The sequence below is a fragment of the Rissa tridactyla genome, chromosome 1 (genome assembly GCF_028500815.1).
Source record: "Rissa tridactyla isolate bRisTri1 chromosome 1, bRisTri1.patW.cur.20221130, whole genome shotgun sequence".
Taxonomy (NCBI): domain Eukaryota; kingdom Metazoa; phylum Chordata; class Aves; order Charadriiformes; family Laridae; genus Rissa; species Rissa tridactyla.
Genome location: NC_071466.1, coordinates 67,940,912 through 68,085,090, shown reverse-complemented (window position 1 = coordinate 68,085,090; position 144,179 = coordinate 67,940,912). Strand labels below are relative to the sequence as shown.

Genomic DNA, 144,179 nt, shown 5'->3' with positions numbered 1-144,179 from the left:
CTTGAGATTTATACCTTAAAATCCAAATGGCCTGGAATTGCACAGCACTTCACTGCAAACAGGGAGGGGTGTCCCTGCAGGCTTCAGTTACTTAGCGTGGGCTTAATGTTAACGGGCAAATAGCTGTAAAGCAGCATAATAGCACTCTTCTCACTTATGTGTTGTATTTAAAACTCTGGGGATGTATTGCTTCTGATAGGTAGGTATCAACAATATCATAATCTGATGTCAATCACACTCAGATTACTTTTTTTATGATCTGTTTCAGGGCAGGATTCAGCACCAACCTGACAAGGGGGAGGTAGGAGACTCCAGTTGTAGCAGCTGCAGAAGATGTCAAATACTATGCTACATTATTTCTTAGCTTCTATTCAACAGGTGAAGAAACTCTTAGTCTGTCCCAATCTACAGTGGTAAACTGAAACGGGAGGGGAAGGGAAAGCAGGGGCCATCAGATATCTCAAAATGGCCTGACTTCCCTAAATCTGTCCAGTAAAAGTCATCTTTTGTACTAGCGAAATCATCTCAATTGTTAGGTAATGAGAAAGGATGCTCCATAAATGCTCCAAAAGACCATTTTTGTCCTATTTGTGAAAAAGGATGATAAAAAAAATCTGTCTCCACACTAGAAAAAGGAACAGAGTGACTTTCTAGGATGCTCTTAGTTTGAGATCACAGCGCCGAGAAGCATTACAGAGCCAGGAATACAAGTTCAACAAAACTTTAAAGGACTTGGCCAGATTTACAGTATCACTTACTGAAAGTAAATCTCTGACGGAAGGAAGCACTAAGAAGGCAAAACACTCTCCTGACATCTAATAGGCACTACAGTCCTTGGAAAAAATGTTCTTTGTGCTAATATGATTTATAGTATACCATCAGAATTGATATTGCATGCTAAAAAATCTGATGCTAAAGTTGTGATGATTCTTATGTGACAGGCAGAGGCCAAATGCAGATTAAAAATGCATCTATATATTAGGGCCAATAAAATGAGAAAGAGTCAGCTCTATAATAATATTCTAGGGACACATGGAATTTTATTAATCCTGCATGATGTTGCCAGTGCAGAAAGATCACTGGAAAATACTACCGTGCTTTGTCTAGAATGAATATGCTAGTCCTGTTTAGAAGAGACAGGTGTAATGATAAGCAGTTAAACAGCATACTGGCTGTCAGATAAGAATATTACAGCATACAGTCAAGAGACAAACAAAATTTCCTTGCTTTTACAATCTTTTACCTTATGTCCATATGGGATGCTACCAAGGTTTTGCCTTTGATTGGAGCTAGAGATACCAAGAGCTGTAAGTAACTTGTTCTATGAAGAGTGGTCAATCTTGAAGAAGACAGGAGGAACAGGAATAGACGTGTTTTTTCAGCCTCTGAACTCTCTTCCATTATGGTGAGGTTTTGTCTGCCGTCTTATTTGAGGACCTTTCCTTTGTGAACATCTCTGGATCAGGGAAGATTTCAGAGAATAGAGAAAGCAATCATAAAAGCAATTATTTTTCCAGAGGAAATACATTTAAAAATAATTGTTCTACATAAGAACATAGTGAATGTATAAGTGTAAAAGACAGTTCTTTTCCTCTCTGTGCAACTTCAGAAAACATGCCTATTTCTGCTCATCTTTCTCTGCCAGTGTTTCCATTGTTCTGGAAATACTTGCATCCAGTTTTGTTCCTACTGTTTCTACATATTTCAGACTAAGTACATAGCTGCAACTTTCATATATTCTGTGTTCTCTAATACCCTAGATATTAGGGTTCAAGAAAGAATTATTAGGGGACCATTTCCTTCAAGGTAACTCATTTTGTAATGTCTCATGTTGAATCCTCAATTCCAGCTGTATCAAAAATTTTGGCTGTGTTTCATGTATATGGCTTGATTTCAACCACGTTTTACTAAAAATACTGATCACTGAATTAGATCAGAAACTTCTGCTTCTTCAGCCAAATGACAGCTTAGTGAAACCAATTTAAAAATATGCTGGTACTGCCAGCAAAATGAGTGTATCTTCACTGCTCTACATACTATACATACTATTCAGGCTTTTCCCTTTTTTTTTTTTTTGGCTGTAAATTAAACTTTTGTGACCTTTCCACATCATTCTCTCTCAGTTAGGGATGATTTTATATGTTTACTGGGTTTAAATTGATATCATGCAGGACAGAGAGACTTCAAGAAACACAGGGTAACAATCCTTGCCTGGAATTTCATCAGATTTGTATGTCTGTTTGCACTTTGGCTTAAACACGTAACAATTGAACAAGTATTCTTTGCATAACTAAATATGGCTAGTTTTAATAAAGGAAAACAAAAGAGCTACTAGTGCAGTTACTAACTTTGTTGTGGGTTAGTGCTCTTCCAGTGCCCTGTTGGTCTACATTGATAGGGAGGTAACTGGATTATGTGCTAAGAAAGCTGATTATGTTGTCCAGACCCTTAGGGATCTAAGCAGGGGGAGGGACTGCAAGATGTAGAAAAGATGTGGCCGAGAAGGATCCCCAGGTGGGAAGATACCTATGACCTGTACAAAATCTTCATTAGTTTCAAATCTACTTTTCTCATACATACTTCCATTCCCACCATGCTCCATTACCTATAAATGCCAAAGATGATGTGTACTGCTGTCTTATCTTCCAGGGAAAAGCAAATCAGAGGAACTAAATACATGTTAGAAAGGCTGAAGTCACTGGGGTTGAGCATGGGACCCAGCAGCCTGAAGCGCAGACAGAGAGAGGGGAAAATCATGGACTGTAGCCAGTGAAGGCTACAGGAAATCAGGAGGGGTCACAGTTGTGACAGATAGAGTCTCTTGTCTTCTTGATCTCTCTCTTCTCACACAGACAATTTGGAAAAGAGTGATTCTGTAAACGGTTGCCTGAAAAAGCAGGCCTGGGAACTGCTATTCCCAGCAAAGCTCCAGTGTAACGCAGAAGGAAGCCAGGCACACCTCTGCCTGCTAATTCAGGTAAGGCCCCGCTGGGAGGAATTCTTAAAGCCAATCAGGCCAGATGCCCCAAGCACAAAGAAGAGGAGGACATCTAATACATTTATATCCTAACCATTGCCCTGCTGTGACAGATAGACTTTAGTCTGTCAGTTCGTATCTAGTTAAACTATGAAAAAAAATTCAAATCCTGTTGCTTCAAAGGCAGAGTGAACTTGATACTGTCTGATATGCCATGCTGGAATAGCTGACATGCAAATCAGGAGCCGAAACATTTGCTCTTTTATGCTTAGCCAGGTGCAGGCAAGATCAAAGAGGCCCCTAAAACCTTTGATTTTATTGAGGGGAAATTGGGAAATTTGTCCCGAGCTTATAGAGGAGCAGAGAGGATCCTGAGTAAAGAGATGGGCAAGAACGTTATAAGATGCAAAAATCATAGTGAGTAAAAAAAATTAGACACCTTTTTCCTCACCCAAATGATATCTCTGATTCAACATTGCATTACTGAAATTCTGAAGAATCTTTGATCTCACAACTTCAAAATTATTCACAAAGTATGAAGGACTGGGATATGAGGGTCTTTGGATAACATAGGCTGTAGGCTCTTTCGTTTGGTTGATACTAGATGTCCCAGAGAGTCAGAATACTAAGTCTGAACGTTGCCTAACACTGTGTCTTTCATTGATAGACCACCAAGAGAAAGACACAGGGAAGCAAGATAAATGTCTTTGTGTTATAAATTATCCAAATTTTTAATCACCTGCTCAGTTGTTATGGAGCTCAGATAGGTATATTTTGCTTACTGTTCCTTCTAAACTAACAAGATTTTCAGTCTTTTAATAAGCGTTCTCTTGAGCAAACCATTTGAATCACACTCTTGGATTTACAAGTAGAACAGTTTCAGGAGTGAAACAGCACTTGATTTCTAACAGGATCAGACCTTAAAACTTTGAATCTCAAAACCTTAGATGCTAAGCCTTGGTGCCTCCCACCTGGCAACAGGCAAAAAAGTGCTCTCTCTTCAGTATCTTGTTACAAGAGCATGGGCTAAAGGACATTAATAAGGGTTTAACCATCACTAACACAGGATATTATACTAAAAATACTTTCAAGAATACTTTGATGTTTCCTAGACTGTTAGCTTTGTCTCTCCTAGCAGTGACAAGCAAGAACACTATATTTGGTTCTGTGGCAGCTGCCTAAGAATAGGCTAATGGAAAAATCGATAAATGGTAACCAACAGTGTTCATTCAAATCTGTATTATATCAGCTTTTATTTAACATGCAATGACTGAGAAAATAAACTAGAAATTTCTACGACTTCTTAAAATATTCGTCCCTTTTATATTTAAAGACGTACTTCAATGGTCTACAATAATTTTATCTTTTTGTATCACTGCCTGGAATGTATTTTGTCTTAGAACGGCACTGTGAGGCAAAGAAAGAAAGTACTTTTCTCCTCACTTATCAAAGGAAACGGAGAACAGACATCCATGGTGCATTTCATGTGTCATCCAATGTCTTGATTTTAGCCCATACTTTCCAAATTATTTAAATGCATGTACACCATGGCATGAAATCTAGGGGTGCAATTAGACTTGCACTAAGTGTCTGCTTAAGCACCTGCTAAGTTTAAGTGTCTCTGTAAGAATCTCCACCTGAACAAAATGTTCTAAACTCTTACTATAGTCAACGGAGAGCTGGTCAGTACAGGCAGGGAACTCGGAGAGGCTTTTAGTTGACCAAATGTACTTCCTTTAGGATGAGATAAATTCTCTTCTGCGTGTGTTTGACCATACTGGCTTGTTGACATAACAGAACTATAGACATGTGTTTATATGCAGACATTTCTACTGTAGAAACCTAAAGTCTGATTGAGCTGAATCCTGCCCCACGTAAAATGTAGGGCAGACTGGGGAAAAAGGTACAACTAGGCTAGGCCTTAACGCAACCCCAAGTGCAGTTGGATATGCTGGCATCACTGAGTCTTGGTGAATCCATCACAATATTCAGCAACAGCCCTTTTCAGGGCATCGTGTGGCTGATCGACAACGGGCACATCAGCCAACGAGTCAGTGGCTCCCGTGGGAGTTGCGGTGGCCCTACACCACACGTGGTACAGACAGGTGGGGTTTGTAGGTGGCCAGAGCTCTGGTGGACAAGACGGTCACAGGCCAAGCACCAGGCTGGGTAGATAAAGGAATGAAACTCCATCAGGAAGTATTCTGGCCATTACCCCACTCTCTGCCCTATGGGGTAATATAAAGAGTGTGATTCAGACCAGACCCCACAGGAGGCAGGCCCTAAACTCCTTTGGGACTTTGTCTCCACATGAATTACTACAGGGTACGTAGGAAGTCTTTAAGGCAAAATGTAAACAAACTCTGGCATCTCAAATCTTAGGCTAATGTTTTGATACCTAGATCATCCATGTTGAACTGTCTCATAACTATTTTTTATTTTCCTGAAGTATATTAATTTCATACACTAACATGAGACTAAGAAACAAAACTTGAACTGGCCATTAACTCTCTACCTCTGTTTTCATTGAACCAGGAATCATTTTGAATGCTGCCATTTTGTTAAGGAGCACTGATCTGCCACAAAAAGAAAATACTGGGTGACGGAGGGGGAAGAGAGACAAAATTATTGGCAGTTTCAGTTTAATTTCTACTTGAAAAATCTCTTTTATATTGTGCCTAAACAGGAGACTATTAGAATATACCCAAAACTTTAGAAGAGATTAAGAAAGGTGGAATTACTGATTTGTTCTCAGTGATGTTTGTACCTTTTCCTACTTACCTGATCAAGTCTGGAAGTGTATTTTAAATGTGTATTTATGTATTTCTGGTTCCTTCATCTCAAAAAGGGTATAGTGGAATTAGAAAAGGTACACAGAAGGATGACAGGGTTGATCCAAGGTGTGGAAGAGGTTGTGAAAATGGATTAAGACACTTCAGCTTGCATGACAGATGACTGAGTAGTAAAAATAAAAAAAAATTCATGCATGACTGCAATAATTTTGTACTTATCTTCTCACGACACAAGAACAAGGTGAAAGCAGATGACATTACCCAATAGCAAGTTCAAAACAATGCTCAAAATGCACTTTTTCACAAGGTATACAATTTAAGTGTGGAAATTATCATGATAGGCTGAAGCAAAGACCAAGAGTTCAGATTCAAAAAGTGATGCAAGAAGAATTAAGAAAGCGTATAGAAAAATGATGGAAGAAAATCCCACGAACACCTCCTAAACAAAAAGATGGAGTCTCTGATTCAAGAGGTAGGAAACATAGGGTAGGAGTCTTGCCATATGTTTGCTGTGTACACCATGGATGGTGTTTGCATCAAGGATATTGCTTGAGTTTAAATCGGGTACAGAATTGCATAGAAGAGACAGACAGGTGTTAGGTGTTCTTTATGCCTCTGAGGAAAGATGCTAAGTTTGATCAATCTCGGGAAAAAAGGCAACATGTTGCGGTATCCTGGTTGTAGCGTAGGTAGACAGAAAGAGCGTATGCCTCTGGCTTAGGTTGGGAGGGGCATGGAAAAATCATTGTGAACGGACCTTGGGAATTCAGGTCAGTAGAGGATGCCGTGGGTGGTTTGTGAAGAGTTCATACTTCTTGTATCATGTAAGGCAGATGTAAAAAAGTTTCATGCTCATAGCCCTAGAATGAGCAGCAAGGTGGAGAGAGACTTTGTAAGTAATTTGTGTTATTTGATATGATGTGTGTTCCCTAGTGTGGCACAATGCCTTAGGTGCCTTCCCCTTTCTATTGCTAAGGGTCTCCTGATGGCCCTTCTGGACGCCGTCTTTCCCTCCCAGCTGTGTGCTCCTGCCCCAGGCTGCCCCAATGCTTCTGTCCTTTTCCCTTGGTGCCCCCACACGGTTGGTGGTGTCCCTGCCCATGGCAGGGGGTTTGGAACGAGATGATCTTTAAGGTCCCTTCCAACCTAAACCATTCTATGATTCTACGATTCTCATGCTGTTATTCCCACGGCCTCACCCCAGCAAACCCACTCCTGTGGTGGTGGCAGGTTCTTCTGGGGAGCGACCAGCACTGGCCAAGACTGACCCCTTCACGCCCCGTCTCCCACCCCTCTGTTGTAGTGGCTGGCTGAGCCCAGGAGACCCATGACTGACTGCACAAAGCTTACCAACTGGTCAGCACACAGCACTCAGTGCGCATCCTAATCAGCGCTGACACCTTCATATGCAGAAACAACCGACAGGGCCCGGGGCAGGTCCTGAGGTCACCTGGAGCATTACTGCAGGGAAAGCGGGATGGTGGGCGGTACCAGCTGTCCAGGGGAGGATGCTCATCGGAGGATCTGCCATCCCTGCTTTTCTCAGCTGGCCAGTGGGAACTATTTTTCTCCCTCTCCTCCACTCTCCTCTTTCCAAAAAGTGACATTCAATGTGATATGCATGTGAGCCTGTCTCAGCATCCTCTGTGCGACAGACTTAATCTTTGGCAGTTTAAGGGCATTTTAGGTCAACATTATTAACAGTCTTTGGCTTTGTGTTTGGTAAATACATTTAATGATATATTGATGCCCTAATTACTGAGAGGGAAAAGTATTGCTTTTAAACCTCTCATCATATCTATTTTTTTTTTGTCCTGCACTTTTACATAAATGCATGACTACTCTCACAATCAAGTCTAATTGTCTTCTAGTTTTTCTACAGGAAGAAACATTGTCTTCCCTTAGCACTAGGAACATGGAGTTCCCTGTCTTCAGTTACAGAAGAAAGAAATGTAAAAACTCTTATTTCCTGGGTTGCTTGCCTGGCTGGGATTAGAAGACCAAGTCTATTACATTTGCCCTGGCATTGCCTTGGAAGAAGCTAAATCCCAAAGAGGTGTAAACCTACAGGGTAAGTGCAGGTTAAATCCATTTTCAAAGTAACTTCATGCTGTCAGCACTGAGTTTTCTATTTACTTCAGAAGTCAATAGATGTTTAGATCACTGCAGATTGGATTTCAAATCAGTTTCACATCACAGAAGCTCTATATTGTGCATAACAGGGTATAGAGTCTTGGACCAAGGCATCTTGATTTTATCTGCTATGTTAATCATGAATCTTTTTCTATAGAGAGCATTTATACTGTTGCTGTAGGAATGTATAAGTTGTGCCATTGTAAAGGCTGAAACGAGCCACGTTTCAGATGGATAAACTTATTTTATTAATATTTGAAAAGGATTATATTTGAAAAGCTATGATATATAAAAGAGCAAGAAATAATCATATCAATTGTTATGTAATGTGCAATCATTTTTGTATCTAATATCAAATATAATTCTTCATTAAAGTCAGGTCAGTGCTGTATTATCAAATATAAACTGACACTTTAGAGAGGGGTGTTGGCTTTTTTTAAGCACAAGTAAACATGATTATTTGGAATACTGTTTTTAACAAGATAAAAAGATTGAATTCCTCATCCATGAGAGCAAGAAGGTATTATTTTTCTTTTATTGGATATATTTTTCTGAACACTGGTCATACCCATAAAAAATACTTGAAATCCAACACAATGGCAAATGCAACAAAATTAATTAATTTTAAGAATATGACTTTAATACAGTAAAATTGTTTAAGTTTTTGTCCTGTCTACTGCAGCTGATATGCAACTGCCCAGCATGAATAATATTCTATAGACATCTGTGGCAGTTAAAAAAATCTAGGGATTATGAAAGCTATGCCAAAATGGTGAAATTAATGGAGCCTGCTAATTCATTTTATCTAATAATGCAATGACAAGTGACAATTTGACCATGCATTTTAACTGAGTACTCATTTTTACTTGTACTTTCATGTGAATATCCATTCAAGTTTAGTTTAAAGGAGAGGACTACATAGAACAGCCTTGAAAATATTTGCTTTGCTCTAACTATATTTTAAGGAGAAGTTTTTATCTTGCATTTTAATTCATGCTGAATGTCAGACATGATGTTTTACCTGATATTTGCCACTTTTTCCTAATATACATCTTGTTTTCCTGTGTATCATAAAAGTATATATTCTATACCATTGGGCTGCATACAATCAAACAGCTTCAAGTTATTGCCCGGATTTAAGGCATTCCATTTACGACACAATTCTGCACAAGTTAGTGCTCCTTCCTGACAGCCCAGGGCAACTTTTATTTCTTTGCACTGTGAAACTCTTCAAATCTTGGTTAGCTTAAACACCAACACAACCCAAGAAAATTGCTGTAAATCCGTAAATCCTAGAGGTAAGTTTGAGCCACCCTTGAATGGTACTAGCTGTAATCAAGTCATAGAATCATGGAATCACTTAGGTTGGAAAAGACCCTTAAGATCATCAAGTCCAGCTGTTAACCTAACACTACCAAGTCCACCACTAAACCATGTCCCTAACTGCCACATCTACACTTCTTTTAAATACAAGTTATTGAAATCTTGATTAAAAGTGAAATACAAATAATGTTAGAGTTACAATAGCAAACCAGTTTTTGACACACCATGTCAAAGAGGCACCTCAACTGACCCTTGCAACGCCTTTGTGTGAAGGTGGTTAGGAAATCATAAATGTAATATAGAGGAGGAATTAAATTAGTGTTTAATTAGGAATTAAATAAGTATTCAAGACATAGCTCCACTTAGAATTATTTAACATGTGCTACTAGTGGCAGCCACCACTAACATAACAGGTGAATCTTGGTGTTAATTTAATATTAATATCATATGGTTCTCTTTTCCTCTCTTACACATTTTTCCCGTTTAGTACATGAGTAAATCCAATTAACATAATTTAGCACTCAGATAGCACTTTGCAGGATCAGAAGGCCTTTGCAAGAAATGTTGACTTTCTATGGCAACAGGGCCAAAAAGGGGTTCCCTCTCCTTGCTAAAACCTTTAGGCACAACAGTTAGGATAGTAACAGTTACGGTGACCTTCATTTGACTTCAATAAACTCAATGACGTGCATTCAATTTGCTGATACGGAACTGTTGAACTATTAGGACTATAAAATAATCCCATATATTGAATTTGTGGATTTTCTTCTTTGAAATATGGATACTTTGCTACTGGTTTATTGGGAGTTAGATCCAATATAAAGAACTGAATCTCAAGATGCTATGAAGGACTAACTGGACAGGAATTGCATAAGTGACTAAATCTAGTTTTTCAAAGTCCAGATTAACTCCTTAAATTGATCTATATTTGGAAAAAAAAAATCATGGGAGTGTGGTTTTAGAGGAGAAAAAGAATTTGTTTCACCTTGTTCTTGGTACACAGTGGAGAATGGTCCAGAAAATTACCATATGCTGCATTTTTTTCCTTTGATACCTTTTCCACACTGGGAACTTTTTAAAGGCATGCAGTTATGCAGGTATCTGTAAGTGGATAGCTGGTACTTTTAATTGTGTTTCTAGGTAGGAGTAGATGAGTAACAGGAAGGCTTATAGCTCTTGCAAAGGTGCAGGATCTCCGTGGGATTCCACAGACTCCTGTGGAAACTCAGAGCTGGAACCTCATGTTCTTACCTGCAGTACTGCTATTCCTCCAGAAAAGGGTATAAAGTATTTAACTTGGGAAACTCCTACAGGCACTGACTCCCATGACAGAATTTTTCCTTTAGTGGAAAAGAACAATATGGTCCTTTGGGGAGTTTCCACCTTGGCTTATGAGTCATCTGGGCTAAGTTGGCAACTTGTTTCACTACATTTACAGTGCCGTTAAATAAGGTCATTCAGAAAACGTAATTGTACTGGTGTTAAGGTAAGTTAACCCTAATATTCCAGATTTAAGAATTATGTTACTTATATCTTTACATTTAAGGACGGAAAAATAAAATCTCTGCTAAAATCATCATACAGGAAGAACTCTGCTAGATTGTCATATAAGAAGAACTGTGTAAGTTCTTCTTACATTTTTCTTCTAGATTTTAATCATAAAATGCAGTTATTCTCAATGCTAGGCTTTTTTGTGTGTATTTTCATAGGGAGGTAAATATTTCCGAGCAATGTAACTGCCTTAGAGTAGCGGGTGTGGGTGCGTGTGCGTGTGACCAGGGCAGGAAGCAAGACCTACTTCAGAAGATGATTTAACGCATCTTCTTCCAAAATATATAAAATAGATATATGTTGTTTCAAAAGCCTATAATCATGGGAAGACGTTCAGAATTAATTTAATGCAAAATCTTTCTTATTAGTTGCAGACTTGTAGCAGCTGGAGTCGGACATTTTCATTTTATATGAGCAATTCTCATTCTAAATGAACGGAGATCCTTCCATATTAAGAGATGGTTCTGCCACAGCTCATCTCTTCCATCAATAATAGATACCTGCCACCCCTGGGAGTTAAGAAATCCTAGCTGGTACTGGCTGCTTTCAGATGTGTTTCAAAGACTCAAGCAAAGGTTCTTCTGTTGGCAGTTTGAATCATTATTTGACTTTACTCAGTTTGCAGACGCAAGCAGGGCATGTTGTAAATACACAAGCATTTTTACACTGTACTTTATTAATTCTTTAAGTTAGAGATCGTCTGTCAGACTCTGTCAGAGGCAGACTTATTGGGATGGGCTAAAGGACTTTCTTCTCACAGCCTACCTCATTAGCACTGTCAGCCTTCATCATGATGGTAAAAAAAATACCTGTACAACGTTTCTCCCACAGTCACATCATGACAGTTAAAGCTGTCTATAATAATGCTTTGATTTACTCAAAACACTTTCAGTTTTCCGTTAAAACCTAATGATACTTCTTCCAGTCTTTTCTTAGCTCTGACAACGCACAAAGCATGACTATAGTTTATCAGCTAAGCAGTTTGTAGGAATCCCAGAAATACACTCTTATATTTGGTTGGCATTGTGTGACACTGCTTTCATAATGCTGGGGAGGATGGGGGTGTACTTCCGACCACTCTAAGGTTGTTTTCTAAAGGATTCCCAGCAAATACAAGCACACATACAATTCAGAATCAGTTTTGCAAGCGTTTTCACTTTCCTTGGAGTAACCATGGTGTTGTTTTACCAGTGACTCGTCCCTAATCAGTACCATCAGGCAATAGCAAGTGCCAAGCTGCAGAAGACAAACATCTCTAGGGGCCAGAATGGAAGTGGAGACTCCAGGACACGTGTATATCTTCAGAGGTGTTCCTTAGAGGAGGACTAGGTCACAGCAGAATTCCAATCAAACGGAATGAGCCATATCCATCCATGGCATGAGTGAGAAAAACCATGCTGAAGTCCATGGAGTGGATTCGGGATTAAATGTAGACTGTGAAACAAAATGAGGTAGAGTCCCAGTGCCGTAAAAAGTTAAAATAGACTTGTGTGGTATGTACCTACAGTCTTTATGGCAGCAGCTGTACATTCCCAGGAAAATGACCAAGGACTTTATAAGGACATCTCTCAACTATGCAAAACGCATGCGAATCTCTTCCTAGCTGTAAATAAACTTGCTCATCTTGTCTCTGAGTCATCAAAACCTGTCTGTCAGCAACCTCCAATTAAAGGTCTTTGAACTCTTTGTCCTTATTCTTGCCTACTTTTCCTATTAGTGAAATGTAACAAGCATATATAAATAATTAAAATAATAAAATAATACATATCCAGAAAAATGTATTCCTATTCTTACAGGGATGATCTGACAAAAGAATTCCTTCCTGAGCTTTTATCTGCAACGGTATTGTTATCGGTCAGCTTTTTTGCTTTTTCTCATGCGTGCACACAACTGCTCTTCAGAACATGATCATTTCAGATCTTCAGAAAACATTTCACCTACTTTATCCAGCATGCAGTCTGAAAATTCACATGAGAAGAAGTACGTTTCTAGTGATGTTGGTTGCTGAGATATTTACACTATGGGTTAGCAAGCATGTCAAAAGAAAGGTTTGGGAAAGACAAACGGCTGCTCTTGTGCCTTTAGATTTCTGAAAAATTTAATTATTTTTTTAACTTGTCCGCCATTTTTATATACTGATATGTGTGAAAGGTTAACACTATTTCAATTGTAGAGATGAAGGGGAAAGAACAGAAATCTTGTGATGGAGAAGGACATATTCTCCAATTACTTTGCAGATCTCAAGACTAACACAAGGACATGGTATGTTACAAAAGGGAACTAAAATGTTCCTCTCCTTCCTGCCTCCTTCTCCAATTGGCAGCCAGGGAGGTTTTTTCAGCCAGAAAGTCTTTACCTGCAGGGGAACATAAGATCATGAATCTGTTTTGTCATGAAAAGCCTACGGGAACATGACTTTGCTAAAAGTTCTGAAAATGGTAGTGGATTATCCTAACTGTTCATTTAAATTTGTTTCATCCTGATCATGTCACAAACAACAGAACATTTCAGCAGAAACATACACATGGCAGATTGTCCAGATATATAGTGGGTTTGTTGAATGTAAAGGAAGTTTGCTTGACCATATCAACAGTTTGGGACGCGACTACCGCTTCACCTGTGAGAAGCCTGAGTGTTGCTGCAGAAGCTCACTGTGATAATGACAGATACAGACCAACTACACGTTTCTGTGATCTCTACTGAGATGCATGTAGCTGTTTATCAATGCATAAAATGCATACAATGCATACCCTGCCTTGCACAACTCTGTTAGCACGGAGCTGAGCCTGGCATGATGGCTATCCACTGTCAAACTGTAATGGGAAAAGAAGATGGTATTTGTGAAGAGAAACTAAATGTTGCCCAGGGAGATTGTGGATGCCCCATCCCTGGAAGTGTTCAAGGCCAGGCTGGATGGGGCTTTGAGCAGCCTGGTCTAGTGGGAGGTGTCCCTGCCCATGGCCGGGGGTTGGAACTGGATGATCTTTAAGGTCCCTTCCAACCCAAACCATTCTCTGATCCTATGATTCTATGATTGTGACTGTTCTTTATTCTCAAATGTTTACAAAATTAAAGCAAAATACAAATGCTGTGGGTGGTGGTGTTGCCCTTGACTTTCAGTTAGCATTAAGCTATGTCTTTTAACAAATGTATAGGAAATATAGGTAAAATATTGTTTAAAACTATTCTAGATTTCATTTTGGGCATCACCGTGATGAAAGTCTGGATCTATCTCTCCAAAGAGGCAGTTTGTTAGTAAAGACTCATGGTATGAAAATAATCGCTTCTGGATGCATCATTTTTTAAAAGTACTTGGCAAATCAGATATCACAGAGAGTTAGATAAAAAGTACATAGCGAGGCCTCTGGTCTGGGCTGCATCAGAAACATGTGCCCACACTCTGGAGCTCTGAGTTCAGATACCACTGGATGTGGGCACATTATGGTAAGATAACTAAATAGTTTGTGCCCATATCTGTCTGTTCTACTTCTTTCCTGCAAGCTTGTATTTCCCTGATAAGGGGAGGTGAAGAGCCTAAAAGTGCCTTTAAAATTGCATGGGCCGAAGGTGTCTGAGGTGTCTGTGTTCCTTTGTGAAATGCGTGTCACTAGACAAAAGGGAGGAGGCAACTGAAAACCAAACAAGGTCTGAAGTTCTGCACAGCCTTCGCTTCCCCTCTGGTACAGGCCAGATAGATCTTATTTCATTTATTATTAAAACTCCTGCTGAACCTCTGGAAATTGATATCAGGGAAGAACATATTTTCTGTGGAAAAGCGCTGTAGGATACCAGTGAGGAGCATGTGACTGCGAATGACAGTGGGAGTGTTTTTATTTCCTCTAAGTTTGAAATAGGAGAAGAGGATAGGCTGCTGAAAGCAACTCCAGCAATGCAATATCCAGTATCGGGAGAACAAAATCCTTTTGTTTCCTGACCTCGGCCTCATCAAACAAACCAAGAAAAAAGTGTTATTGAGCTGGAGGAATCTGTTTACTGGAAAGAATACTGAGGCTCTACGATGGCATCTTACAAAACTACAGATGCTGGAACAGAACAGACCTACTCTGGAAAAGTGAAGCAGCAACGATGCACAGATGACAGCAAAGTCAATGGAAAATGAACTGGCGTGAACTACAAAGTAAACCCTGTCAATAATTTTGATTCCTTTATTTAGCTGACAGCTGTACCTAAAATTGATCTCAGTTATACTGGTGTAAGATGTTTTAAGGACTGTTTAATTGACATGTGCATTTAATTCTCTGTGAAATGTCCCAGTTAAATATGCTTGTGCCTTCAAAAATGCATGATGCGATTGAGTGAATAATGGTGAAAAATATCAAAAATTAATGGTAATTTTCTACATTGTAGGGCTAATGAAGCTGTTTCTTAGTGCTTTCCTGCAATGAGCTCTGGAAACTCCCAATGATCTTTCTGTAATATCAAAGCTTTCTTTAGTGTTTGTGCCTTGTTTTCCCTACCAAACAGGCTTTAGTATATGAAAATTCTTATACTCTTTATCTTGATGTCCATTCTTTGGTATATGCAATTAATCATTTAAGCTACATACTCTGGCTCTTGAGTAGATGATACGCTTTCAAAACAGGAAAAATATAGTGTATCATAAATAATGCATTTTCACATTATGTTCGTGTATTAATTTCCTTATTTGTATTAAGCTTTACGACTTTTTTGGTATCTGTGACTATTTTTGAATACTTATGGATTAGTGTAAGTAACAGCAGCCAAGTGAATTCTCTGCTTTTTTTCAAACTCACGTCTATTATTAGTGAAAATATAAATATATTAATTTTAATATGATTCTACAAATTCTATTCCAATATATTATCAAGACGTTTCCATTATTTTATTCATGTTTCTAAGAAATATGTAGAAAAAGACGTAAGACAAAAAGAAATTTTTGAATAATAGCACAAAATTTATAAAATGCACTTCTGATTTACCTTTAGTGAAAACAAATTGCTATAAATTACAAGATGGAAGCTTTTGCCTGGAAGCAACGATACATGTTGACTTTTCATAGACCCATTTCATCCTGCGGGTGAGCTACACACACCAAAAAAAAAAAAACACCAACTTCAACAAAACACATGCAATAAATCTTACGACCCTTCCTCACGCCTGCAGAAAAGAGCTGGGTAAGCAGTTGAGTCTTGCAGAATGTCCTGAAGGTCACCATCTCAACCTCAGGCTCTTGAGCACCAGAGCAGTGAAAGCAGGTGTCCCGCATAGCTCGTCTTATTCACCTGAATGTGACATTGTGCCTTTTTGATTTGACATAGCTCCTTTGGCATGCCTGACAGCATCATGTCCTCTCATACACTTGGGGAATTTGTCGATCTAGGAGAAAAAAAAAAAAAGATCAGTTATCTGCAGCTCCCCTGCATATCCCCAAACGTCTGGGACATGACGCGCTGATAGACTCAGGGGCTCAATCCAGTCTAAGCAGCATGTCATTTTATCAGGCATCTAAGTAAACAGGTGTAGGAGGTGTACAGTTTTATATTTTCTATAGTTAGATCTGTCTTCTGCAAGCCCTTTGCTAGTGTCTGAAACTGAACATCCTCTTGATATTTAAATTCTAAATGTTATTGTCTCTCCTGACCAGCACAGATGATTCTTTGGATTCTGAACAAATCTTAATCCTCCAAATTTGTTTTTTGTGCTCGCTCTCTTTCCACAACCTGTTCTCCTCCTCCACTACTACAGAGTCCTGTTATTCTGGGTTATACATGGCAAAAGAATGGAATGGCAGATGGGACTGCTCCATATTTAATGCCTTTGGGGAGAAGGCGGCGGCAAGGCCATGCGGAGCACACGTGTGGTCCAGCAGCATTCTGTCAAGTCAAACCCTCAGAAATGTGGGAGGCTGGTGCCCCAAGAATGAGAGTCACATAGACACAACACCTCAAAGAGCCACACTCCTGGTGAAAGAAAACTCACTATTCTCTTATGAATTTACGAAGTATTCGATCTGATGATTGTAAATCAGTGATTTTGCTCAGAAGGCTTGGGAAGGTTTGGAAGAAGAGGCATGTGAAGAGGGATACCATCACCTCTCTGTTTCTCCCATGCTGGGGGGTGATACCGTGCATGGGCAATAACAATACATAAACTAGATCACAGCTACATTGAACCTTTGAAGCTGTACTTCAATGTGACTATCTACTCATTTACAGAGACACTGAAAGCAACACACTTTGTATAATGACCTGTTTTATTACGTTCATATATCCCTTGTCCATGAGTGTTGTTGCCCTGTTTAGCATTCATCACAAAATTGGTCTTTTGCCTTAAAAGCAGTGATTTGGCTGGTGACCCAGGGTAATGCAGAGCCTTGAGCAAGCTGTAGAGATGGAAGACCTTTTCCCCTTCCAACTGCAGGCACTGTAAGCAGAACTTTTCCTAGTCTTCAGTCTGCTCTCTCTGCCTAGCTTCACTTGCTGGGAGAAAACAAAGGAACTTAGCTTCTGGGCCAGTCATGAAGGGATGACCCGTATTCCTCCCTTAGATGAACAACAGTAGAAAGGAAAGGCAGGCATCTGTCTGCTGCACCACACTTTATTTCTTTTTAACAGCTGAGATGATTAAGCGCAAACCTGCAGAGCTAAGCTGCTCCTGTGGTGTTTGCCTGAGCAGAAGTGGAAAAGCTTTGGGAAGAGCCCATGCCCTGGGGCGTGCGTAGGGAGGTTAGTTTGGTGTCTGGACAAGTCTGAGGTGTCTCTAGAGTACGCACAAACAGCGGCAGTCTCAGACAGTGGGCAGAAACCGGGAATATGCGGTGAACAGTTAATGCATCCTGTAACAGCAAAGCAAAACTGAGCAGCCCTCTTCTTCCCAGGGAGAGATGCAGTCTGCGTTAAAAAAAAAATAAAAAAAAAAAATATATATATAAAAATAAATCACATAGGCCCTTTATTAACTAGTACGTGATCTGCAACAGCCACTTGAGATAAGTGATACGGCAAGTGACGATGGCCCCCAGCAGGGCAGTGCCACTAAGGCAGTGGCCCCGCGTGTGGCGGAGGATCCCTCCCGCGGGTGCTGGCGCAGGCTGCCTGAGCGAGCACCAGCGTTTTGACAACGGCTGAATTCTCTCGGCCTTCCCTAGTGCCACCTGGCGTCGGCTTCTTGAACGGGGATGAACTTCCAACACGCTTTTTTTAGAAGACCCTGTGATCTTCTGCGTGTAGATCTTTTGACGGCGCAAAAGAGCGGCCCTGCCCGACCTTTTGGACGGATGCAGGCATCATTTATTTCCCTCTGCCACTGCAGACACACGATGAGTGATCTCCGGTGTTTGGGGGAAAAACACATGGCCCTGCAAACTGAAGCTCTCCTCCTTTCTGCCGGCCAGGTAACTTCAGCTAAATATTCCAAATAAACCAGCTCTTACGTTCTTACACCATCCTCCTTATAACGTTACCAATTTCACTGTTTCATGCTGATAAGCAGCAGCAGGTTTGTAACGCCGATTACCAATAAATTGCCATGTCAAACAGAGAAAAGGTCTCTGTGTGCTCAGACAGGAGCTGGGATCTGGTTTAGCATTGTTCTGTTTTCTACAGCAGGAGAATATTAGATGCGGAGCCCGATGCTTGTTTTACCAAATGTCATGTCTCAGCGTTTGTGTTTTACTTGTCCCATTTCTCTCTCTGCTCTGGTACTCTTCTGTTCTCGGGTTGCAGTTGTTCCCCTGCATCTTCTAAAGCTAGCTGCTAGAGAAACATAACGTGGAGAGCTCACCAGGAGAGATCTCTCCCAGCCATCTATAACTTGTTCTTAACATGCGGCCAAGTGGCCTCATGTTTTTATGAAATTACATTCTAGAAGACCAACTCAGGTTTACACATCAGAAATGCAGAGTTTGCTGATTATGTGCCTTTTCCATCATTTCCAGCTGAGAGTTCTATTTTTAAAATGTTACCTTTCTCTGGACAACTTTGCCCATTTCCAAACAATGATTAATTTATCCTTAAAATGTAATAGGTGATTAAAAGGAAAGAGAATTTATGATTAGCAGATGCCCACAATATATAAGCTGAGCCAGTACTTATTAACATAGATAGTTCCCTTACTAAATTAATTTTTTCAAACAGCCCCCTCAGAACTTCTTTCCACTGCTCTGCGTGAAGACATGTGGAGTCCGTCATCTGGAATTACAGTTACATTGACGTGTAAGACTCAGAGTCACTTCTCACAAGCATAAGCCTCCAAGTTCCCAACTCCGTGCTGGAACAAGCCTTGGGCACCCAGTAGCCTCCTCCCTATGCCTGGCTTTCCACGTAGGAGCTGGCAATGTGCGGGACCCAGATGTGAGCGATGCTGCACTCCCGAGTAACCAGCACTGCCTATAGATGCTCTATAGGCGTGCTGCAGCAAATGTCAATGGATAAGCACAGGTAAGGCTGTAATGCTGTGGTACATCATGAGGAAACGCCTATTTTCTCATACTTATCTAACCTTTTAGAGAGGCAACACCAGTGCCACACAGGTAATAGGTATGGGCTAGACAGATGCAGTGGTGGTGGTGTATTGTCTTTGTTAAAGAATTGCTATAGCTCCCCATAACATAGGGCCTTACATAGTCACAGCAAACGGAGACTGAGAACCCTGAGCCAAGGTTGCATGTGTAGCGGTGCTCCTGCCTCACATATGCTGGATAGTCTATAATTACACAGCTACAGACTTTCTTTTTTTCCCAACAGCTTCAGATACTGTGAAGTCCTCCCACGATAAACATGGCTAGCTTTCTCTTAGGCAAACATAGCCAGGCACTTGGAATCCTAAGGTGCCCATAACTGAATGCAGATGCCTCATGTTGTATTAGACAACTCAGGAAAATGCCTGCTTTTCAGCTAACACTGATTTTTCAAGTATTAGCTCATACAGGGTTTGTTGTTGAAATTCTTGCTCCATTCAGTAAAGCAGACTGTGTTGGAATTACTCAGTGTGATGTTTTCGGTTTTAACTGCTTGATGAACACTTCTGTCTGGTTTCTGTTGTGTTTCTCACCAGCAGAGGAAGCGACTGGGAAATGAAATGAACCTGCACAGTATCCTGGACTGGACTCTGCTTTGTCTGATTATTTGATCACAGATTTAGCTGTCTCAGAGTGTCTGTATAAGGCAGGACAATAATCCTTGCTATTCTGTTCTGTAAGAAATCAGAAACAACTGAAGGCAAATCTCATTTCTTCGAATTACCAGCCAACTCACTTTGGAGAAAAGGTATTCCTGAACAAGATTATTAGAAGTCTTTTACACAAAGATTATGCCACTGTTATTATACTCTCTCCCTCATAAAGCAGTAATGATCACTGTAGTCATAATCCAGTGAATTCCAGTCTTCTGGAACTGTATAAAAACTATTCTTTCTAAATTATTTGGAATACCATGTTCACTATTTTTTCTTATGCTGAGGAGAAGAGAGTTCTGACTTTTAAAATGCTTTTGGCATTAGAAGGCTAATAATGACTTCTTTCTTCTGGTTTAGGAAACCTGAACAATCTGTTCACAACAAATGCATGCTGCTGGTGTGCCTTCTAGAGATGTGCTGAGTACATATCCCCGTCTTTAAATAGAAAGCAGTCAAAGGATAATTGCAGCATTTAAAAACAGTGAAAGCATTCGAAGTAGGAAGGAAAGATGCTTCTGTCGTTAAAGTATAAGGAAAAGAGAATATCTGGGCTATATTCCCGGGCTGGGCAGATATTTCCTTTATAACCTTGAGCAAAATGCTTCATCTGTGTCTGTCCGCATTTCCATATTATATTCCGTGTAAAATGGGGATTCTAACTCTTTTCTGCCTCAGAGAATACTAAATTTTTTTGTGCAGGGACGGACATCCTGAGATGGAAGGCGTTATCTGACTGTTATTATAAATGGAAACACGGGATATGTCTACATAGGCTCTCAGTTAAGAGCTGATCTAATTACACACAGGAAACCCAAGAAACAGAGTTAACAAACCTCATTCTCAGAGGCTCCAGTTACTATCTGATTGTATCTCTCATGCGTATTTATGTCTGCCTCTGGGAGCCTGACTCTCCTAGAATATGCTTTTAACTGCCTCAGATTTTCAGGAGGGAGGAAGTGTTGAGATTAGTTTGTAATCCACCAGCTATCATATTTAAGAAACCTTTGAACGGCATAACACAAAAGAAGTTACCTGCAGAAAAACTACCCTGCCACAGGGCAAGAAAACGTTCCTGCAGTTAGGAACCAAACTTGGTTCCCCTGCTAAATCACACACCTAAGAATTGGCAAATCTTTGTAGCTCCAGTGCTGCTCTTTCTGTCTATAGCCCCTCTGTTTGCTACTGGTGCAACAGCAGTGATAATAAGCCGTACTTTGAAATTCTACAGCATCCTCTAATCTGAGCATCTGGGAGCAGGTAACGTAGGCTTCGATTCACAACGACATTTACAAGCTTAAAACCCACCTATGTTTTTAACAGCCATGGGCACATGCATTCCTACGTCCCTTTGTAAATTCAGGCCTTAAAAGTCACTGTGTTAGACCAAATTATTGCACCTCTTAACTTTAAAGAATACGGGAGCTTTTTAACCAGGCAGAGCAAAATGATTCAATAGTTTAATGCAGGAAGCAGAGAAAAATACCGGATTCACTAATTTAGATACACGGGATATTAATCATCAGGCCAGAATGTGGAAGCAGGAACACTAGGAATTGTTCTGATTCTTTTAAGAAGGCTATGGAATGAAGTTTGTTTATGTCTTTCCTTACAAATACACAGTAATACGCACAGGCTCCTCCAAACACTGCGAATTAAACCAGTAATCTTCAAGAATTGTAATGGAAAAAAGCTCGGGCTGGTATGAAGTGGACTTTAGGACATGGATGATCACTTAATGAATAGGAATTGTTCACTAAAGTGAATAGCAATTTTTCTTCCAATATTTGTAGGAAGATGAAGCTCAAGATGTATTCTGCTGGGCATATTGTTACTTTGACAGTCATTTTTGTCTGGAAGTATGGCACATATTGTTGCAAAGTGACTAATTACTGTACTCAAAATAAACCTGCAGGAAAGAAAATGAAAATGTTTCCTCTATTTTTCAAATTGTTTAGCCTATACATTTAACACAGTTAGAGATATAGCTAGTTTCATAATTTTCTTGACTAGTTCATTGCAAAGGAAAAAATGAGTATCAGAAAAACTCTTCAAACATTGAGAGGAGAGCAGAAAAATCAATAAACACTTTAAAAAGCATTAGAGCGAAATCTTCAGACTGACCTCCTGAAGAGTACACTGTCAGAAAACCGCCTAAATACACCCAGTTTAAATACAATCACAAGATGACATTTGCTTATCAGTTTATGAATATTTTTGACATTTATAACAAAAGCATGGGAAGAATTGCCAACCGGTTGCTGTCTCTTCTCCCCTGTGAGATAAGGACAAACCTAAACCTTGACCTTGAGGCTTTCAGCTCACACAGATGTGGGGGTTGCTACTGGCATGAGAAATGTGCACCTGGGGAAATGAGTAAACCAAGTAAGGTTAATAAAATAAAATACAAGAAAAAATCTCTTTGTTGCTTTATAGTGAAATGAGCTAAAAATTAGCTTGTCATTCCTGCTTGAACAGTATTGCAGTGCTCTGCAGAGCTTTGTTATTGACTTATGCTATATTTAATGAGTTACTTTTGCCTAGTGATATTATCACATTTATAGAAATAATCTTCTTACAAATACATTAGTACATCTTTTTTGATTGGTCTGCTACATACCATTTTTGTATTCAGTGTCTTAATTTGATAGTTTCTCCCCCTCCTTTGTCTAGGGCTGAGAAAGATCAAAAGCCTTTGCTCTAAAATACTGATGCCAGATATGGTCAAAGCTCCTGTTGAAAAGCTGTTGTTGTATACAAAAATAAACATATATTTGGAAATATTAACTCGGTTTTATTACAGAGCTTCATTCTCCAGGCTCCCTTCCAAAATTATTGCTCTGCTTTTTAAAATGAAATAGTTGTCACAAAGTGTCTTTAACTTTCAAAAATATTTTGACAGCATTTTGGGGGGTTTCGACAGCATCGAAGTGTTCTTGCAAAACATTTTCAACGAATCACTTTCTGGTAGAAGATGATTTGATGTGTATTCTTTACTTCAGCTCCATATATGTAACATGACTGTGATACTACGGGCAGCACAGGAACTTAGAAAATGTCAGGCAGTTTTACGGAGCTTGTTGGAATGCCTGCCTGCCGGCTGCAGTTATACTATTCATTAGAAAGATACATAATGCTGTCTGTCCCTGTGTGATCAATAACATTTAATATTGAGTGGGCTTCAATATGTGTGTCTGTATATCTTCATGTTGGAAAGGAAATCTGTTTATGGCTAAGAAGTATTCGACCGATAAAAATGAAACTTATCGGACAGTGGAGGCACCACAGGAAGAAAGACAACTGTTCTGAGAAGCAAAACATTAGTACTGCTTCTGGTTTATAGGATAGCCAGTATTAGTCATCTCAAATTGTTATTTTACCGCAAATGCTGAAAAAAATCCAAAATAAAAAATGAAAATGTCCTTAGTTGAGCCCTTATATATCTTAAAGCATAGTTTCTGGCATCTCTTAAGTATGTCAACACACAAGCTTATTTTTTGATATACATGTCAATTCAGTGGCCTATCTGTAGGTACATGGTGTTATGGAACACACTTCAGGCTCCTCAGTCAACAGAAGAACAGCTTAAGTCAAGAGTTTTGAAAATGGTGAGGTGGTAGTAATTTTGTGAAAGTTACAAGATGTAGGCCGCAATGCAGAACTAACACACTCAGTAGGGCTAAACTGTTATAAACTGTTTGGATGAAACTCCCTCTTCACGTGAGCCCTACGCGTGCACAGGCAAAACCTCTGTCTGCAATCAGGTCACAACCCCTCATCCTAAAATATATGGCCTTTCCAAAGTTAGATCTGTGGGCACCTTTAATAGCCTTTTAATACTGCAGACTCAGCACAGCAGGGCTCTAGGCCATTATAGGGTTGCCTATGCGGAAAATAGATGCTTAGGTACAGAAGCCAAATGGTGCTGGAGCCAGAAGAGATCCAGCTGCTGCTCCTCCAGGGCTGCCATATGCTAAGTAAGGCACAGACAGTATCCTCTGCTGTCTCCAGCCACTATAATTCTTGACATTGGTTATATGACACAACGAAATATGTCTATCTGGCACAGTGAAACGCTGGAGGCGTCAGTGTGATGCTCTACTGATTTCGGTGTATCCCGCCAACAGCTAGAGCTATCTAAGGTATTGTGCCCTGTAGACAGAACCACAGAGGAGTTAAGAAAACCAGGGCAGTTAACCCTCAGGGTTTTTATAAGGGTAAGAATCTTTCCTTAGTGTTATTGCTTAGATTTAAAAGCTTAAGACTGAAAGGGACTACCATGCCCTCCAGTCTGATCTTGTGCACAACATACACACAGCTCAATAGCTTCTGTGTCAGTTTGTATCTGGTCACTAAGCCTGTAACAAAGGGCTGATTTAAAATGTTGGAGATATGGAGAAAGTGTCAGGCCCTTAAACATATCTCTCTACTGATTGAATATCCTTATTGAATTAAACCCGTATTTTTTTCTAGCCTTATTTTGCCAAGCTTCAGCTTCCATCTCCCGCTGGATCTCATTGTACGTTCTTCTGTTATAAAGCTATTTACTACCAGAAATATGTTCTTTATGTAGCGGCTCCGAACGCAAGTCTCTCTAAGCTTCTGTGAATAAACTAAATTCCTTGAAAGTCACTGTCATATTTTTAAAAGCATGCATTTAACTATGCTAACTGATGGATGTTCTGCACTGTGAAAAATCTGAATGGCAATTATTGGTTTTTTTATTGTCCAATGCTCAGAGGCCAAGCACCAAGGTGAACTGAGCTTATAGCTATACAGTAAGAAAAAACAGTTGATATCTTTTCTTTCTCGCTTTTCAAAAATGAAAGAAATTAAGACATGATTCTGCATGCCCATTAAAAAGCAGGGGGATATTTTAGGCTGATTTATGTGATCATAGCTGTACTGCAGCTGGTAGAGCTATGATAACCTGCATACTCTAGTAACCTGCCTTACCAGAATTAGCATTTCTAAGAGAGGATTGCAGGATTAAGTCTTTTCATTGAGAAAAAAGCAAGGAGTTCTGTGAGCAGCAGAACTAATGAAGCTTAATTTCCTGCATTTCCCAGCAATTTGCAATTTCCCTCCTGCCTCTTTCTGACTGCTTCCCACATTACTCCCAGAGCTCTGTGTCCCTTACGCCTTCAGTTCCTGCATCCTCCATCCGTCAGGCTGGGCAAGAAGTAGCCGGTACTGTAGGTGGTTCAGAGCTAGGTATAGCGTGCTATCCAGTGTGTGTACACCAATTAGCTGGTTTGCTAATAGCAAACACAATAGGGAGAACTAAGTTCTTTTCAAGGGGCCACTAACTTGGACCTTAGGACACTCAGCCACTGAATTCCATAATTTTTTTATTAAGTCATTATCTTTAAGAACTCTATGCCTCTATTAAACTTGGTTGAAATTGACCAAGAGATCCAAAAGCTATGAGGAGGTGCTGACACACAGAATAACTGTATAAGCCTCATTTCCTTAGGAAAAAGAAGCTAGAAATGAAAGGACACATTCCCAGTAATGTAACAGAATGAACGGCTTATTACAGTACTTCAGACGCATAACGTAGGATGTGGTTTTGCTGAAGCTGAAAAGCTTAGATTAGTAATTGTACTTTTGCTTGCAGGCACACACGCATGAGCCCATTTTAACGACATGTTCTTATTGTGCTGCTCCGTAATGTGTTCTGATTCCAGAACGGTGACACAATTGCCACAGGTAAAACAGCCAGCATGACCAGAAAGAATGAGTAATATCCACAGTAACAGGATATTTGTGAGTGACTGGATTCCCTTGGAATTTAAAGATACTGTAAAGCAACACCACTTCCTGATGTTATTGCCAAAGTTTTTTCTCCTGTGTGAGCAACCATATGTGCTGCTTGATAGATTAACACCTTCCATGATGGAATCTAAACCTGAAGTGACCGTCAGCAGCAGAGAGTCACTGGCTCTTTGTAGAAAAACAATCGCATTTGCTTCAGGTGGAGAATGGAACAGAGATTCTTCTGATGCTCGGTACAAAAAAAAAGTCACACCATCTTTGAAGTCTTTCCTTCAGAATTATTAGAGATGCAGTTTACACCCACATGAGATAAAGTTACTTACTTACTCACATGAGATAAAGTTCTGATAACTTTATTAATTTTGGGTTCTACCTTGCTTCTCAAAAGACTGTAAAGAGAGCATGACTAGGATTTGAAGAGCTATAATGGGAGTAGTAGGACTATGATGGTCCTACTACAATATTCCAAGTAACAAAAAAACATACATCCTCAATGAATTTCAGTTCTTGGCTTGCCATCATTAGTTTCTATCAGTAATGCTAGTGATGAGCCATTGTTTACATCTATAATGTTCCCATAATGAAAGGCCTGCATGTATGTGTCTGTAGACGTCATACACACAAAATTGTGACTACCCATAGATAATGAAGCCAAAACAGGCTGCCAAGAAGAAATGGGTTGCACAGCAGAAATGTATTTGTTTACAGGCAATGGTGCACCAAGCCCATGTGCCTGCTGCAGCATTTCAAAGCACTTTGTATGGGACAGAGCAGAGGTGGATTAGACAGAAAGCTCCAGCAGCACAGGGAGAACAATTATTCCCTAATTATGTATTTTGGACTGGACCAAGCATGAATTTATCATAGAATCATAGAATGGTTGGAGTTGGAAGGGACCATGAAGACCATCTAGTTCCAACCCCCCTGCCATGGGCAGGGACACCTCCCACTAGACCAGGCTGCTCAAAGCTCCATCCAGCCTGGCCTTGAACACTTCCAGGGATGGGGCATCCACAACCTCCCTGGGCAACCTGTTCCAGCGCCTCACCACCCTCACAGGAAAGAATTCCTTCCTGATATGTAATCTAAATCTCCCCTCTTTCAGTTTAAAACTGTTTCCCCCATCCTATAGCTACACTCCCTGATAAAGAGTTCCTCCCCATCTCTCCTGTAGGTCCTCTTTGACTACTGGAAGCCTGCTACAAGGTGTCCCTGGAGTCTTCTCCAGGCTGAACAGCCCCAACTCTCTCAGCCTGTCTTCACAGGAGAAGTGCTGCAGCCCTCTGATTATCTTTGTGGCCCTCCTGTGGACCCACTCCGACAGGTCCATGTCCTTCCTATGCTGGGGACTCCAGATTTACCAAAGAAAAGAAACGGAAGACGGACACCTTGGAAAGTCGATGCCGGTGCTGTGGGGTGATAAGCCTGAGGAGCAGCTCAGTGGGAGCAGCACAGACCAGCCATGCGCCTGCCATCCCCTGCAGCCCGCTCTGCCTGGACAGATGGAGGCCAAGACCTCACCAGGGGAGCGGGCCTGAGCGGCGCAGGGAGGTTGTGGGTCGAGGATATTCACACATTTTTCCCGATCGGCATTGATTTGTAACTACTTGGTGTGGAAAAGTTACCGACATCACAGCCAGGGCAGCCGCCCCACGGCTGCGCTTGGCTTGTTCTTCTCTGGGGAGGAACGAGTGAGCCTAATCTCCCCGGCGTTTTGAGGGACGGATGGGAGGGCATTTTCCAAAAGCAGAAGGCTGTTGCCAAACGGGAATTTTCTATTTCCATTTTGGGGGACATTTTTGGCCAGGGCTGGCACGCATCACCCACCTCACCAGCGGTGGCCGAGGCCCGGTCCCCACCGCATTGCCTCAGGCCTCCCCGGGGTGTACCGGGCCCGGCGGCACCTCGGCTCCGGGCCCGGGCCCGGCGCCGGCCCCGGCGGGAGCTCTGTGTGTGGGGGGTCCGGCGCTTCCCCCGGAACCTCTGTTCGGCGGCGGCGGCGGCGCGGCGGAGCGTGTTGGTGGCGGCGCGCAGGGGCATTGTGGGTGCGGGGCTGCCGCCGCTGCGGCTTTCGGCGGGTTCTGTTAAAATGGCGCCCTAGGCGGCGGCGGGAGGTGTCGCCGGGTCCTTGCGCTGCTGAGCCGAGGGGGCGCCTCTTCTCCTCCCTCCTTTCCTCCCTCATCCCGCCGTGCCCCCACCCCCGACCTCCTGCCTCACGGGCGGCCATGGCGACTCCGGACCAAAAATCCCCCAACGTTTTGCTGCAGAACCTCTGCTGCCGCATCCTGGGCAAAAGCGAAGGTAACGGCTTTCTCCCGCCATTCCATCCACCGACAGCCATTGGAGCCCCCGAGGGTGGAGGGGGGGAAGGGAAGCAGGAGGGGGCGATGAGGGTGTGCGAGCCCGGAGGGGGTGAAGGGATGCCGGGGCGGGCGGGTGCCCGCCCCGGCCCGGCGGGGCTTACGGCGAGGGGTGGGGGGCTAGCAGCCCGGGCCATCCGCCCTGGGCCTCCGGGCGGCTCCGGGCATGGCAGCGGTGCCGTCAGCCGGAGCCGCGGGCGGCTGGGTGGTGGGAGGTGGGCGGGGGGAAGGGGGATCGTGTCCTCCTCGTTTTCCTCCTCCCCCAGAGCGCTTCGCCGGCTGCGAACGGTGCTCGCCTCTTTGGGGAGGGGGGGGGTGGGGGCACCGCTCCCGGGGTGTTTGGGGCGAAAGGTGTCTGTTCAGGAATCTCCACCTTCCTCCGATGCCTGGTCAAGTCCAGCCATTGACATCCGCTAGGTCCTCTACAGCTCCTCTGCATCTTGGTGCTGCTGCTGTCATCCTCCAGCAAGGGAATTAATCTCTTTGCCCGTTTGCGTAAGTTTCTATCTGTTGCAACCAAGGCAAAGACTCTGTTTTTAGTAAGCAGTTGGAGAGTGGAAAGGAAGAGGTGCATCTGCTAAGTCTCCTTTTTGAATTGCTCTGTTTATAAGCATTGCTCACCAGACAAATTCATGCCATAGCTTTTGTTCTATTTTCTTGAATGAGAGATGGCTTTCTTCCTTATTAGCAGTGGCTGTAAAGTCTTTTATTTGTTCTTTTCTGGTTCCATGCCACTCTCTTCTGACAAGTCACTCCTGGTTACCTTTAGGTGTTTCCATGACAGCAACTAATAATTCCGAGTATTGAGTTGTCGCAAAGAATTGGGGTCAAACCAACTAAAACACAGCCTTTAAGTGAATTGCTGCTATCTTAGAAGTCTCAAAAATTAGTGACAAGGTGCAAATATACTTGTTGTCTCTCTCAGACTTTGTTTACACCTCTTGGAGGCAGCACCTCACGGTCTCACACACCATCCTTGTCTCTAAATGGGAAAGATACAGGTTTAATGGATGAAGTATTTGATGGATAAGGAACTGGCTGGATGGCCACATCCAAAGACTTGCAATCAATGTCTCAATGTTGAAATGGAGATCAGTAACAAATGGTGGTCCCTCAGGGGTCTGTATTGTGACTGATGCTGGTCAATATTTCTATTAATGACACAGTGAGATTGAGTGCACCCTTGGTAAATTTGCAGGTGACACCAAGCTGAGAGGTGCAATTGGTATGCTTGAGGGAAGGTATGCAACTAGAGGGACCTTGACAGGCTTGAGGTGTGGGTCCACGTGAACCTTATGAAGTTCAGCTAGGCTGAGTGTTCCTGCATATGGGTTGGGGCAACCCCCAGTATCAGTACAGACTGGGGGATAAATGGATTGAGAGCAGCATTGCAGAGAAGGACCTGGGAATATGGGTGGCTGAAAAATTGGACACAAGCCAGCAATGTGCATTTGCAGCCCAGAAAGCCAACCATATCCCAGGCTACATAAAAAGAAGCGTGGCCAGCAGGTGGCAGGAGGTGATTCTGCTCTGCTCTGGTTAGACCCCACCTGGAGTACTGCATGCAGCTCTGGGGTCTCCAGTACAAGAAAGACGTGGACCTATTGGAGTGGGTCCAGAGGAGGGCTGTGAAGATGATCAGAGGGCTGGAGCACCTCTCCTATGAAGACAGGCTGAGAGAGTTGGGGTTGTTCAGCCTGGAGAAGAGAAGGCTCCAGGGAGACCTTATAGCGTCCTTCCAGTACTTAAAGGGAGCTTATAAGAATGACAGAAAGACTTTTTACGAAGGCCTGAAGTGACAAGACAAGGGGTAATAGTTTTAAAGAGGGTACGTTTAGATTGGACATAAGTAAGAATTTTTTTACTTTGAGGGCAGTGAGACACTAACAGGTTGCCCAGAGAAGTTGTGGATGCCCCAGCATTGGAAGTTTTCAAGGTCAGGTTGCACAGAACTTCAATCAGACTGATCTAGTGGGAGGTGTCCCTGCCCATGGCAGGGGGCTTGCACGAGAAGGTCTTTGAAGGTCCCTTCCAACCCGAACCATTTTGTCATTCTGTGATTCATCTGAGAAGCTTGAAGAGCTCGTAAGAAGTTGGAATTTCGTTGTCTTCACTGAAATGTTGAGTAGAGACTTCTTCACAAAAACAGTTACGTTGATCAGTTGAACTCTATAATCTTAAGGGTTTTTTCCAACCTAAATGATTATATGATTCTATAATCAACAGCTCTTAACTGCTGTGTTTTGTTTTGTTTTCGAAAATCCTTTCCCTCTCCATTGCATGTCTTCTGCAAGGCCATAAATTTCCCATTTCCGGAATTGTCAATCTGTAGTAATTCTGTGACAGGGATTCCTGGTATGAGATTTTAGCAGGATGTGGCAACTTCCTACTCTTCCCCTGTATTCCCCAAATGAATGGTAGCTTCTAAACTGTTTAATACCTCTTGTGTTTTTATGTAACCACACGTTTCTTTTAGCAACTGGTTTAATTGTATATTAAAGGGTATTTCACATCAGCTTACAACTCTTAGGTGCTATTATAACTTTGCTTTTATAGCTGTTTATTGCTTTTTAACATCCCTTGGAAACTTCTTCTAAAACCATTGGTATATGTTCTTATTTAAGAGCATTTCAAACTTCTTGCTACCAGAAATGTCAAATTATTATGCTAGTTCTTCTTCAAACAGAAACAAGAGGGGGAAAAAAAGGTTGAAAAAGAGATTGTCTTGCTTTATTGCAGTAGTGGAGGCCTCTGTGAGGACATTATTTCTATATTGCCTAATCCTGTTTTCTTCGTGACTCCCTTTCTTAGATTTGAAAGGGACTGCAAATTAAACTGAAGCTAAGCTTGTTGTTTGGTATTGAGTATCTTATCCACGTCTGTGACATTTGTTAAACTTAAGCAGAGCATGGGAAGAAACCTCTGCATTTATCAATGCAGGTATGAGTATTGAGGAGAGGTGGCTCACTTCCTTTTTGAAGCCTATACATCTCCATCTCCATACATCTCCATCTCCTCTGACTGGAATAATAAGTTTATTTGCAAACAGTATGTGTGAAAACATGGAGGAGAACTATGATTTGTGTTATTTTTTTAATTAAATGTTAAACCTATTCCTGTATGCTGGGATTCTACTTGCGTAACTAAAATCTCATGTCTGTGTGACTAATGACGGGGGAAACTTTGAACCACATCATGGTAAGCTGCTGTGTGCAACCTGTAGCCCACTACATCTGTTCACTTGTGGGTTGTCTGAGGACTTCTTTCAAGAAGCAACTTAAACAAAAAATAAAAATAGTGTGGCTTGTCTGCCATGTTTATCATCACCTATATTTTTATGTGTGTGACAGATAGGAAGCCCATCATTACACTACTCTCTATTCCTGTGTTAAGAGGGACTCTAGCATTGAAGGCTCAGCCCTCTAACGTGAGACTTCTCTTGAAACACTCAGCTGTAGTGTGTGTGTGTTAGTTTGTCATCGGCTCAGCTATTGATTCAAAGTGCATAGAGACTGATAAATCAAAAAGTCCATGAAAGAAATCTCAGTTGTGACAGGTGTGTGTGGTGATTGTTTCCCCTCCCCTGGTTTCTATATCCAAAGAACAAATAAAGACAATAAGGGAATTTTGTTAGTACCAGCCTCCTCTGTGTTGAGGCAGATGCATATGTCCCTGGGTGGTAAGGAAACTACCAGACAAGTTATTTAGCATCTCACTTGTTTTCAGGCTTGTAACTCTAATTTCCTTTCAGCACAGGATAAGTTTGAAGTACAGTATTCGTGTGTCGTTAGTGGTCTACATGCAGCTTCTCCCCTCCTTGTGTACTGATGAAGTGAGGCTGCTTTGTGTATGCACATTCTATTTTTTGAAGCAAACTTTACAAGTATTATCACTTTAGTCTTTGGTAAGTAATTTATGATGTTCAACTACTTTTACAGAGTTTAGGGGAAAAAAGCTTAGATACTTAAGAGATCTTTAAATTTATTTGAGAAATTATTAGTAAATTTTAGTAAAAAGAAGCGGAAGCTAGGTACAGACAGCCATCTTTAACATCTGTTTGTGTAGTTAGCCTGGTGTGAATTCTTGAAATCCTAGCTTTTGATATCTTCCTGGAATAAGTAAAATCTAGTAAAATACAAGGTACAAATGTAATTGGGTGAAATGTAATGGTTAAATAATAGAAAGGAGTTGAGATTTGCGGATCTAATTGTTCTTCCTGCCCATGTGTTCCCTGAGTTTGTACTTCAGAAGGTTTGGTGTACTTGGCTACATTCCTTCTCAGCACTTGTGTTTTATTATGTTTGTGAGGAAGCTATGGCTTCAGAAGGAGCTGAAGGATTCAGTTTATATAATGTGTGTATCATAATAGTGCACTTACAGCTAATGCGGGATGAGTGGTCTTACGCTGCATCTGTGTCTATGTTCTGCGATCCCATGCCTGAAATACTCTGCAAACGTGATGGAGCCTGTCGTCTGCTGGGGATTCCTCTGCTTCTGCCTGTGATGGCCTTAGAAGGCCTCCACCTTCCCTGCTTGTTAAAGATTGATGTTGAAGTGAATTTGTGCTATGGTGGAATGGGACTGCAGAGGCTCCCAGTGATAGAGCTGTCCTCTCTTCCCACTTTTTTGAGACTATCCGCTAAGTAGATGGCTTGCTTAGTTTCCAAAATCAGTCAGCTGCATAGGCCTAGTTACTGTTGTTTGGTTTTTTTTGCAAACAGCTCTGCCGCTGCAAAATTCATTACAAGGTCTGCTGAGTTATGTGGAAGAACTCTGTTTAAGATAATAATAAAAAAAAAAGTCTACATCAACTTTTTTTTTTTTTTGGTAGAACTAAGGTTTGAAAGCTCTTTGTTCCTGTGCTTTAGCGAATTCTCAAGTAGGGGCTCAAAGCTCGCTTTCCATGGCGCTGTGTGCTTGCAGGCACCCACTGTGGTTCGTCGGGAAACTCTGCAGTTGGAGCCATTGCTCTCTCTTCATTTTGTCCTCACAGTGTCTGAGAACTAGTGTACTAGTGTTGCGTTTTCAATCTTTCTATGTTTATCCAGGCTATCCACCTCACTTTTACACTAATATCTGGTCTTGCAGAGAGCTTGCCTGCCTGTGCAGTAATTTCCATGACTTTTCTTTTCTCCCTTATTTGTGGACTCCAGGAGTTATACAGGGTTGCGTGCCTCTATTTGAACAGTGAATTTAGTCCTTCTGACAAAAAGCTTCTTGTTCTTAGCTGGCTTTCGCAAACCTCTGGTGATCTTAGTCAGAGACTTTGCAGAGTGCTGTACAAGCTTGTCAGTTGTAAGAGCTCTTAGTGCATCCAGTGGAATCAAATGGTTTTGCTGTAGATATTCAAGCTACATCTATTTGTTTTTGAATTCTAAATAGATTTTTATGTGACAGAGTGCTGCTGGACGTGCATGTGCTCTAGAAAGTGATATTTCAGTCTTCAGAGAGCGGTTTGCTACATAAAGTCCATAGTATGGTCATAACTTAATCTCTGTGATGTCAGTGGGGCTTTTGTTACTGCTGTTTGTTTTGGTTTTTTTTTAAGCTCTGGACTATATGTTAAGATTTCATGTTGGGGGGTAAGCATAATGTTCATTCAAAAGGTGATATGGAGGGGTTTTTACGTATGTTAGTAACAGAAGCAAATGCAAATTGACAAGTTAGGCAGAAATTCACAGTGCGGGGGAATGTTCCGAGAAGGTTGTGTGACCATGTTGCTGATAGTCCAGTGGGACATTCCTTAAAAAAATGTCTTTACTGACAATACAACCAGAGCTAGCAACTTTAACAGAATTAAAGAATAGTTATGTGTCCTGTGCTGTGCTTCAAAATTTGTGGACAACTTTTAAGTAAGGGAAGGCATGGGAATCTCTGTGGTTTGGGTTTTCTCCTTTGTTGGAGAGGAGTGTGGAGACTGGAAAGATGGCTAATTAAAAATAAACTTATAATGCTTCAAATAAAAACTTGCATGAACAGAATATTTTTACGTTGACACTTTATAATTTGTTTTTACTGTTATTTTTCCTTCTGAGTGAAATGAACTTACAACTGAGAAGTTTAAGATAGTTGACTAATGAGGAAGACTGATGCAAAATTAATTTTTTTCAGGAATTCTTCATAACTGGGCTGGTCCTAAAATTAGACTTCTCAAAACCAATGTTTTCTACAGGAACAAGCGGTTTTGCTTACGTGTGTAGATTTTTCTTAAAAAACAAAACAGGAACTCTAATGGCATTCTAGACTAGTATTTTAGTTTATCAGTATGTGACATCATGTTAATGCAATTGCTTTTCCCGCTTGTAATAATTCATACTGACGTAGAAGTTTTGATATAGTTAAAACAGAGAAGATACAGCAGCATTACTGTGTTGATAAACTTGGTATCTGCTCGTGGTATATGTGAAAAGGTTGTCAGCTCTTACAGCTTTTCTTCCAGGCTTAGTTTTACAACAGTAGCACGTTAGGTGTTTAGCAAACACTTTGCTACAGTAAAGAAGTCTGGGTTTGTGTTGGTTTTTGTTGTGTGTTTGGGTTTTTTTGCTTTTTTTTTTCTTCAGCATGTGTTAGATGGCAGCATCTGTGTCTGAGTAGTTTGCGGCAATAGTTGTTAGCCGGTCAGTGCCACACATAGAGCGTTGAACGCAGTTCAGTGTGTAACTGTTTTACAATAATTTTGAATCTGCATTTGAGCAAAACTGTTTCCTGGGATAACAGACAGCTGACTGCAAGAAGAGATAGTGGAGAGAGTTTGCTGGTCTCTGAAGTCTTTCAAGAAAGAAAGTGTTTGCTGTCTGGTTGAGATAAGCTTTCTTTAGAATTGTCCTATAGTTTAGAAATTATACTTACAGACAAATTAAAATAATGTGTCTTATTTCCAGGAAACCAGGTTTATCACAATTATGATACATTAATGTTTGGAAACAATGTTTCAATGGGTACTTTTAGGACTCGGTTTTTATTTTCCTCTGTAAATTTCAATAGATCCATAGCTGATGGTGTTTGCAGAAATGTATAAGACTGTAAAGTGAATTTCAGTTCACTTCCTAAAATTATAATAATGTCAGAAGCTTATTTTTAGCAAAAGACTTGCTGAATTTCAGCATTTCCTCTGAAATACTGGCTTCTTGGAAGTACGTTGGCCAAGTGTCTTTTTGTCATCTGAACTTTTCCTTTAAACTTCACCTTTTGTCCTGTTTCTGCCTGCATTCTTTACAACCAAATTCTTCCTGTGCATTGCTCCTGTATTTTTTGCATGTGCTACACTTGTATTTTCTTCAGCTTTAAAATGCTGTTACCTGCCTTCTGAAGTAGTTCAGTTTTAATACTGCATTGTTCATAGGAAAGTGTGAATGGCTACGTGGAGTATAGATCTTTGAATTATTGATAGACTGCTCTACTCAAAGGAGAGGGTTTTAAAAATTTTTTCTTGGTGATTTCACAAGTGCTGTTTCTTTGTTCAGTTGTATGGCTGCTTACCAATATCATTAGTTGTATATGTATGTATGCAGTACTTAAGATATATAGTCTGAGGGGGAGTGTCTGTCTTTATCTGCATTCACTGCTCTGATCAGACTCTGTAAAACAAATGATGACCAGTGTTATTTCCCCTCTTACCCTGCAAACAGCTGCATTGATTTCACGCATCAGATATGTTGAGCTTGCTGTTACATAATAAATGCATGCTGTAATCACTTTTTGATGAAGAAGGATGTACACATATATATCCGTGTATTTTAAGCCTGTCTGCTGTCATAATGGCTGTTCTGTGAGGAGGGAAGCAATTAAATATGTCTGTTAGTTATAAACTGTGTGAATCTTTATTTTACTGACAGATATCCGTATTAAGTTATATTTAATCGCTTTAGGTACTGAAGTTATTTTACAGACTTAGAAGAAATAATCTGCTGAAGAAACTCCCCCAGCAGGGAGTTTTGTTTGTAAAAGAGAAGCTGGACTTGATATGAATAAAACATGAAAATCTGAATAAAATATAATATGGAAACAGTCTTGCTATGATGCTATTGAATTGCCAGTATAAATCTGTATGTGTAAAGGCCAGGTAACTTTATTCCATGTCGTTAGTAGTATAACAGGTTTGATAATCAGAGTTTTTTTGATGGAATCGCAGTCTTTCAGCTAGAGATCATTTTCAGATGCCTTGTTAGGGCAGTACGGAAAGGACTATACTAAGATTCTGTGCTTTAACTAGTCTTGCTGTGGATGGGGTTGAATTAGAAGGTTATTATAGAAGGTTATATATCTATCTTAAAATTTTCCCATTACACGAAAAAACCCTGTTACTTACTGTTAATAATGTATCTGTTGTGGTTTTTTTATTAGATTGAGGACTTTTATTTAAATCTTCAAGGTTTCTGTCCAGAAACCTTCATGTGTGTTTCTTTGACTGTCAGTCTTGCCATCAATACTCCCTTGTACCACAGAACTAGAAGCATAGGTAGTCTTTTAAAAGCCGTAGTGTCAGAGGCAGGTTGGAAAGCACACAAATGGCAAAGTCCATGATTTTTTTCTTTTATTTTGAGGTAAATGCTTATTTCAGCATCAGCAACCAAAATAAACCCACCCAAACCTGTGGCAACATATAGTCAGTTCTTCTGGAGAAATGAAGTTCCAGAGAGTGTCTAGAGACTTTGTACACATCTTTGCTGGATTTTGTAATTATCTCCAGTTGACTAAAGACAATAAACCCACTTGACTTCGCATTATGGATTTTGGTTCACTTGAATTTAATCTAAACCCCCCAAAACACAGGGGAAAATAGAGAGGAAGCATAGCCCTCAAATCTTTTTTTGTTATGAAACATTTTGTTCAGAAACCAAAGAATTTTTTAAAAATTAATAAACACAGTAAGTACAACATTGCTTACATGAAGAACTGCGCATTGTCGTTCAGTGTAAATAAATAAAATGTAATGCTCTGATTTTTAAATTTTTCTTCAAGTGTTAAGCTTACTGATAATCATAGTATAAATCATAGCATGAAAAGTTAGCAGAAGCAGCTGAATGAACAATGGTCAGTTGTCCAGACATAGCAGAATTATTATTATTTTTAATCAACTAGATATTTTCTTATTCAACGCTCTTATTGAGATAAGCATACTGTGATACACTGCACAGTCATAACTGCATAGGAAACAAGTTAATTCAGTAGAGTTAAATATGTCTTTATTTCCTGCGGATTTGTGTCACAAGTCTTCTCTTCGGTAAACCCCCTGCATTCCTCAGCTGCAATACTGTCAGCTTTACTCTCGTTCCCTGTAGCTCTCTTCAGAAATCCCTCTTCCTTTATTCTCCAGGTCTCTCTTCCTCCATGTGTGCTGGCTGCTGTTGGGGCAGGATGCAGTACCTGATGCTGCTAATTCTGTGCTGGCAGACCAGAGGGAATGCGTAACCACTGAACTTTCCCTGCAGTCTCTCCTCCAGGGAGAGCTGTTTGGATGTTTGTTCTACCAGTCCCCAGTTTCTATGAAACCTGTTTAACTTGGTATTCCTGAGATGTCTATGAAATTCGTTTGGTTTTTTTTTTTTTTTAAAAAAAAAAAAAGAAAAAAGTTAAAGGGCAATTCCTAAGGAATAGGGTGAGGCAGGTGGACATAAAAGTTAATTTCAGAACACAATTTTCCTTGGAAAACAAGGGTAATGTATCTAATGAGCGAGGAGGAACTGTAGGGGGAGGTTCTTGTGGCTTTCTTGTGGTTGGGGGCTGTCTTTCTGTCTGTTTGTTGTGGTTTTGTTGTGGATGGTTGTTTTTTTTTTTTTCAAGATGACATCTATGTATGTGGTGTTTTTTAATTGCTTCTTTCTTTTTATATTTTTCTATAACTTGTTTTGAACTAGTTTACTGGACATCCATTTTCTCCTGCTTTTTAGTGGATAATCAGCGAGGGAGTTTATTATTTAATCTAGATATATGTCATAATTGGTAAAGTACTTTTGGTATCAGCCCTCAATCGTTCTCCTGACTTTAGTTCATCCAAGGTGCTTGACCTGGAACTCTTTTAGCAATTTTATTTTTAATTTGCAGCCCACGTTAAATCATTATAACAACATGCCAAAAATATGTAAGAATTACTAGAAAAGCCTAGCTTTTGCCTCACTGCTGCTAGGTACGCAGTTGAGAAATTAACAAAAGATAAAACTATTACTATTGTCTGGGATAACTTGGTGCCAATATTTGACTTTAATTGGCCTCTCAGAATACTCTTGGAAATCTTGAATTGTTCTGTAATGCCACGCATTATACTTAAGAATTACTCAGAAACACTTTCTCATACTTAGCTCTTCTCACCTGGTTCACCAGTTCGGTTTAAGCTGCCAGTATCTGCACTATTATTTTACATTTGTATTTACAAGTCCTTATTGCAAATGAAAGGTTGCACAGTCTAACAGTAGAACTATTCTTTCTGGGAGGTGTTTAAGTCAAGCAGATTTGTGGCCTTACAGTAGTCTGGATGTTGGCATTTTCTTCCCTGAAAGCAGAACGATACTGTTGCTCCTTTTGTAGTCCAATATTTTGAAATACTGTTAAATACTAATGATTCTGTCTGAGCAAACTTTTTTCCTGCTTGTGTGAAGTACTGCTTTGTAGCAGTTGGCTAATGTTTGCTGGTCTACAGTTGTATTCTAGTAGACTAGGACCAGTGGGTGGCATTTATATCGTGAGACAGTAGTCGTGCATTCTGATTTCAAATTTCTCCTTTCCATAAATTTCTGGAGATTTTCATATGTGTAATCAATAATTGACTCCTAGTATCTCCCAGGTGATTTTTTTCAGTTGTAAATATTAGTTAATTTAAGAGATGATTTAACACTTAAAATATTTCTGCTTCTAGCGGACCTTTAGCCTATTCCGTTTTCCTGTTCCTTTTGTACGTATTTGTCCAGGCCAGCATCCTTTCTTTTTCCCTCAGCTGAACCGTTGCTGCATTTACTCTACAATTTTCTCTGAAAATTGGCTGCTTAACTGACTAAATAAAACACACGAGGAGTCTGATGCATTTGCACACAAATCGTTACATACAAAACAGACTTAATGTACAGAATTGCTTGGTTGTGGTGGGTTTTTTCCTTAAGTCAGGAAATGCAAGGATTCAAGTAGCTGACACAACGCGTTTACACTGTTTCTTATGTACCTTTCCATTCATGTTATTACAATTATTCCTATATGAGGAGTAGAAACTTATCTGACACTTTGTAAGGGCCCTTGGCATGTCTGTAGGGTTATTGCTTGATTGATTTTTTTCAGGTGAATAAATGGGAACATGACTATGCTGTAGAGGCATTAATACTGGGCTGGCCCTAACTCAGCGTTACCAGACTATTAATCTTCCTAGAAAGCAGAGATTCTTGCACTAAAACAATACAGTTCAGCAACAATAGTAAAAACAGAATTATTGCATGATGGAGCAGCGGAGGGAGGTCAGTGGCTTGTGACCTCTCTATTAGTATCTCTATTATGCATTGGTATATGATGCAGGTACCTCTCAGCAAGCTTTGAACATAAGTAGTGAAACCATGTAAACAGATTTAAAAACAGAACACCTAAAACAACGTGCAAACTGGTGAAACCACTGTTGTGGATATCTGAATAAAGATTCACAGGTAGGATAATCCAGTTTTAATGCCTGGTGAGAGTGTGCCTGGTGGACGCGGCTATATTGTTCCATGTGTGAGCTGAATTGCATGACTTTGTGCCAAGTCCCGCAGCATTTCAGTCTGTGGAGAAGGGCAGAGCCAGTTGAAGTGTGCTGATGCTCTCTCATAACTGGGTAGGCCTAAGTGTCTCTTCTGTCAGCACAGAATAGGAGCTTGTTCACAAATTTAAGTGCACGCACAAATTATTTTGTGGAGTGTATACAGGTGAGTGTTTTGAGGATTATAGTGTAACATTATTTGATCTAAGCCAGGTACATTTATGCCGGATTCAGCCATAGCAATGCAATCTTATGTCTAACTTTTATTTATTTTAATGGAACTTTAACACTCTGCTTAACTTAGAGTTTTCCTTTTTTCTTTCAGCTGATGCAGCCCAACAGTTTCAGTATGCAGTTAGAGTTATTGGAAGCAACTTCGCTCCCACCGTTGAACGGGATGAATTTCTTGTAGCGGAGAAAATCAAGAAAGAACGTAAGCGAATCTTTGTTTCTTTCTTAGAAATAGGAATGGAAGTTTTTCAAGAAGTTACATGATCAGTTTATTTCTTGAAAATGGGACAACTCTGCCTCACAGGTAGTTTTCTAATCTGTTATTATTGCTCATCCCCAGAAGTCTCATGATGGAAATTCCATTAATTCCCCAGTTAATATTCCTGAGTGGCTGTTTGTGTTCTCAGCTCAGATTTTTCTGAATGCTTAGCTTAGACTTCCCTTACTGCCACTTTCTTCATGTTTTAGCCACCAAGAAAATAAGAGACAATTAATATTGCACTTCTTTCACTTTAGTAGTACTCAGGCTTCATGAATTCATAGTTCTTTTTTGAAGACTGATATTTTTGTGATGTGCACTTTAGAAAGATTACACTTTGACACAATTAACTTAATGAGCACCTGTGTGAAATTTGGTGAATGAGTGTCCTGGGAATTGATGGAATTGTTTATGTGACTTACCTGATACTTTTTGCCTTCAGTTTCTCTACAAGTTTATCTGCAACCACCTTCTCAAAACCAAAACATTAGACCATAACAGTGTAAGTTATGTTGCAGTTACATTCCATTGTGCTCTGTGCTGCTCCGAGTCAAGTGCTGCACTGTGTGAATCCAAGGTGGATTGATACATTCTTCTTGAAAAGCCAAATACTGCTTTCAGCAGATTATCTGTTTTACGGTAGAATGTCCAGAAACAATTACCTGAAGTATGCTAATTAAATTAAAGCTTCATAATTGAGCTTTGAATGTTCAGCCAGGGAGACTGAATTAGGGTAACTCAAGTCAGTGGTTGTAACTGTTTTAAGGTACGTGTGTATTTCTTGCTGACGTAGAGCTTCCATGACTTGCTGAAAGGCAAATAAGCCCATCAGAATTTCTCTAGATGCCACTCCAAAACACTGTTCTACAGCATACACTTTCTGCGTGATGAATTTCTATGTGCTTTGGCTAGTACTAGCCAGCACAGCATATATTCTTTGGGTGTATTGCCAGGAGTTTTAAAGAGGGTTCTCTCCCTCATCTTCTTTCTCCACAGCTTCAGCTCATAGGCTAATGTTAGCGGTCATGTAACAAGTGACTGTATATATCCTTCTAACTTTACACTTATTTTGGTGTTACCAGGCAGGAAGTGACTTACTTGGCAAAATGCACTTAGCAGTGGCTCTTGATGCTAATTAACACTTCTAACATTTAACAGCAAATTTTTTTTTTAATTATTAATGTTTCTTCAGAGGTTTGTTGTTTTTTTTCTAACCATGACTCTTTCTTATGTAACATGGCTTTTCTGAAGACATTTGAAAGCTTGAAGATTTTTTTCCTGTTAGCAAAGACCTGTTGTGAAACTGGCAGTGATTGAGACTGTTATTTTTCTTAGTATTTAAAAGTTGTGTGACCCTGAATTCAGCTTGACTTTGAGCAAGTGGCATTACTACTTTTGTTTCTTGCTTTTATTGCTTAAAATAGGAACAATTACACTTAGTTTTGTGAAGGGCTTTGTAGCATTCTTTAACCCGTACCTGCTTTCAGTTACGTTTTAATTCCCTAAACCTAGAGAATGGCAGACTAGTCTTTAAAAGGGCACATATTGAGGTGTATATTTTTATTGCCCTAAGAAAAACAGGTACTTACATTGCATCACTTTTGATGCAAGAGTTTTCAGGGCTGGAATGCAACATAACATGAAAACAGATTAAACTGTATGAGTAGAGTGAAATAGTTAAGCATCATTATACTTTCTTGGGTACATTTTCTGATTTACCACAAATATGTAGTTTCAGATATGACTATTATACTTCCTTCAATTTTTTAATCTATATTTCTTCTTTTTTTAATAGTTGTGCGACAAAGAAGGGAGGCAGATGCTGCTTTGTTTTCAGAACTCTACAGAAAACTCAGTTCACAGGTAGTGTAATAAATGTATAAAGAGTGAAGAAACTGAAAGCACACATAAGCATCCTTCTGACATTATAGAGTTGTTTTGGAGAGTGCTTGGGTCATTAACAATACTTTTCCTGAGAGGATGGCTGAATACTGGAACAGGTTGCCCAGGAAAGTTGTAGAGTCTCCATCTGTGGAGACAACCAAGGCCTGACTGAACACAGTCATGGGCAGCCTGCTGTAGATGACCCTGCTTTGAGCAGAGGGGTTGGACTAGATGATCCTGAGAGATGCCTTCCAACCTCAACAATTTGTAATTTTTGTGAAAAAGTTTATAAGTTACTTTTTTTTTTTTACTATGAGCTGTTTGCTATTCATTAGAAATTAATTTAGATTTAATTGTAAATCAGAAGAGTATAAAGGATACATTTTTTTAGTCCACTTGCGTGAAGGGGCACTTCATATGAAGGAAGGAACTCTGTAAAAATAAAGTGTTCATTTTTTGATTACTTAAAACCTGTGAATTTTCTTATTGTGATTTATTTTACAGCAACACCTTGCAAGTGTGTTAATTTTATTAATCTAGGATTTAAACAGTCTCATGCTTCTTAATTTTTTTTAAGTGCTCCAGGTCTTTAGTGTTGAAAGTTAAGAGTTTGCTGACTTTGATTCTGCTAACACCAGTGTTACTGGTGTTGGTAATACTGCATTGGTTTGTACTGTGAAACAAGTGTCACTGGTTTGCAGACATCTGTTCCGATAACCTCAGCCGTTGGTTTCAGCCTCTTACATGTATTATACTATGTGATCTTGCTCTTTTAATACAGATTTTGTATAATGTGTTTCTGTAGCTTATGTACTATGTTGCCATACCGTTGCATTTGGCAAGCATCATAGCTGCAGAGCATGGTAGCTGTAAGCTTTGAAACAAAATGCCTTATCTGTGTTAGTAGCAGTTTGGTTATTCTTCTGAATGTAATACAAGGTTCCATATCAGCTATCTCCTCCTATTTTGCTGCCTGCTCAAATGTTTGAGGTTCTTTTAACCTGCTGTCTGTCTCTTTTTTTTTTTCTTTTTCTTTTTTTTTCCTGTGCAAGCGTCTTGTGTACTTGAAATGGTGTCATCTGAATACTGCCTTCTTTAAAATTCACTCTAGCAAGTCTTATTCAATCTGCTGTTTGGTTTATTACTAATGGTGGACAATCATTTCTTTTCCCTGTGAGCTTAGGGAAGGGCACAGAAGGAATATGTGTCTTCTGAATCAATGTGCCTTTTTCTTCCTCCGGCAATTCTCTTGAAAGCGAATAGGAGAAAGAAAACAGCTTGTGTGAATCTGTTTTAACTTTGTTTCATTCATTACTCTAAGGAGGGAAGGAGGTCAGTGCTTATTTTAGCGGCAGCTTGCCAGTTGAGCAAAGCCATCCTTCTTGAGGCACTTAGACTTATTCTGTCCTGGCCAGTAGAAGAAGAGGCGATGTTGCTGCTCCTTCTTCACCAGTTGTTAATGAGTTGTTGGATTAGTTATGCAGCAGAAGATAATAGACTTCTGCTCTACATAATAACGTAGAGTGTCTCTTTCTAGACCTTTGGTAGGTTTGGTTAGTGGGCTCTGTCCCGAGGAAAGAAATGTTCTATGCCAAAATTCTTATACCATGTAACATATACACACAAAAGGCATAATTTGTGGAGAAACAGGAAAAACAGAAAAAGGTGAGAATGATAATGTGTTTAAAAAAGAATTTCAAAGTGACCTTGAAAGTGCTTTTTGCAAGACTGATAGCACTGAATTACACTGCTTCATAAGGGATGCAATCTTTGTTGAATCTTGGTATGACTAAACTTTCCTTTATATTCACTGCTGCTTAGTATTTCAGACCATAGCTTGATCAATATTGTGAGGGAACTTGTATGTCAAGTCAAAGAAACTTACTCCACTACTTAATCTCCTTGATCAATTCAGGTGCAAGCATTAGTGTCACAGAACTACAGAGTAACATATCTAGAAACATCTGCGTATCTAAAATTAAACATTTAAATGTTTGCCATAACTCTTCTCTTCAAAGCATGCGTTTTGTAGCTGGGGCTTTAGCATTGTTCTGTCTTCTGCTGGTAAGCTTTTTGCTGAGATCTAAGGCTACTGAGAGTGTTATTCTAACAGTCTGTATGTATCTGCATATTTGTCTGTTTGCTAGAGACTATATTGCATATCTCTCAAGTTTCGTGTTAACAATGTCTCTATAAAGCTGTAGAAGTTTTGGTAGCTCTCTTAATGGCTTTTAAAGCAATAGAAATTGAAACCCTCAAACTTTTGAAGCCTCACTGTAAAGGAGAGTGAAGGGAAAAGTGGAGAAAAGTTGCTTAAAATTGTACCATAAGTTTTCCTTCTTCAACTTTAGGTTAGAGTTGCACCTGTGTCTGAGGTGTTTTAAATGGTGAGAGTGTGGGGGAATGCTGGTAAAAGTTCAGTTCTGTATAAACATCTTTCTTAGTAGGTATGAATTTTAAATTGAGTGTATTTGGTGATCTTTTAGCAGGTGAGAGTTGATGGTTTGAACGTAGTGGAGAAAATTCATAAAATTAGCAATACAGAGGCTGCATTTCGTGTTCCCAGTTTACTCAAGACTGTGGCTCTGAGTTGGTCTTATTTGTGTGGAAAATTGATTTGTATGTGTACGTGTTAGTAGGCTGGATAATTAAAAAAAAAAATCCATTATTATCAAGAGTTGAAACAAACTCATTTCTGTTTGTCTTCATCTTTTTTTAAAGGGCATTTTGAAAAACAAATGGTCAATACTCTACCTCCTGCTTAACCTTAGTGAAGATCCACGTAAGCAGTCTAACAAGGTAGGTGAGATCTTTATTACTTCTGAGAAACAGTAAATGTGTGTCAGTTATTTTAGATGCTATTCAGACTCACTATCCAAACTTAACCAACACCTCAGGTTGTGTTTGTGGTGGTTGTGTGTGAGGCTGAAAGGAAGAACACACCTGAAAGAAGTGTCTGCAATTTTTTTTGTGTAACTTTTTAGTACTAAGTAAATGTGAAATTATGAGTTGTCTAACATTTGAGGCCGAAGTTGTGACTTTATTAGATGGGTGGGGTTTTTGTTTGCTGTCTGCTTGGTGGTGTAATATCTGCTCACGTGCTAAGTTATATTGCTAAAAGTACTTTTGCTCGCTGTAAGGGACTTGCTTTTTTGTCATTATAGTTGTAACAACAGATCTTTCTTTGCATAAACATGGTCTTCAGTTATTTCTTGCGTTCTTGAATATTACATTCCTGTTAAGTAAAGACATGACTTGAAGCAACTCACAAATCTTTTCTTTTTATTCCCTCCTTTTCAAATCCTGTCCTTTTCAGGTGTCAAGTTATGCCACACTTTTTGCTCAAGCGTTGCCACGGGATGCTCACTCAACCCCTTATTACTATGCTCGGCCTCAAAGCCTTCCATTGAATTACCAAGACCGCAGTGCTCAGTCTGCCCAGAGTTCTGGCAGCATGGGGAGCAGTGGAATCAGCAGCATCAGCCTGTATGCCCTGAATGGGCCAACGCCAACTCCGCAATCACTCCTTCCAGGGTAAATTAAACTTTTACCTTAAAAATAGGTTTGGAGAAGATTAGACAGGATCTGCTTTTTTTTTTCTTCTTCTTTTTCTTTCCCCCACCCTCCCCATTTGTATACCATTGGAAATCCCACTATAGTTGCATAGAAACCGTGTTCCTTAGCTGAACAGTTCTGAATATCAAGTGCTGTCATATGACCATATGAAACCATAAATGGCTGGCCAGGTGTATCCATTCTTAAACTTAATCTTGGCTATCTGTTGAATAGCTGATATTTTACTGGATCCTCTCTTTTGGATTCTAGTGCCAAGTCCTTTTACAAATTTTTCAGTTCTCTGAAATACAAATAGTTTTTATTTTTCATCTGTAAACACAGTGGATTTAGAGTCACTCAGGTTCCTTTTATGAAGCATTCCTCAGCCAGCATCAAATTAGTAGACTTAATATCCTCTATTGTCAAATGGGTGACCTTTCTTGCATGGCCTGACTTTCTTTTAAGTGTGTTCACAGCAGGTTGACGGTTATATTAGAGCAGTCTTGCATCTTGAGTGGGCAGGGTTGGTTTTTTTTTTTTTTGAGGGGGGGAAATATACAAGAGTTGATTTAAAAAAAGTAAATTACCTATTAGAAAAAACATCCTCAAAACACTTACTGTTCAACAGTGGTTTAATTGTCTGTTCATACCAAGATGAATCTACATTTGAAACTGAAACATTCATTTACCAAATACTTCAGACTTTTGATGATTAAAAGCTGGCCATTGGAAGCCGTAAGATGATTACCTGAGTATTGACTTTGTTAAATAAGCCAACACAGACAGTTACATGCTCAAAATCTGAGCTCTTCTTGTGCCATTGGGTATCGTGTTATGTTACCCCAGCAGCTCTTCAAAACCAGACAGAGATGCACTGCACAGAATCTGTGTTCTGTGGAGGGAAAATGAACGTCTTCAGTCTGTGAGAGGGAGTGGTTCAATGGTCATTCTGTAGTGTATACCTGGAAATACGTTGCTTCATAGAAGTTGAGCATGGAAGGGTAAACAGAATGTTACAGAACATATAATAGTGAAGACTGTACTTACTTGTGTGCTTATTTGTTTAGCCTTGAATGGAGAAGCCTGGAAATAAAGCCTTTGTCCGAAAGCAATGGGAACATCGCTTTTCAAAAAACTGTGGTTAATGTCAGAAAAATTCAAGAGACTATAATAAAAGAAAAAAATCATCTAAAGGAATGCAGAAATGAGCAAAGCCCTATTATTTTGTCCTAACAGGAGCTCCTTAGGTTATGATTTGACCAAATTCCTAATATAAGGCTAATTTATGGAAATTTTTATTAATTTCTTTCCTTTCTCATAATCGGAAAAGAGAAAGACACCATATTCTTGTCTCTTAATTCTTCTCCCCGCCTCCAACAATCACAGAACAAACACAAAATTGGAACAGCTTTATTTTGAGATATTTTTCTTTTTAATACAGTGTACTTGACATGATGCATACAATTCGTATTATGGAACTACTAACCAGTGCTGACACAAATGGATTTTATTGTTATAAAAGACTTTACAATATAAATACTTACTTGACTTTGTCGGTACTAGATTTGTATGGTGTATCTTGGATGCACAAGTAGAGGATACCATTAAGCTAGGAACACTGGGGGAGGATTATGCCCCACAATTGACTGAGGAGATGGCAGACCAGCTAGTAAGCAAAAGGTACAGGGTGAGGTACTCAAGAGAGACCTTGAAACCAACAGAGCAGGGCAGAAGGGTGTCCACCCAAGTGTGTGCACACAAATGAGGAATGGGGAGAGGACGGCCTTATAAGGGAAGTTCTCATACCTTTTCTGGGACACCACATTTGCTGGAGTGCCTACACACTAACACACGCAGCACGGGTAACAGACAGGAGAACTTAAGAGGTCTGTGTGCAGTACTAGGGCTATGATCTCATTGGGATTGCAAAAACATGGTGGGGTAGTTCATACCACTACAGTGCTGCAGAGGGTGGATCCAGGCTCTGTGGAAAGGACAGGCAAGGAGAGGAAATTGCTGTTTACATGAGAGAGCAGCAAGAATGTATGGAGCTTTGCCTAGGGACAGGTGAGGTGCTGGCTAAGACTTTATGGGTTAGGATTAAAGGGCAGACCAACATGGGTGATGCTGTAGTGGGCATCTGCTGTACACTGTGTTATCAGGAAGAAGTAGATGAGGTCTTAAGATAACTGGAAGAAGCCTTACGTTTGCAGGCCGTGGTGCTCATGGGGGGCGTTAGAATCATAGAATGGTTTAGGTTGGAAGGGACCTTAAAGATCATCTTGTTCCAACCCTTGGCCCTGCCATGGGCAGGGACACTCCCACTAGAACTGGTTGCTCAAAGCCCCATCCAACCTGGCCTTTAATCACACAATATTTGCTGGAGGGGGAGTGCTGCAGGGCACAAGCAATCCAGAAGGTTTCTGAAGTGCACTGATAACTTTCTGACACAGGTGATTGAGGACATGATGAGGAGAGGTGTTTTGCTGGACTTGACTTCTTTTACAGACAAGGAAGAACTGATTGGGAAGTCAAAGGTTGGGGGCAGCCTTGGCTGCATTGATCATGAGATGGTGCAGTTCAGGATTCTGAAAGAAGGAAGCAGGGCAAAAAGCAGGATCCTCTGGTCCTCAGGAGAGGAGACTTGGGCTTCTTGTGGTATCTGCTTGGAGGAATCCCTTGAGAGACTTCCCAGGAGAAAGGAGGACTTGAGGAGATAATAGAATAGTTCAGTTTGAAGGGACCTACAATGATCATTTAGTACAACTGCCTGACCTAAGAGCTGGTTGATACTGAAGGGTCACCTCCTTCAAGATCAAGAGCAGTCCACCCTGACAAGCAGAAATTCAAGGAAAAGTGGCAGGATGACTGCATGGACGAACATTCTCCTGACAAAACTCAGACATAAGAAAGTGTACAAAAGATGGAAGTAGGAGAAGGTGCAGAGGGGCATCCACGGTGCAAGGAAAGCCCAAACTCACCTAGAGTTAAATCTATCAAGGGACGTGAAGGGCAACAAGAAAGAGTTCTACAAGTACCTAAGCAGTAAAGGAAGGTTAGGGAAAACATGGGTCTGCTGCTCAAGGGGCAGGGGCTGTGGTGACAGATGACGTGGAAAATGCTGAGGTACTCGGTGCTTTCTTTGTCTTGGTCTGTGCTGCTAAGACCAGCTCAGAACCCTGAGACCCTTGGGAAAATCTTCATTGCTCCCCATTTACCCTTGGCAGAGAATGATCAGGGCCCATGGGACGTGAGGGAGCTGACCACTGTCATTGTGAGGCTATTCTTCATAATGTTTGAAACAGGGCAACTGCGCAACGTTCCTGAGGACTGGAAGAAATCGAACGTTGCTACTTTGTTCAGGAAGAAGGAGCCAGGAACTACAGGCTGGTTAGCCTCACCTCAACACCTGGGAAGGTGTTGGAGGAGCACCTAATCATGGAAATCATTTCCAGACAGATGAAGGACAAGAAGGGGACTACAAGTAGTCAGCACAGACTTAAAAAAGGGAAGACGTATCTTACAACCTTCTATGATGAGATCACTGACTTGGTGGACAAGGGGAGAGCAGTTAATGTTGTTTATTACAACTTTAGTAAGATTTTTGACACTGTCTGCTTGTAATGTCCTTATTGACAAACTTAATAAAATATGGACTAGATAAGGTGACAGTAAGGTGGACTGAAAACTGACTCACCTGCTAGGCCCAAATGATTATGATGAGTGATACAAAGTCCACTGAGAGCCCGATCACTAATGGTGTAGCCTGGGAGCTGGATCCTGTACACCTTCATCTCACTTTATGAGACAGAGCAATTTTGCAGATGATACAAAACAGGGAGGAGTGGTTGATAAAGCAGGTGCTTTAGCTGCTTTTTAGAAGGACCTCAGTAGGCTCCAGAAATGTGCTGACAGGAGTCTGAAGTTCAACAAAGTCCTGGACCTGGGGAGGAATAACCCCAGGCACCAGTACATACTGGGGACTGACTGGTTGCAAAGCAGCTCTGCAGAAAGGGTCCTGGAGTTCCTGGTAGGCACCAAGTTGAACATGAGTGTGCAAAGTGTGGCAGAGGCAGCCAACAGCCTCCTGGGCTGCATTAGGTAGAACATCACCAGGAGGCTGAAGGAGGTAAACCTTCATCTCTGCTCACTACTGGTGAGAACACATCTGAAATGCTAGGTCCAGTTATGGTACAAAAAAAGACACGGACAGACTGAAGAGAGCCTGGAGAAGGAATGACAAAACTAGTTAAGGGGTTGGAGCATCTGATATATGAGGGGAGGCTGGGAGAGCTGGGACTATTTAGCCTGGAGAAGGAAAGGCTCGGGGGATCTTAGCTGTGTGATTATACCTGACCAGGGGAGTAGAGAAGACTGAGCCAGACTTTTCTTCGTAGTGCCCAGGGAAAGATAAAGAGGTAATTGGCAAAACTTTTAAGGCTGGGAATACCAGTTAAACGTACGGGAAAAAAAAACTTATGTGGTGATGTCAAAAGAATATGGATCAAAAGTTACATAAGCACTTTGTATAAAATTGTAATTGAACTTCAGCTGAACTCCTGAAATTAAAACTTAAGTGGGCCTTTTGCACCTGGACTACATGCAGGAATGATTAAATTAAACTTAATTGTGTCCTTGCACATCCACCTGGACTACATGTAAAAACAATTAACCAAAACTTAGATCAAAGAAATTGAATTGTTGAAGGATTACCATACCGAGAGCTTACTGAAGGCGAACAAGACCCACAGAGGGACTACCTTCCCCGCCTCTGATCTAAGTATAGGATGACGAGACGTATAGTCTTTGGAGTGGAGTCTAGATAAGACTGTGTCCGAGAGGACTCTTAGGAGATTATAATGCTAAAACACACGCCCTCTTGTAAATAATGACCACTCTAATTAGGGGGATCTCACAAAATGTTTAAAACATTGACTTGAATGCATGTGTATGATGAGGGGTGGTAAAGGAACTGTAGCTCACTGATCAGCTGTATCTTATAGAATGGTTGGTTTGGAAAGGACCTTAAAGATCACCTAGTTCCAACTCCCTGCCATGAGCAGGAACACCTCCCACTAGACCAGGCTGCTCAAAGCCCCATCCAGCCTGGCCTCGAACACTTCCAGGGATGGGGCATCCACAACTTCTCTGGGCAACCTGTTCCAGTGTCTCATCACCCTCACAGGAAAGAATTTCGTCCTAATATCTAATCTAAATCTCCCTTCTTTCAGTTTAAAACCGTTACCCCTCGTCCTATCGTTCCACTCCCTGATGAAGAGTCCCTCCCCATCTTTTCTGTAGGCCCCCTTTAAGTACTGGCAGGCTGCTATAAGGTCTCCCCGGAGCCTTCTCTTCTCCTGGCTGAACAACCCCAACTCTCCCAGCCTGTCTTCACAGGAGAGGTGCTCCAGCACTCTGAGCATCTTTGTGACCCTCCTCTGGACCCGTTCCAACAGGTCCATGTCCTTCCTGTGCTGAGGACTCCAGAGCTGGACACAATACTCCAGGTGGGGTCTCATGAGAGCAGAGTAGAGGGGCAGAATCACCTCCCTCGACCTGCTGGCCACGCTTCTTTTGATGCAGCCCAGGGTGTGATTGGCTTTCTCACCACTATAAATATTGGACTGTCAGAAATGTGTACTGTGCTGGCTGTTAAATGCCTGACGCCTAATTCGGCAGAACCGAAGACAAATAACTCAGTGTGTTGATTGGTTTTTGCATGCTGGGTGAAGTATCCTCATTTAGGGAAAACAGCGGGATGTGTGTTTGGGGGCAGGGGGGATGTTGTGAAACACTGAAAGGGGTTGCCCAGAGAGGCTATGCTTGAAAATAGTCAAAACATGACTGGACAATGCACTGGGGAACCTTCTCTAGTTAAGCCTGCTTTAAGCAGGAGGGTTGGAGAAGGTGATCTCCGGAGGTGCCTTCGAACCTCAACCATTATATAATCCTGATAGTATAGAAAGGTATGTCAGTGAGGTTATTTCATATATCTGCTTGCTTAAAAATATCACCCTGTTCCTGAAATATTCTTGGTCTGACCTGTTCAGACTGTTCCATTTTATAGCAATTCCACTGCTCTTTAGTCCTGCAGACTATGAGCTGGGCAACCCAAATTAGATCTTTTTGTGTGCTTCATTCCTCCTGAACTTCTCTTTGTACATGTTTCCCTTTGTTTCTAGGGTACATTCTTCTTGAAGGGCAACAGCCTAAATTCAGTGTTTTATTCTAGTTGAGGTGTTACAAATGCTAAGCACAAGAGAGTTGCTCTGTCTTGCAGGCTGTGTTCTTGTTCATTAGCTACGGTCATGTAAGTACGATGTGTGACCATCCCATGAGTTATGATGTGGTGGTTGAGAGAGGAGAGGTGTTCCTTAACTTTTTTTTCCATGGAGAGTTCCATCTCTCCCTGCAACTGTGCTTTCACAGCTTTGTGGAATTAATTTATTTTTTAAAAAATATGTGTCTATTTCCAAATGTTTATGTTCAGCTGGGGGAGGAAGGAGGAATGGTCAGAAGCAAAAATCCCTTGCAAATTTTTCTTTGCTTTATTTTTCACTGTCATGATAAGGAAATAATCAGAAAGTTAACTTCTAGTCTTAACGTTTTTCACATTTAAGGCTATTTTTGTGAGAAGAATTGACAAATTTGAGAAGGAGAGAACTTGGAACTTGTCTAGATGTCCCTCCTTGATCACATCTTCAGGCACTTCATACAAACTATCCTAAACAGTAGACTGGCAGGAAAATGAACTTTCTCCTCTTTCTCTGTTTTCCTTTAGTTGTTTGGCATGTAACTACAGTTTCAAGTAATAACAAAACTTAAATATTTGTTGCTTATTATGACTGTTTATTATTATTATAGTTGACTTCACTTTTAATCCGTTTCAGCATATCTACACATTTCAGTGGGAACAAAGTCAGTCTTTGGTATGAAATTGTATCTGTCAAAATTGTATCTCCTTTCTTTTCTACAGTTGGGGTTTTTTTGAAAGTGTAGCCTTATGGGAAACAATAAGTTGCTTGTATGTTCTGCACCCTTTTTTAAGGTCCCTTCATAAACAAAACCCCCAAATGAAACATCCACAAAAACCAAACTCAAGCTTGGGGCATTTTTCAAACTTTGCATACCCCAAACCAGGTGATGTGTATAGAATCAAAGTTTTTAAAGGTGTTTCGTCCTTTTGTCTTTTTAGACAATCCTATCAAGCTCCAGGCGTTGGAGATTGCCTCCGTCAGCAATTAGGGTCCCGTCTCGCATGGACTCTGACTGCAAGCCAGCCTTCTTTACAAAGCGCTACCTCAAAAGGCTTTTCAAATGCTGTCTCCCGTGGTGTGCCAAGGTCAAGGCGAGAAGGAGATACAAGTGGTGAGCAAAGATGCTTTTGTTAAAGATAACTTTTTACAATTGTCATCTGTATGCTCCTTTTTTTTTAATGATTTTGAAATAGTTTTATAGTGTGTTGAATTTTTAGAGGAGCATTTTGCTAGAATGTATTCGATAGAAGGATAGAGGCAAATATGCAAGAGTAATATATTTGGCCACAATCTCTTTGGCTGGTTGTTAATTTCTTTTTGCAGTGATTGGTTTGGTAATGTGTTCTGGTCCTCTTAAAAGACCGACTTCATTGCAGTGTTTGTCAAAATCAAGTGATTGTGGTTTGTGAGTAATGATCACTTTTTTGTTGATCAGAAGATGCTACTGCTTTTAGGAAGTCAGAAAGTGAGCTCAATGAATAGAACTTGTTGATATAGACACCCGCTTGTGATTCTGTCTTTTAAAGCTTGGAAATGTGCACTGGAATACAGAGCTCTTAAAACTATTTTTTCTTAAAGTTAGCGCACTGTTTACGGTGGTTGTATTTAGAGCAATTGACATAAAATACTGTCAATAAAATAAAAAAGATATAAATATTACTGCTTTATTTCCTTGATTAAATGGCTGTAGACTTGAAACTGCTGCCTGGAGGATCTATTCTGAATTTACACAAGTGTAACTAAGGAGAAATTGTTAAACATATGATCTTTGTGGCAACTGTGCAAGTTTCAGCCCACTCTACTTTTACTGTAAAAGTGGCAGACTTTTCTAAATAAGAGAGCTAACGGCAGATGATGTCATCCTACAGTCCTGTTACTCTCTGGCAAAGAAAGATAAGAGAATTTTTTTTTAAATAACTCCTATATAAAGAAGCGTGGATACCCAGAAGCTAAAATAAAGTCTATCTGCCAGCCCCTGCATCTTTGAGTAACAGTGCACGAAGCAACAGTTTACAGACCAGAGTTGTACTGGTATATCTGAGGGCAGCATTTGGCATTTAGAAGCTAATTAACAATACTGCTGATGTGCAAGAGGACTGTGTATGTGTGTATATATATAGAATACATATAAATATCTATTATTTTTATATATGATATATATAGTATATATAAATACAGAAAAATATATAAAATTATATAAAATCTAGCACTGCCTCTTATTTTTGTTGTACTAATTGCCATAAAGAACGGTATAAACTTGTTTCATTCAGTCAGCCAGCAGCTGTGATCCTGATTCTTATGTGGCTGGGTATAAGGACTGACAGTTATCTTAAATGTAGTCACTTGTTGATGTAGAAATAGAAGTAGGAGTGCATTCAGAATATAAAAGGCTATTGTCAAGAAGATACATTTCTATGAATATGAAATTCTTTTAACTAATTAAAAGTGAGGGTTTTTCTTCTAAAGTTGGTTGCTGTTAATTGGAGCTTTCTTATTGCTACACCTACACAGACAGTATAATCAGGAGCATTGTATGGTTGATATTAAAACCTGTTGTATTATTTACCAATTAAAGAAACGTGCACTTGAGTCTTTTGCCATTTCACTAAGAGCCCCTAAAAGGGGCCAGCTACTCTCATGCACCTCTTGGTATTATAAGGGGAGTCTGAGTTTTAAACAGCATCTTGAGGTGATGGCTACTTTTGTCAAAATAAGAAGAGAATTTTTTTCTTCTTGTATTTATTCTGGGAAAGTGAATTGTTGGGGAGGAAAGCAGTTGAGAGAGTGCTGTCAAATTTGGGAGAAGCAAGTTGTAGCATCTCAGTTTGTGGATAGTCGTTGTTGAAATTGTTTCATTCTTGATATCTTAAATGAAGTTACAAAAGCAGATGGTGCTCTTTCACTCTTAAAAGGTGGGAGTAGTTTCAGTGACCCCCACAGCACGTTTTTCAGTCTTCTGTTTCCTTTAAATCAGTGAATATCCTAAATCTCAAACATAATCTAACCTCTAACTAGAGATATGAGCCAGAACCAAACTGTATGCTGCAATAGCAAAAGCTTTACTAAATAAAAAGTATATCTGTCTTCAGAAATGTAATTTACACTTTTCTGTTTGCCAGCTCTATAGCTGTTCCGCAGCTGGCAGTCTGGTTTTGATCAATCTTTTCATTGAGCAGTAGCATATGTGATTGAAAACCAATTTTAAACAAGCAGCTCTTCCTGCAGGATTAACTCTTGTTTTCCTAGCTGAATGTTGAAGAGATTGTTCTGTAAGTCCCATTTAACAACTTCAGCTGTTTGTTCAAAGAAAGGTAAAGTTATTATGATGCTTGTTTCAGAACTTACACTGGTGATTGAATCAGAAAAAATAACAAGTTTAAGAACTGGCTGAAGTGTTGGATAAAGTAGAACATGCCCTGTATCATACAAGCAGACCTGCTCTGAGAGTATCCCAGGTATCAGTAGAGGCAGGTAAAAGGAATTCTTGGCTTTCAGGTTGTTAAGAGGACTTAAAACATTTCTTTATAGGTTATAAACACAGGCTTTCTGTTTTCTTTTTTTGGCTAGGCTTCTAAATAGCTTTTTGAAGTTGTAACCAAAACTAATTGTCCCAACAAATCTAAATACTGGTTGTCTTTTTTTTTTTCTTCTTCTTTCTAGGCTCTGTTGAAATAACTGAAGCAAACCTTGTAAGAGATGTTTTGTATGTCTTCCAGGGAATAGATGGCAAAAACATCAAAATGTGCAATTCTGAAAATTGCTATAAAGTGGAGGGAAAGGTACAGTATGGTGACTTGTATTTCATTTACACTTCCCTGTAATTTTACGATGACTTTAGGGATGCTTTGTGGAGGGGAAAACAGAAAACTTAAATCTTGTTAAATCAGTTACCTCTTAAAATTTTTAAGGATGTCATCTTCTGCCCCTGTAGATGCTGCAGAGTTTGTAATTCCTCAACACCTGCACTGAGCTAATTATGTTCCATATATATAGGTTAGATTACATATGGCAAAGGAAAGGTAGCATAATATATTTTTCGAGGTGTATGTGGAGGAAACTTAATCAGTGATTGCAAAATTGCACTATGAGTTTCAGTAGTTTGCTGTGTAGTTTTCATATCAAGTAGGTGAAAACCTGTTTTAGTTTGTACTGCTAATTCTGTTAATACAGTGAGTTTGATTATTCGCATGGTTTGTGGATAGTATGCTTTTTCCTGAGAACTTTATGTCTTCAGTTATTCTTGTGAAGTCAGTTGTCTTCCGTCCTTTTTCCTTATTGCCACTTGTCCTGAGATACTGGACCCAGTGAAGATGAAGTTATTTGACTGACTAGAGCTGCAGCTTTTTCTGAGAAACAAGGAGGACCAAGGTCATACCTCCTCTAGCTGTGTTGACTGCATGTTAGGCAGAAAAGTAGCCAAAATATGTAGTTTTCCCTCAGCTGCACAAAGAAGATGTCATTGTACACAGTCTGCCTTTTCCAGAAAGAAACACACTTTCCAAGCTCTTACTCCTGCCAGAATGTGTTCTAATGTCAACATTAATATTAGGCCTGTTGGTGACATTCAGCACTGTATAAGCTAGCGGCTTCTGATTTGATCTAGGAGATACAGGTGTAATAACACTAAGCCAATTTTGCTTGTTCCTCATTTGATTCCAGCGGATGTGTATTGTACTTAATGCTTGCCAAGCACTCTGTAGTTGCAGAATTCTAAATAGTTCTTATGTCATCTCTTTAGTTGCGGGCAGAGTTTCTCTGTCCAATTGTGCTTCTTTGGGCTAGAATTTATCCTATAGAAGTTGTTCAAGAAGTTAAAGCTATGCCCGTGTATCTAAACAAGAGGGCCAGGGACTGAACTCTGGTCTTACAACCAATTGGTGGGGCTGGTTCAAGCCCACACTGCTGTGGCTGACACACTCTGTAGCTGATTTTTATCTTGGAGAATGCCTGTACTGCTAACTAGAAGGCTGAATGAATGAGCTTGATTTCTCGTTCTTTGGCAATCTGTTTAGCTTGTTAATGCACTTCCTTGCTCTGGTTTGGACGGTTCCAGCTGGCTCTCCAAGTTAAAATTGTCTGTAGAGATGGAATAGGACCAGTTGCTGTGGGCAAGAGTCAATCTCTGCCACTTGGCCTAATGTATCAGTCAGATTGTTTGTTTTATCAGTCGGATTGTTTTGTCTTTGCCCAATAAAATTTTGAAAACTTGATGGTGGTTGTCTTGGGTAATGTGACAACATGTTGTAGAAGCAAATCTCAAGTAAGAACAAGAGGAACAAGATGAATGTGTTGGTAATTTAAAGGAAGAAAAATGCTGATTCAGATTAAAATTGTAGTAGTAGTTAAGTAGGGTGTTGGGACTAAGGCAGGCTTGACGGGTGAAGTGAGATACCTGGCACAAAAAAAGGTGGAAACGGGCTAGAAGAGCTCAGAGGGACATGTGATTAAATAGCTTATAAAAGCTGTTACTGGTGGATTGGATTTAAACTTGGAATTTGGATTCTGTAAGTTTTGTTTCCTGATACCTAGTCTGGCATTGTCTTCTGTTAAAGGTTGGTTTCACTTGTACTAGTAACCATTTTCTTTAGGTCTCTTCATTAGTTTCAGTCACTGACTCCCATAGCTCTATTGTTTTCAGTCTTCCTGATTATCAGGATAAGATGAAGTGTGATTCTACGTCATAAAATTTCAGATTGCTTCCTCTTTTTTGAAGACTTTTTTGTTACTGACATAATTGCCAAATGTAAAAATGTATAGGTCAAATGCCAAATGTATAAATACTTTTACATTAAGATTTCCAAAAGGGAAGGTCACAAAGTTTCCAGTAGTTTGTTGCTGCTTCCTTTTCAGTGCTTATGTGTATAAATTTAATGCCAGGTGCATGGTTGTCTGCTTTTTTGGTACTGTCTCCGCTGTAGAACGTAAAATGATTATTTCCTGAACTGGCTTGTTTTATGAGAAAGAGGGGCTTTCATGAAGAAACAAGTATTGGCATGGTAGATTTGACTTAATTTCAAGTTATTGTTTCTGTTAACTTTGTAGGTGAGCTTGTCCAAATCTCTCAGAGATACTACAAGTAGACTTGCAGAATTGGGATGGCTACATAATAAAATAAGAAAATACACAGACCAGAGGAGTTTGGATCGTGCATTTGGACTTGTGGGACAGGTAGGTCAGCTAAAAAATTGGTTTTGCTACAATGTTTTGGTCTTGTTTCCCTTAGAAACTACTGAGTAAAATGCAGTACTAGAATGGTGCATAAACTTTTGAGCTTGGATCATTCATCCTTTGATTTACTCCTTTTATGGACTGCCTCTTTTGGTATGGGTCATAGTCTGAAGGCAAGGGAAAGGAATTTGCTCTTTTTGGTCATAAGAAGGAGTTGCCCCCATCATTTGTTGCTCAAAAGTCTCATGTATAGCTTCCTTTTCTTAATCTCCTTTTTTTTTAATTATTTTTTTTTTTAAGTACTCATGCATGTTAGTAAATAAAAATATTGCTTAAATGGGATGGTGACATCCCTGAGCTAATTAATCCCAATTCGGTTGTTAGTGACCTCTACAGGAGACACTCATGTTAGCTGATGTTGATGTTCATGTGTTAATACTGCACTAACTTACATAAAATGCAAATACCCCATTATCTTCTGCACTTTCTTTTGAATACAGCATGAAAAGAATATTAATTTTTGTTTTTATAGGTTTCATCATCATGATTTGTAGTCTACAGTAACTTCACAGCTGCTGTAATACCCAAAACCACATTTACTGCTAAGGCATTCCCGTTTCCTCTCACTTGCTCCCTCTGTAAAACTGGATATTATCCCTTCTGAGTCGACAGAAATGTTATCCTTGCCTCTAGCCATAACATTCTACCTAATCTGCCAAGAAATTGAAGTGCTTCTCCCTTCAATCTTATTTTTCTTAAGAGGTCAGTAGAGACACTGTAGTGCTTCCTACTTTTCTAATGTTTTATTCTGTTCCCTTCTGTCTCTTATTCTAAGTAACCCTTTTAGTTACATATAAATAATTACTTTTATAGTGATCCAATGCTAATTTCCATGTTTTATATGGTAGTGCTACTGTATATGCGTTTTCTTCAGACTCTCCCCCTTATATCTGGGTGAAGTTTCCTATTCTTTATCTAGTAGTTTCCTGCTTATGCTTATTTTTACTGTTCTCTGGCTTTAATCTCCAAGTTTACTGCAAGGGGAGAACTTTAATTCTTCAGTGAATTTAAATGTGCAATATCTCAGCTACCATATGCAGGTTTTGGATCCTGTGCAGAAGGCTGTGCAGTTAGTTAGCTGAATCTGCATAGCTCTAATGCTGTTAATTTTGCTTGTGGCAAGCACTTACTGTATTTCTAGGATGTAAGCGTACAAATAAAACCATATATTCTCCTCCTGCTGTCAGTATCTGGGCGAAAAGAGTATATACCATTGGTCTTCATGGCTTTAATAGCTGACAATTTCAGGTGCTACACACCGCATTAAGAATTTAGCACAAGCTGCATTCTAAGGCAACTTTCGCTTAATGTTTTTAAAGAATGCTTGCATAAACCCTTATTCAAACTACAGGTAGGATAAACTGTCTGTCACCTTTTTTATTATGATTCTGGTGACTGTTTTCACCATGCAAAATGTCAGGTATTGGCAATCATTAGGAGTAGAGATACTACACTTTAACATTATATTCTTCTGCCTTTGCTGCTTAGTATTGAAGGTCTACTTTGTTCTCAGAAAGGAAAAAGTCTCAGAAATCAGCTGTGAAATATAAGTTGCCTTATAGTTTGACATTTTGCCCAGTTAGATCCAGTTGAGGTAGTGGGCACTTTACTTTTTTTCTCTTGAACCAGCATTCTGTTTCCTTCCTGAATTCTCTTTTGCTGTAGACCAAATCAGAATTCTAGGATAATGTCCAGTTTTCTGTAACAGTTTGGGAAACAAAGGATCTGTAGTTTGTGATGCAGGAATTGGCACTGGTTGTAAATTTTAACTTCTAAAGCTGCTCTGAAAAGTTGATGATCATTTAGATCCTAAATCCTTTTGGCTACTAAAGTCAGTGATTGCTGTTCTAACTTTTTGAGTAGATGTATAGTGCCTTTGAATGTTTTTTTGGAGGCTCTACTCTGCCTACTATCTTGGCAAGTGCTACTTTAATAGATTCGAAAATGTACTGAAGAAGCAAGTGAGAAGAAATGAAAAGTGGCATTACATGCAAGGTTTTTTGATTCTTTTTTTCCCTTCAGTATCCTCTGGAATAAAATGAATTTCAAATTTCTTTCTAACGTATAATGTTGAGTTGAAGAAAGGAACCCTCTTTCTTTATAAAGGATACAATGGCAAGATTAATGATTTTTTTTTTTCTTCTAGGCTTGTTAGCCTCTTAACAGGTAGGCCTCTTAGCAGAAAGAAGATTTAATTTCTCCTTGTGCTTGTAGTAATGGTTTCTCCCTTGTACGTACTCCAGTGAATAAATATTTTACTTTAAGCTCTTGGGTTCTTTTTGTGAAATTTTCCATATTTTTTCCAAATTGCTTTGACTGTGATGATTTTAAAAGGCGTTGAGAGGAAAGTCCTGGGGAATTTCCTATTAAAAAAAAGTCTGTTGAAGTAGATAGCAAAATCATTAGCTTAGAATTGATTAAGAGATCAGTTCTGAAGAATTTGTTTGTGTGCAGGGAATACTTTTCAAAAAACCAACGAAACAATTTAAAAAAACCCTAAAAGTGCCTACAGTTCAAATTTTTCAACTCAGTCCAAAACTATTGAGCCATATTTTTAATCCTGTTTTATAAAATGTGTTGCACGATTTATTTTTTTTTTCCAGTCTGTATGTTAGGTTAACAACATTACAAAAACAAAGCAAACCCCCAGAACCTCAAACTGTGGAAAACTATCTGTTACTAAACAAGTGTTCTTTCAGGAACTGTTTTTAAAATATACCTTTATTTATTTAATTTTAAACAGCCCAAAGTAGCTGTGCTTAGAATTGTTTTACAAAGAAGAATTTTTGCTTTAGTTCAGGCCTTTTAACTTCTGCACATTTTACAGATTTCTTAGGATATACTTAAGTATTATTAATTTCTTCCAAGTCAAGTGAAGAATCATATACGACTGTCAATTGATAAAATGCCAAAAATGTAGAGTACTTAATCCAGCAGCACTTACTGGGAGTAATCTTTTATGAGCATTGTGTTTTCTTGTTCATGTCATCCAGTCTATACTGTAAATATAATGATGGTTGCTTAACTTCTGTGTTCGGTTATTAGAGGCCTTCTTGAAAATGAAGCTCTATTACTTTATTACATACTGTATTTTACATAATTATTAAAGAAAATTTCTTCTGGGTCACGTTATGATTTGCACATCCCTATATTAATGTCTTTATTGAGATGATATATTTATTTTGAGAGTTAAGCTTCTCATAGTTTAATCTGTTGATAGAAATGAGACAGCAAGAAACAAAGTTACTTGACAACGTGTATATATTCTTGGAAAAGGTCTGTGCATCTCTTAGGGAAGCGCTTATACATTGGCCAGTTTTCTAAGAGTTTGCCTTTGTGCGGAAACTTGTAGCTTGATCCTTTTAGGAAATTTTTAACTACCTTCACGGTGTGGCGATAGGATAAAAGTTATTCTAGATTAAACCAGAAAGCTTTTCCTGATTTTTTTTCCCTTTTGTTCTCTTTTTTTCTCCTTGTACAGAGTTTTTGTGCAGCCTTACATCAGGAACTTAAAGAATACTACAGGCTTCTGTCTGTTTTACATTCTCAGGTAAGTTAAGTGATTTTTATTTAACTTTCTTATTTTGCTTTACATTATCTGAATATCTCCTAAAAGATATGCCTAGGTACCCTATTAGAAAGGGAAGAATGTACAGCAGTTTATTGACAGTGGGCACAATTCTCTGTAACTTGTACATTTCTTACTCTTGGATATATGTACCAATTAATATTTTTCCTTTAGAAATTCACCGTTGTTTGGTGTATTACATAAGCAAGGAATAGAATGTGTATTTCTAAGCCTCTGTCCCTTTTTTGCATCCTTTTTCTCAGTTTCATCTTGTGTGGTATCTTTGTCATTCAAATCCCAAACAGCATGACACATCTTTGGAGGGAGAAAAAAAAAAATCTTTCTGTATTTCAAGCAGTGCGTGGTTCAGCAGCTAGTAACAACAGTTCCAACTTTTTGTTCTGTGTGGGACAGTGTATTTTCCTTGTCCCTTCCATTGTATTGAAAGAATAAGGTCTTTCAGTGTTTTATTGTTTTTCTGTGATGTGTAGACCAACTTAGTGCTGATAATCTTGCAGTTTGTCTGCTAGATGCTATCTTTAAAATAAAAATTAGATATGTTTTTCTCCTGCTTATTTTTTTTTATATGGGACTTTCGAGGAGTTCATTATTTGTAATTGATCAAAATTTATTCTGAGAATTGACCTAAAGTTAAATTAAAATGTCATTTAAAATTCTGACTTAAAAAAATTTGTAGTTTAAGTCATAGGCTTCTCTAAATGTTTTCAAAGCATCTATTTCTTTTGACTCACCTTGCTGTTCTTTAACATTCCTGACTTTTGGAACGTCTGACATACTAAATTTTGCTTGTTTTTCCTGGCTACTATCCAGTTACTCTTTTATAATTATTTCCTACTCAGTCCAAAATAGGTTTGCTCTCTGAGTTTGCTGGAGCTTTGAATTCTTATAAAACTTCTTGACTATGGAAATATTTATGACTTCTTTGAAATGCAGCTTCCTCTACCTTTCCTGCTCCGCTAAACCTTTCAAAAGAAGAGATGAGTCTGGTGGGAGGGGAAGCATGTAAGGGGAAAATGAAAGGAAAGTTCTGGCATCACTTATTTTCAAACTGCTTTTGCCTTTGTGGTTGGCCCTGGCCAGCAGCCAAACACCCACCCAGCCTCTCGCTCTCTCATTCCCTGTCTCTTGGGGAATGGGGAGAAAAGAGAAGGAAGGCAAAAAGACAAGTCAATCAAGTTAGTGACAGTTTAATAGGGAAAGCAAAAGCTGTGCGTGCAAGCAAAGCAAAGTACGGAATTCATTCATGACTTCCCATCAGCAGGCAGATGTCCAGTCACTTCCTGGCAAGCAGTGCATCAGGACTTAACACTTGCTTGGGAAGACAAACTCCATCACCACAAATGTTCCTTCTTCTTTTCCTGAGCTTTTCTTCCTGAGAAATGTTTTTTGTCCTCCGTGTGTTTGGAAATGGTTTCCAGGATTAGTTGCTCTGTCAGCATCCCAGGGAATGAGGTGAGTGTTACTGGTGTGTAGTTCTACGTATCCTCCGTCTTGAAGAGAGGAGTGACATTTGCTTTTTCCCGGTCGTCAGGAACCACCTGTAATTGCTATGATGTTGCAAAGATAATCAAAAGTGGTCTTGCACTGACGTTGGCCAGCTCCCTCAGCACTTTTGGGTGCATCCCATCAGGTCTCATAGACTTAGGTACATCCAATTTTTTTAATGTTCCCTAACTTGATCTTTCTCCACTCGGAGTACATCTCTTGTTCCAGACTTCCCGTCTGATCTGAGGTGACTTCTGGTATTCCCAAAGGCAAGTCTTACCAAAAACAAGGCATAGCAGGCACTGAGCACCTCAGCCTTTTCCACTTTTCCCGTCACCGCTTTCACAGCACTACTCAGTATTTGGATCCACATTTTTCCCACTCTTCCTTTTACTGCTTTCCTTGTTGCTGTTCATGTTCCTTGCCAGATTAATCTCTGGTGTTAGAGTTCATGAGTGTATTGAGCACATTGATTAAATGCATTCTGGTAGGGAACAGTCAATACAGTGTCTGTAATGTAAAGTTTTACTGCACTAGTGGACTGGAGTTTCTGGGGATGTCTCTCAGCACCTGACTGAAGGACGTCCCAGAGGATTTTCAAGAAGTCCCTGGCAAGATTCCTCCCCAAAGTCTGTGAAAGAAAGGAAGGAGGCCCAACAGTGGAGGAGAGACTCTCTTGTGACATGAAGGCTGGGAAGCACAATTTCACGTTGCAGGAAGGAAAAGGGTCAGTAGTGTGTACCAAAGACAAGTGCTGACACTGGTTTTAATTGATGTTGTTGACAAGGGTAAGGCAGAGTGAAATGTCCCAGGCAAGAGACAGTCTCAACAGGTTGAAAAAGGAGTAATACAAATTCATGGAAGGCAGGTCTTAAACTGCTATTAGAAGGGCTGAGCATCCTCTGACATCCTGAATGCTGCAACTGGGCTGCAAGGAGCCCAAGGGGGACAGGCTGCAGAGAGGGGTCAGCTTTGCTTGCTCTTCTCGTATAGGACTTCCTTTTATCATTATTGGAGATAGAGTAGTAGTTCATCTAGCCAGGGTTCTGACAGAGGGTGGCATTTCTTATGTTCATAACTGATGGAGCAGAAATCTTAAAGAAGTTAGCATTCTCAAGACTTGTGCCAGATTATCCCAGAGGTGAGCTTGGTGTCTCGTCAATTTTAAAATAAAAAGCGATGGAAAAAGTCTACTTTTTTGAAAGACACTTTCTTTACAAAACTGTAACTTTCAGTTGCATGAAAACATGTAGAAAATTATGTCTTGGAATTGAGTGCATTCTGCATTCTTGTATTCAGGAGATCGTACAGGCCGCCGGGTTAGGAGTCGTTAGCTGCAGTTCCAGTTAGCAGTTCAGGCATAGTAGTATGTAACAAGAATCTCATCAAAGGGTTCTGTGTCGTCTTTCTCTCTATAACTTATATTATGTCTTCAGAGCTTCCCCCAAACATGTTTCTGCCTCTGAAAGAGTGTTCTTGAGTGTACTGTGTACTACTCCATAAGCTTTTCAGGTCTTCTTTTCCTTCTGGACTATTTTCAAATTGTCAACCTCTTTAAAACTTTCATGATGAAGATGTAAGTTTATAATCTCTTCCTTAAAGACAAATGGCAGTTCTTCCTTATATATCTTTCTTGTCATTGCCAATTTCCATCTTTTTCCAAGATGAGTTTAAAAAAACAAAGAAACAACCCCCCCAAAACATGGATATGCAGGAGCGTCAAGAAGCTTATGAATTTTACTGTCTTTAAGGTTGAGCTTAATGTGGATGACACTAGTCTTAAGTTTAATTGATACATTGTATTTGGCAAAAAAATGTGCTAGACTTGGAAGCATGGAGTGGTGGCATACAGGAAGAAATAGAGCATCTTTTGTAAGAGTTTGTCTGCTTGGACTGCTCTAGGAACTTGCTTCTGTATTCTTAGGTTGTGTTCTTGTGTTCTTGCCCATCTGTACTTGTATGAGATGTGCATCTCAGATGCAAATATTTGGCTTTCATTTTCTGTCATATTGGAAGATTCATGGTAGTCACATTGTGACAGATTTTTCTTATCATAGCTTTTGATGGTTTATTCAACGGTAGCAATTCCTTAATCTTGCTATATACCTAACTTAAGTTCTGATGGCTTCTGGAGGAAGGTATTGAACAGAATTTGTCCCATGTTGAACTAAAGTAAGCTGGCTGTGCAGTAATAGAAATTTTACTTCCTACACCCCTCCTTTCCTTTAGATGTTTTTCTTTACTCTTTTCTGACCATTTCTCTGGCGAGTATTTGCTGTCTTTCAGGTTCTCTGCTCTTTTTTCCTTTGCCCTTCTCTCCTTTTGTGACTATCTGTCTATCACCTTGCTTTCTTTAACTTTCTTGTCATTTGTGCTCTGTCTGACGTGTTACACTTCTGTTTGTCCTTTCACCGGCACTTGTTTCTGTATTTCCACTTGTGGGGCTTCAGGGTTTTGGCCCAATGATTTAATGCAAGAACATATAATACTTGCTATTTCAAGTGTATTAATAAAAAGCTAGCTTCAGAGCAAAAACTGTGAAACAGCAGTTCTGCCTCTGTTTTGCCATTTTTATTCTTTGATATGTCTTTCTGTTTCTAATTTGATCAGTTGCAATTGGAAGATGATCAGGGAGTGAATTTGGGACTTGAGAGCAGTTTAACACTTCGCCGTCTTCTAGTCTGGACGTATGATCCTAAAATAAGATTAAAGACCCTTGCAGCACTTGTTGATCACTGTCAAGGTCTGTTTAACATTCGTTTAACATTTCTGGAGAAGTTGTGTAACTTTGAGTGGTTGTGCACGCCAAAAGTGGATCTCAGTAATATTACTGTTATGTTTTAGAAATTTTTGAGTAGCTAATCCACAGGATTCTCTCCCTGTTAGTTTAAGCAAAAATGTGATGAATTATAGGACTTTTTTGATATACTTACACTTTCTGGATTTTTTTTTTTAAACCTGAATGTACTTGAGAAATCCTTCAAATTTTAGGCACACACTTTTTGCAGTTTCCAGTTATTCAATTTTAGTCATCTTTCCAATAATGCTACACTGGAAAACTCCCACTGATACAGTGTGAAATTTTTGAGTCAGTTCTCTTCACTGTGTATGAGTATTGCCCTATTCCTCTCTATATGATGGCATATAGGAGTGATTTGCAACTTGTCTGCAGATTCATGTGAAGCACTGAAACTTTACAAATCTGCAAATAGTGTGTGGCTGTGTTGAGAATCCCCAAGAAAGGGCTGAGGAGTGGTGTCGGAGTTAGCCAAAACTTTGGCCAGTAACCAGCCTGTAGGCTATGCTCCTCCTTGAGGCATGCTTCAGCTTTGCTGTCTTTGAAAAGTAATGGAGATTGTGGCCCTTTGGAAAGAGTATCTTGAACAAGAAAAACATGCAACATCTGTTTTATGTTGATTATTGGAATTGGTAACTATTTTGAAAAACAAATGTGTATGTATGCATACAGAGCATCTGAGAGAGAGAGTCAAGTACAGGAGAGAAGGAAAACATACTGAGACTCCTTTAATGCTATTCTGGTGCGGGCGGTGGGGAAGAAAAGAAGCATAAAGTCAAACTTTTGTGTGTGAACTGATATCTTGAAATTTGCATTCCTCCAAGCTACCTTAAAGTAGACAGAATAGAATGTCAGAGAACTGCGTTTAGTACTTCGGTGAGATTAATGATTCATGACTTAAAACCTAGGAATCCCCTGTCAACGTTAAAAAAAATGTGCTTTTGCTACATTTTAGAATATGACTAATTAAAATCGATGGCTGCTGAATTTAAGTGTGGTGTATATATTTTTCCTTCATACATTTCTGTTCCCCTCCCTTATGATCTTACAGGGAGAAAAGGGGGTGAACTAGCCTCAGCAGTTCATGCCTATACTAAAACAGGAGATCCCTACATGAGATCTCTGGTTCAGCACATTCTTGGCCTAGTATCCCATCCTGTACTGAATTTCCTTTATCGCTGGATTTATGATGGAGAGCTGGAGGATACATACCATGAGGTAATGTATCTCATACAATAAATATTTTATCTCTGTTTCCTTGCTTTGTGGGAGTATAATCTGTGGGAAGATTGGAAAAGAATTTGAAAAGTAGACTGTGATGGAAACATATAACATATGAGTGAGTAATGTATACAATACCAACATGAAATGTGACTCTCTTCATGGATTCAGTCAGTGTGATGTCTGGAGGTTGCAATGATGCAGTATATTGTCTTCAATGAATCATATCCTGGGTCTGTTTAGTAGAGGCAGAATAGTGGACTAACGATAGATTCTTGCTTCTGAAGAGAGACAAAATCATCTCTGTCTTTTCTTGCTTAGTGTAACCATAGTAATGTATGCAGAGTTATTTGCAAGGCTTGTATTTGGAATAAAGTTCAGAATATTCTACTTTACAGACTATCTACTGTTATCCTCAGCTTCATAAATAACTTCAGTTTGTCACAGTGGGTAGAAGAGGTTTATGGTTCCAGTGTTCCTCTAGAAACTCTACAGAGTTATTGGTTCTGACTTCTGTAACAGCAAGTTCTAGTAACTCCCTTTTCTTCTTAGAAATGTTTTTACGCCTTTTTAAGTCCTCCCAACTCTTTTTCCTGTCTCCAATGGGTACAGTCTTGTTAAAGTGACTTTTTTTCTGGTTCCCAGAAGCCAAAGAATCATTTTTTAAAATGAATTGAGCACTTCTGAGACGTGTCTGAGTAACTTCACTCGAGTGTGAAATGTGCTGATTTCTGTAACTGTTTACCTGAGTCAAAATTAAAATGAGTACAAATATCACCCACAGCTGATCTTTAAGGTCAGCATTAGGAGACTTGTGTGAAATGTCTGTGAACCTTTATGGCTGGAAGTGTAAAACAGACTTTACATTTTTTTCCAGCTATACCTCAGACATGCGAGGTGTTGTCTTTTTTCGTTTTTAAATCATTCATTAGCTTTCAACTCTTTGTTTAAAAATGTACATGTGTGCTGTAAGAGCATTCTTAATACTGAAAATCGCTGTTGGATGTGGTATACTGAAAGCTACAATTTTCATACCATAGACACAGGTTTTGAACAAAAGACAGCTGACCATTCTTGGTGAAAATGATATTGGAGGCAGTGAAGAAAGTTCTTGTCCAAAAAATGGTTATCTTGTTTGACAGGATGAGGACAGAATCCATCCACAAGTCATTTTAACAGAACTAATCCTGAAGTTTTAGTTTCTTACAAATGAAAGTATTCTCTTGCGTGGAGTTGAAAGACCTTAGCATTTGATCGCCAGTTCAATTGCAGGATTTCTTGGGTTTGGTGGTTTTTTTGGTTGTTTTTTCTTTCTGCAATTCTGCATCTGTTAAAATAGGAGGAAATCCAAAGGGGCTTGAGTAAAAATAGAACCAGTAAAATAAAAGCATATTTTACTTATATTCTGAGCTTTATCTCCTAACTGTATAATTAATTGCTGGAAAATGCTATTTGTATCTGTATTTCATAGTGGATATTTTACAGATAGTACACTTTACCCTGAGGTAGTCAAGGTTTCCTAACATACAGAGCAGATTAAATTATGTGAGCTGTTCTTTAACTTTTTTCTTCAGAGTTCATATTGGTCAACATACAATTTACATATCAATTGCCAGGACAACTCTGCGTGTTATCTATGAACATTTTTTTTTCCTTTTTTAGTTAAAATAACAACTCAGAAATACTTTTACAGTTTTCTGAATACAGAAATGAAGCACAGTGGGAGAAAGTTTACATTCATCTCTTGGTTTTAATATTTATTTCAATCTGCAGTTTTTTGTAGCTTCAGACCCTACAGTTAAAACTGATCGGTTGTGGCATGACAAATACACTTTGAGGAAATCAATGATCCCTTCTTTTATTACAATGGAGCAATCAAAAAAGGTATGAATTCAAAAGTTAAACTTCTGATGATTTGTTGGCCCTATACTGCTGTTTAGATGTCCACTAATAAAATAGAGACCAAATTTAACAATAAATCATCTTAAGAATAGCTATATTAATAAAATTGCTTGCTGAGGAAGACTATAAGACTGTTTCTCCTTTCCATTCTCTAACTGATAAACTTTGTTTAGGGAGATGTCATGAGAGAAAAAGAAGGTTATGTTTAAAACCTTTCTATGTTTGTATTGAATTTCTGGATTGCTGTGGTTGGGATTGTGAAAGTAAGAGCACAGAAAGATGACAAAATATCCTGTCCTCGTGTTTGTGTGTGGCTTTGTTTGTTTTTGCTTTTTTTTCTTATATGCAAATCACTTACAAAACATTAAGAATAATCCTTTTGTGTTCAGGTCCTCCTAATAGGAAAATCCATAAACTTCTTGCATCAAGTTTGTCACGATCAAACTCCATCCACAAAGATGATTGCTGTAGCAAAGTCTGCAGAGTCTTCAAAAGATGGTAGAGTATCTGTGTTAGTCAACTTCTTCCCTTTGAACTGAGCTTTGTACAACATGTGGTTTAGACTGTAAACTGACATTTTGGATAGTGGGGTGGAAAGGGATAGAAAAGTCCCATTTGCCCTAAAATGTAGGTGTTTAATGGATGCCTGCATTTTACAAAAGATGTATGAAAATGCACATGTGTGGTTTTCTTTTCTTAATTTGATAGGTTTGCTGGATGGTTGTTAATGTGCTGGATTTCTGAATGAAACTAGTTACGATCAACCTGCTTTCAGCTGACTTTTGTTGGGAGGGATAGGGTGGGAGAAGGGATATTCTTGCGTGCTGCAGTAAGAACTTAATACTTGTGACTTCTCATCAGATATACTTCATCATACGATTCCATAATAATACTGAATTAATTCTGTGATTAAAAATTAATAAATAAGCCATTAGTTGTAAATAAAAGAATGAGCAGTAAAAACAGGCGGGACAGAAGCCTTTCTGTAAATGCACTCTACCAGTGTAGTATGTCGGAAGAAAATTGAGTGTGGAAGGTTAGCAAAATTCTTTTTGAAGATTACTTAAAAGTGGGGTTGCCAGCTGTTGAACTTTAAAACAAAGCTAGACTATTAGAATTCCTTTAGATTATTTCTTTCTCTTTAGAAGAGATTTCAGTTTTAATGAATTAGAGCTTATATACCATTTGGGTTTATTCTTTGGTGGCATACTCTTTGCAATTAAATTAGCACTGTTGTGATGAAAGACAGCAAAGAATAAACATCTAAAACAAGGAGTCTTTATGTGTAAATATTTAGCAAAGAAGGTAAGGTTTTTAAAAGTATAGTGATGTCCTGCTAGTATATTCAGCTTTTGCTAAGGGAAGAATTGTCTAAACATTTGGTTTTCTGACAAGTTCTTTACTTAGTTTTCTAAGAACATCCTTCTTTGTACTTTTTCACATTTTGTATAATACCCTTTCTGTTATTCTTGTTCTCAAATATGACTTTATTATATGTAACTTCGAAGCTTGGTTTGTAGGATTGTCTTTTGGTGTTTTTCTTTTTTTTCCCCCTCCAAATTAACCTTGGATTAGTTTTTATATTAACTCTTCACAGCATGGACTTTTAGCATGAGTACCTCCTTGAAAGGTGTTCTAATAATAAAATTCCATTAACATCTGCAAGAATATGTCATCTAATAATGTGATTTTTGTACCCTGCACACTGCTTGCCTAGTCAAAGATGCGTTTAAAGTGCAGAGAGGGGTCAGGGTTAAGTGAATAAGGGCTGTAAATGCATTTGAACCATCATCTTGCCGGCTACTCCTGAAAAAGGTGAAAACATCCTTTGGCTACAGTGCTTTCACCACTTTACACAGTGTTTATGGCCATGCTTTTCCAATATTTTTTTTAATTTGCACTTGTGTTTCTCTCTCCTTGATTGAATGGAAGGTCTGCATAAATACAGGTTCCCTATTATGTAGGGGATGAGAGCTGCAAAGCAAGTACATTATTTTAAGTGCTGAGAATACCAGTTCATATAGAAGTCTAGTTTCGGAAATGGTGCACTGTATCTGCAGCGTGCTGAAGGTGTGCTGAGCTTATAGTGTGTAGCCTAAATACCTCGTAGTATTGCACTGCCTTAATTCTGCATGAAACTGCATTTGTATTTAGGGCATTTTACCCATTCAATCCAGAAAGAACGTTCCGTGTCTATGATTTTGGAAATGCATCCTGTCCTCTGTGTTCTTGCCATTTGACAATATCCTCAAAGTTCCTTCAGATAATTACTTAGTGTAAGACGATGGAAAGCTAGAATGCCAGCCCGAATTCTGGATGCTTTTTTCTCATTATAGATCTGTAAGTTTCATTGGTTTGGTGGTATTTTTTATGTCATTAATTTGCTTTGGAACCTTGACTGTTGTGTTTCCCCAATGTCCTTTTGATGCTGAAGTAATCAAGATGTAAAAAAACTGTCTGAACGAGTATTAAAACAGGAAGTCAGAGATGTAGAACAGTGTAGAAGTTGGTCATCTTGTCTGACGCAGGACTGTAGCAGACATTTGGGGAAGAAGGACGGTAAAGAAGGCAGATGAAGTGATCCCAGCTTCAGCCTCTAGCTGTCCACTGTATGGGAACTTCTGAACCAGGAATTACGTGACACTACTACGTTCAGTAGCAACTCATGGATCTGTCTGTCAGTGCTTTTTGCCTGATCCTTTCTTCATCCGTTTCTAGCTTTCACAGTGTCCTGAGATAATTTTGCACAGCTTTAAAAACTTGTGCCTAGACCTCTTGTTTGTTGATGCAAGCAACCCTTTTTAGTAGTTTTGAATGTTAAACAGGGATGGTGCATGTATGCAGAGATGACGCGTTACAGGTACACATGTACACTTGAATTTTCCTTTCTCAGAGATGAAGGGCTGTGGCCAGGTCACTTCCCTCAAGGCAAGGGGCAGTACTAAGGAGAGAGGAAAGGCTTTTTTTCTGCTTGGGTTAACAAGAATTTGAGGCTGGTTCATGTGTCTTCAGGCATAGGTACTGCCTTACACACGCTCACACCTACTTGAGTGGAGGCAGGACCAGCATGTGGGACTTGGTAGGCTTGCCATGGGGAAACTAGGCAATTGCCTGCTGCCTGTTGGCTTTGCCTGTGCCTTCAGCCAATCCTAGGCCAAACCTCTGTGGCCAGCCACTGAAGGTATTAGCTCATAACTCTTTTTGGGCTGGCTTGTTCCCGCTTTTGCTTTGCCCATTAGGCTCACAGCATCTTGTGGAAAGACACTTGCAGGAACAGACCACTGAGGTGTTGTAACTTACTGTGTTCTGTCTGTGAAACTGCTCTTTTAGTTCTTCTTCCCCTGCTGGAAGTTCTTCCTTCTTCCTCTAAAGCCAGCAGTGAAGCCACGTGGCAGATCTGATAGCTGGTACCGCTATGCATGCAAGCAGCCACACTTGAACCCATCTTTTGAAGACAGCAGTTAAAAGGACAGGATCTGCTGACTGGGAAAGACTACATGAAAGTCACAATTGATTGGACATTCTCACTGCCCTGTTGCCCTATACCAGAGTGCATTTACACAATCTGATGTTTTTCCCTTTTTCCCAGCAGCGGGAACACTGCTGTGTGCTTTGTTGCCTGAGCAGTGCAAGAATTGCTTTATCAGATCACACCAGATCTCTGCCTTGACCAGAGTGAGCAGAGACCTTGGTGAGTTGTCTCTCCTGGTTTGCTGTCAGTGACTGGAAAGGACACTTTGAGGATTCCTTACTACAGGCTGTATTACTACAGGCTGTATTAATTTTCACATCTCCTAAGTGCGATGCGTGTTACTTGACTAAGTAGTATTTTCCTAGTGTAGGGATTTTGAGCACAGCAATACATTACAATAATGTCATCTCTTAGATATCTCTTCATATGCTTGCACTTCGTGTCTTATGGAGAGCTTCACAGGTTGCTGAATGAGAGTTTGGAAACCTCAGGGAATATCATTGAACCAGACATTGTGAGGTTTCCCTCATTAAGGAGTGACTTCTTTGTTAGAAGCACTGTTTATTTCTTCAATGTAAAAGCATTTTATTAATTGAGGCTGAATCTTGTCAGAACAACATGAAGCTTGGTTTTAATCTTTCCTGTCTACAGTACAAGTTGAAACTAATCCTACACTAGTTTGGTACCTGGATCTTTATTTTTTTGCTTTTAGAACAATAGTTGCATAATTAAAAATTGTTGAAAGTGGAGTGTATCCTTTAATGCTGAGGAAGGTCTGAATCTCATGATAGTTCGCAGTCCAGTATTTGGAGTTTTGCTCCATGTTGCCTGAAAAGGCCACACTTCTTGCTGTCTTGTAACAGCCTTATGGCAGTTCCTTTCTTAATAAGCTTGTAGTTGTACAAAAGACTGAAATACGCTTCCCACTAAAGGGCAATGTCCTACTTTCTGCCCCCAAATTGCCGTGCGTTAAAGGTGGAGAAGAAAACATCAGGTTAATGTCTGTCCCCCAGATAATGCAAGCATATTCCCTCTCTCATTCTGACTTCTAGGTAGGAACTCTTTTCTGTTGAATGTTCTGACTGATGTTTTGATTTCTCTTCTCCCCCCCCCACCTTAGAGTGACTTCTGATTTAGATCCCCCCCAACAAAGCCTTTCCCTAACTCTGAGCTTTTAGGTCTCCTTCAAATTATTTGATTCTGTAAACTGCAGTATTTCAGCAAGCAAAAAAACCTTCACTTTCTATGTAAAAGTGATGAAATAATGTGAGCTCTTACTGGAAAGTACAAGCTGGGCACAGATTGAAATAATACTGTTGAAGTATGGGCTGGTTTAGACTTGCTTTCACTTTGGCTGTGCCAAATGTGTAACATAGTGGACCAGAATAAATAGCAATTTATCTGCTTGTGTATTTCAATTCCAAAGCTTGTTTGCCTCAATTTTTGAAAAATACTTATTTAATTTTAACTTTTTTCTCTCTCTTTTTTTTTTTTTTTTTTTTTTTGGTTTAGCTGCTGATTTGTTCACAGATCTGGAAAATGCATTTCAAGAGAAAATTGATGCAGCTTATTTTGAGACCAGCAAATACCTGCTGGATGTTCTCAATAAGAAGTACAATTTACTAGAACACATGCAGGCCATGAGGCGCTACTTACTGCTTGGTCAAGGAGACTTTATCAGGCATTTAATGGACTTGCTCAAGTAAGAGAGTAGGAAGGGTAATTATGTTGAATTTGTGATGCTTGCAAATGTGCATGATCAGCACAGAAACTGTTTTGCTTTCGGAAGACGACCCTTTAAGTATCTTGTTACTCAAAGGTTTAATTGACCAACTTTAAAATTCTATTTCAAGTTTAATTCCTTTGACCCCGAGGCTTAAACTTTGTTCTTCTTTTGGTGGGAAGTATATACAGTACCATTTCACGATGTCTTGAAAAGTTGCATTAATATAGGTATCTTCACACTTGACTCTGTGACGACCTTGAGGATGTTAGCGCTTCTCTTGCTTCTGTCAGCAAGTTCAAGCAGAAAAGTTCTGCTGCTCTTGATGCCGCTAATTAGCATTATTGTGAATGTTAGGCTTCTATATTTTGGAGGTGTTTGGTCCAAAACATTGTGTCAAAACTCCTCAATGCATTTTAAAAAATTTAATTGATGCCTCACCAGCCTCTGTTTTAAGCACTCAGGTGCACCTACAAGTATCAGTTTCAATGCTTGAAGTGTATTTGCAAGCTCACTGCTTTTACATGCTGGTGCTACTGATGAAACTTAGTCTACCAAAAATGTCCTTTACAAAGCTTTCCTTTGGTCTAGAAGGCAGGCTTTGTAATAGAGCTTCCATGAAGTTGTTTGTACATCAAAATCAGCATTGTCTGGTGATGATTGTATGTGACCATGCTTTTTAAAGTGAAAATTAGTGTGAAGCAGAACAAGGTTGGTTTGGGGAGTCAGTATCATGTTTAAGGCAGAAGTAGTGAGGGGCTTTCCAGTACTGATCATGGGGGAGAGGAGCAGTGCAAGGTGCTCATTACTTGCATGTTACAACTCCTTGGAAAGTTTAAGTTACATAGAGGGTATGGGTTTGTGAGCTTTTGCCAGCACTTCCAAGCTTGTGAGATGGCTATCAGTAAGTCTCTCAAAGCTGAAATGAAATTACTGGTTTGATGTGTTAATGATGTAATCTGTCTCATTTTAGATACAAATGCAACTCAAATTACATAATAGTTATGCTAGCGATCCTGGTAATTTCAAATTACTGGCATTAAAGGAGGATAGTTACTCCTCATGCTGATGTTCAAGTGTATAGCTGCCCATGAATAGACATTTGAAATATTTTGCTCATTGATTTTCTTTGTGGTTAAGACTGAAAGAGTAATATGAGAGGATTTGAAAGCCTGTCAGAAAAGTGTTTCACTGTGTGCTGCAGTTACTACTGAATTTCTGATGAATATCTCAGTAATATACCATGACTGTTTGTTTCATAACCACCAGGCCAGAGCTTGCACGACCAGCTACAACCTTATATCAGCATAATCTAACTGGAATCCTTGAAACAGCGGTGAGGGCAACTAACGCCCAGTTTGATAATCCTGAGATTCTTAAACGATTGGATGTTCGACTTCTGGAGGTCTGTTGCGTCATGGTGACTCTGACCTGAAACATACCTTTTTGTTTGTGTATATACATGTAGAGACCTATATGAAAGAAAATTTTCATATGTGTGTGTAGTAACACATTCCCCCCCATTGAAGTCTACTTTGAATTGTGTAAACCTCATTTAATAAGTCTCCTCTTCTTTTCCCATTTCTTGCCTATTGTCTATTTGTATTTCAGGCCCTGGGTTTACAGCCGTTTAATTGACAATAGTTGAGTATTTGGGCTCTAACAGTAGTTGACATTGGTGGCCCTGATTTGAGGTTCTGCAAACACCTCCTACTGCTGTTGCTCTTACAAGAATCTGGGGGGTGGTCTCTTTGTTGCCAGTAGTTAAAAAGAGTGAAGCAATGAAAGTGCGTTTCATGAAGGAGACCTCTGGTAAGAAACTTGAGTTAATGAGAAAGCTCCAGTCCCAGAGGTGGGAGTTAACTGATGTACTGTAGCATCTGAAATAAGTCTATACCTTAGGCTGAGTCCTGCCTAAGAAGTTTTTCCTTCCCTTTATTTCCTTTACTAGCTCCAATGGAAAAATATTGACATTACAAACATCAACATTTGGGCGAGATGAATCCCACCCTTGTGTCAAACTTTGGTTCATTTTTGCTTAGTCTACTACTTTTGACAAGGAGCTCCTGTATCCTGTATGGATGTGGATGCTTGTTTTTTCATATGCTGTGAAGAATGGAAGAGTAAGCAAGAGCTGCTCCTTAGCGCTAGCGTGCTCTGGTTATACACTGAAAGTAGCATATCTTTTTGATACAGGTATCTCCTGGGGACACTGGATGGGATGTCTTCAGCTTAGACTATCACGTTGATGGGCCAATAGCAACGGTAATGTCATATAGTGTCAGCTGTGAAAGTGTCTCAGATACTGAATTGAATTGCCAAATATTTTTTTATTGAAATAGCCCTTTTTTATTCTGGAGTGTAAGATCAGAGAGACTTCTCTTCTTTGGCATCTAGGATGCACTGTATAAACAGTTGAGCCAGAATCTCAATTCTTCTAAATTAACTGTGAGTGCTGAAAAGCTACATTTAAACCATTCATTACTGAAAATCAGTAATTCATTTGTTCCAGCAGCAGAGGTTTTAGCAAGTACTTAATAAATGGAGTGCTCCTCTTCTTCCATTATTACTAGTCTGTAGCTGCTAATTTGCAAGGAGATGAAGAATGTATTTGAGGAGAACCTGTTTGTACTGTCTAAATGAAATTTGATAGGTAGTGTTCATTAGAACTACTGAGAAAATAGCTGCACTGTGGATCAGAATGCATTTAGCCTCTATAAAGAACTTGTAAAGAAATTTTTTTTTTAAACAGGACATAAAAATGTGAGTCTGACGAGCAGAAGGAATTTTCATGTACATATGTAGTTTGAAAAGACTGAAATGTTTAGGCTTTGTCATATTCACCCCTTCTTCCACTTCCTTCAGTGCCCTGTGCCTACTTGAATGTTGGGTAACTCAGTTCAGGCCTTGAGGGGAGGATTTTTGCAAAAGCTCTGGGCTTTCCAGGGATTTTGTTTTGACAATATTTACAATAAACTGCATGGGTCAGATAAGAGGGACTGTGAAGAGGTTCTTGGTTCTTCAGAACACATGGTATGTCTGTTAAATTTGTGCTGATATTTTTTTTGTTTTGTAGGTATTTACACGTGAGTGCATGAGCCACTATCTAAGAGTATTTAATTTCCTTTGGAGAGCGAAGCGAATGGAGTATATTCTTACTGATATATGGAAAGGGCACATGTGCAATGCAAAGCTTCTGAAAAGTATGCCAGGTGAGAGAGGCCCAAATGAATGACATACTTGTAAACTGGATTTAAATGACTGCATCTTATTTTAAACTGTATTAAGAGGGAGGAAAAAGAGCCTGTTGGGACAGATGAATTTTATATTTTGTTGCTTCTCTTGACTGACTGTTTAATGGTAGATGATGATGAAGATAAAATAACATCATTGGAAATGGAAGTCTCCTGCTTGTTTTAATTAATCCTTGGTTATGAGTTTTTGTAGCAGTGAGCAAATGAAACATCTCTTGTCTCTGGAAAAGACCATTACTCTTCCATATCCTTTTACTCATCTTTGTTGATGCCTTCCGATCTATACCTTGCGTCTCCCTCTTTCTCGTGCTGGAAGTAGTAAGTCTCATACGTGTGCACTTCTGAATTTGCTTGTTTTACCTTTTCTCAATCCCTGTGCTTTTGTTTAGCTAAGAACACAAGAGGCTAAGGTAAGACAAACATGTTTGAGAAGAAATAGGAAAGCTCTTAAGTGTAGTGGCCCTGATGTATGTTCAATGGACTGAGACTTTTTGATCCTACTTCTCAGCTGAGAATAGTCATATTTGTGAGCATCTGTACTGGCTCAATCTTGACTTTTTTTACCTATCTACATTTCTCTCAGTAAAGAATAGCTATTGAGGGCTTTGCTTCTTCGTGGCGTAGTAATATTTACAAAGATATATTTCACAGAATCACAGAATGGTAGGGGTTGGAGGGGACCTCTGGAGATCATCTAGTCCAGCCCCCCTGCCAGAGCAGGGTCACCCAGAGCAGGTTGCACAGGAACGCGTCCAGGCGGGTTTTGAATGTCTCCAGAGACACAGACTCCACCACCTCTCTGGGCAGCCTGTTCCAGTGCTCTGCCACCCTCAAAGTAAAGAAGTTCCTCCTCATGTTTAGGTGGAACTTCCTATGCTTGAGTTTGTGCCCATTACCTCTTGTTCTATTGCTGGGCACCACTGAGAAGAGCCTGGCCCCATCCTCCTGACACCCACCCTTTCAGTATTTATAAGTGTTGATAAGATCCCCCCTCAGTCATCTTTTTTCCAGACTGAAGAGACCCAAATCCTTCAGCCTTTCTTCATAAGAGAAGTGTTCCAATTCTGGTTTTGTAATTAGGAACTGTTTGGTGGGTGAGAGTGGACACTTCGGCCTCAGAAGGTCGCTGGGAAACAAGCTCTTGTAAAGTCTGCTCCAGTGCACAAGGCCGATCTCTGGAACTGTACAGGATGACTAGGTTTCCTTTCTGTTTCTGTGAGATAGGCTTTAATTTACTGTCATTACCCTGTTCCAGATAAGTGCTTGTTTGACTCAAAACCAATGGTCTATTGCATTCTCGCTTTCTGTTCCCTTTGAGACTAAGGTGCAGTTAACACATTTTATTCTCATCATCTGAGGGTCTTCAGGCTGGAGGTGTCTCCCGTTGCTAGGGTTTTGTTTGGTCTTTTGTTCTCAGAAGGAAGTTTGGGGTTTCTTCCTTCCAACCCCCCCCCTTCCCCACCCCCATCCCATTTTGCGAGGCCTTTCTTATGCTTTGCCATGGAACAGTCATCTGTAAGTAAAAGCTCAGTTGCTTGTCGCCTTTAGGTTTGGCTGTGTTTTAAGTAACACAGACATTTAGACATTTAAAATGCTGGCCAAGCTCTTATAGCTATTGTTGGCAGAAGGAGTCGAGTGTTGTATTTCTCAGTTCGTGCCTCTGACAAAGGAGAGTGTGCTTACAAAGACCTGTACTGACTTGTGCTTGGAGGGACAGGAGTCTTTCTTGCTCAGTGGCATGTCTAAGTCGAAAGCTGCAAGTAGAATTTTTTTCTGAAATACATGGAGAGTCCACCCCAGCACTGATTTATGAAGTAGTAGAACTTGCTTTTATTTCCTCTCTCTCCTTCCAAAATAGTGCCTTGCCCTTCCAGTCACAGAGCACCAAATGGAAGACAGTAACTATAAGAGGAAGCAGCTGCAGGGTCTTTTGGTTTTCAGCCACAAAGAGGTAGCTTTGACTTTCAAGGATAGCTTTATTCACAATTCCCAAAAAGTCTTAACAGCCAGGGATTTTAATGCTTTAAAGGAGTACTTCTAGACAGTAGTGTCAAACTTGCTCTTTTCCTGTCAGTAATTTGAAGAAGAACCATAGATGTACCCAACTCACCAATGTTGAGGAGTTTCTGTTGTTTAGCCGACCCTGAAGGTTTTTTTCCATTGATCCTACTTAAAGTAGATGCAACATAATGTGTTAGAGATAGTCTTCCAGCAAAGGTATAAGAAATAAGGAACGCAGTAGCTTGTGATATCTTTCAGATCATTGGATAGTTCTGTAACATCCCAAGATACAAAAATGTAGGATTCCTTTTGTAGTAGTCTCATAGCTTGTCTGCAGCGCCAAATAACTTTGGCAGCTTTTTAGAAGTTACTTCCTCTGTCTGGATATCTGCCTGATTCCGCAAGGCTGAGTATCTTCATTCCAGAGAATTTTTGCAGTTGATGGTAATCTTGATAATACCCTTCTGCAACAGAGATACCTTCTCTTACAAGTGAGCAGCTGAGGCTATTAATGACTTACCTGTGGGTCTCTGGTTGATCAGGGAGTTGAGCCTGGACCACATGAGCCACAAATTCCCTACCTCTGTCACAACCAACCTCTCTTTTGGTCTCAGTGTAGCTAAGTAATGTAAAATATGCTGTCTGTCGTTTGAAGGCTAATGGTAAGAAGTGAGAGGCCCCAGAAGCAGCTGTAGATCTGTGGCCTCAGATTTTCAACCAAAAGAACGCATGGGACATTGAAGGTATTTTGGTCCCTTGGGATTAAGAGGGTCTTTTTTTACCTGTGATACTCAGCAAGTTTCTAGCACTGTCTGAACACACAGTCTTTGGCTCACATTTTCTGGGAGTTAATTGTGCAATGTTCTTTGCTCATCTGTTGCCAGCCAATATTGCTGCTGTCATCCAAGATTAGTGTCTGTTTTATGAAGTATTCAATTTTGTAGAAAAAGTTTACCAGGCTGGTTTGATGGCTTTGCCTGTCCTTGTGGTCTTTAACATGCCATCTCTTTGGATTTTTTTACAGAGCTTTCTGGGGTGCTGCATCAGTGTCACGTTCTGGCATCAGAAATGGTCCATTTCATTCATCAAATGCAGTATTACATTACATTTGAGGTATACTCTATCCACCCAATTAGCTGCTTAAAAATGAAGTACTTTTAATATTCTGTATGTGTTGTGTGTCTTAAATTTCAAAGAGCTTGTCATCTAGCAAATCAAAACAGCCCAATCCTGAATCATTGCTCCAGGTGCTTGAATGTTCGTGGGATGAACTCTGGAACAAGGTCCAACAAGCACAGGACTTGGATCACATCATTGCAGCTCATGAAGTTTTTCTAGACACAATCATAGCTCGGTGCTTGCTGGATAGTGATTCCAGGGTAAGTCTTCTCCTTTGCATTAAATTGTAGCTTTGTGATCTTGGCTTGTGTGTTAGGAACCATTTTCTCTTATGCTGTAGGAGCAAGGGGAAAAGTAATTTTTCTTCCTCTGATGTAAGACCTTATTATGGTAGGGTCTGGACATATTCCCCACTCACTGTGACAGATGCTGATGATAAAACTTGTTACAGTGTGGGCCAGTTGCTTTTGGTCCTAAGAAGCTGGGTGATCATGCAACAACTGACTTAGGGCTTTGCAAAACAGTCTCTCCAGCTGTGTGTAAAAAGATTTAATTTACTCATGTTCTGAAGAGTAGTAGTAACTTAAAACTCCTGCTATACAACTCTCATTGTTTTGTTGCTTAACTGTCTCACAGGTACTTCTCAACCAGCTTCGAGCTGTTTTTGATCAGATCATTGAGCTCCAGAATGCCCAAGATGCAATGTACAGAGCTGCTTTGGAGGAGCTGCAGCTGAGGTTGCAATTTGAAGAGAGGAAAAAACAGCGTGAGCTTGAGGTACAGTAAGGATATTGCTAAACCGTGAAAATTAATTGAGGCAGATGTATTTGCCTTTTGATATACGGAGGATTTTAGGTATGATGTAGAGGTACGGCAAAAATGAGAACCGTAGTTGGGACAAATGTAAAAGTCATCATCAGTAGCTAGCGAATTCAAAAACTGCTAAATGGTGTTTTTTCATTTCTGTCTTGCCCAAAACCTCTAGGTGAATAGATTCTGCAGTGGGTTTTGGAGGATGAGAAATTTCAGGCTGTTTTAGGTGAAGGAAATGGGAAAGGCTGTTAGTATTCTGAGCCCTTCTGTAAAAAATGCCATAGCTCCATGACTACCTCCCTGCTGTCAGTCTGTGGGATGTGCAGTGCTGGTGTGAGACTCACCTTCTTTGCTAACCTCAGATTTCTTTCATGTGCTGTACGATCACCAAGGGGACTGATAGTTTCGATATTAGAGGCTCCATGTTTGGCTTTCTGTAGCAATTGTTGGTTTGTATAAACACAGTGGTTTAGCCAGGCAGACGGTGGCTCAATTAGCAACTTTCATCACTTGACCTCTTAACTCATTTGGTCTCTGTGTAGGGCAAGTGGGGTGTAACTGCAGCAGAAGATGAAGAAGAGAGCAAGAGGATGAAAGAATTTCAAGACTCAATACCCAAAATGTGCTCACAGCTGCGAATACTCACTCACTTCTACCAGGTGCCCCTTAGATTTTGGTTTTTTTCAATATGGATGCTGAGCTTTGATATGTAGAAATCAATTTTAAATGTGGAGTAGGTGTAACTTCTGTATTTTTGTGTGCGGTTTGTGCATCTAGGTTTTCATTTTTTGCTTCTCTCTGTAGAAGTCTATATTCGCTTTTCCTCAGTAGACAGTACATTTTGTGATCGTGCTGGGGCTGTTTAAAAGACTGAGGTGTTCACACTGGAGACTCTAAAGTACATGGCAAAAGTTTGAAAAATTAAACTTCATAAAAACCCAGAGCTTATCTAGTGTAACTCATTTGCTAACAATTGGGTATAAATGCTTGTGCTTGCCCTTTCCCGGATTCCCTCTGCCTTCTTGCCAGGCCTGGGCACCACCTGGTGTCCCTGTGCAAAGCACACCACTGATGTCATCTTATTGTCTCTTGGGTTTCTCTTTTTCCTTCAGGGAATCGTCCAGCAGTTCTTGGTCCTGCTGACAACCAGTTCTGACGAAAGCCTTCGGTTTCTTAGCTTTAGATTGGACTTCAATGAACATTATAAAGCAAGAGAGCCAAGGCTTCGTGTGTCCTTGGGCACGAGAAGCAGACGAAGCTCACATATGTGAAACAACCGCTAAGGACTGCACCTCGGTATCCGAAGGACGTTGAACCTCTTGTTGGACAAGGCAATCAGTGTTGACGTAATACAACCAAATCGTGCGTGATCGCTGTCTACCATTTCTGCAGGCAACATGTTTTCAGTTGTGTGATTGTGTGACGCTGTATAGCGGCAAGCAAAAAAAAAAAAGTAGGGTTTTTTACACTGACATTTCTAGAATTACCAGACTAAATGGGCTGATTGAACCTCTTCCAATCAACTTCTTAAATCATCCTTTTAAACAGATGCCAGTTTTGTTTGAAGCTTTCTGAGCTCTCTCCACTGTAACTTATATCTGTGTCAAGGAAATCGCATCTTTTGTTTATAGAAAGCACCATTTCCTTTTTTAACAAGAAAATAAGAAGGTTATTTTTTCTATATGTACTTGTTCTATTTGAAGAGAGCTTTTGTTAAAGCCAACAGATTAGGACCCAAACCTGATGTCTTTGTTAAGAAGCTACACAGCATTTCATTATGCTGATTTTCAGTGTTGTGATGTGTTTGACTGTGTGAGAAACTTTGTATCAGGAGACATAAACTTATATTTAATTTTTTTGTTGTTTTCAAAGTTAACAAACTGAAATAAAAAAAATTAGTAGGGAAATTCTATGGTTACTGTACAGGAGAAAACTATAGAAGCAGAGCAGGACTGTATCTGTTGCACATAAGATCTAAAAAATGAAGTTAAAGCCTCAGTACTGTGAAAGGAAAGTGTTGGTTAAGATTGAATTGAATGAAATAATTGATGTTCAAAATCAGATGTGTAGAAACAAACTGACTTGGCTAATGTTGACTTCATTCTCTTCCCTTCCCTATTTTTTCATTGTAAATATTTATATATTGCTGTTCAGATGTTGGGGAGAGGGGGATTCTTCTTTTGCAAAGTTGTCATTATTATCAGGTCATTTATTATGTTCCACAAGTGCAAGCTTAGAAAAATAAAAACACAATTATCTTTCAGACAAGTGGTTTGCTTTTTGTAATTGGAAGATTATGATTTTTCCACAGGGTTAGAAAGGAGAAGCTTCCAGTTAGGAGTGTATTGATTTGCAGATCCCTACCCGTAACAGGATTTTGGTACTAGTCTGTACTTTTTTGCCTTTACTCCACTTGAACCCCTGGGAAGCAGAGGCACCTGCCAGGCCATGCAGCCAAGGCTGCCGTGAGTCATGACAGAGGTTGAACTCACAGGGGGACGATGCTTTCTGGACACCGGCATTCCTGTTACTGTGCACAGGCCTTGGAGTCCTTGCTTTTTTAAAATAAAACATGCAAAGCTTTTAACCCTGTGCCCTTAAAAGGCCTGCCGGTGCAGCTACCCTCATGGGAGTACTTGCAGGCAGCATTTCACCTGTAAGAAAATATGCATCCTGAAGCCAGTGATGTTCTGTGTGCCAAAGGAAAGCTGAAGGTTGCCGAGCTTGGCATCACAAAATCGCAAGTCACTCCATAGGCAGGAGGACTCTGTGTTTGTGGGTGTGATGGGTTTCTTTTAAAGTCTGAAAGAACTTCAAAGCTTATGTGATTGTATTTTGACCAAAAGCTCTCCTCCAGCTGAAACTGTTGGCAAAAAAAGTTTAGCCACATGGGCGCTCTTTTGGCCACTGCCTTGAGAGACACGTTACGTGATCCCATGTGTCATTAGACAATCCCCAGGCCAGAGGCGTTGCATCAATGTCAGAACTGGAGGACAAGTTTCGGAAGAATTTTTGCTCAAACCAGAGCAGAACATTGAGACTCGATGCATCTATGAATACTTAAAAGGCAAAGCACAGAATAACCCGATTAGCTCTGCAGGAAAGTCGCCTGGAAGTGGATGGGAACTGTTCCTGAGATCTTCAGTTTCTTTGGCAATGGCATCCAGTCTTCTCTCTTCCTCGGAGATTGCTTTACCCACGCCTCTACCTGGGGAAGAGCCATCGCCACTCTCAGACCCCCTCTGACCACCAGGCCATGGGGAAGGTTCTGAATGCCTGCCATGGAGTACCTGGACCAGGTCTGCTGGAAGATCCCTTGGAAGTGGATGGGAGTTAGCTATGTCATATTTTATTTTTATGGCAATTTCAGCCATTTTTTTTCGCCTTTTGCTGATTTTTGCTTTGCCTTCACCTGCAGCTGGGCCTTCCCTCTTTGGGGCTCTGTGAGCATTACCCAGTGCTGCTTTTCTGGAACACGAAGCATGGCTTTTGTGAAACAAATCTTCATCGGTATGAAGGAGGAGACTGATTTTTATAAAGCGCTCACAACAGAAATGCTCACAGTGCTGCCCACAGCGAACTGCACTCCAGGATGCTGCCACTGGAAACGCTTTGCTGCGTGGAGCAGCCATCCAACCCAAAATGCTGGCAAAACCGACTCACCCTTTTCTCTTCTTCAGCAGAAGTTTAACCAGGTTGGCCCAAAGATGGTTTTGGAAGGAGAAAATGTGGGGAAAGTAGTGGGGTAAGCAGATAAAAAGGGCTGGTTGTGTGTTTTTCCAGCCTTGCCCTTTACCTGATCAGTGCAGCGCAGCCTGTCCTGTCTCCTTATATAAATCCCTTTCCCTTTTCCTGAGTGTGTACGATGGGGGTCTGAGTGCAGCGACTGGAGTGGGATGGCGGGTGGGAGGTGTGCCTGTGGTGCCAGCAACTGCAAACACGGCAGCAAGAGGAGGTACATGGAGGCAAGAGGGTCCAGGGATGAGCTGCTGCTGGGCTGTGTCTGAGCCCGGCTCCCCGAGGCATCCGCGTTTGGACTGTGAGCCTTGCAGGAGGTGGTGTTTTCAAGGAGGTGGTGATGTTGAACAGAAGCTTCTGCTGTGTTGAGTACCTGGCACTCGAGCAGCCTGAATGTCAGCACAAGCAGCTGCCATACTGGAACCTGAGGAGCTCCCCGTGCCAGCCCGTCCTGCGCGCCAGGGCGTGGGAAGAAGGAAACCCTCCACGGATGAGACCGGCACAGTGCACCGCGGGAAAATCCATGAAGGCTCTGTCCAGTGCCACACAAATGTGGGGTGCCCAGCATCTGACAGGGCATAAGTTTGGCTTGCTACCTGTGTTCCTCTTTTTATCCTATTTATGTTCTTGCTTTTATTCTGTTGCATTAAAACAGCTCTTTTGTTAAGCCATTTGTTGTCAGAACTTCTATTGAGATCCAGAAAGAACCCTGCATCCTCTCTCTCTCTCACTGACCTCCTGATGCAAAACAACATTCTACTTGTATATATATAAAAAACAGTTATTTTTATATATTAGTGGAAGATATCTCCCACTAATACAGAATATATCTGTATCTCCCACTAATGGATCTCCATCCTGCTCAGCCAGAGAGGGGAGCAGGATGGAGCCGTAGGTGCTGCCTGTGGTCACGTGAGCGCTCTGTGTGTCTGTCTGGGCTGTCCTGTGCGTCCAGCTGTGTATGTACACATCGGTGGTGTGTACGTGTGCTCCCTGGGCGTGTGCCTATGGGGGATGCATCCTCAGCCCTCCTACCGGTTGGACCTGGGGCCTTGGAGCTGTGGCAGCTTCGCCTCTGTCAGGCTGCTGGGATTCAGCAATTCCTAACAAAAGTGAGAGAGGAATGATCTTACATTCCATTTGTGCCTGGAGACCAATATCGAATTCTACATAAATCAGCATCGTAGGATGTGTTGGGTTGGAAGGGACATTTAAAGATCATCTAGTCCAACCCCAATGTGCGTACTTTGTGTAAAAGTTGACAACCTCCTTCTGCTGGGACTGCAGGAGTGGCTTACCTTTCAGTGGGTGGCAGCAGCACCGCTCAGGTACATTTCTAAAGAGAAACATAGCAGTTTTACCTTTTTACGTTATTTATTTTTTTACCACTGAACTGCTTATCTACTATAATCCATGTTAAAGATGATCATTATAAACAACACGTTTGCTCTTTCAGGGCTATTTTTTATTTTGTAAGGTATGTATTGCAGGCTTCTGGCTGGTGATTTCAATGTTTTTGTGTTGGAGCTACAGTGCCTGAAAATAGAAGGATGTCATACAATATGCAGAACTCTGCTAGGGTGAAGGTCTATCCACGTGGTGCTACCACCACCATAAATACATTTAAGGGAACAGAAATGGAAAGTATTTGTGTCTTATTCTTTTAAACTACAAGGGAAATTTGTCATGGGAAGTGACATGGAAATTATATCTTAACCAATATGAACTCTGAAGAAGAAAAAGTTAAAAATCAGCCCCTGAAAATTTAATCTTTCTCTGTAAGTTGCAACAGCTCGTCTGCCTCAGGGTACAGTATGATGCAATTTAATATCTTAGAAACATCCACTAGGAAATGCAGAAGCCCGTGACAGAATGTGTTTTTCAGTGAATTAGTTATAGGGTTTGTGTAGGAGATCAAGGACAGAATACAATCTTAATTTGGTTTTGTTTTAGTGATTCTGTTTTTCACTCAAGGCCCTGTGGATTTTCTCCTCTTGTACCAAATGCAGTGAGCAAATGCCAAGGTCTCTCAACTCTTCATAGGAGGATATTTTTCTTTATAAAACCCCCTAAGTCTACATGATTTATTTTGTTAAAATTGGTTGCGGAAGGATTCTGTCTTCCTCCTGTCATGTGAGATGTACAATTTTTGGACAACTTTTTTCAACCCTCCAAAATAGCACTTCTATCAACAATGGCCGATTACCTTTGGTCAGTGTGAAAACTGTAGCTTCTGGTATGCCACGTCTAATAATGATTTTAACTGCACGTGTAGATTTTTAAATGCAGTAAGAGCAGAAAGTTAATGAAGGATTGAAAAAAAAAGAGAGGATATCCGGACCGAAAATCGAGGCTTATTTAAAAACCTCTAGACTTAAAAGATTGGAGTCTTCTGTGAAATTTCATGCATGTTTCCTAATGCTGACCTTAGAAACCAGCTGTGGCTGTACACACATTTGTACTTATTTCAATTTTCACCTGAACGAGCAGCCTCAGAAATGGCGGAGCGTATTTCACACACCAGTAAAGGTGCTCGGGGACTTCTCAGAAGAGTCTAATTCCTTTTGAAAATCATCTTTTGGCTGCTCGAAACCCAAAATATTGTTGCAATTTCTAATGAGATTCTCCTGATTGGAGAGAGGAAAAAGGAGTTGGGAGAGCTGAGAGATGTGCAAACCTCTGTAGGTAGAGCAGGGACAGATACAAGAACTTGCTGTTTCAGAAGTCGGAGGAAATAATTCTGTATGGTTTCTAGAAGGGCGTTGTAATCATCACCTGTTCTATCCAATATAACAAACCAAAATTACAGTAGACAGCCAAAGTAAGATATTCTCTTTCTCTCTGTAGTAGTTCAGAGTGCAACATCTCTGCAGCCATTGATTTAACTAGTTGTTTGTCAGTCTAAAGGGCTTGCTGAACTGCGATTTCAAAACATAATGAACGTACGTTAGTTTTATGTTGAGAGGGAATACTACAAATTTAAAATATGAGCCACTCAGTCTCTCTAAAATATTAAGACAGGCTCCCTGACATAGTGTTTTAACTGCTTTATGTTAGCGTGGAGCAATGCAGTCTTTAAGGCATCAGAATCACTTGTGAGGATTAACTTGATACTTCCTCTGTTTCACCGGAAGAGCAGCAAAGGTGCCCTCAACAGTATCTGTTTTCTTTCTTTTTATTCCATAAAGTTAGCTTTTTGCTAATGCATTTTAACTACCCAATGTTGAACATTCTCTCATAAAATCACTGGGCCAAAACCTGAGCTCCACACAAGTGGATACAGACTCGAGTGCAGGTGAAAGGACAGAGACCGACAGAGGTGTACGGCAACGGAGAGAATCCAGAGGTCAGGAAAGTTAAAGAAACTGAGATGATGGATAATCGCTCACAAAAGGAGAGATGAGAAGACAAGAAGAGAGCGGGGATCCTGTAAGACAGCAAATGGTGACCGAAGAGATGCTCAGGAAAGAGTAGAGAAAGAAAAACATTTAAAAAAAATGATCTGAGGAGTGTAGGAGGTGAAATTTCTATCACTGTGTGCTTAATTTACTTTAGGTCTTTGTGGAACAAATTCTGCTAAATGTTTTCCTCTAGAAGTCGTCAGAACAGCGATTAAGTTAGCTAAACGTTAAAGTATGGAAAATGCAGTTGGAGTGATTGTTACCATCAGTCTGAATATTAAAAGGTATGATAGGAAAAAGCTGTCGCAAGGTGATTACCCTGTGTATGACATTTTCCAGTGCAGGGAGAATTAAAACCAACTGTTTGCGTTTGAGATAGATACATGCCACAGGAACAAGGTAGTTAGGCATCTAGGATCCCTCTCACTTCTACCATGGGAACGTTCCCAAAACTAGTCAAGGCCACTTCATGGCCCTTTGAAGATTTTCCGAAAATTGCCAAGAGCGAGGCAACGAACACAGTCTTCTGCTCTGCTTTCTAACAAGGCACCGCATTCAGTCTTTAAAAGAGGGTGTTTGTGCTGAGTTTTACCTCTTGTTTCTAATGAACGGTGCTGAAGGGCGTAAAGAAACAGAGGGAAATTACAGGCGGGCTTACAACAGCAATTAAAAAGGCAAATGGGAACTTCCCTTTAACAATCTGGTATGTAAAAATAAGAATTAGGGCATATTACAATGGTTAGAAAATGAAGGAAAAAAAATTCTTCAGAAAACAAGCAACTTAACCATCAGATGGATAGAGGTAAAATTGCACCGTTTAGTGGAGAACGGAAAGCATAAAGAGAGTGTAAAACGTGGGGTGAAAATAGTATTTGATAAATGAGGAAAACAGGAGAATTCCCACTCATTGTGACTTTATTAACACAGCTAAAGTTTAAGACAAAAATGGAGGATCTTTTTGACAGCTGTGATCCAGGTTATTAGAACATCCATAAATAAACTGAAATATTTTGTTTCTTACCCTGTAAAAGAGATTAATATGGTATAAATTTATACTCTTTGTGTATATATATATGTATGCACATAATATATGCACATAACTAATAAAAGTGTCAGTAGAGTGCTATGAATATAATTATTATGTCATTTTATGTGCTAAGGAAAAAGACAGGATACAGATTTTGCAGCTACAACAGAATGGATGAGCTGACACTATTTCTCTCCAAAGTGCCAGACGGGGCACTAGGTGCTACAGAAAATGGGTTTCGTAAGCGCTGCAGACAATCCAAGCGCTGCCCTTCTGCAAGGGCCATTTGCCACCGAGCTGCAAGAACCACTGGAGATCAGAGTTTCCCAAAACAACTGAGGAGGAAACACATAGTGACTTTACTGCCTAAACCTCTCATTGTTCTTGTTTTAAACGAAGACTGAGAAATCAAGGAAGGGACCTTCAAGACCATCTAGTTCCAACCCCCTGCCATGGGCAGGGACACCTCCCACTAGGCCAGGCTGCTCAAAGCCCCATCCCGCCTGGCCTTGAACACTTCCAGGGATGGGGCATCCACAGCTTCTCTGGGCAACCTGTTCCAGTGTCTCACCACCCTCACAGGAAAGAATTTCTTCCCAATATCTAATCTAAATCTCCCCTCTTTCAGTTTAAAACCGTTACCCCTTGTCCTATCTCTACCCTCCCTGATGAAGAGTCCCTCCCCATCCTTCCTGTAGGCCCCATTTAGGTACTGGAAGGTTGCTGTAAGGTCTCGCCGGAGCCTTCTCTTCTCCAAGAAGACGGATACATTCTGAAAATAAGTGGTATCACAACTTCCCTTTCATCTTCTTTTCCCTTCCCACCAGCCTCACTTCTCCCTTTCAGAGGTCATGGGGAGCGCTGGGATCCTTGATACATTTAGGAAGGAGTGTTTAAAAGGGTGTTATAAATGCAGGTCTTGACAGATGAAGTTAGTCAAGAGTTGCAAGGAAGGTGGATCCTTTAGAAAGCCGTAAATGAACGAATAATCATAACTGTGGCATTACACAAACACCCCCTCTGAATTGCCCAGGGCACCCTCCTAACAGCACTCAGACGCTGAAGAGCCCTGCACTCAGATTGCCCTTGTACTCCAGCATTATATGGTACAGGCTTTACAAGCCACATACTTTTATAGTTCTTCTATATGTCTTTTGTATTTCCATCAACCATGTTACTTCATTGCCCACAGGAGCAATTAGTTGATCAGATCTATGCTATAAGCCCCTGTGGGCAAAAGAAGCAGACATGCATTTTCCAAAACACCGAAGAAACAAGCAAAAAACAAGTTTGGCACTGTGAAGAGACACGGTTACCAGCAAGATGTCCCATCGTCTAAGAGAAAAGTGGCAGAGCAGCTGTGAGAGGTGGAGCAGCAGAAGAATGGTATCTGCCAGATCCAGACTTATCCTAGAGTTAGAGCATGGGCACAGACTCCAGCATTTCCCAGACAAAAAGTTTTGGAAATTGAAATAAATCAAAGCTCCTGCAAACGAAAAGAGCAAACCAAACATCAATAGCAGAATAGGAAATAACTATAAAAAAGAGTAATTGGATGGTAGCCAGGAAGCAAAAGACAAGAATAAATGTTACCATTTCCTTAATTAAGACCATTAAAGGGCAATACTGTAAATGACTCAGAAGGAACAGCTGTGTAGAAGAAGTTTACAGACTTAAACTATAGGGTTTCTTAATGGGCAATTATGTAATTGTAGGCTTATTTTGAGGCTTGACCTTTCTCTGTTATAAATAAAGAACTCCTCAAGAGCACCTTATAAAGGCATAGGTAGGTACTAAGCAAGATCAAATTTTTAAGTTCATCGTGGCAAAGCTGATTTGGATGTGCATTACTATTTGCAGCAGGTGCCTAGACACACTGAGGGACTTCCAGGCCTCAGCAGCAGCGTGAGCTGGATGTATTGGGATGCAGAATAATAAAAATCCTGCTGATCCCATCCCTTGCCAGAGACAGGGATGATGCCAGAGCAGCCTCACGCACCCCACAGCCGTAGCCGTGGTCTCTCCGTGTCTCTGGTCAGACACGGTCTCTTTTAGCGGCTTGAAGAGCTCCAGTCTGCATAAATCTCCCACTTTTCTTCAACCCGCTGGCCTGTGCTCTAACTAGTACACAGACACAGAGCAGAAGCAATTTGCTGCTCAAACTCCGAGGCTGAAATTCCTGAAACAGCCTTTAGAGGACAGCGGAGAATTGCAAATGACACATTTTCAGCTCTGGCCTCATAGTCCGGGATCCCGCAGTGTTTTGATATGGATTATGAATTCTGATTCAAAGTGCAGACAAAGTGTAACTTCTGTATTAACATGTGCTATTTATGTACTGTGGCTTTCTAAGATAAGATTGGGGCTCGTAACAGCCGTGTATTTTTAATTATATTGTAGCCTTTTCTATCATTAAAAATTCCAGTTTCTACCTGGCTAAACTATAACCTTGCTGAATAAACTGCTGCACTGTCAGAAGGAGCTCAGTGCTTCATGTTCGGGTCTAATGGAAGAGAGAACAGTGTCGCCAGATAAAAAATACTGATGACCGTCATTGGAGGCTGTAGCGATCCTGGACTTTGACATGGAGACTTTAAATCTGTGAAAAATTTGCCACCTGGGTCAAAATATTGCACTTCTCACTCCCTGGGAAAAGTTGGGCCAAATTTTTTAAGAGCTGTTAGCAATACCTAAGTGTAGTTGGGTTTTCCTCTTAAATTGGTAGAAGTTGGTTGGGTCAGCAGCACCGACTGCCCTACTGGGCAGACGCTCTGCTGTGCTGGGTCCTACTTGCTGCTGGGTAACCTATATTAGATAAGTATTTTTGAAGCAAGCAATGCTCTAAAGCTGGCCTGGCCTGCATGCTACACGTAACATGGAAACAAGGTGAGGCCTCCTGTTTGAAGATAAAACTTGCTGACAACCAGTTCTGACGAAAGCCTTCAGTTTCTTAGCTTTAGATTGGACTTCAATGAACATTATAAAGCAAGAGAGCCAAGGCTTCGTGTGTCCTTGGGCACGAGAAGCAGACGAAGCTCACATATGTGAAACAACCGCTAAGGACTGCACCTCGGTATCCGAAGGACGTTGAACCTCTTGTTGGACAAGGCAATCAGTGTTGACGTAATACAACCAAATCGTGCGTGATCGCTGTCTACCATTTCTGCAGGCAACACGTTTTCAGTTGTGTGATTGTGTGACGCTGTATAGCGGCAAGCAAAAAAAAAAGTAGGGTTTTTTACACTGACATTTCTAGAATTACCAGACTAAATGGGCTGATTGAACCTCTTCCAATCAACTTCTTAAATCATCCTTTTAATGAATGCGATACTTAATTTGGAGCTTTCTGAGCTCTCCCCACTATAACTTGGGTCTGTGTCCAGGAAATCACATGTTCTTTTGTTTAAGAAGGCGCACTTTCCTTTTTTAACAAGAAAATAGGATTCTTTTGCTATATATACTTGTTCTATTTGAAATCCTTTTGGTTAAAGCGAGAGTTTTGGACTCAGACATAATGTTTTGTTAAGAAGCTATATAAAACATGTAGTTATTTTCAGTACTGTGATATATTTATGACAAGCTTCCATACTTTTTCTGTGTTTGTTTTCAAGGTGAATATTACAAATAAAAATAATTTGATAGGCAAATTCTACAGCTACTGTACAGGAGCAAACTGTAGAAGCAGAGCAGGAGTGACCTTATTGTGTATGAAATATCCCAAGAACTGAAGTTAAAACCTCAATACTGTCAAAGGAAAGTGTAGTTTCTTTTCAAAATCGGATGTGTTAGAAAGAAAATGGCTTGGGTAATCAAGACTACTTTATTTCTCCTTCCATGCCTAATTTTCTGTTGTAAATATTTGTATATTACTGTCCAGATAGTGGGGGAGGGAATCCTTTTTTTTTTTGGTTTGCAAGGATGTCATTATATCAGGTAGTTGAAGTATCTGTATATTGTGTTCCAGAAGTACAAGCTTAGAAAAAGAAAAACACAGTTACCTTTCAAACACTGGTTTTGCCTTTTTCAACTGAAAGACACTATTTTTTTGTGCAGGGTAAGCAAAGAGAAGCCTCCAGTTTGGAGTGCGGTTGGTTTACAGATCTCTCTAGCAAACAAACCCATTACAAGGCTTTGGTGCTAGTATTAACTATAATTACAGTTGCATACAATTCATCAATTAACCATTGCCCTCAAATAAACTAAGTCTGTGGCCTTTTTTTGCCCTTTCCTTTATTCTGCTTGAACAGCAGAGGCCCCTGCCAGGCTGTGCAGGTGAGGCTGCTGTGAGGCATGATGGAGGCGAACTCCCGTGGGGAGCATGCTTCAAACCCGCAGGTCCAGACTGAGGGTTTTTTGTCCTCTGGACATCCAGACACTGCTGATGGTGGAAGCGGTGCTCCCCAGCACGTTATCCTGCAGGATAACCTGCCTTTCCCAGGTGGGACAGACACAGACAGTTACACTGTGTGGTGTCAGATGGACAGACCCCTAGAGAAGAGCGAAAGTTCAGGCGGTGAGCGAGTCCTGGGAATGGGGGTGGCAGAGGGCGAGGGAGGTGGGGATTCAGCCGCAATGTCATTTTCTTTCTGAACAATTAGTTATATCGCTCTCAAGAGGAAGCCTTTTAAATTGACATCAAAAGGGGCAGATTAACTTCTTAGCAGGCTGCCAATCCCTTGAAACAAATCTGCTGACCAAGACGTTACAGATTCTGTAGTTGAAGCAAAGACACTGTTTTGCCTCCTCCCAGCTCCAATATAACATGCCCTGTATTTTTCACCAGGAGAAGCTGGGTGATGCGACCTGCAATTTGCACGGCCAGTCTGTTTGATGTGTCTGTCATTTTGCTGTCTCACAGAGGAGGATAATCTCTCAGCACCGAGGAGCTGACTGAGGCCAGGGAGGAGCAGCTCCTGGGTGATGCAAAGGTCTGGAGTGGTACAGACTTAGGCCAAATTGGCATTAGGCTTCTGAAGCAGTCGGAGGGCAACCTCTAAGGTTAAGTAAGCAGCTTTACTACTGGGAGAGTGACCTGCCCTACATCAGCCTGCTCACTCTGCCCATAGGGGTAGCTTCTTCCTCACCTGCATTACAGGATGGCTGAGCTCTGTCCTGACCTAGGTAAGCTCTGCTGAGATTCTGACCTTTGCTTGGAAGCGGTTATTTTTAGCAAGATAAAATGTAAGTCTCCAAGTCTTGCCACAGAAACATCCATTATGGCAATGTATTTGATAGGACTAATGTGACCTATATAGAGGATGGAGACCTGCAATAACAAACCATTGTGTCTGTCAGTGTGGCTTGCAAGTGTTGTGCTACTTTAATGAAGAGAGTTTGTCTCATCTTTTTTCCTACTCCCTTACCTTTGTTTTGCCCCTTCTTCTCTTCACTGAGTTACCTTTAACTGAGTTGTTGCCATGTGCTCCCTCCGGCAGCAGCGCAGCCCTCTGCTCTTCCCCTGCTCCTTGGAGATCTCCTGCAATGAGCTCCTGGGACTTGCTTGGTGCTTAGCTGAGCCTTTTGGCTGAGATCTGGGGATGGACTTCAGAAAGCCTTACTTCCCATTCTCTTCTGGGGTCTAGTTTTGTTCCTTTTAACTATAGTTAGAGCTATGTTTCTCCCTTAAACCAGAAGTCAGGCTTTTTGCTGCTGCCTTCTCACTCTTCTCTTCTCCCAACTAACTAAACCCATGCATTTTTAAGCCATTTCAGCAACTCTCTGGCTTCACCAATCACAGTTGTGAGTTCAGACATGTTTTAGGGATTGAAACTCCAGTGCAATAAAACATATAAAGTTTTTATTTCTGTTCCACTTAAGGGGCCTGCCAGTGCAGCTTCATGGGAGCACTTGCAGGCATCATTTCAGCCAAAAGAAAATTTGGTCCATGAGGCAAGTGTTGTTTGGTGTACAAAGGGAAAGCTGAAGGATTCAGAGGATTCTGGTTTAAAGAACTGCCAAAGTAAGTTGCCTCTGGAAATCAAAGTGCACTTACAGACCTTTGGCAAACATCCTTAAGTGACCGTCTCACTCTCCAGTAAAAGCAATTTCTGTGTATCGCTGTTACAGTAATTGTGTTGCCACATCAGCTCTGGCCATTTGTAAAAACTCAATATTCATTCACAGGCACGTTTAAGTAATTTAATGGTCTCTGTATGTGCTAATGTAACTGTTGCAGAAGTGCCTCTGAAGCCCCAAATATTTATTCCCTGCCAACTGATCCCATATAGCCAATGCTTGCAACAAGTTCTATGTTGGTGGACCCAAATACCCAAACAGAAACCACTGCAGACACCGAGAATGTGCTCTATTTTAGCCAGAGGAGTTTATTTTGGAGAGGAAAAGGGGAATTTAGTTAGTTCATTCCTCACTGCTACTTAAGATGCTCTTAATATGCAATTAGTTCTAATATCAGCAAGTACCCAAGCCTAACAGAAAAACCTTTTTTTTTCATTAGTATGATTAGAAAAGAAAACTTGACATTCAGCAATTGTAGGACCATGCTGCAATCACACCAGGTAAAATTATGGATGCTGAGCTCTCATGGTATGTACTGGTACTAGTACTAGTACTAAAATGATCAAGCAAGACTGCAACTTCATTGTTGTGAGGCAGGCACTGTGGTCCGTGCAAGTTTTCAGCTGTGGATTAGAGGTATTTGTGAAAGCTGCTCATGGTTTTGGGGTACAGTAGAACTGCAGAAGTTCTGGTCTTCTCATCATTTGTTTTTGGTGCTGAGTTAGCGTTGGACATCTCATGAGCAGGCTGCTCTTCAGAACCTGCTGAGTCCATACCTTTGCTCTAGGATTCCTCTGCTGGCAGTCACGGACAGTTTTGTCTGTGCTTTTCTGCTTTTGATCCTTTTCTTTTATAGGCAGTGTCAGTATTAGTTAATATTCATAATAGTAAAAATGTTTCAGAAAAGGACACTCACTGGTATGCATTAGGAGGTCAATTTAAAAAAAAACACCCGTCTTTACAACAAAGACCTCAGTAGATTATTGTTAACAACTTACGTCGCACTCCAGAATTCAGTAGTGAATGTTATGACTATAAACACTTCATTGCTAATACCAACCATCTAATAAATAATTACGTGCGTGGGGGGGGTGGGAATCAACTGCTTTCTCTTCTCCATCAGTGAAGTAACTACTGAAGTCAACAATGTCCCAACCAATATGAAACCAGAGACTGCTGCAGAGACTATCATACGGTGTTTTCATAAAACTTTATGATCTGCAGCTTCGCGTTCCTCCTGCCTGGAGGAAATCATGCAATCCATATGTTAGAGGAGGAGATCCTGCATTGCTGATAATCTCACAGTGTTTGACATTCTTGTGTAATCTTGTGTAACCTGTCTTGACATTGACAGGAAATTTTCTTTTTCACTTTGTTAGTGTCTCTGAATGAGTGAAAATCCTGGAAGAGCAACATTTTTGTGGTTTCAGTAGCAACAAAGGGGACTTCCGAGTGATTGCAAATTAATGTGCTGTGGAGCCGCTCTGTAGACTGTCTCTAGAACTGCTTCTATGTCTATAGCAGTTTTGACTGTTTTAATGATCTGATTCAGTGAGATACAGCCACGTTCCCTCTTGTCCTTATGGCCTATCCAAGCACTTACAGAGAGGGTCAAACATCGCTGTCTTCCTACATACCTCATTCCTGTGTCAGGTGCTAAAAGCTTTCCTACTTAACAGTGAGGAACTGGGCCCTTAATAAGCACTGGTTTGGAGAGCCGTAATTTCAACATTTGAGGGATACTTGCCAAGCTTTGCTAACAATTTAAATTTGCTGTTGTTTTTGATGGTTTTTATCTCTGCACATGCAGTCTGGGCTCTGGAGCGCAGGCCTGGGCTCAAAGCTGGTACCTTGTCATCTAGATTGGGAGGCTGTAGGAGGAAAGAACTTGCTGGTGCATCCATCCTATTGATACTGCAGTGTTAAAGGATCTTTATTTTTATTTTTTTTTTAATTTTTTTTTATAAATTGTATTTAATTATTTATTATATTTAATCAATTAATTAATTTTATTTATTAGTTTAAATTCCATCAGCGGACTCAAGAGTTCAAGGAGCATCCAGACAATGCTTTTAGTCATATGCTTTAGTTTTAGGTAGTTCTGAGAGGAGCAGGGAGTTGGACTCGACGATCCATATGGGTCCCTTCAACTTGAGATATTCTATGATTTTATGACCCTATGAGCTTGACCCTCAGAGCAGTGAATGCCATTTCTCCCCACCGCTCCCACTGGAAGACCCATCTGCCACTGAATTGCTTTCATGGTTACTCATCACAGGTGTTAAATTTCTCCATGGACAATCTATACATATGGGTTCCTATGCCAACATCAGCCTAAAGGATAAGTTTCGCTTCTTCCCTCATTGCGTTCATGCAGGACCACATGAAGCCACAATTACCCTTGGCCCACATTTGTCCCTTAAAGCATTTTTGGACAATTGTAAATAAGGAAATATCTTTCTTTTCATGCCCAGTTTGGTACAACTTCCATTCCTTCAATGCAGCATTACCCTTGCTTTGCAAATCCGGAGACTACAGTAACAAATTCCCTCCTTTCCACTTTCATGTTAATTCATTCTTCTTTCCGTATCTCTTGTTTCCTGCTTTCTTGTTCCTTTCTATGCCATCTGTTATTTTGGTATTGCCTTCCCGCCCCTTTTCAACACTTTTTAAAAGCAAAAGAAGTGAGAGACCTTATAATACTCTTTTTCTTGGGTTGATGTGTTTCTTAAAGAATAATTACTATCCTTAAGAGCTTGCTACAACAGACCTAAAGCACTCACTTTTTTGCAGGATCTTCCCTGCTGAATTAGGCATCCTCGGAAATAATCCCTGTGTATGGAAGTTGAGACACTAACTCTGGCTTACAGAAAAAAAAAAAAAATTGCTTGGGTCTCTTAGGCTAATTCTGGTGCGAAAACCATATGTGGCGGGATAGCCACGGCTAACAACCAAACTCCCACCCAGCCGCTCCCTCACACGCCGCCTCAGCAGGATGGAGGGGGAGCAAATAGGAAGAACGGAAATTAGAAAGCTCATGGGACAGGAAAAAAACAGGGCCATCACCTGCCGATTACTGCTGCAGGCAAAACAAGCTCGAGTGGGGGAAAATTAATTTATTGCCAAGGAAAATAAATATTTAATTACTGAATCAGGTGGTGAGAAACAAAAAGTCAAGAACTAAAGCAATGCCTTTCCTTCCCCCTTTCCCATGCTCAGGCTCACTCTTTCACTGCAGACTCCTCTCCTCCCGCCCTTGATACCACTGCGGATACACTCCGTCCTTTCAGCGAAGCAATGAGCGGTGCAAGGCAGGTGGTTATAGTCAGTACGTGGTGGTTTCTCTCTGCCGCTCCTTTTCTCCCACATCTTTCTGCTTCAGCGTGGGCTCCCCATGGGCTGCAGCTTCCTTCAGGAATATCCAGCTGCTCTGGTGTGGGGTCCTCTCTCCACGGGCTGCAGTGTGGATACCTGCTTTTGTGCCTGGAGCGCATCATCCTCCTCCTCCTCCTCCTCCTCCTTCTTCTCTGACCTTGGTGTTTGCACTGCTGTTTCAGACCTTTTTTTTTTTTTTTTTACTCCTCTGCCTGTTCAGCGGTTTTTGCCCTTTCTTAAATATATTGTCACCAAGGCACCACCAGCCTCACCAACAGGCTCGGCTGTGGACAGCAGTGGGACCACTAGAGCTGGCTGGAAACAGCTGTGTCTGGCATGGGGTAGCCCCTCGCAGAGGCCACCCCTGCAGCCCCCCCGCTGCCAACCCCTTGTCATTTATACCCAACGCACCGTTTTACTTTGGCATCCAAAAATCAGCTTCAAAATGTATCTCTATGGGGGGAAAAAAAAGGAGTACAAAAAAAGATATCTCAATGCAGTAGAGGGAGACTTCTGGGATAAGCAGCATTTCCACTGGGCTCTTCCTCCCTCTGTCCAAAAAATACTGTTCCTGCCTATCTCTCCATAGTCTACTACCTACAGAGAAAAAAATGTAGGCTTCCCACTGAAGTTGTGCTGCATGAGGGAATCATGTATCATATGCTTTTACTGCATTATTATTATTATTATAAGAGCATTACTGCACTTACTTAACTTTCTTTGTTCTGTAGAATACATTTCAGCTGAAAAATATTGCTCAGCCAGACCCATTAGTGAGCTTTAATTTGTAAAGTGTTTTCTTAGGGTCTGTTTGATGAATTCTCCAACCAAATTTGCACAGCTGGATTTCAAAATTAATGCAGCAAATAGACCATCAGTTTTGTGCAGTGTCTCATTCTGAATTCTCACGTCTTGTCTTACTGGAGTTTTTCCTTGTATTCTAAATGACTCAATAACAACAACAAAATCTGCCCTCGTATTTCTGTAGCTGAGGTCATATAGCAATAGAAAAATGCTTGCTGTCGTTCAGCCGAATAAAACCCCAAAACTTTAAGCCCCAAAGCAAGGGTTCAAAACCAGCATAAGGATAGCTGTATTTTGCTAAATTAAGAAATACAGGGCCACAAGGCCAAAAAGATACCTCTCTTGTATTAGACAAAACTCAGTTTAACTACACAACCCTACATTACGGAGAGATGGTCAGGAAGAGCAAACTGAAGTTCACCCACTCAGTCTATTCATTAGTCTGCGTGCCAGTATGCAAGCAGTCTTGACTGGATGACCTTGGGGAATACTCTGCCTGGTGAAATGCGAGGAGTATCTCAAGCAGAAAGACCTTGAAAAAAGAAGGAAGATGAATAACTTTAGTATTTTAGCTGGGGTGAATTGCACTTGGAGGTGTCTCTGGTGACCAGTTAGCTGGGACAGCACAGCTGAAAACCTGAAATGAGGTTGGACACCAGAATGGGCAAGAGGTGTTGAGGAGCAGAGGGTGCCTAGCACTACGCTAGGGCTCCAGAGTCTTTCTTACTGAAACTTCACCTGGGCTGCTGTATTGGAATTGGCATTTTTGGGTGTGTGTTTGGGTGCTGTTTGGGTGCTGCTGCTCCTTGCACTGAAGTGATCTAATTGCTTTTATTTAGGACTAGGCAGAGCTAGTTAGAAGCTCCCAGCAGCCCCTTTCTTCCCCCTGTCATACTGAGGTAGAGGCTTCTGGCGGGCAACAGAGAAGGAGTTCTCTGTGTTCTTCAAAATGCTCGGAGAACCAGAGGGTAGATCTCTCCTCTCAGGCCTGTCAGGGGGAAAAGGAGCAAAGAGGGTAGGTTGCCCTAGTTCTTTCTCCTCCTGTCTCGGACAGAAGGTTTAGGTGCAGCTGCTTTGCTAACATTTGGCCTCCATCCACTGCTGAAGTTTCCATCAGAGAAGTGCACCATCATGTGCCCATGTACAACTTACTGCCGTTTTCTCTAGTGGGAAGATCCATTTGGAAAGATTTTGTCTGGCGTGAATTTAGCTGACACCAAGTCAAAGACTTCTGTAAGAACACAAATCATCGTTTCACTTTATGCAATGGTGCTTTAAAACACAAATCAAAGGACAAAACATTACTTGTGCAAACGATGCTGCTTCTGCAAGTACCCCTTAAAACCCGTATGTAGTATCCAGTCTGCTGGGAAAGCATATATTGCCCTTAAATCCAACAGAGATGGGGATAAATAACCACCAGTCCATGTCGCTGCAGTAAGCCACAAATCACGCTCCAAGTCCGCGCTAAACTTTGCTTTCAAGGGACATCAGCAAACCATCCCTTGGAGCATTACAACCACCACCTGCACCACAAACAGTGATGTCAGGCAGTGACATCTCTTCCCCAGACACCGATGAGTGACAGAGGCTGCAACTCTGCAACTAAGAGTCAATGTGTTAGTACCATCTGGATTGGGGATCTGTTTTAACAGATTTCTTCCTATGTAACAAAAAAAAAAAAGTCTTTGAGAAATCATGTGATAGGAATGGATGACTTGCATCAGTAAATCTCGAAAGAAGAAATAGTTGAAAATACTGGAAAATTACTTGGTGCTTATTATTTTGGCTGCGCTTTGGAAGCCATGGTGGAAAAATAAATCTTGTTGGCAGTAGGTTTCAGCAGTCAAGAACTACTGTAATTCCATGCTTGCTAAAATGTAGGTCAATTTTTCCTCAGTTGTACCATGAGTTTATATTTCCCTTAACTTTATCAGGTTTTAAATGCTCACATTTCCCAGGGACAAGGCTAAAAGCTAAAAGGAGAACAAGGCTAACATGCACGGGGACAGGATGTGGAACAGGACCCAGCCTGGCAAGCCAGCTCTTGGCTCCGTGTGCTGCCTCTCTTGCTTGTACTAGACCCTCACACTGGGGCATTGGGTGGGACAATTCCTTCTAGCAACCACTGCTTGCTGGCAACCACGCATCTGAGAAGTATGAAGGCCCCTGCAAATGCAAAAGCAGATAAAAGCCAAAAAAGCAGTAGGGGATCACACATCTTTGAGATGGCAGGCTTCTTTAACCTGGGCCACCCAGTGCAGGCGCACGGGTAGCATCCTGCTCTGATGTGTTGACGAAGGTCCTCAGAGGCAGTGGAGAAGAAGGGGGCTGGGCCAGCCTGGCTCACTCCAGTTCAGGCTGGGAGACTGCCGGCAGGCCAGGCAAAGTCTGCCAGTCTCAGCAACCCAAACCTGGCTGTGCATCTTCTCCGAGGCCCAAGGGCATTCTCCCTTTGGGCAACTGGAAGGTTGCTTGTCCTGTGACAGCTAAGAAGGAGCTAGCCCCTCATCAAGTCCCCGGTGCACCTCAGTGTAAGCACCATCCAGAGCCACATTTGTCCCACTGCAATTATAGAATCACAGAATCATAGAAAGGTTTGGGTTGGAGGGGACCTTCAAAGTTCATCTAATCCAACCCCCTGCCATGGGCAGGGACATCTTTCACTGGACCAGGTTGCTCAAAGCCCCATCCAGCCTGGCCTTGAACACTTCCAGGGATGGGGCGCATGACAGTCTGCAGACTGAAAATTAAGCACTGATAGCAATGCCTGCAGAGTCAGCAGCCTCACCCGATTTCCTGCATTGGGAAAGGGCAGCCAGTATTGTTTTCAACATCATTCCTGCCTTGAACTTGCAGGACTCATACATGAGCTGAAGACACTCACCAGTTCCGGACAGTTGGATACCAATGTCTGCAGAGCTCAACTCTGAGCAGTAATTGTAAAACCGGGGTAGGAACAGCCTCTGGGGCTCAGCTTGGACTGGAACTGGTAGAAGAGGCTCTGGACCAGCTCTGTGCCTCGCCAGCAAATGCAAAGTGTGACACTGGGTGTCACTGCAGTGTGGCTCCGATTGATCCCTTCCTACTGCGTAAGCTGTTTATCCACACGTGCTTCTAACCTACAGTTCACACAGGCTGAAGCAGACCCATCGCACTTTCTCCGATTCCTACAGTAGTTTCTCCACCCTTTCAGCTGGCACATTGCTTTTATATCTTCATCATTTGCACTTTGAGTGTCTTAAGAGAATATTTTAAGTTAAATCTCACCTTAATAAAATGTTTAAAAGTAAATTTTTATTCTTTTGAATAAATAGGTTTTTATTACTTTACTATGGAATTGCCCCAAGGCAAGTAAGTACAGAAATTATTCCCAATGTAATTTTACTTTGGTGAATTGTACAGCATTAAACATGCCTTTGCAACACTGAAATGGAGAAGACTGCACCTTCACATAGTGATGTGTTGAGGCTATTTTAGAATACCTTTGAATAAATTGATGGTCCTGTACTGGTTTCCTCAGTTATAGGAATAACATGACACAAGTGTGGACACTGACAGCAGCAGGGATGTGCGTGAGGTATGTTATGGGTCTCTTACACATCTAGAAGACCTCTGTGACAGAGAAGCAAATCCTAAAATATGTTACTTAATGAAACTGCAAGGGCATGCGGTAGTTATTACCAATGAAAATACTTGCATTGGAATGGCAAGACGGCCCAAAACTCCCTGTAAATAATTCTGAAGTGGGTATTTGGGAGCGTAAGCAAAATGCAACCTTGTGACAAGAAATAGGTCTGTGTAGGAGGTCAAAAAGCAAGAACTGCAAAGGTCTGACATCTGATGTAGCATGTCCTCAGTGCTACAGGGCCACGTGGTACCACCTACTCTGCAAGCAACAGAGAATGTGGGAGGCAACACACCCAGCTGGAAAAGAAGCTGGGACATCGAGACACGGGAGATCTTGCTATTCAACACCACCGAGGGCAGATCACTTCCACAGCTTCTGCTCTGTGTAGTGTCAGAATTACTGTGACCAGTCAATACTTTCTCACTGACCAGAACATCCTGAGTTTCCAGCATTATCGTACTGTATTATTCCTAGCATAATGAGTGATGACTTCTTCAGCCTTTGCAGTATTTTATGAACATGTGCCCGTTTTGGTTAATTTCTCCTTGAGGGAATGAGAAGAGAATCTCTCCAGACAGAATCTCTATGGTGAATGGGCATCTGGACTAGTGCGTGTAGGAATGTAGCCTTCTCCTTAAGTAATGCTGTACTTTTTCAGGGGACACTTGGAGGTGATTTCCAACTCCAGGAGTGTATTTCCATTAAGTCACTTTCAATGGCTGTTTATTTGCCTAACTTAGATTTTTTGCATAGTTTACATTCTACTTTGCCATTACTGTTGTGGAAACCATAGAAATTACAGAAAAGTCTGGGTTTGAAGAGGGTTCTCTAGATCATAGAATCATAGAATTGCTAGGGTTGGAAGGGACCTTAAAAATCATCTAGTTCCAACCCTCCTGCCATGGGCAGGGACACCTCCCACTAGATCAGGTTGCTCAGAGCCCCGTCCAGCCTGGCCTTAAAAACTTCCAGGGATGTGTTCCAGATCATCTGCTCCAACCTTCTGCTGAAAGCAAAGCCTTTGGTTAAGTCTTCCAGGGCCCTAACAAGACAAGACTTGACTATTTCCAGTGAGGGAGATTCTACCATGTGCCTGGCCAGTCTATTCCAAATGTTTAATTTTTCTTGCAGTGAAGGCTTTTTTCTCATATCCATACAGCATTTCCCCTGAAGCAACTTCTGCCCATTGCTTCTTGTCCCATCACTCTTCATCCCTGGGAAGAGAGCACCTCCACCTTCTTTATAACTCTGTTTTAGGTACTAGAAGACTGTGATTAAATCTCCCCCGAGCTTTCTCTTCTCTAGGCTGAGAAAAGTCAGTTCTTTCAACCTTTTTTCATATGAGGTTCTCCAGCCCTCTAATCATCTTTGTAGCTATCGAATGGATCCTCTCCAGTTTTTCAATGTTGTTCTTGAATGAGGGGGACTGAAACTGGACACAATATTCCAGGTGCCAACAGGAGTGGAACAATCACATCCCTACATCTGCTGACTGTGTGCTTGGTGATAAAGCCCAGGAGGCTGTTTGCTGCCTTTGCTGCCAGGGCACACGGCTGGCTCTTGTTCAGTTTGCTGTAGCCTAGGTCCTTTCAGCAGAACCACTTTCCAGACAGTCCAGTCCCCACCTGTACTGTAGTTTGGGGTTATTCTGTCAGGTGCAGACCTTTAAATTTATTATTCTTAAATCTGATGCAACTCTTGTTGGCCCAATCTTCCAGCCAGTTGAGGTCTATCTGTATGGTGGCTTTTTCCCAGTTTGGTGTCATCTGCAGTCTTGGCAAAGCTGCGTTTGATTTTGTTCATCTGTATTGTTCATAAAAACTTTGAGTAGTGTTGAACCCTGTATTGACTCCTGAGGAACTCCACTTATGAGTGGCTGCCCATTTGACTTTGAACGATTAAACAATGACACGGTTTGGGCTGGACTGGCCACTAAGATGATCAAGAGATGCTCTCCCCCACCTCTCTCTACAAGCAGAGAGAAAGAGACTTATGAGTTTAGAAGAAATTAAACTACTTAAATGAAAATATTAGTAGAATAAAAAGGAAATAATGAAATATATACTATATATACGAAACCGTACCAAGCTCCCAGAATGACAATCACATCACCAGCAGGCGCTGGGAAAGTCCCAGACTGGACTCAGCAACAGACAGAAGCTGCGTTCCGGATCTGGATGCAGGAATGCATGGATCAGGATCAAAGGCAGACAAACAGACAGAGTTCTCCTCAGATGCCAGCCATTGAAGAAAGAGGGCTGACCCTGTTGTCCCTCAGCTTTTATACTGAGCATGTTGCAGATGGGATGGAACAAATACCCCGTTGGTCAGTTTCGGTTCACCTGTCCTGTCCGCCTCTACAGTGTTCTGCTTCCGACCCTGCAACAGACCAAGTAACAAAAAGTGAGTTGACCTTGGTCGTTGTAGCAGTAAGTATAAGCAAGAACCTCTCTGCATACCATTCCTTGGCATAAATTACAAATAGTCAGGTTTTACCACTCTGAGAACAAACAGTGTCTCCACAACATGCTGTTAATTTCAGAGAGTTTAGTTAGCTAGAAGAGGCTTAGCTAAAAAATAAAATTACTGAACAGAAACATTTTTGATCACAGCAGTTCAGACAGTTTTCCATCCATCTTCTGGTCCGTCTGTCCAGTCCATAACTTCCAGCTCGTCAGCAAGGATGTTTTGGGAGATGCTGTCAAATGCCTTGCTAAAATCAAGGTAGCATCCTCCACAGTGGTCCTCTTGTCTACCAAGCAAGTTAATTCATCATAGAAGGCTATCACCCACTATATGGCTTTTTTTGGTCACCTTCTTCTCCTTCATTTGCCTGGGAATACCTTTCATGACAGCTTGATACAGACTTTTCCCAGGCAAGGAAGTGAGCCTGACCAGTGTGTAGTTTCCCAGATCTTCCTTTTTGTTCTTTTGTAGATGAACATAATATTAGCCCTCTCCTACTTGCCTGGGACTCCCTGACCTGCACGGTCTTTCAAAGATGATGGAAAGTGGTTTTGCAGTGAGGTCAGCCAACTCTTTTAGCTCCCTCAGCTGCATCTCATCAGGTCCCATAGACTTGTAAATACTGGGTTTGTACAGATGGTCCCTAACGCAGCTCTCCTCTCCTATTGGTAAGAATTGTATATCTACATTTCCTGTTCTTTTAAACCCCCTGATAAATTGCACATTGTTAAAATGAACATTTCTTGTCATTGAATCTTTATATAAATGTAGTTTTTAATTTTTACTTTCATTTTATTCTGATTATGATTATATAGTTCACTTGTTAAAGAAAGAACACTTTTATGCCATTTGACACATCTACAATGCAGCTGCAAATAAAAATACTTCTTTTTTTTTCTCACATAGAAGTCATTAAAATATTTTTTGTAGACAAGTGAATCCAGGTTCTGCACCAAGCGCTTGCGATACCTGAATATGAACTGCCAAAAAAACCCCAGAGGAAACACTCAATAACTGTGTGAAGATAATAGATAGAAAAGGCAAGCGGCCTTTATTTTTTGAAGCACTGTTTCTTGCCTGAAGCTGAAATTCAATAGCAAAAACAAAGCAGAGCAGTCAGCCATGGGTGTGCATGAACTTTGGATCCTTATAGATGATGGTGTGGGCTCAGTGCCATCAGCGCCGGCGTAGGCAGTGCCCATAGCTGTGGAAGACGTGCCACCTGCTTGAAACTGGGGACCAGCTCTGGGGTTGGCACCTCTTCCAAGATGACTAGGAAAAACTTTTGCAGCCTTTTAGATAAAAGTGTGCAGACACGGAGGCAAACCACAATGCAGTGAATAGAGGAGGAGAGGGAAAGGCACAGGCACCGATACGGCCACATGTAGCCTTTGTGGTTTGCAAAGAGAAGGCAGTGTAGGCAGAAGACTTCAGCTTGCAGACTTGTCCCAAGGAAAATTTCCCTTCAATTCAGTGGAAGTTCTGCCAAAGTGAAAACCAGGACCCGTCTCACGTGAGGTTGGCACAACCACCTCACCGCACCCATGCAGAGCAACACATTACATTCAGGAAGGGTATGCAAGATCCAACGCTAAACCAACGACAAAGCTGATTTTGAAATGGTTTTAATGATAGACAATCTGCATACCAATTGACTCATTTGCGTATACGATAGCTTGGAACAATACCAGAGAAATATGTAAAAAGTCTGCAATGCTGTATGACAATAGCTTCCAAGTATGCTGACCTTCGGTAAATGAAACAAACGGAAAGTACAGTAGTCTTTTGATGAGGCATTAATGAAGGATTAAGAGCGGATACAGCTGCATCACACGAGCACTTTGTTAGACACACTGTTTTCACTCCGTGCCTTTTCCGTAATTACAACAGAAACACTGTGCGAGGCCGGCAGCGAGCCTACGCTGTAACACGTTTCTATCTTACAACAACCAGGCAGCAGGGAGCAGCGCGGTGCGTCCTGACCCCCACACCGGCCCCACACCAACTGAAGAATATGAAGCCTACGGAAAAAAATGTATTCATAAGTGAATGAGAAGGACACGAACACTCGTGCAGGTGCTTTGTCACCAGGGCTCTGACGTTGCTTGTAACAGCTGCAGAGAACAGGACCCACGGAGGAGTTCATAGGCTGGACCAAAGCCTTTCTATGTGCAAAACAATCTTCTAGCGTGCAACTGCCCCCATCCATTTCAAGAGACTCTAGCTGTTTGAAGTGGTGCTCAAATCCTCACTGGGTGAATAGCGACTACTTACATTTTTGCCCTTACCTTGTTGCCTTCCCTTGGTATTCACCTCCAGAGTAGGGAGGCATGACATATAAGTATGAAAAATGAAGTGTATCTATATATATATATATGTTTCCTTTTTTATATCATCATACTGTGTTTCTTCCAAAGCTTATTTGTAAGGAATGAGTTGAATAAAACTGAAGCTGCTAACATGCTGGGAGGCTTTCTATTTTAATGAATTGACTTCGAGTGGTTCAAGGCAGACATTGCAGGACATCTTCCTGACTCTTCCCACTGCCACATACCCAGGATAACTCCCATGCAGCAACTATTCCAGGGAAAAGGTTGCCCTTTCTTCTTTTTTTTTTTTTTTTTTTTTATTTGTCTGTAGAGGCATATGCACTGATTGGGTCCCAGGTGTGGCTCTAGAGTACACCACCCAGACTAAGAATCGTTAGTCCTACTTTTCAGCTTGGTTAGTACTTGGTGCTTCTGATTCCATGCCTTGATGTTGTTGTTTTTAAAAGACTATTAGGGGTCCAGCTGGGAGCTTAATTCTCACTGGCATTTCCATTCTCCCAGTACCAAGAGCGGATGATGCTTGCCCTGGCACCAAGTGCAAGCTTTGTCAGCCTCATGGTTCTGCCATTTTTGTGGCGGAGCAAGGGTACTTGCCCTCTCTTCCAGGGAGTCCTGACAAAGATTGCTGGGATGGTGCGGCGAAAATAATTTTCAATGCAGGTCATTTTAGTCGCCTGCCTTGGAGCTTATCCAGGCTACCAGTGATGTTGGCACAACTGCAAGTGAGTACAGCAAAGAGGCAAGAACAAAAAGGTATACGCCTTAAAGGTGTATGTTTGAAAGTTAGTTTTGATGTGGATGAAAACATTAGTAGCACCATCAGGAGCCATTTGAGCCACAACCACAACAATATGCTTTGATCGGGTCTTAAATATTTATGTTTGAGCCAGCAATGTTTTACTAGACCTGTTTAGGAAATGATTTCTTATAGCCTACAGACTTGCCCTGAGCTGGTTGCAGATCCAAGATAAAATCAGATCACTGAGATGCGAGTACTCAGCGTGTTTAACATGTTTGAGGATTTCTGAGCAGTTTAACCTTTCCATGGCTGTTATTAAATAAATTCCTGGTGAATTTTTCAATAGAAGCCATTCACATACATCTTTTCTATGTCAGTGACTACTAATTAGTGCAACTCAAAAAGTGCTAGAATTTGCTGAAAATGGTCAGGGGAACTGAATGCTTTATATTGCTGCATAAAGCTATATGGAAAGATACACATTGTAGATTTTCCTGTGTTGAAGTTGTGCACAGTTTTTTCAAACTGTTCAGTTATATTCACGGACAACATTCATGCAATATTTCAATCAACTGCCTTGATATTGAAAGACAACCTGTGAGTAGAAAATTTTTGTGAGATGAAATCTGGGGCAGTCTGTCAAGCACTTTGGAGGACAATGATTTTGACAAACTGAGAGATGACCTGATGTTAAAAAAAGAACAAATTCAACGAGAAGTGCGTAACACTACGTGTAAGAAGAAATCAATGCACAAATGTGCAGAATATGTGTTATCTCTCGAAGCAGCAGCATCGTAGGGAGGGATCATGGGTTTCCAGGAGATCAGAAGCCTAATCTGAATCAGTCACATGATCCTCTTCCAGAAGCACCTAATTCTGGGTTGTCTTAGAAGAAACATCAAATGTGAGACATGGGAAAATGCTGGTGAAGCTTGCGGTGGAATCCTCTGACTGGCTTTGCACCCTAGACTTCAAAAAAGCGGCAAGCAAGGAGGACTGCCATGACAGTGGTCTTGCAATACCTAAAAGGACAGATGATTATCCTGTCCTGTCCTGTGGAAAGTTATCAAGAAGTTAATTTGTCATAAAAACTTCATAGGCTGATTGTAAAGAGAAGATTCTGAAAATAATTTAGGTAAGTTGATTTTCTGAGAACAGACCAGCTTGGCAAACTGTGGACTGCTGGTGAGGACAGCTGAGTTGAACCCTGCTCTGAAGTGGACTGAGAGGTCTCTCAGTCTCAAACCCTTGCCTGCTGTTGCTTCATTTTTATGTGCTATGTCCATGCCTGAGCAATGTCCGCCTGGAAGTCCCATCTTGATCTCTCAGTAGTCCATGGGAAATGGATGAGATGACTTCTTGAGGCACCTTCCAGCCCAACACATATATTTCTAAAACATCCTTCTCCCAGTCCTCAGTTACTGCACTAGATCAGAAGTCTGTACATCGTTATATAGTCTATGCTTACCCTGATAAATGTTAAGATGGTTGCAGTCAATGTAAATTCTTCCAGAGCCTTTAAGAGAAATGTGAAGCTTAAAACAGTTCTCAACTGAGCAGGTAGCAAAAGGTGAAGAAAATTTACATTTTCATTGGGTCCTGTAGATATAATTGTCTTATCTTTGTACCCACCTATTTTAATAATAACAACAATAAAAGACCCTCCTACCCTACTAACTTAGAGCATCTACAAGTCTGTGGCAGACAAGCTTTCTGGCAGACAGTGTTAGCTCTCAGTTAGCTATTGTTGTTACTCCTGAGATGTGTGCAGGGTGTGAGGTTACACCTGGCAACTATTTTCAGGCCTTCTCCTCCTTTTTCAATTGTTTGGTTTTTGGGTTTTTTTTATTCATCCTTTTGTGTTACCTGCTTTTCAATTCTAACACCACCTCTGTACAGACCCATAGTTCTGCACAAGAAAACAAAAATGCAAAATAAACCGGCAGTAAATATCTGTCATTGTCTTTAAGAAAGAGAAAAACAAGCTAATCTCTCTCCTTTGATAATGGTGCTCTTTCCTGTAGAGGTGGTAGAAGTGGACTAGAGTCAGGTTCAGTTGCCTTTTGCAGGTCACCGAAATGTGTTAACTTTGTTCATGAATCTGTCAAGGTTTACATTTCCTCTTCTTTCCGTTTTTTAATCTGCTTTATCTCAAAGGAAACTTTGTCCAGTAAGGCTTTTTAGCACACTAAAAGCTCTTTGGTAAGAAGTGTGTTGGGTGCTACCAGGATAATACTGGATAATCCACCCCAGAGAGAGTTTACAGGCTAGCAAAAGTGATCACTAGAAACAGTAGGAATGTAATTTCTGATTTTGTCTCAGTTACGGGAGTAGTTTAAAAATACCTTGTTGTGAAACCCATTGGAAAATAAGTAAATGAACTAGAGTCATATCAGTGGATAGATTGACAATAAAGACCCTGCAAATTGTAAACTTATAGGAGTTAAAAAAGTGAAAGGGGAAAAAATCATATAGATCTAACCTATTTGAGCTTTCTTGGTAGGAAATTTAGGATTAGCTGTATCGATTATGAAGACTGGTCCAGAACTTTCGTGGTCTGTCTTAGTAAATAGCCAATACCTGGTATTATAGAAGAGCATGGAGAAATATTAAAATACAGTCTTGCTTCTATGATGATGAATAAATCATGCTTCAATAGCGGGAATACACAATTAAGAAGAAAAGGGAAAGCAGTTATCTGCAAAGCAGACTACTTTTGTTCTTAACAGATGCTTCCACCTAGGCTACCTTTTGTGAATGAGTATCACCTCTTTTCAAACAGCGTGATTTAAAAAGACTGGGCTGATTTTCCTCCTCGCTTTGCACACCCTCTAAAACACATAAATTGCTGTACTGGCTCAGCCCCAGGCTTCATTTACCACAGCGCTCTGTACTCTGAAGGAATCATGGAAATGCAGCAGATGATGGAGTCTCACCTGGTGCACTAAAACAGGGCAGAGTACACCCAAACCGTTCCTGAGAATTGTTTGTTTATCCTGTCCTTAAAAAGCTCCAGCAGTAGAAATGCTACCGTGCACTGAGTTGCAGCTTTCCAGTGTTTTGCCATTGGGTTGGAAAGTTTGTTTACTAGCTTAAATCTCCAGACCAGAATAATCTTCAGGGTCTCTCTTCTCTTGACTCACTTGGGGGATTTTCAAATTAACGAGGGGTTTCCAAGTAATTCAAGCAGGAGGGCAGGCCTGGAGCTTGGTAAATTACAGTTGTTGAATGTCCCAGCAAGAAGAGACAGTGAATTGGAGAGCTGGAGGTGGATGGAAAAGAGAAGGGGTAGAGGTGGTTGATTAGAAAAGGTGGTGAACAGAGATTGCTGTGGCTGAAACCAGAGGCCTTGGCTTTCCGTGGTTGTTTCCAAGCCACCGCACGCTTGTTTCAAGTGAACGGAACAGAAGCTAGACAAGCTGTGCGGACGTGGATCTGGTCAGGCTCGTGTGTTTTGGTAAATGTGAGGGTGCTGCTGTTAGGTATCGGTCGTGCTCCAGGCAACCTCTGGTAAGAAAAAGGAAAAAGGCCTGGGAAAAGTGTCCAGTGTGACAGGAAGCAACAGTTTGCTGAAGTTTAAACACTTTTTCATCAAAAGCCAAGTTAAAGATAACTTACACTACCAATTACAGATTTTATTAACTTTGAGAGTATACTTAGATATATATAGAAAGAGACCTACAATTTGGCAATATACACTGCATACAAAGTAATCGCTTGTTTTAAAACACAAATGATGCTGACTATTATAATGTGAACTGTTTTCCAGATGAAAAGAATTAAAGGGATGTAATTGGAGAAGTATGCAACAGTGGCTAATATGCTATTATTTGCAAAGAGATATTACAACTTATAATCTTCTTTCATGGGTTTATGTTGTTAGTGTTTAATCAGGCGTGTGAGTGTATTCAGGTGTTAAACCATTCTATTAGCTAGGAAAATTGCACTATTATTTACTGAGCTGTTTGTGATATATTGTTGTTGGCTTTTTTACTTTCTATTTCTTGTCTTCGTGCAGTTTATATAATTGTCCTTTCTACTTTTGTCTTGTACAAAGGCTTGTAAAGTGTCACTAGGGCAGATTAGCCATGTCAACAATCAGGAATTAAAAAATTAATTTTTTTTTGATGCGTTGTATGAATTAGTCTTATTTCCTATCTTGTTTTATTGGAAGGCACCACAGCTACAAGATGGGGCCTTTGAGCTTCTATCACCTTTCCTCTGGCAAACTGAAGAACCTCTGGCATCCCCAGTCATCTCCAGCGCTCAACAGCGGTGGCAGAGTGAGAGAAGAAGGGCTTGGTGAAATAGTGCTTGCTCTAGACCCAGGTCATTGGGAAGTTTGTGGTGATGAGGATGGGCCAAGGTCAGCCCACAGGTTGGGGTCCAAGTGTGGGCCACCAGCAGCGGGGCAAAAATGCAGTGCGGGAGGAGAGATGTGCTCAGGGGGTTTCTAATGCAGGGTATCGGTCTCATGCTTGGAGTTGGGTGGAAGGTATCCACGGCTACCTCAGCACCATGCTGCATGCAGGGATAAGAGAAGAGAGGTGGTGGAGGCCCCGTGCCTGGAGACATTCAAGGCCAGGCTTGATGAGGCTCTGAGGAACCTGATCTAGTTGAAGATGTCCCTGCTTACTGCAGGGGGGTTGGACTAGATGACCTTTAAAGGTCCTTCCAACCCAACACATTCTATGATTCTATGATTCTAAGACTTTGGGCAGCCTATGGATCCGAGCAGCCTTCCTGGAAGAAAGGTGATGGGCTGGATGGACCAGCCCTGTGAGCCACATCCTACCGCAGGACAGAGGCTGATTTGCAGTGCTGGATTTGGGACAAGCTTGCCTGTCAGTTCCTGAATAGGAATAGCTTCAAGCATGTGTTAAATGCTTTTCTGAATCAAAACTGGGCCCTGGGAATTTGTGAGTGCAGCAGATGACAACACTGCCTGCCCTTGTCCTGGATGCGACAGAACAACTTCTAAGCGGACTTGAGGCGTGTTTAAAAACCCTAAACCAATCCTGCTCCTCATCAGACTCTTAGGTCTTTCTTTATCTTGAAGGTTGTCTAGACACCTGCAGTTTTACTGCGTATCACCCAGAGTTGCCCTGGCTCTGTTACCTGCCTGTGTCTGATCTAGCTCAAGGGGAAGCTCTGTCCAAATCCTTTGGAAAGCCTAAATGGGTAGTTGCAGTCTAAACACGTTTGCTGAATCAAGATGCAGTAGCTGCAAATGCGTCTGTGTCCGCTTTTTAAAAAAAATGACCTGGTACAAGTTGTTCCTGAGTTATTTTAAACTGAAATGAGAAGAATCAGTCTAATCCTTGGATGAACTCTAAACACCACTCTGTAAATCAGCACCCTAAAGTTATGCGCAGCTACTTGACTTGTAGGTACTTGTCCTCTCTTTGGAACCAAAGCCTAGTTAAACTCTGATTTATTATTTTTTATTATTTTTTGACTGGAAAGTATGCCTCTTGCCTGTTCTGTGAACTCAGATTGTATTTGTGGCATGTCTTTCAAACTAAAGTTTTGTCGTGTCACTTCCATTCTAGGCTACAGTGACTGAGTGATTTGGTCTGAAGGGAAAGGCAGGGGCAATACATGCAATCTGATATATAAAAGGTCTCTACACCTTCTCTCTGGTTGCGGTCACTGTGGTTTCCTCTGTTCTGTTTGGGCAGCCTGTGACTGTAGTGTGAGATTTTTCTTCTAACCTTAAAAAGAGAATGAAATTTCCAGTAAAGACCCTGCTATACTCGAGACCACATTTCTGTGAATTATTGATGCAGCCCTATTCTTTTACACCATCACACATCACAAAATCCAGGATTAACCCTGTAAGAGGTGGGAGAACCCTAGTACTAACCCTTGAATTTCCAACTTTCCATCCCATCCCTCTAAAAGACAATAAAATTGAAAAGAAAGGAAATAAAAAATTCACTCAGAGCAGAGATTTTTATTTTCCAAAGGGAAAAAATTCCATGTTTCTAGTAAATCTGCTCCTCTGTGCTTATACATTTCTGGTGCAGAATGGAGGCACGCACAGATTTTCTTAATAAGCTCATCACTGTATTATAGTAAAGCACAAAGGATGGGACCTAACTGTAGATGCTCATAGGACATGATATCATTTATGTGTCTTCCGAAGAGCTAGTCACTCAAGGCAGCTATATGGTCAACAGAGGGAAACAGTCATTTATAGACCATGACTCACCTTACGCACTTTAATAATTGACATGAGCATAGATGTACTGGGGCCCAGGTAGCCCTCTTACTTTCCTTTTTCTGCCTTCTTTCTTTCATGAAGTTCATAGATGTCCATTTTTGCCTCAGTGTTACCTTTCTGTACCTTATTCATCATCAGGCATGTGCACATTGTAATTCCTGACACATACAAGAAAATACACTGGTTATTATTTACTAACATCCAACAACACTTAATTAAATCCATAACGTTTTTTAAAATATGTGGAAATGCATATTATAGAAAGCACATACTCCTCTCCATCGTTCTAACACAGGATGAAATGTAGAGGCCTGGTGGTAGATTGACCCTGTGTGGGTGGAAGAGCCGGCAGAGCAATCTGACTGTAGAGCTAACCGACTTTAGCTGGTGTTTTGTAGAGACAGTCTTGGACAGACCAGTTCAAGAAATTCTGTCAAGAACAGGGAAGGATCAGTGTCCCAGTACACAAACAGATTCAGGAGCCCATAACCTTGCTACCTTGCTGGGGGAGCACTGGGAGATAGGGCACCTCCTACAGTACCCATCAAAGGCTAGCTGCATCCATGAAGGCAGTGAGGATAGAGTTCCTCTCCTCTGCCCTTGTTTCAGGTCTTGCCTTGCACAAGGAAGGATGCATGTCACCTAAGTGAAATATCTAGTATTTACTAGACACTACCATCAACTACTTGGAGACCAATTTATTTCCCTTCTAGTATTGTTCGTAAACAGCAACGCCTCCTTGAGGGGAGCTGTACTGCTGCTTGGAAGGGAAAGCAGAGGGGAAAATCCACAGGACACGGAGAAAAGAAGCAGCAATGTGTGGATACAAGAGCACACAACTTGGTTCTTGGTTGCACAACCTATAAATATGGGGACAGCCCCATTCTATGACAAAGAAAAGAGAAACCCTATGGTTAATATGACAACATGTAGTTAGAATATTTAATGATTACTGGTCAGTTAGCTCACTTTTCTCGCCACTTAAAGATATCACTTTTTTTGTACATAGCACTGAAGCCCAAAAAGAACTTCCTTCTAAAATTATTTGGTGATGTGGATTGAAAAGGAGCAAGCATGATGGAAAATAAAGGGAGATCTTGATAGATTCAATATAGGGACATTGAGTCCCATACGGTAAGATTAATTTTCGCTCAAAAAGGGGAATTCTTACCTCACTGAAGTCGATGGGAAGACTGTTGCCTTTGATTGAGTGAGGAACTCCCATAAAGTGACTGGATGTTCGTTAGGAACCCATGTGAAGGAGAAATGTTATGACTACCTCTTGTGGAGTTTCAAGGAAACTCTTGCGAAGGCACACCGAGTGAAGGTGCACTGAGTACACAACCCCTTCTGTTTACATCTCAAGACTTGCTGTAGAACACTTTTTCAGGGTTGGTCTAAAATCTTTGTTCTGATAAAACTTTTCAACGGAGAACAAGATTTTTATATTTTCCCTGTCACTGTGATTTCAGATCAGGTGATTCTGGACAGAATAAATAGAAAGGGTTGGATTGGCTGGATCACATGAAGTTTGGGGACAGGGCTCAGTAGGTGAAGTCAGGATACCCCACTACAGAGCCTTAGGTCATGGCGTATGCCTCTTCATTTCGCCCCTGTGGCTGCTATGAGAAGGGAAGTAATAATAGATGGAAGCTTTACCTCCAAAATTGCTCACAAGATGAACAGGTCTACTACACAGCTTGCAGGCTGCAAGAATCACAGGTAAGAGGAAAACAGGAGAAAGTGTAAGGAACGACATCTTCAAATGATGAGAAGAACCATCTCAATACCTGTACTACACTTACAGGAACCATTGAGGCTCGTTCTCACCAATACAAGGATCTCAGGGTCAGAAATACCATTGCTTGTCTCTTTGCTGTGGAGAAAAAGACCTGTGAGAACATTTTTAGTTTAGTAAATACAGTCTTTTTCTGACCATAATGGAAACAAACCTTCAAGTCTATGCATTTTATGTCTGAAAGGGCAACAAACATTTTGAGACAAATGAGAAAGTGTTGGTCAAAGTTCAGTATGTCCTTATGGAAAGTGTTTTAACAGTGTTTTAACAGAATGAGATTATAGGAGTCTTGAAAATTGATTTGTATGAATTTCAAGCTTACCTTTGCTGACAGAGTTCCATCCTCATCTGCTTTACTAAGAAAATCTACTGAAAGGCAGACATTTCCAGAAGTTACTGCAGCATTCTCTATAAACTTTAGGTTTCTTTGCTAAACCTCTGTTCTGTCAAATGTGATCCTAATTGTCTAACGTTTAATGTCATCCATCAGACCAATTTTTCATTCTTCACATGCTGTTTCGAGAATTCTGATCCCTGATTTAATTAATGAATCATTGTTTCCTGAGTTATTAGCTGCATCTGTTCCTCTTCATTTTTTAAAACAATTGCAATATTTTTTTCACTTGTCTCCTTGAAAATAAATGCTGCAAATTGGTTGTGATACTCAAAAGTGCTGTTGCTTTTAAGCCATCCTTCTTCCCTTCCCTTCCCTTCCCTTCCCTTCCCTTCCCTTCCCTTCCCTTCCCTTCCCTTCCCTTCCCTTCCCTTCCCTTCCCTTCCCTTCCCTTCCCTTCCCTTCCCTTCCCTTCCCTTCCCTTCCCTTCCCTTCTTCCACATGGGGCTAAATGTGACTCCTTTAATGCTTTCAAAGCTCCCATGGGGTGAGAGCTTGTTGCAAGCTATTCTATCTGTAGGCTTTCTTCTATGTAATGACATCCAGGCCGCAATGAAATCTGTGAACATTTTGACATCTAGTGTTTTTACTCATATTACAGCTAATTAATTCATGCCTGCGAAGCACTTTGAAACTATACAAACACTTACTTAATATTGTTCTTTTTTGTGATTTACCATTTTTAACTCACATGAACTTTGAATTAGAGGATTTCTCTCTTTGTAGTCTGAAATCCATCTTATCAAAGATTGACAGACTGTTTCCACTTTTCAGAACATGCCTTCTCAGTTTTGGCTTAACTTTGCTACTCACTGAATGAAAACTGTGAAAGCGTGACCTCACCAAAGCCATCAGGGACCACGAGCCCATCCAGAAAATGTCACTTCAGACACGACTGAACTCCTAAAGTGCGTGCAAGAGAGATTTTAGGAAGTTGTATGAAGAGCCAGGGCTTAATTTCCCACCTATGGGATCTGGTCAGGCTTCCTGCCATTGCTTGATCAGGCTCTTACTCCAGCACTGGGTGGCGAGAGGGAACTCAGTCAACTTAGGCTGCCAACTGCATTAAGGCAGCCAGAGTCAGTGATCATGGTTTTAGATTTACACTTAGTCTAATTGTGCTTAACACTACAGTATGAGTTTGGGCGAATGGTATTTTCATCCAGAACTTCCAAAAACTTATTCTATTTCTACTCAGTACTTGAGGAGATGCCATGGATCACCATTATCTAAAAAAATTTATTTTGCAGGAATAAGGCTGAGCTCTTTAGTAAAGTAAGACAAGGACTTAATAATTTCATCCAAAAGCTGTGGGTTTCTTTTAACCCATTTAAGCCTTAGTTGTGCTCCCAGGAGAAACCAAAGTGAAGGTGGTGGGATGAAGGAGGACACTGTGCTTAGGTCTTACCCCTGACTGGGCACGGGACATGGCCACACTGGCACTTGAGATCATACCAGCATTCCTGTAGAAGCTGGTTCAGACAAGGCTGGGATAAACAGGCACTTCTCAAAAACTATATTTAGAAATCACCTTAATTGTGTCCTTTGATAAAATAGATGTTTTTATCTTAAGCAGTGAAATATTATTATTATTTGTTATGTATATTACCATACTGCCAGCTTACACTTGCATGTTATTTGGAAGTTAATTATGCCTCCCATCCTTTCACAGTCTCCACTAACGTTCAGTTTTAATGCACTAATATGTTCTTCTTGGATGACGTGTACCCTGCATGCAAGAATAAAAATTAAATTGAAATCTTAAGGTAAAAAGAAGGTTCATCTCAGGTAATTAATATTTACCTCCAGCGAAACACTGACTAATTACACTGGTGCTGTAGGTGGAGAGAGACCTGTAAGGAGCTGGTTACCCATTATCTGCCCAGCTTAAGGAGCTCTCCCAGCCCCTGTGAGCTGATGAGGGTCCTTGAGAGACTCCCAGCTGCATTAGCAGGAGAACAGCTGCTTTGTCCCTCCGTACCACACCTGTGCTGCTGAGGAACAAGAGCAGAGCTGGCACCAGCAGCTAGAGGCAAGCAGCCCGAGGCTGGCGAACACACAGATTTTGTGTGGCACCCAGCGACGCCACAGAAGGGTGAGCACCTCTCTGGTCCTGGCTGCCACCGCACCTGGATCGCAGTGTGGGCTGGGGTCGATGACTAGGGGAGGCGGGTCAAGGTAGCGCAGGTCATGCAATTCAGGCTTCTCTTGAAGGGGTCGTGTGCTCCTGCTGAGTGTCTACCAACGCACTTAGGTTGAAGAAGGATATGTCAGACTGGCTCCTCTCGACAGGTTACTGACTCTTGGGGTAAGGTAATAAGAAATAACACCGTTAAGTGGTACCTGCCAGTACGTCCTGGTGTCTTTCAGTATTTGTTGGGCCTTACCCTTATTCCCTGGGAAGGAACAGTGGGATGGAGAGTGCGGGTGCCACAGACCAGGTGATGGCTCTGCTGCCTGTTTGCTGTGATCCTCCAGCATCGCAGCACAGCAGCACCGTGGTCCAACAGCGGTCCAGCTCAGGCCTGGGAAAAGTGGGGTTCAGCTCCCAGTGACACTGCTTCCCTGCTGACATTATTTAGGGCAAATTATTTCAGCTTCTTCTACAACTACAGCTTGCCAGCTGTAAAATGAGATGCTTGTGGGTCGTTCCAAGGTCTGCTGATAAACAGTTTGATGATAGCCCTAGGGACAGGGAGTTTCTTATGCAGATGGTCTTATAAGTGCCATTGAGAAGCTGGCTGTCACTAAGAGAAGACCTGAGTCCACAGCTGTGAGATTCCTACAGCTGGAACAGGGGGAAATGGCTGCAATCTTAACATACTTTCCACTAGCACTGCTGGGATGGGGATTCCTTCCCCCATGCACGTCCCCTCGCCAGAAGAAGGCCATGTAATCGTTACACAGCTGAAACAAAATTCACCTTATTTTCCATTGAAAAGATCATTTTATATGTATCTCAAGTAGGTTTTCTGACTTGGTGGCCTAACGAACTCACAGGATTGAGTAGGTATCATTTCTATAAATCACTTTCAACAGATCTTCTCATTAATCATTACTGATCTAAACAGTTTGATCCCACTGATGTATGTAAAGTGTGCATTCAGTGACTGACTTGGAGTCACCATTTAGTCCAGAGGTTAAATGCAAAGTTGTATTACACATAGAGTATTGCAAAAATAACCCCAGGCTTTTAGTTTTGATTTCCACTTTATTGATTTGCACTAGGTAAATTTAATTCCAAATCTTACAGATGACTGAGGTAGTCATTCAATTTTGTCATTGTAGTGAAGAAACCATTAGGAAAATGGAGAAGTAAAGGTCACAGTAATCTTCTCTCGAATGAAGAATGAAGAACCAATTTTATTCAGAGGTCAGATTTGTACGAAAAACTCCGAAGCACTCACACTATGCAATTGTTTAAGCATTTATAACGTTTCGTTGATATACAACATTTGTGAAACACAACACTGCTCAACTTAGGATGGAAAAGTGGGAAACAGCTTCTGTCCTTTCACACATGGATTGTGAATTTCCCATGTTATGCAAGCAAGGTAATTATCCATAGGCATTTTTGTACTCCTTCATCCTACGGAGGTGTTTGTATTGGCCCTGTGATCTCTGACTGTGATGTGGAGAAGGACCTTGGATCTGCCTCAGACACAGACCCATAGGCTTATAAATAATCACTTTTTTTCTTCTGAGCCGTCACTTTTTTCCTCCAGGGATACTTAGAGGAAATACTTTCTGCTATATGACATAAACTGAATTTGTTGACTTTAATTTTAAATTTCTTCTTTTTGCACAAGAAAGATACTCAATGTGTTTTAATAAATCCTTTTCACATTTAAAAGAAGGCAGCATAAGTATGAAAATTATATATTTGTTTCTTGGAAGAAAGACTGGCTTTTGCAACCACAAGGTATCGTTGAGCGCCTGAAAACACCTTGTAAGGCCTTAGCATGTAAATGTTGGCAGAAATTCAGATGCCTCAACACAGGGGTCTAGAGCCACTGCAGATGGCCTTGGGGTACCTGACTTGACAGCTATCCTGTAAGGGCAGGAGTAAGTCTCCAGTAGGTCCTGGATCAGATCTGTCAACCCTCAGGTGTCTCAGCTGCACAGGGCGCCCAATGGCATGAGGCACCTGTACCACTTTCCCTGGAGTTTCTGTGCTAAGAGGCGAGGGATGGCGGAGAGCAGGCGGCCTCGAGTCAGGGCTGTCAAAATCCAGAGGTCAGGCTGTGCAGAAACCTGTGTTTCTGAATCCCATTAGTTTAAGGCTTACCCACAGCTGTTTGCCTGCATTAGTGTGCTCCACCGCTCGGGAGCAGCCACTCTGGGAGCAGAGTTTGGACGACTGTATTAGGAGACAATATTCACTCCGGCCGCAGCCCACAGCTCCTGTTCCATCTCATTACCAGCTAAAACATCGGCAGCAACCCAGCTTCACAGCCGCATCCAGGTTGCGGTGAACCATTTCCACCCAAAGCCTGGTACCAGCCATGCCATGTAGAAGAAGGATGTGCAGCACCAGCTGCTACAGTATGGGGCCTGTTCTCCTCTTGGCCACAAGGACATAGCCTTTCTGGATTAACAAAGCGTGGTTGCAGAACATGCAGTATTTGAAGTCTTCTTCTTGTTGTGGGACTGCACAAAAGTCCACTCGCTACTAAATTATTTTATTTGTTCTTCTTATAAAAGTCCTCACCAGTAGCTCAAGGTATCGTTGGCTACCGGGGCTAGAAATGGAACTGAGTAAATGGAGCATCTTCTGCATAAATTCCTGTCTCGCGCTGTCGGTCTTACAGGAATTACATTGATTTCCCACTTGCTGTTACTTTAATTTCTTTCACTACGAACATAACACCCTTTGCCTCCCTTAGCTGTTTCTTACACCTTTTTACTTTCAATCAAAGTGCTGATTTCCTTCCTTGTACTCCTTACATTGCGTCCCAAGTGCCAACAACCTTGGACCTGTGGCACACTGAACACTCACCAAACACAGAGACAGGTTCGTGACTATTATTATAAGAAAATATAATATTGATATATATTTCATAAATATATATGAAAGTCATGGACTTTTCTGCAGGATTATTTTCTTTGGAAGAAAATAACACAGAGAAAAGGAGTGGATTTTTGAACCATGAGCCCTAAGTTTTAGTCCTATTTATTGAAGTATGATTTAAAAACCAACGTGGACAGAACTAAAGGAAGTAATAACCATGAGCGTCTTTGAGGAAGCCCTCCCAAATTCTGCTCCACATGTGTCAATGGAAAAGTGTGCTATAATTGCACTGTACGAAAGAAAAAAAAAAACAAACAGAAAAAAAAATTAGCCTTTTACATTTGGTACCACAACAAGGTGACCAGCCTTATTAAATTTTTATTTACATATTACAGTCCCTTGACTCTGTTCCAGGCTAACGCGGGGGAAGTTGGAGAAGGGAAAGCCCCTGTTCATACAGGAACCTCAGGCGAAGGAGGCACCTGGGTTTGGAAGAAGGGGCACATAGCTGGGGATAACAAGCTCAGTGCCAGCTGCTCACAGATTGCCTTTTTACCCTGACCTAGTCAGGGTTTGCATCACTGTTGACCATTGCAGCATCCTGCTATCTTGCTTGTGCTCTCAAATTAACTATGTTGGACCTCTTGGCCACAGAAAGCTTCTATTTGATCTCAGACACATTCCCAGGCACAGGGTTAAGACTACATGTGTTAAAAAAAGGGGACTGAATGAGGATTGGGGCTCCTCCTGGCTTTTTTGCAGACTCCTTGTGTAATTCCAGGTGAGCCCCATGGAGGCTTCGCTTCTTCATCAGCCAAAGCAGAGCTAACAATGTACCTGTATTTCCTGTTGTTGTGATAAAGATTATTCTTTTCTAAAAAGGACTAACTACAAAGTGTCACACATGAAAAAAATACCTGTCGCTGTACCTCCTCCTCCTTTTTTCACACTGAGCTATCACCAAATCCTCTAATTTTAATTCTTCTAAGGCTTATTATTATGGATGGGCAGCAGAAGTAATGATTATTTATTAATTAAAAAATGCCGTATGTTAAGGATTTCACTTTCTGCTTACTGTCCCTTCTGCCAAGGCCCCTGTCCAACCTTGTATCCCACAGGATGCCCTCCTGATTTCCATATTCACTCAGCACCGAGATAAATGCTCCTGTTTATTTCATTTGATGTGTCTTTTTAAAGGGAATGATGTGTGTAAAGGCAAATATTCTACAAAAGTTTGATGATAATTTTTTCAGTGGTTTGTGCGAGTGCCAAGATCAAGTGCCTAGAAGTGTGTGAAAAAGTGTGTTTTCCTAAAATTTCCTTAAAAGTGGACTGTACCTATGGTACAGTCGATATACTAATTTCTTCAGTTACTTCTACTGAATAAAAGCAAAAATACTTTTGCATTATGTGAATGCCTTTTAATTAATAACATATTGCATTAAATTTTCTGGTGTAGATTTTAATCCCTTTTATGTCACTGATGTGCCAGTGATTTTCAAATGTTACTTTGTCTGAAATATGCAGTAAAATAGGAAATGGCTTCAGAATCCCGGATTAGCTGTCACTGATGGCATAAGTCTGTCAATAGCAGCCAGTAAATGCGGGAGACCGACTTTTTCCTCTTATTTTTATTTATAAATTCCATTTCAGAATAGCAATGAGACACTGCAGGCTGTGCATTTTGAAGGGATTATTGCCCTTCTCTTATGACTGAAGTTACTTGCCCTTTAGCCTTGTGTCTTCTAACACCTCCTGAGGTGTTCAGTAGTAGGCCAGAAATGCATGGCATGCTGTGTCTTATAGCTCAAATATATTTAGCTTGATCATACAGAAAAATAATGATAAAGTAAAAGAACATTCAAGGAACCCCATCCCCCACCTATTCCATTTTTTTTCCCATTCTTTTTTAATCAACTCATAGGTAAAATAATTCGCAGGTTGCCAACTGTTTGCTAAAATGCACATGAAACATAGAACTGTTTCCCTGTTACGGTTATGGTATCTTGCAGTATATATGAAACGCCAACCTTTTAATACAGTTTGGATTGTTGCATAATATAGAAATACAGCTAAATTCTTAAAAGGGTTAAACAGTTCCATTCTGCCTTAAATTACCACTGTCATTCAATTCATTAGATGAGTTTATGGAGTTACAATATGTCTGTAATTTATAGCCTGCTTACTGACAAAGCTTAATGCTAACATATGCCTAATTTGCCAAGGTTATCTCAAGCCCCATTCATCTCCCCCACTAACAATATGCTGCTGATTCCATGCTTCATGGATGAGGTACATGCGGTTTCATATTTAGTGCTATCAATCACAAGTAATTGCCTCCAGCTCCCCGCCTCAGCGTTCAAAGTGATTTCTCTTCAGCCTCCGAGGCCTGATGAAAAGGGGATGAGTGGCCAGAGGAGGGCATCCTCCTCCAGCCTTAGCAACTGCAGACCTGAAGGAGCTGGAAATCAGAGAGGCGAGGCGTACCTACAGCTGGCATTTCCAAACTTTTCTCTCCTGGGGCACGCGGTTTTTGCAGTCAGGAAAATACATTCCTGGGTATATGCTTGTGCAGCAGTGGCAACCCTCCACGGGAAGTGAGCTGGCTTCTGGATCGGTGCCTTTGGGATTTTCCCAGTGATATTGCTGGACTGACCTGGGACACCTCCAGCCCAGCTCCCCCATGCCCCGAATCGCAGCCTCATGATGCCCCACTGTGCTCCGGGGCCCTTGGTGTGGTTGCACGGACACATGGGACAAGGCAGGACCAGGGTCTGCCAGAGGAGATCGCAGTTCACATGTGTATTTCCAGTATCTAATGAGTCTTCTTGGTGGGATTGTTATTCCACCAACAAGTTGTACTTTATGTAGGATAATATTTTTAAATTGTAATAGTCCCAGTCCTACCAACTCCTAAACCTGTGCCCAGCATCGTTCCTGGGAAGGGTCCCGTTGGGTTGCCTAGCAGAAGCGTTTACAGTACCAGGATCTAAGGAGACTGACCAACTCACAGTTCCCTGTTCTCTTCCTCTTTGTCTGCTCGCCAGTATTTTCTGCAACTTCGTGTTAAGCTGTAATGGTCCCTTGTGGCAGCACCTACCTACCCCTCTCCCTGTCTAATTAGGTTTCTTTCGTATGGCTGTAGTCACCCTAGAAGCTGAACACTGAATGGAAAATTCAGCTGCAGTGTCTGATCCTGATCTCTTTATGCCTATTCTTACCGCAAGTCATGGGGATTGCTCACATTCCTGTATGAGTACTACCGTTTGTATTTATAGTACGTGGATCAAAATCTTTGATTTTATGAATGTGAACAAATTCATGCACACACGTTGTCTATCAAATGAGCTGCTGAGCCACGTATCTTCCTGAGCCTTTAGATACATTCCGGAGACCTCTTAGATCACATTAGAAAACACGGAGAACGAGTCAGCAAATATATTTTACCTACAATACATCTCCCACTTTACTTTGGGATTCAACAATCAAGAATATTGAGGAAAAAGTTTGTTCTTGGATACTCTACTATCAACCAGCGGTAACTTGTCTAGGATGTTGTCGTGCCTGTTATTCTAAAACTTCCCGAGGATAACAGAGGCCATTTGGCAGACCCAGTGAAACTCTCTGTTCATGTGAATTTACTATGATCAGTACTGAAAGAAATGACTGCAGCTAAACCAAACCTGAATGGATGAACAGGTGTATAGGATTTAAAATGAGAGTGATATTCACTAGTTTCACTGCATAGGGACACTGTAATTTTAATGTTTACTTGGAAAATAAAAATCTTTCTGAAGCAAAAAAGTAAGTTTAATTAAAGAAACTGTTATTGCTGATACTGTTTTTAATATGAAATTAAAATCACTGTCCTGTATGGAAGTGACGACCGATGATATGAAAAACAGCGTTAGCTTCTCTTAGGGGCTTGGGGGGTTTGGTTTTTTTCTGTGTTGTACCATTACTCAGGAGCGTGCCATGAAAGGATAGCAGTCATGGGCGTCACATAAGTTTACTTAAGAAAGAGCTAACTCCTATAACAATTAGAAAAACTGTTGCACTTGCAGGAGAAAACACTAACTCTGTGGCCGTGTGGTTAATTGTGGTTATGCTTGTTATGAACTGACATTCAGGTGAATTTACAATTGTAGTGATTCTTGCTTGTACTTAAATAGGCTTTTATTTCGAAAGAGTCTGACAGGATAAAGTAAAAAAATCTGCTAAAAATTTGTATTCATTTTACTTGCCGCCCTCACATACAAGGCCAACCATTTTATTTTTATAGTATAGTTCTAACTTTTTAGGTTTTCTTTTTAGTCAAATCAAGTGTGTGAGAGAATGTAACATTGTAACACTCTTTTCCATATAATTTGTATTAAGGTGCCTTAAAGTTCAAGAGGACTGAGCTGTATGGGTACAAAATACATTATATTTAAAGAATACAATATTAGCTATTAATTAATACAAGGGTTGTGGTTTTTTCTATTTGGAATATCTGAAATAAACATGAAAACAAATAAATCAGATAATTTATAGAAAACTTTTCTGAAAGAGAAGAATTTCTAAAGCTTTTTTTGAAATGCAAGCGTTATGTGGTGAGGCTTCAGGAAGATGCGTGTTTAACTAAATATAACTTAAGCGGTACTAGCCAGTAAAAGAAGTATTCAGAAAACTTATCTTTTTGTTTTAAAGGCTGTTTCTTATTCAGTGGCTGGAAGGAAATGTCTCTGTGGATCTTTGCATATATTCCAAAGGGCTGGAAGGCTAAGTGGCTCCACTTTGCGTTGTGTCTGCTGACTTCCCATTCAGAGCCCCGCTGACAAGTGGGGGGTGGAGGGGTGCTGTGCTGTGGTTTGTGGGAATAGGCTCTTTCAGTTCTGGTTTATTACATGGCTAATTAACCAAGGTCACCGAGCTCTTTTATAAGTCTGCCAATAGAGACATCACTGGTGCTTTAACAGATCTGTTTATTATATTGCGTGCCCTGATAATATGACAATGATAAAAAAAACTATGGGGGAACATTTACTCGGAGCACTGTACAAACATGCAAACAGGGGAAAAAAAAGTAAAACTGAAATAATAGGCACCACAGTGTTCTGGATTTTGACATGTTTAATCTTAAAACCATTTATTTTCTGTGTTATTCTACAGTGGTTATGTGCAGCAAATATGAATAATGACTACAGGAATTTATAAGCTGTAACAGTAACGTGTCACAATAATAACCTGGTTTACCTGTGACACAGGATCTTTGTGTAGATTACCACGCCATATACCAATTAACAAGGAATGCACAGTGGTGCATAATTAGGGAGTAAGACAAGGAACTTCACCTCAGGATTGTGCACCAGGCTAAGATAAGCCTCAGTGTCCCCAGACTGGCATGAATGCAGAACAGAGCTGATTACCACTGGCTCTGCACAGAGCCATCTTGCAGGATGTTGTCACCTTCATTTCAGTAACTCTCTTAAAACTAATGAGACCAGTGCTGTGCTCTGGTACAAAACTTCAGTGGTTGGAGGCCTCCTTTGGCCATCCTTGGCATGCACAGCATCCTCGCTGCCGCTCAGCCCGGTGTATGAAGCCAGACATGTGTGAGGCTGTCCCTGCATGAACGCCAGGTTACAACGCTTCCCCGGGGAGCTTTGGCCACCGCTCATCAGCCCCACAACACCCAGCTTGTACCTGCCGGCTGGGAAACCCCACGGCAGCTGGGAATTGCTCCCATTGGCCACATCCAGCTCACGGAGGTGAGCTGCTACATGTCAGGATGCCTAAAGCTGGCATGGTATTCCCGTTCGTCATGGCAGCCTCTCCTCGACAGTGAGATGAGCTGCAGCCCCCATGTCTGAGACTGCTGGGTCACTGGTGGTTATTGGTCCTGCCTCTGAGCTGATCTGTGTGGAGTGTGTTTGCCAGTGGCTACGTGTACGTGTGCTTGTGCCTCCAAAAGTCACATCTGGATGTCACCCGCGGTGGTTTGGCCCCCACAGTGCCACTGACTGAATCGGAATGGTTTCAGGATGATCTTCAGGAAGGCAAGGGATGTGCAATCCAATCTTGAGTGATGGTGGAGGGGACAGTCTGAGCAGTCTTACCTGGGGAATGCTAATCTGCACTTGCTATCATGACGGATCTCCATAGGGTTGCTTTTTCCATGAGAGGTCTGGCAGGGCCCAGTGTGTACCCAAAGACCCCTTAAAAACTTCTCTAATATTCACAGGGGGTGGGGGGCTGTACTTTCTGTTCTTGTCCCCAGCTGCAATCTTCTGGGCTGTGGTCTCAGAAGCTGGGTGCCTCGGTGGCCCCAGTTGCATGTGTTGTACTTCCAGGGGGCTCCAGGGCAGGTGGGCGGCTGTGATTCTCTACTGACCTTTCCTGTATTTCCTCCAGAGGCCTCAGGTGCACTATGGCAACCAACTCTAGGTTGACCTCCTCAGTTTCTCTCTACATGCCATTCCCATCCTGTCTTGGTACCAACAGGTGAGCTGTTTCCCTGCTGTGGAAGGCAAGAATCCCAAAGGGTGTGTAGCCTACTGACAAGGTGGACTCTTGGACCATGACATTTCTCCACTGACTTGCACTTTCTTCTATGGCTATTCCCTGTCTTATTTGTTGCTGCCAGAAAAACTCCTACCCCCATTACTCTCTTACTCTGCATTCAAACAAGCATCTTCTTGTTCTCTCCAATTTAGAAGAAAGTTCTTCCTAAAAATTTCATCTTGTTCTATCAGATCTCTTCTTGAGGCTCTTCTGTTATGCCTACAAAGATCCTGAAAGTGTCTGGTGTATTGCCTGAAAGCAATCCTGAAAGTCTGCTGGTGTACAGAAACCACCCCTCTCTCTTCATCCACTTCTCATGTCTATTGTGTTCTCCTAGACTTACAGGATTGGACCTCAGCTCTGAATCAAGATATTCATACTTAGATATGTGTGTGTAGGTGCCACATATGGGCTAGGAGCCCGGGCCTCCCTTATGGTCAGCTGTGTGTAGTTGATAGAGTGGAAATGGCAGGGTGATTGAGCTTCCTCAGGCATGGACACTGGGGGCTTGATTAATCTACTAGAGCTCCTTCTTGGTCCACAAGGAGGAAGCCTACAGTAACACATGTAACACATAATTATAGCCATAACGGGATCCTAAAAGTGGAATGGAGAAAAAAATAAACAAAATGGGAATTCTTCCTATAGTTATCTGGCTAGAAGTCTTTGCTCCTTAGGAAGCGTGCGCTGCCTAGAGAAACTAAAGAATGGTTATGAGTGCCTTTTAAACCAAGTAACATCACCACCGAAGCTGGTACTGGTCATGGTGGACCACATCTGCAGTACTCACAACAGGCAACAGTCATCACCAGGATATAATGCAGCACTAGGCAAGATGCAAAGAATGACCAGGACTTTTCATAGTCTTTTACAGTCCATCAGGCAAATCGCATCATTGTAAATCACACCTATACAACTTGGTTTCTATTCCTTCCTGAGACCATTTCTAGTCTCGTCTCTGACACAAGTATGGTTTGTAAATATACGTTGTCAGAATGAAAAGAGAAAAAGCCCAGAACTGAAAAAAACCCCACCCTAAAACCCCCAAACCCAAAGAACTACACCCTGTCAGAGTGAAGGGTCAGAGGAATCGGAGGTCTGACTCCATGAAGATCAGGCAAGGAGAAATCTTTTTACTTTCTGCCCCCTGCACTTTACCATTCAATAACCTTAGTGGATGAATCTGGAACAGTATTTTGTTCTTCAGCCATTTAATGTCCTGTTACGGTCCTTGGAACATGGGTCAAAATACTGTCCTTTATTTAATACACTCTGTTTTAAGCTAGGGTTGTAGCCAGCAGGCTATAGGGTCATGCTAGCAACTTGGGTTGGGTTACAGAGAGACACTTACCAGTTTGCAGCTCTTGTGTCACACATAGATTTGCTTCCTCACTGCCAAGAAAGAAATTCAAGCACATCGTTCATGTCCTGGGTGAGTGAAAGGATAGAACAACTACCTCTCACATTTCTAAAAGGGAGAAGAGTGATGGGTTCTCTATTTTTTATGAAACAAAATGAGACACATCTTATTTGGTCTTATTTTATTTCAAAATTAATGGTATTATTACTCATAGGGGCCCAAGTATTTCCACATGTAGTGAGGCCAAACGGGTTGTTCTTTTGGGATGAGTGTTACAGGGAAGTTCCCCACAGACTTGTATCCTGTGACATCCATGCAATCATACAAAAAGCTTAACCCTCCAGTGATGACTGTGTTGAAGGGAAATTTATGCATGGTTTTAATTGGGAGTAACCAATTAAATGTGTTAGTCTTACCAGGATAATTTTTTCTATGATGTGCCATATTTTTGATTGTGGAGCCTCGGACACAAAGACTGAATTGGCACAACTTTGTTGATATAAGTACAAAAGCTCAAATAGTAGCACCAAATGCATCCAGTTCTTACTCATGAGTATAATTTGAAAGGGAATCTCACTGTTGCTGCCACTCTAGTTGTAAGGGCAGTGTATTTGTAAACATTTAATTACCTACTTTGTAAAACCTGAACTAATGCTTTATAGAAAAAACCTAACTGTGATGTTTCTGGAGAGAAGAACGTTAAAACTTCCATTGTTTTTATTTTCTTCCAGCAGTGCCTAATATCCAAATGGCATAGATTTAAATCTCTTCCACAAAGCTGTTGAATTGAGTAGGCCATGCCAACCATTTTACGAATAATCGCATTTACTTTCACACCTATATTTTTTCCATGTGAAATCTGCTCTGTTTGGTATTAACTTTCTGTAATTCTTTGGGTAGAAAGAGCAAAAACCTTCTTATCCTCATCATCTTTTATCCTGAACACGATCGTTCATGCCTGGGTAATAACTTCATGCGGGATGAAAATTTAATCAGTTAATGTCTGTTCCCGGTGTTTTTCAAGAGTCCTTTTGGTTTTAGACACCCACACGTCATCTCCCTTTGTAAAAAGGGGTGCTATTCCTTTAAGCCCCCATACTCTGCTTGCTAAATCCTCGGTGAGTTGAGGGGTTTACACCAGCAGGATTAGTACACATAGTCCTCTGAAAGCTGCCATTAGAGCCCTTCATAAATGTGGGTAACAGTGTAGTAAAGGCATTGTGGGTTGTAAAATGTCTCCACATCTCAGATTTTAAAGTTCTGTTAAAGCACTCAGTTTTGACTTCATTATCGGTGAAAAACAGTGAACATTATGTTATCTTTAACTGCTGAAAGACCTCTTTGGAAAGTTCTTTAAGCCTCTCTGTCTGTAACATCTGAGCTTCACTTCCTTCAGGAAAAAATGGTTTGAAAGGCCTCTGAGCCTTCATTGCCCATCTTATCTGCTGATCCTAAAGCCCAGGCACTTTATATATATGTATATATATGTATCTACCTCACATCCGTCATTGTTGCAGCGTGCTTGAAACTACAGCTGTGCTTGGAGAACTGCTGCACACTCAAAGTGGGCTTCCCATTGTGGAGCCCCATATAATACTTTTGTTTCTTTTACAATGTATTTGAGTTGCCTTGTGCAAAGTGGAGGCCAGCCTTCTGCTTGTTGGCTGGTCAAGGCCACACTACATTCATTTGGCTTCTTTTGAAAAACAGAGCTCACCCCTCCCAAAATTGCAATCAGGTCAGTACAAAATTTTCTTTAATATCCTAACATCCCTGTAGCCAACACTGAGGTCTATTGGGGCTCTCTCTTTATCAGGGAGGGTAGTGATAGGACGAGGGATAACAGTTTCAAACTGAAAGAGGGGAGATATAGATTAGATATCAGGAAGAAATTCTTTCCTGTGAGGGTGGTGAGACACTGGAACAGGTTGCCCAGAGAAGTTGTGGATGCCCCATCCCTGGAAGTGTTCAAGGCCAGGCTGGATGGGGCTTTGAGCAGCCTGGTCTAGTGGGAGGTGTCCCTGCCCGTGGCAGGGGGTTGGAACTAGATGATCTTGAAGGTCCCTTCCAACCCAAGCCATTCTATGATTCTTGAAGGAAGGTGAAATATCTGCTGAGAGGAACTTTCCTGAGACATCTGTGAGTTTGTTGAAAACCTCAGAAAAGATCCCTGGAGCTTCTCTTCTTGCAGCCAGAAGAAAAGAAGAGCAGGAAGTGTCTATATACAGCTTGAGGAACAGGAAGGACACTTGGGACTTTGTTTGCTTTGATCCAGCAGGCAAAGGCCAGTGGGTCTGTGATTTAACCTTGAGACAGGAGGATTTGCGACTCTAGTTTTTCTTAATTGGAAAGAAAGGGAATTTAGGACTAGATAAACCTAAAAACATGCACAAAGCCTTTATTTTTAACCCAAACTTTCTTGAAAAGGAAGCTAGTGGTTAGGAAAGGGAACTGGCTGAAAGAACGTTTCAGCTTCTGAAGCAGATTCCACTTCATGAGGTAGAGATGTCTGTACTACCTCTTACGATTGCCCGGTCCTTTCCATTATATGACAATATTCTCTTCTGTCCATAATTCCATCGAGCTTCTGTGACCTGAGATGAAATTTTCTTTTCTTGTACTCTGCCAGTCCCTGAATTTCCTTGGTACTTGTAAAGAGAGGCAAGACTTCTCTGTGAACAAAGTTAGAAAAATTTTTTGTGAACCCTTCCAACTCCTCTATATAAATCTTCACCATTTTCATGGTTTTGAGCAGGTATTTGAAATTTGTCATGAGAGGTGACCTGGGAATAAGGGGGATTTTTGCTACCCCATGAAAGTGCATGTGGATTTGAACACTATAGGAAGAACTTAACTGTTTTTTTCTGTCACGGGCCCAGTCTCTCAAAAGTGGCGATTCATCTTAGGAGTCTCAGATCTTGCAGTTGTTTAACAGGACCACTTACCACTTTTTTAAATCTTTATTTAATGTAAAAGGAAACTCTTCCAAAATATTTCCACATTCTCTTCTTTGCTACATTTTTAAAATTTAATTTTTGATGTAGGTATTTACCTACCTATTTAGGTTTTCCCTTTAGCCATTTTTATTTTAATTTTATCCGTCCCTTCCCATTTTCACGTGGAAGTATTTTACACTGTGAAAAAAAAACATATTTTCACTTAAAGCTTTTCCATCTCAAATTACATACGAGCATTTATCTCTGTATATGTGTGCTTACTTTAAAGTTAAGCGTCTTAAATGACTTAACAAGACTACTTTTTAAGAATTCTAAGCATGCCCATCTTAATACTTGACGATAAAAAATTTTAATACTTTTTGTTCGTGTATTAGCCCCAGAAGTGGTACGTTCCACTCCTTTGTCTGGAATTGGAAATATTGCTGGGCCCGCAAAGGGAACATTCCAAACCCCAGCCTGAACTCTGACAGAAAGAAATAAAAGGATAGCAAATCCTTTACAAGGTGGTCTGAATCAGCATGGTTTAAATTTTTTTCTGAATGAAGAAGCTTGCTTTAAAACTAGCATTCAGTTAATACATTTTACCATTGACTACACCATCTCCTTGTTCTTAAACAACTCTTCTGACTAGCAAAACCAATGTTTAGGCTTGGAGAAGAAGGATTAAAATTATATAAAAGTTTCAATACATATAAATACACCCTCTCTTCAGAGGCTTGTTAAATCTCTCCCAGTTGCAGAAGTGATGCTCATCACGCCAGGAAATAGCTATAACTTTATGACGAAACTCAAACTAAAACTCACGGTTCAAACTCTGACTATGGGATATGAAGCATTTCATTAAAGATGTCACAAATATTTTAGAATAAACATAAACAATAATATTAAATGTTTATTAGTTGAAATTCTCAGATAAACCTGAAATAGTGCAAATACTCAGTGAAAAGAAAAACAGGTATGTCATCGTGTAACCAGTAACTGTGAATTGCTCATCTCCATGAGGTACATAAGAACATCTGAAACTTGTTTTCGTACTCTTTTGGTGATCTCAAGTAAAAGGCCCTTGCAGGCTTTATGAAACTTTTTAGAGAGGGGGTGTTGCACTAACAACTAAGACAGCTGGTTTTGAGGCTTTTATTACACAATCGTGTTGAGAAAGCTTCAAAAATGGCGCATGGAATATTTTTATTGTGTCACCATTTTGTACATCATCTCCATTCTCAGTACTTCACACGTGGCATTGGTGTCTCTCTATCTTGTGGCCTGAAAGAAATGTTTATACTCCGGATGCTTCAGAGCTGCCATTCTCCAAAATTGCCTGTAGCTCTATTTGCTCAGTTCTACATGCAAGGGGAGGACGGACTCTGATTTTCACCCTGTTATGTGTACATTCGCTAGTTGTTTGTATTTGTTGTACTCCTATTCTGGGCTTTCATCCAATACCTTTTATTAACATTTTTTCTTGGCTGTCTTTCCCATTCCACATCCTAATTTTTATTTATTTATATTTTTAACTTATTCCCACTCTTGTCTTCTTTTCTTTTTTTCTTAGCATCTCCTGCAGTTTTTTCTGCTCTTTGCTGGAGCTGTTTCCTTCATGACATCCGTCAGCAAGGGCACTGCATCTCAATAACAATGTTCCATTTAAGCTCTCTGAATAACCTTAGTTGTGTTGTCATCCACTGACCCAGGATCTCCCTATCCTAATGCTTTGAAATGGAGTGTGTCGTGGTATTCAGTTTAATGGTGATCTTCAGTGGCCAAAGATTTAGTTTGCATTGTACAGAAATAACCTACAAGCAGAAAATTTATTTTTTAAAAAATGCTAGGCTTCTTTAATGGAGGTCTTTCCCACTTTCTGGTAGGGCACTGGGGAAACATTGCAGCCAAGCCTGATACATTGATAATGCATTTTTGCATTTGTACTACTGGTCTGAAAGGTTTGGTTTGGTTTAGTTTCTCTTCAGATTTAGAGGGCTGGAAAGATCAGTCCAATATCAACACTTCTAACCATCTGTGGTTAACCTCCATCCACTATTAGGCTCTCTTTTGATATCCCTGTGGGCTAGGAGTTTATCAGAAGAAACCAAAGGGATTTGAGACCCTGTAAGCTGGGAGACATCAGTGCATAGGCCTGGAAAGATATGAGGTCTCTGGGTACTGGGGGTTGTCTCATCCTGACATTTGTCCAACCCACCCTTCTTCATAAAGATGGCCTTCTTGGGAGATGGCAACCATGGAGGCTGCTGTCCTCCACAGAAGCACCATCTTTGCGGCCTGGTTGGCTCAGGTGTCTTTTTAGGCTCTGGAGACCTTTTCAAGGATGGGAATGCAGACAGCTGGTTGGCTTAGGTGCCCCTTCTGTCCCAAATCCCTCTTCCGTCTTGCATGGGGCTCTCTGACTTGCAGAAGCTGCAGTCAGATGCCTGGCCAAACCTGGGCCTGGCTGCCTGAGCCCACGTAATATCAGCATTACAGAGACTTTTGGTGTTCATTCACTCTTACTGTGAGACTAGGGCCCACAAACCACCTGGGTATCCAACTCCTACTCCACGCGTGAACACAAGCACCCACACTTATGTCAGTCTGCCAGGAGCCATGCTATGCACACCTCCAGATAGAAAAGCACTTGGGAGCACTAGGTGGCAGGGGCCATTTGTTTTCTCTCACAAAAGATGTTATTTCAGAGGTTGAGTACAGTAAACACAGGAAGGCATAGTTTGCTGCTAAATTTACGTTGATCTAAGTTCAAACAGTTATGAGTGGTGTGGGGCACAGCAAAAATGGAAGCAGCATTGCCATCAGCCCCAACAGATCTGCCAGCTTGGCTAGCATTATGTTTCCCATGTTCAGAGCCTACAGGAGCATGCAAAGTATCCAGAGTTTTGACTAAGACCCTCCCACTTTGTTTCTTTTAAAAACAATTTACAATGTGTTAAACTCAGTTCAAGTTTGAGCAAAAAAATGTAGACAGAGAGTTGCTGAATCTTATGGACTTGGGAAGAGGCTGGAAGGTTTCTAAGGAGGATGGAGACATCTCAGGTGAGGTAAATAATCTGCCTTCCATCCAGAAGATATTACAAAAGTATCTGTCTGTTCAAATAATAAAACAAGTCAAGAGGTGTTCAAGAGAAGATTCTGGAGCACGTTAAGTAGAAAGAGAAAGAGTTGCTCAACATGCATTCAGCAACCATAAGCAACTAAAACAGGAGGTAACCGAGCTGGTAGCCAAACCCTGGGTTTCTGTCATTAAAATGTATCTGAGAGTGGTAAAGGCGTATGTTTTTAAGAAAACCTTTTGACTGAGCCATGTGAATTGTAAACCGTTCTTCCTTCAGTACCGGATAGGGTACTGCGTTAAGTAGTACCAGGCTAAGGGCAAGCAACATTATGCCAGGGATCTAATATCTCTCAAGTGATAAAGAAACCTGGCATAGTTTCCCTGAAATAAATATTGTGTTATTCAAATTTGAGACCTCTGAGGTAATAAGAAAAATGACCAACAAATCTACTTAACAAGTATTTGGACTTCTTAAAAATGCTCCTGCAGAGTACAAGAAACCAAAAACCACAGTACTTTCATAGACATCTCACACAATAAATAAAGAAGGTGTAGACATGAGGGGGATAGAATAAATATTGGCATTAATTTTCTGCACTAGTGTTCTATTCAAGAGTTTTCTGGGCATGCACAGGACCACCACTTCAACACAGTGCAAAAATGAATTTCAGAGAAGGAGGTTCTTGCCTTCAGATTCCCGATTTCTGGTGCAGCAATTCCTCAGCTGCTTAGCAGTCCTCCGCCTCATGCCAATAAACCATTGCCATCCTTCTTTAGGTGAAACACCTATTTCTCTGCAAAATCTAAAGTGCTCGAGGGGCTTGGCTCTGCTTTTAGGGTGAGAATTCTCATATTCCAACAAATATAAACACTATGTCCCCTTTGTAGTCTCCTTGCTTACTGACCAATTGGTGAGATACACTGCATTTTCCGTAAAGGTGAGCTATACAGTTTTTGACTCTGAAGTCATTTTAACTTCACATAACATGGTCACAAAGTTTGGAGTCAGGATTTAGCATTTTTATTGTTGTCTGCTTATGGATGCGAGATGTAAACTGGACAGAAAATAAGTCTGATTTTTTTTAAAGTTCTTTGTAAAACATATAAGCTTACAAAGAGTTTTTAAATTAAGATGAGCTTTTTCTTTCTTTTTTTTTTCCATTTCACCTTTTTTGTTGTATATTTCTATTTTGTATCTTTCTTGTAGGAGCCTGTCCCCCAGACTGGTCCAAAGTCCAAGATGTACAGGGACAAATCATTGTCCCATGTATATGATGCGTAGACTCTATTTTTTCACCTTTCTCTGTCTTTCATGATTCACTGTGCCCTACTTCTGGTAGGGGAGGTGCTGAGACAATTTGGGCCACCGTGGCAACATTGTGCTGCTTAGAGGCTAGTCCAGGAGCAGCATTGCTGTCCATCAAAAGCCTGACTGAGCTTGAGAGGGAGGTATGAGCAAATTCACTGAGTTTTAATCTGGGTGAGACAGAGCTGATGCTGAAGAAGGAATGTGCAGGAACATATATAACTTGGGGGAATGAAGATATTTTTTCTCAGTGGTTATCTTTCTACAGAGCATTGGCAGCACAGGAGTGTGTTCATTACCCTACATCCAAACTGAGTGAAGTGTGGCCAGATAGACATTGCCTTCCCAATTTCTAGAGCGGTGTATTTCCTCTTCCTAGGCATATCCTTGGGGCTGGCAAGGCATGCCCCCCCGGGACAGAGCATTCCCCAGGACTATGTCTACACTAGCACAGCTCACCAGCACTCCTGATGGAGCGCAGCAGTGGAATGGTTTGAAATCTACCTCCTTCATTTCTTCTTCCTCACCAGGACAGAAGAGGTTAACAGGCCCTTGAGCAAGAAGTCCCTGGGTTTAATTGTCTAGCAGTCGCTAGTGAGACATTTTCAGTGGAGGACTCTTGACTCTGGAGCTCTCTTCCAAGGAAGCCCAGAACAGATTCATTGACCTGTGGGGCACAGCCAGGCTTTCACCTGAAGGAGAAATGGGAGAGCTGGTTTTGTTTTGGAATTATGCGTAGAGAAAAGAAAAAACTATTGTGCGGGGGTGATTTGGTGAACTTTGTGCATCCGTTCTGAGTTAGGCACATATTATACGTGAAATGGAAATTGAATAACGGTAACACAAGCCACACATTAGCTCCCCATCTCCATCTTCTAGTTTGTTTTGACCCCACAGTTTTCAAAGGTGGGATTAATTTACTGTTCCCTGAATTGATTCACTCATCCTACTACCACCCCCAGAGACTCACCCTCTCAAAAACAGAACAAAAAACAGCTGAATGTCTTATCCCCAGTGGCCATTCCATTAGTTTACAATTTGGACAATGGTATTAAAAATCACTCTTCAATGTAAAAGTTGGTAGACAAATATGTTTTCTTAACCTGGGTGGACAAGAGTCCCAATTTGAACAGAACCTTCTGAAATCCACTGGTATTTCATGGACTCCAAATGGCAAAGAGTGTAAGAAAATCTATTCCTCCTCTTCTTCCTCAGATTTTTCATTACCTCAGCTAACCCAGAGGAGAGTTATTCAGTGTAATTTCCTCTGTGATGGATAGACTACACAAATCTGCTAGCACGCTCTTCTGCTGTGGATCATTATTGAATTAGACATGAAGGGAGAAGAATCTGAATGTCAAGCAATGCCAGAATTTATAATCCATCATTTCATCTTGGTTTGCACTTTACATCCCAAGCTTGTAAGTAGGTGTATCTCCAGTGACTTCATTTTTTTTCTGACTTCATTAAAGATTTGTCAAAGAGAAATCCATCTCTTTCACACTGGCAGGAGCTTACAAACAAGAGCAATCCCGTGGTAACACTGATGATCAAGAATTGGAATCTAACACAGAATAACCCATGTGTGTGCCAAAATTCAAGCATAAAATAGAACTTCAACTTTTATTGTCTACAAAGGGATAAACCTGTGTGGAATACAGAGGTGGTTTTCTTTCTATCTGTTTATGTTTTTATCTGAAATTTTATTTAAATTATTACAGTTGGCCTTGGTGAAGAGTACAGACATTTTGAGAGCTATTTGAGGGCTATGGTTGAACTGGATGACCCGGAAGTGTTTCCGGTCTCCTAGGATGGGATGGAAACCATAGCTGCATTTTCACTCAGTGTTGGAGTAAGGTGTATGTGCCCACCATAACATCACTCCTTCTCTAGTGAGGGAACTTTTGTGTATGGGCTAAACAGGAGCTACACAGAGTTCTGTGAGATGCCCTCTATGGACAAGAGGTACCCAGTCAGGATGCAGAGTTTGTCAATGCAAATGGTGCAGAGATGCAAGTTGTGGCTGCTTTATTCACAACATGCTCCTGGGATAGTAATGTTATTTTCAACCTGTTCAGCCCCAGTAATTTGAAGCAGTTTGGGAGGTGGGATTAAGAGAGAGTTAGGAAGGGAGAGAACACTTCAAATGACTTCACTGATGATTTTGGATTAGCAGATATTGTCAAGTATAATGCCAGCAGTGTTGCTTCGCATTTATAAGACTGTTCATATTTTACATGTCACAGTACAAAGATGTACACGGAGGGACTTTGAGATCTTATGCAGGAAAGGACATGGTGTGTACAAATCAGAATGCCCCCAGGCTCATGCCTGTAAATATGCACCCTGGGATTGATCCTTTTTCCTTTACTTTCACACTGAAACTCCAAGTTGCCAAGACCCCCAAAAGCCCCACCTAAATGAAGGGATGAGGCTACAGAGGTCTGGTTCTGGATGTCAGCAGCTCCTGGTTTGGTAATCTCCACTGATGCCTGTTCTCAGAGCAATTTGCATTCCTGAGTGATTAAGGGATGCTTTGTCCTTCAGGTTTTGTAGGTCATTTCATTATTAGAAGCTTGCAATATTTTTGCCAGACTCTCTCTCTCTTTCCTTCTCCCCAGAAAAAAAAAAAAGAAAAAAACCTGATCTTTTTATCTAGGACCTTATAAGAGTCATTGGTGAGCTCAGAAGCTTTAATGGAGTTGTTTATTGTAGTTCAAATAATCTCCAGCGGCAGCTTCCTGGAGCTATAACAATGGAAAGGTATTTTATAGCTTTGAGCATAATAGTGTCCTATGGAAAAAAAATAAATCTTTATTATCTCAAACTCTCTATTCCAGACCTAAAGAGCACACTAGAGAGACATTTTTATATACCTTTAACTCGATACTTAATAAGAACAGAAATAGACCAAAGAACAATCTTTACTTAAATTACTGAGCCTACAGGAGTTCTTACCTCTCTGCGTTCGAATGCATGCAGACAGTCTGAAAACAAGCCACCACTCCTGAGAAGAGTAATTATTTTAATCTTTGTCCTGGAAACCTACCGCATGTACTCTTTGGCTGCAGAGGAGCCAGTCGGGAAACGTGGGCAGCTCAAGTTTGCTTTTTAAGAAGAAGTCCTCACGTCCTTCTGGTAGGGTATGCTGGTCTTTGGCAGGAGCCCATCAGACACCTGTGCTCCCCAACCTGGCCTGCTAGAAGTGCCTACTACAGATGTCAGAGCTCTTTTGTTGACTTCCTATTAGTCGCCACTTAATGGATGTGAGCCGAACACGGCTTTGCCTAAGCACTTATCAATAGACAGCAAACATTCTTCTTTCAGTGGGCAAAGGGTCAAACTGTTTCGCCTGGCTATAAAGCTGTGCCAGATAATTGCTGGTGATTAGCAATTTTAATTACCAGGTGCTAGGGGTCGTTGCTTGTGGAGCTTTTTTTTGCTGTTGTTGTAAGTGGGCAGGCTGTTAATAGGTATGGCTTATTGTACGCATGGTGTATATTTTACAGATACATCGTGCATGCTTTTAAAGCAAGTAAAATAAAGTCAGTAACATAACCCGCTTCTGTTTGCATCTGATTAGCCACATAGTGCTCCAACAGGTTTTTCGATAAAACTTGTCTGATAAAGGAATCTTTAATACAACTCGCTAAAGCAGCTTTTAATCCTCTTGTAAACACTTGTATGTACTATTGTTATTGAAGAGAGGCAATGATTTTAAAATCTTTTCCTGCTACATCGGTCATGTTGGAACTAAGCTTGTCAAACATGTTCTACCTCATTGGTTTTGCATGCAGACTTTTAGGGGGTTTTCATAGAATCACAAAACCAACAGCACAATTAGCAGTGAACTAATCTCTTCCCATATTCAGCAGCAAAATGGGTTCAAAATAAAACTGACACAAAAGACTCTTCTCTGATCTTCCTCACAGCAGTGAGAGAGTAAGCAGCTATAATACTTCAGCTTCTTTTTTTTTCCCCCTAAAATTTCCATTTATTTCCTTTACTTATATTATTTTACATCACAAGCCCTGCAGACATACTGAAGGTCTGTGAAAGCTGAATGTAATGTTTACTAATCTACTTGGGTTAGTAGATTAGGCTTGTTCTTTGAGGGAATACAAAGGATGAATACCTCTGCAGTACGGAGTTCTAGCTCTGTTTTTATTTGTTCTGCAGTAATAGCTTGTGTCTCAGCTCAGATCACAGCTTCATTTATTCTGGCAATAGCCAGGCTGTCGGTCATGGGCTGCTTCTCAGCCGACGGAATAGGGTTGTCCAAACCGCTCCCCGGTATCTTCTCTCCCGGGGAGCAAGGAGACAGAGGCCGTTGCTGGGCTGAGGGCTTGTTCTGACCCCTCAGCTGGGCAATCCCCTTTCCTGAGTGCTCCCCAGAAATGAGGGTACACATGCAGCCCTGGGGATGGGATGCTGGAGTGTTGGATGCTGCTGGATTCACGCCTGGGTTATGAGAGGGGGGAAGTGCTGCAGTGTAAGGTCTTGCCTGGGTCTATTCTCAACCACACAGCCCTGCCCTGTAAATACAGGAGTGGAAAGGGGACAGACTTTAGTCTTCTTGCAGTCGAAAAGGCAATAAGCCCCCTAACTCCGTTTTGATGTGATAAAGTCTCACTCGAGTCTCAGGACCCACTGCTTTCACTCAAGAAGGAAATTGCTGGGGGACAAGTGTGTGGCAGTGTGGGCTGGTGCAGGTGGCCTCCCCAGCACTGCCCCAGCCTCTCCTCAAGGGCAGTGGCAAAAATTACAGCTCCCTTCGTCTTTTCTTCATCCCTGGGTATGGATGTTTATGGGCCCTTGTCATTATGGCCAATCCCAGCAGAGGAACCTGGGAATTCCTTGTGGGGCACAGAAACACACAAGAACAAAAAAATACAATGCATGAAAAATGGGATTTTAAGCCAGCTATGAAAGCATCAGCAGAGTCCTGCACGACCTTGCAGCTTGCTTCAAAAGCAGCCCCACCAACTTTGAAGGCACCATTTGAGCCATCAAGCACTATTGACTATTGAAACTGTTACTGGTCCCTATCCCTAGGTGCACATGAACCATAACTCAGCTGCTAGGGATTTATGCATTCAGGATGTGCATTTTCACTTTAAGAAGTGAAACCATTTTGTAGATTTTTCCTCAGGAACTGCCAGACAAAATCCTGTGGTGGCAGCTGCCATTGAAATTGAGGGCAAAGCTTTGCCTGGCTCGAGGAGCTGATACGCAGTAGCGTCAGGTCCCTTTTGTGTCAAAAAAATGAAGATGTCTTGATGCTTGAGATTACTATAATGGTGGTTATGAAGCTCTTCAATCTGATGCATTCTGCAGCTACAGATTAGCCATACAGGTTCACCTTCCGCTACTAGTTAAATTAATCAGAGCTTTGAAATCATTGAAACCTGGAGGGGCGGGGGGGTGGGAAGTAGTTAAATAGTTAGTGCACGTAGAAAGATGCTGCTGGAGAGGAGGATGCAGTGCTCAGGGTGCTCCCATCCTGCATTTCCATGGCACAAATACAGGCCTTGCCAGAGTCTTCTCCTTTCTGTTGACCCCAAAGCCTGCAGACAAGCTGCAAAGCCCCAGTGCCAGGCTTGACACCACTCTGGAGAAGACTGCAAATAACTCATATTCTTGAGAAGTGGGACAGCCTGGGGCAGAATTTGGTTTCCTGAAATCAGTCTTTGAGCAGTGGGTGATGTAGGGCCCTCATAGTGTCTGTTTTTGGCAGGGGATAATTTTTTTTTTTATAGGACTAACACATAGTCATGATGGGTTGGTGGGTTTTCGCAAGCAATGCTGTTTTTGAAGTCTGAAATCTTCATTGTAGAAACAAATTTCTTAGCTCAGCTATGTCTGTGTTCGTTATGTTTCCCTCTGCACGTTCACCTGGAAACAGATTCTTTTCTTTCCTATTTGGTATTTTAGTTTGTTTACAATGACAGGCTGAAGTAAGAGGTTCTTAATATTGAATACCACTGACGCCATTTCATTTTGGGTTCAACACGGACTTAGATCCCCTCTTTTTTCAGGCTCCCGGTAACTACAGTTCAAAAAGATGCAGAAACCAATGTCGGATGGACTGTTCCTGTTGTCAGAAGACCACAGTTCACAAAATCAGTGTTTCCCCACCTCTGCTGTCACAAAATTCCAATATGCCTCAAAGAGCAAAGAGAAATCTGCAGTTGTCTAAACCCCACTCATCCCAAACACCGTGCGCAATTATCACAGCCTGCCCCCAAAGTCCCAGGATTCGGGTTCAAGGAAATGCAAATGCCGGTAGACGATGTCTTTACCCGATAGAAATCTGCATGTAAGTATAACAGTGGGTTTGCTTTCTCTCACCGTCTGTGTGGCAACACGTAGCTGCACAGACTTGAAATGAGAGTTCAGCTGCATTCATAATGCAATTCCTAAAGAG

At 40.9% G+C, this 144,179-nt stretch overlaps 1 protein-coding gene across 1 annotated transcript; it reads left to right on the top strand.

Annotated features, from left to right (window-relative positions):
• The first annotated feature begins 27,742 nt into the window (after window positions 1–27,742).
• Window positions 27,743–84,005, top strand: TUBGCP3 (tubulin gamma complex associated protein 3). The gene is made up of 22 exons (XM_054219046.1): window positions 27,743–28,008; window positions 40,106–40,213; window positions 42,066–42,133; window positions 44,876–44,953; window positions 45,471–45,688; window positions 52,905–53,077; window positions 55,627–55,745; window positions 58,009–58,134; window positions 61,676–61,744; window positions 65,879–66,011; window positions 67,117–67,283; window positions 69,060–69,170; window positions 69,578–69,686; window positions 74,173–74,362; window positions 75,653–75,788; window positions 76,580–76,648; window positions 77,460–77,595; window positions 80,663–80,751; window positions 80,886–81,017; window positions 81,394–81,534; window positions 82,113–82,229; window positions 82,683–84,005. Exons 1-22 carry the CDS (start codon window positions 27,933–27,935, stop codon window positions 82,839–82,841), a joined length of 2,724 nt encoding a protein of 907 aa, XP_054075021.1. The 5' UTR covers window positions 27,743–27,932; the 3' UTR covers window positions 82,842–84,005.
• Window positions 84,006–144,179: the final 60,174 nt, after the last annotated feature.

What these genes read in the sequence shown, in the direction of transcription:
- TUBGCP3 (XM_054219046.1), top strand. Translation starts at nt 27,933, where the DNA reads ATGGCGACTCCGGACCAAAAATCCCCCAACGTTTTGCTGCAGAACCTC. An exon ending in CAATGGAGCAATCAAAAAAG is followed by an intron (nt 69,171 to 69,577) that starts GTATGAATTCAA and finishes TTTTGTGTTCAG; the next exon opens with GTCCTCCTAATAGGAAAATC. An exon ending in GCTTCTGAAAAGTATGCCAG is followed by an intron (nt 77,596 to 80,662) that starts GTGAGAGAGGCC and finishes ATTTTTTTACAG; the next exon opens with AGCTTTCTGGGGTGCTGCAT.